We start from the raw sequence: 144,179 nt of genomic DNA, 5'->3' as shown, positions 1-144,179 counted from the left end.
CATAGCGGCGGACGTGGGACGTCCTTTGTTACCGCCAGCGTCACGTAGAACGTGATCAAGAGCGAGGGCGAAAGCTGTGCTAGAACCCTCTTACGCTACCTATGGCTTCAAGACTGCCAGAACCGGGACCCCCGTAAGCTACAAGCAGATCAATCAAGGGAAATGAGGGTGCTCGTTATAATACATGAAGGAAAGAAGCCAACAGTCGGCGAGGCCAAGGAAAGCGTTGGGGATGGTACTTTGTCTTTTTTTTTTAAGTTTACTTGGATAATCAAAGAAATTAGTATTTTAATCTGTTTAGGGGAAATATAATTAGACACAAAGGAGAAGAAAAAACAACATGCCGATGGTGGGATCCGAACCCACGACCTCCGAATAACGCGTCCGGTGCTCTTCCAACTGAGCTACATCGGCCGCTGTCCCCCTTCTACTTTCTTGGGCATTTATGTTGTATGTATACGAACCTTGAGAGTGTTCACCAGCGCCACCCTCAGCCATAGCGGCGGACGTGGGACGTCCTTTGTTACCGCCAGCGTCACGTAGAACGTGATCAAGAGCGAGGGCGAAAGCTGTGCTAGAACCCTCTTACGCTACCTATGGCTTCAAGACTGCCAGAACCGGGACCCCCGTAAGCTACAAGCAGATCAATCAAGGGAAATGAGGGTGCTCGTTATAATACATGAAGGAAAGAAGCCAACAGTCGGCGAGGCCAAGGAAAGCGTTGGGGATGGTACTTTGTCTTTTTTTTAAGTTTACTTGGATAATCACAGAAATTAGTATTGTAATCTGTTTAGGGGAAAGATAATTAGACACAAAGTAGAAGAAAAAACAACGTGCCGATGGTGGGATCCGAACCCACGACCTCCGAATAACGCGTCCGGTGCTCTTGTAACTGAGCTACATCGGCCGCTGTCTCCCCTGCTACTTTCTTGGAATAAACAAGAAATCGGCATATTTACAAAATCAACTGAATTTCAGGTGGCTGTCAATTAGCGAACTATCGGGCGACTCGATAAAATGCACAAAAGTGTAAAGCAAAGTTCGTTATTTTATCGGCCGCACTAGCAGGTGTGAAGGCACAGAATGCAAACCTGAGCTGGGCGCTCTGTACGCGGACCGCACTTCGCATGCATTATCACGTGATAACATCTTTCGAAACGGGCTGGACATGAGCATATTACAACACACTAGTAGGATGTCATCTTTTCCTGCTTTACTAGACGCCGCGGGTTTGGCAACCGCTTTTGCAGCGTGCCTCGGGCGCACTATAGACAGCCGTATATTGTTCTCTGCACCAAGCACTACAATTTCGTACGACTGTGAAAAGTAGTTTCGGTAATCATGCCCTTGTCATAAATCAAATACACAATGGTAAATGCAACCTACGTACAAAAGGTTTCAAAGAACGTATTTGAAAATAGCGTTCGGTATACATGCATTGCTCCTTCTCCCGTGTCCTCCATCGAAGCATAAGCTTATCCTTCAAGTTAACAAGGCTCCATAGCGCGCAAAACAACCTTGCTGTTTTAGGTGATAGCACGTTCTGTGAGCTAGCTCTCAGTCAGAGGGACGTGCAGTAATGCTTTACATGATGCAAGTGACACTTGTAAAACCGATTAGGATTGCAAACGAGCGGTCGCATACACGCGTATACCTTGTTTCCGTGCGCATCTACGACGGTGCGCTTGCTGCAGAAGGGTACGCAGCAACATGCATCATTCAGAATAGAGCTTGGTGCAAGCAGCGACTGCTGGGATGTTAAAAAATGAAACAATCGCTTGTGATCATTACAATGCGCCTTGCGGTGCAAGCACGGGTTCCACGAAGGCGCACGTTGACAGCGTACTCGATAGAGGCGCGGGCGGACTGAACAAAAAACATGGCCGCCGAGCACAGTTTCTGTCTCTTTCACTAGATGGCGCTAACTTTTGTAAAGACTCTATTTCGATTCGAAAAAAGATAACTAGTAGCGCCGCACTGAGGCCCGTTGTTGGTTGGCTCCCTGCTACAGTGATATCTAAAAATTTCGATTCGAAAGAAGATAACTAGTGGCGCCGCACTGAGGTCAGTTGTTGGTTGGCTCCCTGCTATAGTGCTACAGTGGTATCTAACAATTTCGATTCAAAAGAAGATAACTAGTGGCGCCGCACTGAGGTCTGTTGTTGGTTGGCTCCCTGCTAAAGTGGTATTTAACAATTTCGATTCGAAAGAAGATAACTAGTGGCGCCGCACTGAGGTCCGTTGTTGGTTGGCTCCCTGCTAAAGTGGTATCTAATAATTTCGATACGGCAGAAGATAACTAGTGGCGACGCACTGGGGATCGTTGTTGGTTGGCTCCCTGCTACAGTGGTATCTAACAATTACGATTGGAAAGAAGATAACTAGTGGCGCCGCACAGAGGTCCGTTGGTTGGCTCCCTGCTACAGTGGTATCTAACAATTTTGATTCGGCAGAAGATAACTAGTGGAGATGCACTGAGGTCCGTTGTTGGTTGGCTTCCTGCTACAGTGGTATCTAACAATTTCGATTCGAAAGAAGATAACTAGTGGCGCCGCACTGAGGTCCGTTGTTGGTTGGCTCCCTGCTACAATGATATCTAACAATTTCGATTCGAAAGAAGATAACTAGTGGCGCCGCACTGAGGTCCGTTGTTGGTTGGCTCCCTGCTATAGTGGTATCTAACAATTTCGATTCGAAAGAAAATAACTAGTGGCTCCGCAGTCCGTTGTTGGTTGGTTCCCTGCTACAGTGATATCGAACAATTTCGATTCGAAAAAAGATAACTAGTGGCGCCGCACTGAGGTCCATTGTTGGTTGGCTCCCTGCTACAGTGGTATCTGTTATGCATTTTTCCATTTGCCTCTTTTCGATGACTAGACAACGGCTATTGCGCGTTTGAGTGCCATCGAGTATTGCCAGCGCCGAGAGATATTCGTGAGATGGAATTAAGAAGGCTTTCGCCTTAAAAATGGTGTTCATTGAAGTAATTGGCACTTAACGCAATTTTATGGGTTTTTTCAGGTAGAAAAACATGTGAAATGAAAGACAAATACAAAAATTTATTTGAATCATTCTTTTACCTGTGACAGAAAAAAAACACAAAACGCCTTATAACATAAATTTTCTGTCATTTTACAAAAATTTTCTGTCAGTTGTCAACAAAAAAACTGTAAAATGGCAGAAAAATTAAAAAAAAAATAGAAAACTTAGCACAACAGAAATTTTTTAAGTGCTTACCTGGAATTCTTCAAGATACATCTCAATCATCTACCACAACAAGGAAATGATAAAGCCGTGTCTCATGACAATGAGCATGAACAAACAAAGAATACCGAAGTAATCCGCGCGCTAGATTCACAATGATAAGACAACATGTCGGCGGCTGTCGAAAAAGAACGAATAAAGATTTGAGTGTTCGCCGCAATATTTCTTTCCGCAACACGCCGAATCCAGAAACAAAAAAATGCCTAATTATACTGCAATAAAAAGGAACCATTTTTTTTTTTTTTTGAAGAGACTGTGAGGAGCAAAGGGACCCCACCCCGTATACTTCGAAAACTCGGGCGCAAGTCCTATTTCAAACAAAAAATACTCGTTAACGCCTTTTTAAATCTGTCAGCTCGATCGAGAATGGTATCTCTTGTTCTGTTTCATGAGCGGTTTCGTTTCTTCTTTCTCCAGTGCCATTTTCTTGCGATTTCATATGATACGAAGAGGTCGGCGAAAGAATTGAGCCCTGAAGACGACGATAATGGCGGCAGCTGGCAAGTGACATGTTGTGTGACGTGACGGCACGACATGACATGGCAAATTAGGCATGAGCTGCAAATTTTAGCCGTTTTTTTTAGATGAATAAATAAAATAAATAAAAAATACTACTATTGCTGCCCCACGCAGCCACGTACATACGGATGGGTTAAAGCGGGGCTTGTCGGTATCGTTTCTGCCAACTTTGGCAGCATACACCACGTAGTATATAAATAAAGATAAGTCAGTATAAATTAAGCTGAACCAAGGAAACTCAAGATTAACCATTAAAAACCAGGGCTAGTCGGGCTAGCGCACGATAATTCTTAATTAACCTCAAGCTAAACCGCCCACTCCTTTTTTTATTATTCAATTATTTTGATGCACTGCAAGCACCCTTCAAGTGTGCATACCCTGTTGCCTCGATTTGATATGCGAACTGCACGCCACCACAATTAACGCGAAAGGAGCGCTCTTTCTTCTTCTTCTTCTCTCTCGTTATAATGGCACATACCCACAGTGGGGGATTGGCCAGAATTCATTGTAGGTGACATAATATAATTGACAATGTCGACCTGACTGTATGATAGATAACCTAATAATTACGAGTTAGTGTTAGTGAAATAATTTGAAATTTTACAACGCTTCGCCGGCCGAATTCATTGCATCTTCTTTTTCAGAACGTGCAGCTCTGCCGAATAACAACCGCTGCATTATGTGTTTAAGCATACAAGACGCACTCACATTTCACAGTGAGTAATCCATAGTCAAAGTTTGCGAGACGTGCAATCATATAAAAAAAAAAAAGGTTATATCTGAGCTACCTCAGTAGTCAGCGAGCTATATAGATAGTATTCTCACCGCGGGGTGAAGCACTCATGTGTCCTCTTGTGCTATCTATGCTTGTTATTCGCCAAGTTTTTCTGCTGAGAAGAAATACATTTTTTCCCAGGAATCCGCACCCCGCAAACTTTTGGTTTGCTCGTCAATATGCTTCATATCGCCTGAGCGCTCGAGTGCACGCCCAAAACGTTTAGCGTAACTGCTCTCAACAAGCACCCAGCATTCTCCTCGAGCACAGTGTTCTCGGTGAGTCCTGCACCTCACGCCCATCCGCCCTTTGTCTACTGTGAACTCAAGGCCTATGAAAACGACGGAATATTGAACGCTACAAAACTTGGCAGCTCTGTACTTCCTGCGCCTGAACACGAATGGAAGCGAACGTTTGATTATTCATCCCATTGCACCGATTGCCCCAAATGCATGTTATGTAAAAATAGAAGAATAAACTGACTTGGTAACTCGGAATATGATCAAACGTGCGCTTTCGGTACTATTGCTTGCGTAGATACAAGACACATTATGCTGTCTCTGGCATGTTTCTAGAGCCAAGATACCTCGAAGTTTCATAGAGTGTCTACAATGAATGCTGCTTGTATCATACTGAATACCGACAACCTTGTAAAAAAAAAAAAAAAAAAAAAAAAAAAAAAAAAAAAAAAGGGAAGACAGCCACGTCGCGACGACAAGCAGCTGACGCGGCCGGTTCCACTCATGGAAAGCTCAGTGCTAAAACGCGTTATCCCAGCTGCCGTCAGTGAGCTATTTTGCAAGTAGAGATGAAATATCCTCAGGTACTTTTGATTTGCGCTGCCAAATAGAGTACCATGCTGTACTGATTCCGTGCAATAGCAAACGCAGAACGTTGAGCATCAAGAGGACAAAATTTCTCAGTCTGTTTCACTAACTTTCACGTGTCACACTTTAAAGAACCGCCTGCAGATCTATCCGGCGTGTACAGGAACGACCACCTTCAGAAGCGTAATGCAAGGCCCACACGTGCAGGGGCTGATGCGCGTTCTCTCTGAACGAGCAGCTATGTGACTGTGAAACAAGCTATGAAGTCAGAACGCTACCGTAGCAAGCCGTATGCTTGCTACGGTAGCTTATACTTATAGGTGGAAAATAACGCCACACCGGAAGCATTAATCTGTTGTAGCCGTGGCACAGTCACGGCGCGCGAAATAGCGACGAGTTAATCGCAGCTTCTGGTGCATATATGGAAATATTTCCTTCCGCAGGAAAGAGTTGAAGACAGTTACTGGAAACCCTTCGATAAACCACTTCGTTGACTATTAATCCTGAATTTAGAACGATATTAGACGCGATAAAAAGGTGTCATGCTTTCGCTTCGTTCCCTGCTCGAGTGTCTGCTACCCGCGCTTCCAATGGCCCCCATTTTCCTTCTCGTGCTCAGTGATAAGCAGTGATAAGCAGATGCACGTTCCACAACATCCTGTCGTTACGGTGTCAACACAATACGCCGACCATCCTGATCTTGAAACGTAGCAGCCGGACGACGCACGTGCAGGCAGAGTCGCTATCATAACGCGACTGCGTACAGCGCAGACTCGTAGTTCCATGATGCGGCAGAGGTGCATGACAACGGCTACCCTTGGCAGGGTTCGCATTTCTCCCGATACTGCAACTTTACAGGGTGGAGCATAGCGTGAACGTGCCAATAATACGAATCTCCCGTTCAGGTCTTAATTCTGGTCGCAGCACATGTTCTAGCGTTAGGTGCGTCTTGCTCCTAGCCATTACGCCATTTCCAGAAACAGACGCCGGATCCCTGACGGCACAGAGATGTTTTCTTTCCGTGCATTTTCATGTTGTCTGCGCATGCATATTTGTATACCGTTGTGCCCGCAGTGTGTGGCGTTTTTGGAGCGAATAAATCATAGCTCTCCCAAGAATAATGTGCAGCCCAAACGCAGGATATCAACATGTGAACATTCTACTCGAACCTGCGCCCTCAGTACTGCTCCTGGAGCCCTTCACAACGGAAGGTCACGCCACAAACCCAGGCTGCAGGGGCGCCGTACAAACTGGAGCCATCAGCCTGCTTACTGAGACGTGCGCATCGCAGAGAAAGGGGTGCTTTTTTCTTTAATAGGCGAGGCACACTGCAGCACTTTTTGCAAAAAATTAGGCTTTCAGCAGAAGCTCACAGTTTTTCATGCTGCGAACTCGAGAATTAAGTTAAAATTAGGCATAAGAAAGCAGAAATAGTCTTTTTTTTTTTCAGCACAAATATGCAGCTCGCAAGGTAGTTTAACAAAACTTGAAGTTGGGCTAGCGCGTGTCCTGTGTCTTCTTCTTTTGTGTGCGTCTTCCCGTGCGCTTTATCTTCAGTCAAATTACAATGCAGCTCGCGTGACTGGGGTCACCGTGGGTCGCGCCGCCGCCTGTGATTGGCCAAGACGTCGCATGACGACATTTTGAGGACCGGGGAAGCTGCCGATGCGACTCCTTCGCTGCGCTGTGCGCTGATCGCAGCTCTCTGCGGCTTTGTGAATGTCATTATGGCATGCCATTTCCACACGAATGACTATCGGGATTTTCTCCGCATGAATCCGAATACCAGATGCGCCCACAAACGATGCAGACCTTCCGTTGTGGGGAGAGTAGATCTGGCATGAAAATTTGCTTTGGTTAGATAGTAAGATATTTTTAAAAGTAGTGTGTCATTATTAGCAGAAACTACATGGCCCTCAGCGAAACCTCAGCGTGCATATTCCTGGGAAGGAAAGGCAGCGAACAATGCCGTAGCCGACTATAAATATGTATACCTCCGTCTCAGGCCTCCCGCCCCGCCCGAAAGGTCATTGTTGTGAAAAATGGACCCAAGGCTTGCTGTACAAAATTCTGCTTTGCGTGCCAGCCGTCCTAACTTGAGGAAACGAAGAATTTTATAGAAAGGGTGAAACAGTACACAGCTGCCACCAGACAAATGAACAATAAGTGAAGTGCAGTTGCCGGGCTCAGCAATGCATGCGAAACATTGACGGGGCCATTGTGCTGAAGAAGTCAAATGCAGAAGAATGCTGCTTAACTAATAGGACATTTAGCAGACGTAGAGAGCCTTTCCCTTTTATCCTACTCTCACAATGCACGTTTAGTGAATTGACGGCTGATCTATGCTGAAAGCCAAGCTGCAGCTCCTCCGCACCCATACTTTCATGAGAAAACCATGTTCCGAAATGTGTTTCATTACAAGGGCCTCGTCGTTTTCATTTCTAACTTAATTTTTATTCCCGAACAAGACACGACTATGTAAAATGACGAGGCAGTTACGGGTGCAGAATTACAAGGCCATACATGAACAACTTCGATCATTTCTTGCTTGGACGCATCGAAGGAAACCACGCTCTGTGCGCTCTTTATCTGAATACGCCTATACTCAGCTGAGCGGTACACTTCTTATCTTCTAACAATGCTACCGTAAGGGCTCCGCGAACATATTGTAGCGTGTGCAACAGCAGCCGCTAGGCGGCTGCTCATCGAGAGTCTCGTGCGCCGACTTGAAGTGGCCCCGTGGCGTTCGATTAGAAGAAGCTGAAGTTGGCTGCTGTCTCTCGGTGCTCTGTACCTGCTCTCCTGTGCCTGCTAGATCAACCTCCCATTAAAACCCAACCTCTGGTTACGGGCCTAAGCGGCTACGTGACACTGGGGGAGGACTGGGGGAGGTGAGGCCTTGAACTCCATGTCTCGGGCCTCTCGCAGCCGCTCATCGAGTCCCAACCGGCTTCCGCTCGTGTCTACACCCGTTCATCGCTGCAGCTGTCGCCTCCGTTTTCTGGCGCCGAAATTTGCTCCTGTACCTGAACCGGCGCCAGCTGACCAGCAGTTCGAGACTTCTGCAATGGCCCAGGCAAGTCAGCATCAGTTGCGGCTTCAGCAGCCTCGTATTGCCCCAGTTTCCATGGCGGTACTGGGGAAGATGTCGACAACTGGACTGACCAGTTCGAGCGAGTGGCGCAATTCAATCAGTGGAGCCCTGCTCAGAAGTTGCGCAAAGTATATTTCGCGCTTGAGGACTGCGCTAAAACGTGGTATGTGAATAGGGAGGCCAGTCTTCAAAGCTGGGATTCCTTTCACCAGCAGCTGCGGGATACCTTTGCCAGCCACGACCGCCGTGATCGCGCACGCCGCCTCCTAGAAGCTCGTGGGCCACTACCTAACGAGAGCGTGGCCATGTTCGCCGAGGACCCCTCTTCACTGGTCTGGTTCGCAGTCCACCTCAAACCGTCGCTGACTTCATCAATGAAGCTACCCTCATTGAGCGAGCCCTGCAGCAACGATGCCGGCGCACGGAGTCTGCCTGTGGTCAGCCCTTCAGCAGTGTGGCCACATTAAACGGGTCCACTAAAAATCCCTCTCTGCGTGAGCTGATCCGCGAGGTAGTTCGCGAGGAGCTCCTCAAGTTCAATCTTGGATCGCCTAATCCGACTGCCACGGCTGTCAACGAAGCCGTGCGTGAAGAAATCCGTCAAACATTTTCACCGCCTGAGTCACTGTCAGATCCAAGTTCAATGAACACCGCAGCGGCTCTTCGCCGGCCTGCAGTGCCTCCTGCGCAACAGGTTCGTTTAGAATCACAGCCGCCGCTCACTCTGCAGCTACCGTTCTACCAACCTTCCTACCAGCCGCCATCCCAGCAGAGCCTCGTCATGCAGCTGCCCGCTCCTCAGCCACTATTCTACCAGCCTTCCTACCAACCGCCATCCCAGCAAAGCCCCGTCATGCAGCAACCGGTTCGGAAGGCAGACGTCTGGCGCACTCCTCGCCAACGGCCGCTGTGCTACCACTGCGGAGAACCCGGCCACTTGTACCGTCGTTGTCCATACCGTGATCTCGGTCTTCGGGGTTTTGCTCGTGATTCCCCGCGTCCCCGGGTCGGCGAACGCCCTCCAGAAATCGAAGAGAACCTAGCAGCTCGTGCAACCTCTTCGAGCGACCGTTCACAGTCTTCTCCCAAGTGGTACTCGTCACCCGGCCGCCGTGATTTTAATGATATGCCGAGGCGCCGGTCGCCAAGCCCACGCCGGGGAAACTGAAGGCGGCGACCTCAGGGGGACAGGTTGCTGACGAGCGGAATTGATGTCCTGAAGACACCCCCGTGACGACTCAGCCCGATGCTGTGACTGTGATGCCGCCGCCGCCGCATGAACCCGAAACACCTAATCAACCTCAAGCCGATCACGTTGTTCGCGCCTACCTTTCCGTTCTCGTCGACGGACACCCAGTAACCGATTTCTTAGACACCGGACCAGACTTCTCAATAATAAGCAAGAATTTCGCAGATCGGTTCTTCAAGGTGAAAACTGAATAGCTGGGGCCGCAACTTCGTACTGCTGGCGGTCACCTTATGACACCGATCGGACGATGCACTGCCCGAGTAACCATCACCGATTCAGCCTTTGTAGCCGTTTTCGTTACCCTGCCGCACTGCTGCAAGGACCTCATACTCGGCATGGACTTTTTACGTGAGCATGGGGCCATTATTATATGTTCCTCGCCGTACTGTCACGTTTTCGACGCCTGCAACGATGACCGCTGACTCCGATCGACGCCACGCACCTTTACGCACCGTTGACGCGGATGTATCCATGCCGCCACGTTCGTTTGCTCTCGTCACAGTCAGGTGCGACGACCAGTCCTGTGCAGCCGGCGTTGCCGAACAGAACACAGAGCTTCTGTTACATCATGGAGTCTGTGTTGCACGCGGTATAGTTCATGTGACTAATGGTCTAGCGCACGTGCTGATTACGAACTTCGGGAACGAACGGCAACGCATCGCTGAAGGCACCACGGTAGCCTACTTTGAAGTCCACGACTGCTTTGTTCTTGAGACCAACACGTCTGCCAGCCAAACGCCCAACTTCGACCCTGATGTGAATCACGCTCTATAACCGGCAAAGAAGGACAGACTCGTCGGACTACTCTTTCAGTTCTGCTTCTCATCCGCCTCCGCGGTAAAACAGACGCCCCTGACCAAGCACCGCATAATAACCGACGACCGCACCCGACCAGTCCGACAGAACCCCTACTGAGTGTCACCGCGGGAACGCGAAGGCATTGCTCAACAGATGGACGAGATGTTAAATGACGGTGTTCTACAGCCATCGAGGAGTCCCTGGGTTTCACCTGTTGTCCTCGTTAAGAAGAAAGACGGAAGTTTAAGGTTCTGTGTGGACTACCGTAAGCTCAATCAGGTCACAAAAAAGACGTCTACCCGCTGCCACGCATTGGTGACTCATTAGACCGGCTGCGCCACGCGCGCTACTTTTCATCGCTTGATCTTAAGAGCGGTTACTGGCAGATCGAAGTCGATGAACGTGATCGCGAGAAGACAGCGTTTGTCACGCCCGATGGACTTTATGAATTCAAAGTCCTACCTTTCGAATTGTGCTCCGCTCCAGCGACATTTCAGCGAATGATGGACGCAGTTCTATCTGGTCTTAAATGGCAGATGTGTCTAGTCTACCTGGACGACGTTGTTTTCACCAACGTTCGAGGAACACCTCCAACGTCTCTCCGCTGTGCTACGGGCTATCAGATCTGCCGGCCTCACGTTAAAACCACAAAAGTGTCACTTTGGCTATGAAGAGCTCCTGTTCTTGGGCCACGTCGTCAGCCATCGAGGAGTTCGTCCCGATCCCGCTAAAACAACTGCTGTCACCAAATTCCCTACTCCATGTAACAAGAAGACAGTTCGCCGTTTCTTGGGCCTCTGCGCCTATTACCGCAGGTTTAATGAAAACTTCGCATTGCCGCTGCGTTGACACGCCTCACCTGGGATGATGTCACCTTCACCTGGACGGACGAACAACAAAAGGCATTCGACGAGTTACGGCAGACAACCCCTGTGTTTGCCATTTCGATGTGAATGCCGAGACTCTGGTCCACACAGATGCCAGCAACGTGGGTCTAGGCGCTGTACTCGTCCAGTGACAAGACGGTGCCGAGCGAGTTATCGCATACGCCAGCAGGACTTTCTCCCGTGCCGAATGGAACTATTCCACCACCGAAAAAGAATGTCTGGCTGTAGTATGGGTGGTGATGAAATTTCGACCCTATCTTTATGGCCAGCACTTTCGGGTCGTGAGCGACCGCCACTCTCTGTGCTGGTTAACGAACTTGCGAGACCCCTCCGGACGCCTTGCACGATGTAGTTTACTGCTACAGGAGTTCGACATGACCATCGTGTATAAGTCTGGACGTCAGCACAACGACGCCGACTGCTTGTCCCGTTCACCTCTCGAGGCTGCGCTGGAAGACGAAGAACCAGACTTTCTCCTTATCGCAGCCATCGACGCGCTCACTGTTTCGCAGCAGCAACGTGACGACCCGGCTCTCGTACCATTTATCGATATTTTGGAAGCGCTCACTGCAGAAGTTCCCCGTCTCTTCGCCAGAACGCATTCATCGTTTTGCATGCGAAACAATGTTTTATACAAGATCAACTTCGCTCCGACGGGAAGAGATTATCTCCTCGTCATACCAGAATCTCTTCGCGAAGAATCTTACAGGCATATCATGACGAGCCCACCGTGGGTCGCCTGGGGTATGCTCGAATTCTGGCCCGAATTAAGAAGAGTTATTACTGGCCAAACCTTGCGGCAGCAGTACGACATTAAGTGAGAACATGCCACGATTGCCAGCGACGGAAAACGCCGCCTGTGAAACCGGCCGGTTTACTGCATCCAAGTGCCAAGATACCCATTTGAACAAGTTGGCATGGATCTGTTGGGTTCTTTTCCAAATTCTGATTCGGGCAACAGGTGGATAATTATCACTACAGATTACCTCACGCGTTACGCTGAAACGAAGGCCCTCCAGCGCGGTACGGCAATCAAAGCAGCGAAATTTTTCATCGAACGCATCGTCCTGAGGCACGGTGCCCCGACAGTTATAATAACGGACAGAGGCACTGCTTTCACTGCCAAGCTACTGGAATCTGTCATGCAGCTAAGCGGCACTACCATCGCAGGTCAACCGCCTACCATCCACAAACCAATGGCTTGACAGAACGTCTGAACAGAACTCTCGCCGACATGATGTCCATGTACGTGGATGTTGAACATCGGTCTTGGGATGACGTCCTGCCGTACGTCACGTTTGCGTACAAGACGGCGCAGCAGGAAACAACGCAAATGACGCCGTTCTCCTAATTGTATGGCCGCGAAGTTTCGACAATGCTAGAAGCCATGTTGCCCCATGACGGCCGTGACCTCGAAGTTGGCGCCGAGGAGTTCACTCAACGCGCAGAACAAGCGCGACAGCTGGCGAGGGCACGCATCCGGGACCAGCAAGGTCGAGACGCCCAGCGTTACGATCACCGCCACCGTGTAGTGACTTTCGAACCGGGCGACAGGGTGTGGCTCTGGACTCCGACTCGACGTCGTGGACTATCCGAGAAACTTCTACAGCAGTACTTTGGCCCATACAAAGTGCTCCGTCAGCTGAGTGACGTCACGTACGAAGTGCTTCCGGACGGCTTTTCTTACACTCGTCGCCAGCAGAAACCCGAGGTTATTCATGTCGTGCGCGTGAAGCCGTACTTTTCGCGAGAAAATTAGCGCACCGCCTACCGCATGTTTCGTGCTTTATTTATTTTTCTCTGTGCTTTCGAATTCATCAAGTTGACGCTTATTTTTTTTAGAGAGGGGGTAATGTAGCGTGTGCAACAGCAGCCGCTAGGCGGCTGCTCATCGAGAGTCTCGTGCGCGGACTGAAGTGGCCCTATGGCGTTCGATTAGAAGAAGCTGAAGTTGGCTTCTGTCTCTCGGTGCTCTGGACCTGCTCTCCTGTGCCTGCTAGATCAACCCCCTATTAAAAACTAACCTTCTGGTTACGGGCCTAAACGGCTACGTGACAATATCAGGCACGTGCCGTGCTGAAAAGAATCTCGCAAAGCATTCACAACCTAGCTGTGGCACAGCAGTGGGCTCTTCTTAATCATCTGCTAGTTCGCAAAAAGCATCGGCGCATGCTGCTGATGACTTGTCCTTGTTTAGCACAAAAGCACCTGCAAGATGATTTCGCGCAAAAAAAAAAAAAAGACACGCGAATACAGCCATGCGCCGATGCTGTCTGCCCCTACCATCGCGAGATTACATTCCATGAAGGGCTCGCAATCAAAGCTAAACGCAACGGTTCCCATACAAATGAGACCTGAACAGTCAGAAAGCATAATGGAACTACGCAGCACAAGCCTTACCTACATTTTCTTCCCTTAATAACCGCGGTTCTAGGAAATGGTGACTGTCGCAACTCTTTTGTGCAAGGAAATAGAAGGAACCGCGTCATGGTTCAGCCATGCCTTTCTGTTAATGCCCTATAAAAATCGCATTCGGAACAAACTGCATGTAGTCACAGTCAGGAAAATGCTTCGAGTAGAATGTTTCTTTTGGTCGGTTTGAATTTGTCTCTTCTCAGCAGCACCGCATTGCGCCGCGAGCTTTAACTCAAGGGAAGATTACATCGTCGCGTCCACAGCTGTTCGTGCATCCGAACACATGCAGAGTTGTGTTGTATCAGGTGCACAACACTAAGTTGACGAGTTTTGTACGTCCGCAACGCACGCAAGACGAGGAACAGCGCACGCCAAAAGTCCCCTCTGTTGGCTCTGAATGCCTCCGGCTGCAAACAGCGACGTCACGACGGACGGAGAAGCAAGGTTTCTCTCTCCGCATTCCTCCTCTGTAGCAGTCGCGTGAGGTGCGGGAAATTTGAATTGCGCGCTTTCAGTCGGCGATTGCGCAGGTGTTTTATGCATAAACGAATAAATAACTTCCCAGACGTGATCAAAAAATAATCTGCTTCAAATATCTACAGTATTGGCACATTTGAAAACCGCTGCAGTGTCCCTTTCTAGGCTATATAGGCGGGGTCCTGTTTACAGAACACATCCGCAGCCATTGTGTCACCCTCAGAAGGGTTACGATCAAACATGGTTGTGATCGATAGAGGATCATATGCGTGCACTGCCGAGAAAAAAATTATGTCAATAGAATAATTAGTTAATTAATTAGAGCCCGAAATGTAAAAGTAAAATCAATCAGACGTCGAGATAGCCATACGACTAATGTCTACGTCCAAGGAATGTGACTTCATGCCAGGCAGAAGTGGATGTGTTTCTGACTTAATGAGCCAAATAAATGCATACTAGCCATCAGAGGTGTGCAATGAGTGTCAAAATCTCGCGTCGGCGAAATTTGTTCTTGAGGTGTTCCGTTTGGTTTATAGAGTTTAAAGTCCCAAAGCGACTGAGGCTATGAGAGAGGTCGTAGTGAAGGACTCCGGAAATTTCGACCACCTGGGGTTCTTTAATGTACACTGACATCGCACAGCACACGGACGCCACTCCGTGTGGCCTCCATCGAAACACAGCCTACGGCGGTAGGGATTAAACTTCGGTACTCCGGCACAGTAATCAGGCATATTTACCACTGCACCACCGCGCCGGGGCTTGTCCGCCATGTGTGTCAGCGAGATTCCGCGTGTGACAAATACCGCGCCTTTCCTTTCCTGTAAACTAATTATAGAACGCTGGTGAACTTTTATGCGTTCAGCGGAACGCTGGTTGTGTTCAACAAGGTACGTGCGATGTACCGTGTGCAGCAGCAACGTTCAGGCTTTCGCATTTTTCCATTGCAGATTCTGCAGCGCTCTCGGAATTTTTTCCCTGACACCTGGTTTCATTTATGAAGCGGCCTTATCAATGAGTACGCGCGCATCTATTTATTTCATAGATATATTAGCGTTGCTCAAGCCTTCTTGCATGTACAGAGTCGTCCCTTAGTTTGAACACGATCGCTGTATTCAAAACGTCACGGCGTCCGACGCGTCCGCGCAATTAACTTACGTGGCAGGCCATGTGCAGCACCATCTCCATGTCCCTCTCAGCTTTCATCAATTTGCTTCGACTTTAGGCTGCGTAGGACGGAATGACGACTTCGAGCGGGCGGCTATGTAGCTAAAAATAGATGACCCTGTAGCTCATTTGCAAAATTATTTCGCACTGCTTATCCGTAGTCTTGTCACATCCGGTACTTTTCTGCTTGAGTCGTTAAGCAACGCGGTGCGGACGATAGCTAGGCTTTAAAAGTCTCAGGTCAGTGACGTGAATTGCTATATCTGTCTCTTGTTTCGACATCATTTTTACTGTCCGCGTGGAGCCCGAAAAGGGAATGAGAGGGCAAAAGTCAATGCAGATAATTTAAAAATAAAATGAAGGTAAGAAGAGTAGGGGCATCGGTTGGCCGAGCACATATGTCTGTCCCTAGTGCGTGCATACAGTCGCTGCCATGAACTCTTCTGCATTCTAATAGATTCTTGCGGCCCACCGCGCAGGGCGCCGGGAAAACGTCCGCGCGGCGTACAAGTCGCCGGACCTGTTTTATCAGCAGTTCATCGAAGTGCCAGCCAACGCGATGTTTGTTTGTTCAGAGTTGAGCGTACCTGGAGCCACTATCTACGGTATTGGGCGATTTGTACAGTGTACGGGCGATGAAAGGTGAACCATGTAGCTGAAATAAAACGCGGCGCATTCTTGTACCTCTGCCGCTGCGCCGCCTCCTCTGTCTCGCTGTCGTCGTGCAGATACAGAGTCCAAATGCACATGTATCTCAAAGAAAGCAGCCATTTCGAGATCCTACCTGTACGGTGTAGAAGGGCTTTGCAGCCACTATCTACGGTATGGGGCGATGTGCACAGTGTACGGGCGGTGAAAGGGGAGCCATGTAGCTGAACTAAACCGCGGCGCATTCTTGTACCTCTGCCGCTGCGTCGCCTCCTCTTTCTCGTTGTCGTCGTGCAGATACAGTCCGAATGCACATGTATCTCAAAGAAAGCCATTTCGAGATCCTACCTCTACGGTGTAGGAGGGTTTTGTAGCCACTACTGCATGGGGTGATGTGCACAGTGTACGGGCGGCGAAAGGGGAGCCATGTAGCTGAACTAAGCCGCGGCGCATTCTTGTACCTCTGCCGCTGCGCCGCTTCCTCTGTCTCGCTGTCGTCGTGCAGATACAGAGTCCAAATGCACATGTATCTCAAAGAAAGCAGCCATTTCGAGATCCTACCTGTACGGTGTAGAAGGGCTTTGCAGCCACTATCTACGGTATGGGGCGATGTGCACTGTGTACGGGCGGTGAAAGGGGAGCCATGTAGCTGAACTAAACCGCGGCGCATTCTTGTACCTCTGCCGCTGCGTCGCCTCCTTTTTCTCGTTGTCGTCGTGCAGATACAGTCCAAATGCACATGTATCTCAAAGAAAACATCGTGCAGTAAAATAGCTTCCTCTGAATGTACTTGAACTGAGTGAAGTCTTTGGGAAGCGGGATCCCCTTTATTCGACTTCCAGGCAAACACTCATGACGCCAGCGCAAGAAACGGGCTTGACGAAGGAGCCTGCAAGGTTTGCACCATACCCTCGACAAGAAATTCCCACGCTTTTCGTTGACCTTAGCACGTTTGTGTGCGTATCAAACACTCAAAGTGGCATGTTCAACATGAGTTATGTGCCTTGTGCACTTCTGTGTGTTTGAGAGAACAGCAGGCGCCATCTCTTCACCAATGGGGGCAGGGAATTTAGTGCCGTGGCTGCAGTGCATATCAGGAGACAAGAACGCAGCTTCTTGCACCCTGGTGTTAAACGGCCGGACGTCATTGCGCAGCTGCTGAAAGCTAAGAGCGGACAGCCAAATCTGCCGTTCCGAAGGGGAATTTGGGTATTATAGTGGAGAACAAGGCCTCACTAACTGCACGTCGTCGCAGTGCGCGCGGACTCCGCTTCGGACGGGGTGCTCGGCTGAATTTGCAGCGTCAACTGCGACAAGACTATACCTGGACTCTTTGAGCTCGCCGAATGGCTGCATTACTCTGCCTCAAACTGAAGCGTGAGGGTGGGGCCCGAGTTATCACCACTTTTTATAGAAAAAAAAATATGTTGCTCACATTACATGTCGACCTAGCCAGTTCGAAACATCATGATGTAGCCGAACTCTGGTGCGTTTATGGGAAAAGGATGTCAAAAGAAACCAGACAGTCGACGTTATCCGATAGTACTAGTAGTAGCAGTAGTAGTATATTCAGTGGCGCATGTGAAAAGTACGAAATATTTTAGCACTGCACTTCCCCCTCTCCCCTACATTTCGGCCTTTTTTTCGCAATTTTCTTTTTCGACCGCCGGCGTATAACGCCGCCCGAAAAATATTTCCGTCTACGCTGCCGGTAATTGCAGTAGCGGACATAATTAAGGAGCAAAAGTTAGGCGCCGAATACATCGACGGCCTGCTGGACGACAGGCGCTGTTCTTCTTCACCCTCAGCACCCAGCCAGTCCAGCCAGGTCCCGATGGTATCGAAGGAGGTGGCAAAGACCCCGATTGCAATGCAACCGAGCAGGAAAATAGACAGTGGGAAAGGTTGAGATATGGGGCAGGCAAGTTTGGTCATGAAGTATCGCTGCGGAATTTCTATAGATGCAGGCTTGCTGGTGTGATGAGTGCATTCAGCGGTATCTGTCGAAGAACGTGAACCTCTCGTACGGAGAGATTAGGATGAAGGAAAAGGAAGAATGGCGGCTTGTGCTAGTTGATGTTCCTTCATCATTGTGTAACAGCACCGTTTGTATGTCCCTTATTGTTCTCGACTTCGTCCTGCAGCGCAGTTACATAAGGATGTAGGATGAGGGTCGGGATAGAGCTTGCGGACTAGGTGGGCAACATTGTTGTAGTCTTTGACAGTAGTGCGAAGAGGCAGTCTCCCCGCCCTCCAAGGACCCGGACCAGGGGATGAACAATGCTCGGTAAAGAGTTTCACGGCTAGCTGATTAGCCAACGCATTGTCGTCAATCCCCGAGTATCCAGGGAACTGGGCAGGGGTGAAGAGAAGCAAGCGCGGTCTCGAGCTCCGGGGACGAGGGGGAATGTTTTTCAGATTGAGAGCGTGGATAGTCGCCTGGGAGTCAGAGTGATAACTTTGATTCGTTTTTACATTTTTTTTTTCGTGAGTGGACAAAGAAACCCGGGGGGGGGGGGGGGGGGTATCTGAGCATTTCTTGTATTTTCGGGTTTGGGGCCGTCCTTTATGCACATGCATACCTCCACCTAAAAATAAACATGAACCCATTAAGCTCTTCCAAAGTTCTTCGGGAAGTTAGACCCTTTGAAAGTACCTGCGCTTACCTATCGCTCGCACATCTGCACTGGTTCGTAGTATTTTCTAAACAAAATAATACAATAAAATAAGCTGCGCGACCCGTAGCGACCACACAAATTGTGGTTTTGTAGATCTCACGAATAGATATTACCACTGCCCTGAGAAAGGAAGCTCGCTTTCCGTTGCCTTCGTTTAAGTCTTGGCGCTCGAACGGCGGGTGACATAAGGCCACCGAGCAACGGACGTGCATGACGCACACGCATTCATTTGTCACACGTAAAAAGCAACGATTGCTGACAAGGGTGCATGCATTTATACAGCCAAGCGTCGCACACACGCATGTCTCATCAAGAGCGTTTGTGTTGTGATTTGTCGCACCTGACAAAGGCGCATTCTCTGCAGGCACTGATGAGAGTACGCCTTCGAAAGTGGAGAGAGCACAGAAAGCAGCGACACTTGCACAGAAAGCAGCGACACTTGCACATTTCGCAAGGTATGGAAAGTGAAGTTCGGGTCTCCGAGTTTAACCAGGGTTTAACGTCCGGTGGATGCAGCCAGCACAGAACCGGGTTAATTGGAGAAATATGGGAGATGCCTTCACCCTGCAGTGGGTATAGTCAGGCTGAAGAAGATGATGATGATGAGTATACGGCTGGACTTCTAAATTTATATTTTATAAAATTCGGCATTCGGCATACTTTTTGTTCAGGTGGGGGGGGGGGGGGGGGGGAAGAGAATATTATTTTTGCAGAATAATGATAGATTTTATTTTCAAGCTGCAAACTAGTATTAGTGTGCAGTTCAAAGTCGCTTATATGGTTTGTCTTGTCGTTTTTGCTACCCCGAGCTTACCAGTAGTTCACGTAAGAGTGGTCTTTAATTACTGGTGAAATACTTATAGCCACACTCTTAGAAATATGGCAGATAAAAAGTAACTGAAGTTAAATGATGGAACCGCATTACTAGGTATCGAAGTAGATATTTAAAATGCGGGTGACCATGTTCCCGCAGAGTTGCGCTAACTTGAGCGAGAAGGCTGGGCATCGCGTGGTGTGTGGGTATCAGAGACGACGTAGCCAAACGTGCGCTCGTGCAGTCAACCATGTACATATGACAACAAGGAAGGTATATTCAGATCGCCAAAATAAAGCCAACGTTTTTTTTTTTTTCCCCTTCTAAGCATTCCGAGTATGACGTCGTTATTCCAACGGCTGACGCGGCCCTAGACGATACATAATGTCTGATTTATTTGTGGTTCTCTCGAATAGCATATACTTCTACAACGACTGCCTTCAGGTCGCACGGTGAGCTGTGCTTGTACCTACGTCGCGCACTTGTAGTTGAAAAGCGTGAGCCTGTCCGTTCTGGGTGCTGGACCCACCACGTCTTAAACTTCTCATGAACGGTATCAGCCGGAAAAAGTTAGCGGGGACTTCTGTGATACCGGACGACACTCGCACAGCAGCAAGTGAGCCAGCACTATCACCGGCAGAATCTGAAGCACTGGAGTTCTTTATTTTTTTTTTAGTGCTTCATTTTTTTTTCTTTAACAATAATTCCACCTGGCAATGACGTCCATTCACGCTACACTCAGGGCCAGTGGGCCCACAGTGTTTTTCAAGGAGACGGGGTCCATATTTCACAAGTTCAGGAAGTAGAGACACCAGATTTCGGTTGCATATTTTCTTCTTTGTAATGATGAGTAAAACATTGTCTCACGTAAATAAGTTCGTGGCATTCAGCTAAGACGGCTTATAACGTATGATTCAATTCGCTCTCCCAGGTGATCTTGTTGCACGAACCGAACGATGACTGTCACGTGAAGCATGAAAGAATCGCAGCATAATCGCTGCTTCCTCATTCGTTGACAGGCTGGTTTTAGCGTTGGAGTGAACTAAAACGACGAAGGAGTAATCATATCGCGGACTTTTTTTTTATTGCTAAAGCAATACTACGACAGCCAAAGGGAGACCTCGGGCGGCCGCAGCTCTACGCCGTGAAGAGGCGTTGCGGTATCCCCATAAAAAAGAAAAAAAAAATGCCTCCCATGACATTTGAGCGCTTACCTTCCGCGCCCACGAGAGGGGGACCGTTCCGAGTGGTGGTTCGAAACAAAAGACCGAATGACCAATTACGAGGAAGTGACTAAATTTTACCGCCTAGCTAGACGGGCAATGCCGCTGCCTCACCCGGCACTTAGTCGGGAGGAGGCGGTCATCCTAAGGCAAATGCAAACCGGGTCACTCTCAGCCCCGGCAGTGCTACACGTCCTCCACCCCGACATCTACACGAGTGATATGTGCAGTGTATGTCAAGTGGGTCCGGCGGACCAATGGCACATCATGTGGGACTGTGCCAGGTTCCCGACCGAAGCTGCATCCAGGACATACCCGCCGGAACTTCAAAGTACTGTGCAGATTACAGACAAGGACATGCAACTATGGGCCGTCCAGCAGGCCCGGGGTGCACTCGAAAAGCACAAGCCTCACAACCCACCACAAACGGGCCAAATGAGGCAGTGTAGAGTAGGGCATAACCCCGGGTCGACGCTTGGCCCGTGTCACGACGCTTTAACCCGTCGTTTGCAGACTCCTTAATAAAGTCATACATACATACATACATACATACATACATACATACATACATACATACATACATACATACATACATACATACATACATACATACATACATACATACATACATACATACATACATACATACATACATACATACATACATACATACATACATACATACATACATACATACATACATACATACATACATACATACATACATACATACATACATACATACATACATACATACATACATACATACATACATACATACATACATACATACATACATACATACATACATACATACATACATACATACATACATACACCCCCGCCGGGGTGGCGCAGTGGTTACGGCGCTCGACTACTGTGCCCAAGGAAGCGGGATCGAATCCCGGCCTCAGCGGCTGCGTTTCGATGGAGGCGAAATGGAGTGGCGTCCGTGTGCTGTGCGATGTCAGTGCACGTTAAAAAACCCCAGGTTGTCGAAATTTCCGGAGTCCTCCACTACGGCGTCTCTCATAGCCTGAGTCGCTTTGGGACGTTAAACCCCCAAACCAAACCAAATACATACATACATTTGAATTCAGGTTACTCCTATGCCACGGGCAGGAGCTGCCAACTCGTCGCTAATTTCATATGGGAGGGTGATATCAGAATCAGCCTGCCAGAACCGTTTGCATTCTCGTTACCCTACGACACGCAGGCACGTCCATACGACTTGGTTGAAGGGTGACTTTATATGTGGGCTGGTAGCTTACGCTCTCGCGTCATACCCTTAAAGGATCAGCTTAAGGGTCCCCAATAATGTAGCAGCTTACACTGATAGGGCGTGAGGGGAATAATGTAGCAGGCAAAAGAAGCTACTGCCGTTGCTTTCGCAATTAAACTAGGGTTAAGCAGAGCTAAACCACAACTATTCTTTTTTTACGTCTCACGGGACATATACCTACTTCGGCGTCGCAGCCATCGCTTGGCAGTTGAAACCGAAGAAGACGAGGGAAATTTTCAGTTAGAAATTATTTGTAGACTAGAATTGCATACCACGTGGTGATCGATGTGCAATCAAGTATTTGTAGCATATGCTCCTATTAATGCATCGTGATTTTTTTTTTTTTTTCAGGTAGGTGGTCTGACACTCGTGAATGTGCACAATTAACGCACTACAAAGGCCAACTACTAGGGACGGCGCTTGGGCTTTGCAGTACATTACAACGAGTACACGCAAGTCACCTGCCTCCGAAGCAATACTATGGAGACAAGTTTATATCGCCATTATTGTACGAACTCATTGGGGATAGTGGTACTTGAGTAATAAGCAGAGTTTTCTACCGAAATAATGGAGTTGTGCATGCCATCTATGACAAACACAAACTAAATGATTTGTTTCAAATTATTCCCAGTTCAGTTCAGTTTGGCTTGGCTTAGTTTGGTTTGGTTAGCGTTCCAAAGCAACTCTTGTTATGAGGGACGCCGGAATGGAGGGTTCACCAAAAAGCGGCCCCCGCCACCGCAATTTCATCTTGCGTCCATGGGCCCAGCAGCCAGACGACCGCGGCGGGGTGAATTACTTCTTGTTGAAAAACATATTTACTGCAAGAACACATGAGTTAATTATTCTAGGACGCAGTGCTTGAGCTATATTTTTAATTTTGTTTTATAGCTGTGACTTACGCAACAGTATTTAGAACACAATAAAGCCATGTTTGGTTTGAGCGTCCATATGATGTTTATGATGTACCACATACTACGTTACTTTTTAACATTATATTGACCTTTAGAAGACAGTATTAGCACAGTGTTTTCTTCGAATGCTAAGCTACTGTTTATGATTCAACATATTAAGACTGCTATCTATCTTTGACATTAACTGTGTGCTCACCATTTGAAAACCGGAACTTTCAAACTGGTGAGCACAAAAATTTGTGCACACATAAATGTCAACTTTTTTAGTGCAGATATACCTAATACAATTCCCTATTTAATCAGGCAGAAGTCATGCCAGGATATTTACTGCTTACGACGAGAAAAAGAATGCTTGGTAGTATATCAGAGCCCTGCACAATAATTAACAGAAATATTGTAATGCAGAAGAGGGCTTCGCGGGTGATGATGATTACATACAAGTGAGAAATATTAATCCGGATATATATAGAGAGAGAAAACAAAAAGCTAAACCGCACGCAGCGCTCATAATATAAACGTATCTATTATAACAAGAAAAAAAAAAACCAACTCTAGGATATGTACATAGGAATATGCATTTTGAGCGTAACCATCAGAAACGAATACTCAAAGTTACAGTACTCTTCAACCTTAACTTTCCGGTCAGCAAAAAATAAATAAGTAATATGTTGCAAGCACGCAGCTCTTCGAAGGGGCTGTGCCTAGGTCAAATTCGGGTCTTCCCGTAGAAAACTGTACCCACTTAGATCGTTCAGAACATGTCTGGTGTCATTTGAGCAATATAGAAAGCAGTGAAAAGGTGACTTCTTCCGGTGCGGTGATCTCGAGCACAGTGGGCACTCATACGGCGTTAAATTCAAACTGCAAGTGATATTGAGCCATGTCATCTATATTTGCCTCACAGCTTGGTGCAAGGGAAAAGCAAGTTTCTGACTGCGACAGAGCGAAATAAAGTGTATGACACGTCACGGTAGAGCAGGCAGTTCGAATTTGGCGCCGTATCACGTCATCACTGGACGTCGCGTCAGTGACCGAGCGTCAAGCGCTTCTCTCGCGATTAGTTTCGGTTTCGTACGAAAAAAAAAGAAAAAAAAAGCGTCGGATTTCTTTGCGTTGCAGGGGTGTACAAAATCGATTTTTCTTCATTTCAAAAACTGATACGGCATCGTGTTGTTCGCGGATCCGAGCTCCCTATTGGAACTAACATGCCAACTGCGATAATAAACGTTATTTAGTGGGTTTTCGTTAATTATCTGGCTAATGAGAAGAGTTTTGCCGCATACTGTGTCCGCCGCGCCTGAGAATTTGTTCCTGCAAGTATTTTTTTTTCTCTCTATTTCAACCTAACTATATTTAGAAATTTTTAAAAGCATTCGCTGAAACACGCGATATATATTGCACTGTTTATGAAGGCAAAACAATGGAATATATGTGTAGAAAAGCAAAGACCTGTCGTGATGTCTCGACTCCTTCCTGTAAATGTTTTGCTTATTCTTCGAAGCTGTTAACACGGTCATTCGATCTCTTTACGGAAGATAACGCGACCGTGACACCAAGATCCGCAGCGAATTGTGCACCTTAAAGGCTCGAATTGGTGGCACTGTAAGCCATTAAGTTGCCACAATCGTCATATTGATAAATAATGGGCAGAAGTTGTCGGCGATCCACAATGCGCGAGCGTGGAGGAGAGTCACCACACCTTTTTGTAACCTTCTTAGCCTCAGCACGCACTCTACATCTGTAAAAGCCAAGAATGAACTAAATCGATGGATCGCGTTGCAATCTGTGACGATGAACACAAAGCAGAATCAACGCAAACTTGAAAAAACAAAGTTGCTATGCATTGTTTTCTACACAAACGAAACCTACGGCAGACATCATTTTAACGGTGCGGCGCGTGAGACTGTACATTGACTCATGCCCCTGCCTCTTCTGAATGGGCCCGCTACTGGCCAAAAGTCGCTGGTCAGAATATGGTGCCCAGGAAGAAGAGACATGGCAGTGCCTGAATTAGCGGCATACCCGCCTTAAAATAGACATTCTTCGTGAAGCAGCCTTAGAGCCTAGAGCATATTAACAAGAGGCAGGTTTTCTGGATTGAAGAAAATATACCCAATCGCCACAGATTCAATATTACGCATGGTAAAACAAATATTGCATGAACATTTTCGCCGATGCGTAAGTAACCAAACTCTTGCACTCAACTTAAAAACAAAAAGTGCTTTTAGTAATCCTGAATATACATATATCTTTTATTCGACGCAAACAGTAAGCGAATGCATATGTAGTCGAGGTGTTGTTTTCAAATACTGCTCACTTACTATGCGTCTCCGTAATATTTAATTAAGTGTGACAGTTTATATAATTGTCAACGCATATCGATTGGCCTATTTTCTCCCTTTAAGCACTTGCAACAAACTACTGCGCATTCAGGTAGGTCATTGACTACCTCGGTTCGCCATTTCAATGGTCGCAACATCCACATCAGAATGTCACGTAACCCCCCCCCCCCCCTCTCTCTCTCTCCTGTTGCCAACTATGACGTATTCCCGTTATTCTTCTAATGGGCCACGCAATGCGCACGAGCCACGCTCAATGGTCTAATGCGCAAGCGCAAAGCTCGAGAGCACGATCAGTTCGAATCGGCGCCCTCCACGTGTTCAGATTGCGCAAATGGTAGAAGCGAATGAAACTTTATTTTATTGTTTATCGTTTATTGGGTACCTCCGTCGCCACGTATGACATATACTATATCAGGGAGCTACATAAGTCAAATATGACGCGACAAATTAATTCAATGCATTATAAAAGTCATCATTTGATGGCATATACTGCTAGGTGGGAAACTGGTCCAATCTTGTCACTTCGTGGTGTATGTATGTATGTATGTATGTATGTATATATATATATATATATATATATATATATATATATATATATAAATATATATATATATATATATATATATATATATATATATATATATATATATATGAATGAAAGAAGGGAACAGTCGGCGAGGCCAAGGAAAGCAATGGGGATTGTACTTTGTCTTATTTTTTTTTTTAAATTTTTACTTCGATAATCACATAAATTAGTAACGTAATCTGTTCAGGGGAAAGATAATTAAACACAAAGTAGAAGAAAAAACAACGTGCCGATGGTGGGATCCGAACCCACGACCTCCGAATATCGCGTCCGGTACTCTTCCAACTGAGCTACATCGGCCGCTGTCCCCCCTGTTACTTTCTTGGGTATTAATGTTGTCTGTATACGAACCTTGAGAGTGTTCACCAGCGCCACCCTCAACCAAAGCGGCGGACGTGAAACGTCCTGTGTTACCGCACGCGTCACGTAGAACGTGATCAATAGCGAGGGCGAAAGCTGTGCTAGAACCCTCTTACGCTACCTGTGGCTTCAAGACTGTCAGAACCGAGACCCCCGTAAGCTACAAGCAGATAAATGAAGGGGAAATGAGGGTGCTCGTTATAATACATGAATGAAAGAAGGGAACCGTCGGCGAGGCCAAGGAAAGCGGAGGTCGTGGGTTCGGATCCCACCATCGGCACGTTGTTTTTTCTTCTACTTTGTGTTTAATTATCTTTCCCCTGAACAGTTTACGTTACTAATTTATGTGATTATCGAAGTAAATATATATATATATATATATATATATATATATATATATATATATATATATATATATATATATATATATATATATATATATATATATATATATATATATATATATATATATATATATATATATATATATATATAAGCCAACAGTCGGCGAGGCTAAAGAAAGTTTAGGGGATTTTTGTTTTACATTTTGCTATTGACCTGAATTAGTGCTGTAATCAATTTGGGAAGAAAGATAAAGAAAACAAAGTAGAAAGAAAAACATCCCACCGAACCCACGACCTATATATATATATATATATATATATATATATATATATATATATATATATATATATATATATATATTATTTATTTATTTATTTATTTATTTATTTATTTATTTATTTATTTATTTATTTAGGTGTGTGCGCCTGCTATTGCTGCTATACTGGCCTTTGACACTCAGGTTTTAGTGGGTGCAAAATAGGACTGGAACTACGTGCACGCAATAACTTCCTAAAGAAACATTTGATCGGACGAAGCTAATTTTTTTCTCACTAAATTATTAAAATGGAATTCTTTTTTCTTCCATACTGAGTCCCTCAAATTATTCGTCTCAGTGTAGGAACAATTTTGAATTGATTTGCATGCCATTTGCTTTTCTTATGCAAATAAATATATATATTGTAAAACAGGTATTGGGCTCTGATATGTTCAGCTCCTGATGCTGAAGAGAACGATGACAAGCATGTTCAACGCGCGTGACGGTCAGGAAAGAAAACGACAATGAAGCTCGCTTCGACGCTCGTACGTGTGCTGACACAAGTCTACAGTGCGCTTGAATATCACAAGTCTCACGACTGATCGCAGAACGTTCCATTGACTGTGACTGTTGACGACGTATCGTCCTGTTGAAGGTCGTCTACAACAATATATATATATATATATATATATATATATATATATGCTTCTGGTTGTGATAGCACTACAGAAAAATCGGTAGTAAGACTGGACGGTTATTTTTGTGCATAAACTTATTGTGCGACAACTCAAAGATCCCGAAAACAAGTCAGTTTCGGTTTCGTTTTTACTTGACATCGTCTAGCAACATTGCTTCTGCCACGCCTTCAGTCAGTTGCTGGCTTCCGGCGACAACTTCCCTTTCTCGCGTGTACCCGTGTACTCGCTGCTGCACATGTGTTATTCTGCCGCTGCACTGCGGTTTGCGTTCAGTATGCAGCTCGCACGCGACTGACGTGGTTGCTTAGCACCTTCTACGCCTCTTCAAGCGCCACGAAGTCGGTCCACGACGTTGTTCCGCTGCCGTAAAGTTTTGCTGGTCAGCCGAAGCGATCCTTCAAAGCAGCGTTCGAGATGTGCGGTGAGGCCGACTATCCGTATTTCATTGCTCCCTCGTTTGTCTAGGTTTACTAGTGATAATAACTGCTAAACTGCCACGTTGTGTCATGTGTCGAACGTCGGTGCATCCGTCACGTAGCACGCGGCGTTTCGGAACTGTGTCCCGGAGGAGATGCGCAGTGCCGTTTTATAACGCGCGCTCTATCTTTACGGTTCTTGCTCGAGCTGTCAGCGCAGCATTTTATTATACTAGCCAACGGGCTGCGTCGTCTTGCAATGGATTGTTTAGCTGGAACAAGGATAGCGTCCAGAGTATCGCAGATATTGCGTGAATTTTTAATAAAGCTAAATCGCTCGTACATTTGAAACTTACCCTGTGATCCAATAATGTGACAACTGACGACTGTTCTCCCCGGGGTCTGCTGGCACAAATCTCGTTTGTCTACCTGCTTTTTCACAAGTTTCACTTAATCTGCTGCGCTCTTCATTTATTGCGTGCAATTTTTGTAACTGTTCGAGGGAACGAAATCGCGTTAAATAGTTCCGTGCTCTAATTTAACTCGATTTCGTTCGTCGTGCAGACTCCCAAGCATAACCGAAGAATGGCGTTTTCGAAACCTTTACCATCATATCGCGATTACGCTGGCACCGCGCCAAACAATTGATTCCGTTTTGACAAGTAAGCGTTCGCTATCGCGCCGGACGTTGACGAGCGACGCACTGCTGGGCGCATTTCGCTCGTACGCAGGGGAGTGCCTCGCGCCCACAAAATCGCCGTTAACTTTTCTTGTTTTCTTTGCGCTTCCTTACTGTACTGTTACGTGAAAGTGATCATTTCGCCGGGCCTCGCCCCGCGTTCCTGCTGCGACCAGTCCGGCGTTGTGACCCATTTAATACTCGTTTAGGTTTTGCTTTCGCGAAAAAAAAGAAAAAAAAAAAAAACGGAAGAGAAGCTGCTGATGATCGGAGCGGCGGTATGGCCTACTGAAAGGACCGGTTGGAGGAAGGCGCCTACTTCCGACTAACAAAAAGCGAATGGTAGGCATTGAAGACGAAACCGAGACCTACTTCTGCAGAGAACTGCCTTGCAACAGTTGCGCATGCTTAATCGTTACTGAGCCACCGCGAAAGAAAATTTCATTGTGCGCTGTTAATCATTACCAGACCTGTTTGAGGATTGCTTACAAGTAAAAAGAGAACGTGGCAGTCGGCGAGGTCGTGTGTACCGATTTTGCCTGTTTGTGGATGTCAAAACATGTGTACATGTCAGCTGCTTGTTGCTCAAGATTTTAGTATGCAGTTGTAAAAGTTGTGATGTCCGTGCATTGAAACTTGTATCGCCGAGTAAGCAGCATACTCTGTACGATATGTCCATTGGTCAGTCGGTGATTTGACTTAAAAAAGAAAAATTAAAAGGGTGTTCAAGTCGGCCTTCGCGGGATATGGAGGTCATTTATGTGCTTGCCCTTGCCAGAGCCCCAGTACCTGAAAAACGAGAGTCCGCGAACTGTCCTTTCCCCAACTCGCTTTGAGAAGCCGGCAAGTTTTGATCTCTGAACAGAGGCCCAGTTAGTCGCAATAAAGTGTTTCCACGGCGGTAGCTTCACTGCTCGAGCGTAAGTGTCAAGCAATGCACCTGTATCGCTGACCGTTGCAAAAGCAGCGTACCGGCCTTCTGGGTGCGCTTGGAGAGTTTTTTCATAGCCGCTCGGCTATGAAACAGAAACCTGAAGCGAAGTGCGAACTCTCGGGAGGAAGGGCAAGATACAGACGGTGTCTGCTGGCGCAGAGACTGTGTTACCGCTCGCCGCTCTCATTTCCGAGCTACTAGGCTACTGCTATGCGCAGCGCGCGTTCCTCGCCTTCTCAAGGTGAACCCCTGCAGCACCAAGGCCGGCCGAGAAATTCGTTCAGCTTTTGACTCTCTCTTTTCTGCTACTTGCGATAAGTCGCAGGTCAGAAGCTGCAGCAGTACGCTCCTTGCATAGAGAAGACGACAGGAATGTGGTCGAGCCCTGACCACCATTGCAGCTGCCAGGAAGGTTGTTTGGGGAGGAGGCAGCCGTCGTTACATCAGAAGAAAAAAAAAAAAAAAAAAGATCCGGCTTCTATTCGTACCCTGTCTGGATCGGTTCGTTCAATCGAACTGCTGGTTCTGCACGCCACCGTCTCCATCGCCCCCCTCCCTCGCGACTCTCCCTTTTCATTTTTACAATTTTACCCTGGACATGAAGAGTGCAGAAGGCTGTTGGAAAAAGCAATCAGCTTGTCTTGTCGAACCGGTACATGGCTAACGTCCATGCTTTGCTGTCTTCGTGTCGCCGGGCAGCCTTCCTTTTGGCATTGAAGGGGCTCTGGTCCGGATGGTTATTTTTGTAGAGGGAGCTCCTTTTCCACACCGGAGAGTGCATGCCGTTCTCCCGGGCATCTACTGCGAAGTTGCAACCATTGCTTTAGAACGGCAGCAGCTTAAAAGCCCTTCCCGTGCACTCCCGATGAAAGGACTCTCCTTCAACTGGCACCTCGTATGGCGCAGTCACGTCATTCTAGTTCGTGGTATCGGATATATATGACACGACGATGCTTGTTTCCTTTCTGAATTTGTATGCTACAGAGAAAAAAGTTCGTGTAGCAGTTGGCAGTGTTACGAAGTATTTGACGTCACAAATCGAGATTTTGACGATGGTTTTGTAGAACGCTGCACTGTAATTTATCAACCGGGTCAACGCGCACTTGTCTCCGTGCTCCTGTGTACTCCATTCTGCCGACAAACGCTGCTGCCGTGGCTTCCTAGAACGTCAGCTTTCGCACTAAAAACATTTCGCTCTCGCGCTGATGTTGGGGTTTCAAACTGGACGTAATGTGTTACGTAATTATACCGCTCTGCAGCGACTATAATGCGTGGCAGCTTCGGGAACCTTATGAAATGCGTCCGCCGCAATGAAAAGAGTGTCACCTGTCACTGGGCTGCCTCCATGTCGCGATGACAGCGTTTGGGAAGAATGGGCTTCGTCTTTTTGACGGCAAAAAAAAAAAAAATCACGGTAAAACTGACCGCGAAACAACAAGCAGCCGTCCGTTAGAACGCGCTGAAAGTCTGGCAGGACTTCAGGGAGTAAGAAAGATCCGGGAAAAAATATGGCTCTGGCGCGTGTTTGGCGGTTGCCTCACTTTGTGTACCCTTCACGAAACTGTGGGTGCTGCATCTCGCATTTCTTAGTGGCGTTCCGGACCACAACGTCGAGATGGTTGAGAAGGGCCGGGTGGAATGCTCGGCGCTTTTTGCTGAAATGAGAGTTGATTGCGAAACGCCATAGACATCACTTGAGTAAGTTCGGCATTCAACAGTGGCGAAGCTCTCTTATCTTTGCGAGGCGCGAGACCCGTTACAGACAAGTGCGCGAGCTGTGTGCAGCTTCCTAAGTACATACATTACAGCAGTTTTCTTTTATCGTCCCATAAACCGTAAAAAGAGCTGCGGCAGTGGAGCTTTATTAGACGTGTACCGTGTACGTACTTGGGCGTCGCCGCAGCCCAACGCCTCGAAACATGTGATAACTGCGTCTGTATACGACTGGCATTGCGGCGGCGCAATCAAAGCTAAGGCTTCGTGTATACGCATCTAGGTAACTGCGGGTCATCGGCTAGCAAGTGTAATTGTCGCTTGTTTGGTCTGCAGCAAGCAAACCCCTTCAGGCGGGGACAAACGCACTGCTTGTGTCATTTGGCACTCGTGGAAATCGCTGCGTCGACTTGCGCTGGAAGCGGGATGCCACGTTGCGCCTACACGGTTAGGAGCTTTGGCAGACGGAAACGAACTTGTGAATGAAAGATTACGGGTATATTTCATTATTCGACGTAATCGGTGATAACCTGGGCACGCGCCCAACTCGAAACGCTGCTGAGGTCCCTTTCATGCCGCTATTTCGAGCCATGCATGTCTTTAAGGGGTTCTCTACAAGTTTGTCCGTGTACGTGCGCGCACCGTATATGCGCCTGTCAGCATCGACTAAGAATAGGTATTATTCAAATGACGACACGGGCGCCATCTTGCGGTGCGGGGCACTGCTTCAGCAGTACAAGCCAGAGCAGGCGATGTTAAGCCGATTAGGTATATGCCTGAAGCCTTTCGTCATGCTACATAAAGGGTGTTGCACAATTAGACGCGCGCTGTAGAATGCTTCTCCCCGCTAAACCGCGGAATCCTTGCAGTTCAGATTTCGCACAGAAATCGCATTTTGTCGCTAGTATTTTTTAATACTAAATTTGTTTGGGGTACTTGCCTGATTCGATCAGAAAAAGTCAGATGTTCCCATCGCCTGCGGCGGCGGCGACGCCAGACGAACCGCTGCCCCAGCGATGGGACTGGTGGCGCCACCTCATGCTGCTTACAACAACTCTGTAGCAGGAAAAGAGGGGGCGAACGTTTCTGGCAGAAGGTTTGAGTTGTTGTAAGCAGCATGAGGTGGCGCCGCCAGTCCCATCGCTGGGGCAGCGGTTTGTCTGGCGTCGCCGCCGCCGCAAGCGATGGGAACATCTAACTTCTTCTGATCGAATCAGGCAAGTACCCCAAACAAATTTAGTATTAAAAAATACTAGCGACAAAATGTGATTTCTGTGCGAAATCTGAACTGCAAGGATTCCGCGGTTTAGCTGGGAGAAGCATTCTACAGCGCGCGTCTAATTGTGCAACACCTTGTACACCACAAAATGGCCGCCATTGTGACATATGTGCATGCTCCCCATATGACCAACACCGTGTTTACAAAGGGGGCGCTCGCTACGCCGCAGCAGACGGGGTGAAAAGTAGGCTTAGCGCCCATAGGACTACATGTAAGCGAAAAATTTCTAATCAGTTTTTTTTTTTTTTAATTTCACGGGACAACTATGTTTTTTGGTACAGAGCAACCATGAACATCCTAGAACAGATTGGGAAAACATGAAACGCCGTTTTAGAGGCGAGTAGTTTTTTTTAAAACACCGCAGAACTTGCGGGGATGCAATTTAGGGAGGCGACCCATAGAAACACAAGTAAACACCGCAGCATTTTTCTCGTTTTGCAGAGCACTACAAGAAGTGGCTGGTAGCTAAACTTAAACATTGGCGAAAGTTTGGAAGAAGTCTACGATAAAGTATGCTACGTCACCGCAGAGGCAGTCTATTTTTAAAACACGGCTAAAAATCTGTGCCGTGAAGCCATACCGTACATACCACCGACAGGCGCGTTATCCTCTGGGTGTTTCTCAGAATCCCGCAAGCTTCTCTTGTAGCGTGACATATTGCCATGTGCGCTGAATTCGCTTGCTAATAACGGTCGTTCAAGGTGTGCAGCCTGTGGAAAATTACATTAAAAAAATCGCTTGTCAGACTTCATGACAAGGGAAAGAAAGAGAACAGCCTTCTGTAACAGACGGCGGCGCAGACGACGCTCTATTCGAGCGCGGACGTCGACGTAAGTACGCGAACGCCACTTGTGCGAGCAGACGGGGCATTTTGGTCGTCTGCTCCTGCGCGCGGTTCGTTTACGTGCTTTGTGAGGGCCGCCTTAATTCGGCTTAAAATTTTGAATCATTTAAGCGGCAGTATTTAAGAGCGAATGTAACCTGCGCGGCAGCATTTCGGAAAACACGAGAAGCTATTGCGTTCGCGAGCAGCACACAGCGGATAGCTACTTTTTCAAAGGTAAGTCTGTCTTTACAATAATCATTATTGATGTACTTTAACACTGATTAGCGTAAAAATGATGTAGCATACTTTCTTGCACTTTTTCTTCAATACATTTCCTAACGTTTAACATCCTACCAAGTTTGCTGGTGCTCTGCGAAACCGGAAAATTATTTTCATAACTTTTCCTTCCAAGTGTTTTCGGAGCCGTATTCCTGACTTGTACCCGCATGCCTTTCGCGGTGTTTTAAATATACTCAGACTATTTAATTAGGTTGCGTAGTTTCACAATGCTTTTTCCGATGTTCATAGTTAATCTGCACCGAATAACGGCTTCATAGGTGCTCTGTGAAATCAGAAAAACTGCTCGAAAGTATTTTGGTTCCATGTATTCCTGTGGGCGCTAAGCCTTCTTCTCAGCACCATTCGGACCAACCTGGTGACATGTGGCACATGTGGGGAGGGGGAGATGGGGCTGCTGAGGTGAACTGGCATAAAATTCCCGTTCTGCGCCGCCGAAGTATAGCCGAAGTTCAGCTGGCTGCCGGTATCGACAGCGAGCGAATAACTTGTCTCCATTACCGACTTCGGTCTTCGTTAAATGAGACACTATTGTATGCTGCAAACTATCGAAAAATCCGGCCCTCAGCTAAGAAAGGGCGCCCGCCTCTGCAGAGGTCAGTGCCCCGCTCGCAAAATCTGAAAGGTGAACTTGGAGGTAAATTCTTAAAACTGGAAAGCACGTTCACACGCACACCGTGCGCTCATTTTCTCGTCCTTTGTTCGAGGAAATCAAATTTCTTGCCCCAAAGGGCGGAAGGGAGGGTTAGGTTCTGGTACCCGTCAGGGTTCGTGGCTTCTTTCTGGCCAGGTGCAAATGTCTGGATATGTCTCAGGGGCCACATGAGACGTCAAATAACCCTTGTAACGTCCAACTTTATTTTCTTTTCAGATTTTTTGTTATGGTCTAGGCATTGCACGGTACCGGAATTCTCCGTGGCGACAGTTTTACCGAAACTGCCTGTCCAGCTTGTGTGGCAACGCTCAGCATTTTGAGCGCGGGCCTCGATCGAATGCTTCCGAATTCAGTCGAATGATAGTAGTCTGCGAACACGTGATGATAATTATATACGAAGCCCTATTGTCAGCTCCTGCCATGCCATGTGGTCTCGCTGCGTCATAGAACGCTGTAACCAATCAGCGCTTGGCCAAATAACCTATATATTAATTACCACCTGCCAGAGCCAAGTCCGTGACTTTTCGCTCACAACGCCGGATTTTCTGCAGAACGGAATCTTTAACAATCTCGCCTTAGAATTGCGAAGGCTAACTCTGTCGTTGCACACGTAGCCTCGTCCACTTCTAGCTATAACACGGTCACTGCTTTCAAGGTGTCATTGCATCCGACCCGGCCACGCAGTAATCTAAAGTGACTGGCCATGTGAAGCAGCACATCCGTGTCTCTGTGTGCTTGCATCGCTTTGCATCGATATCTTCCTGCGTCAGATACAATGTTGCTTTAAAAGCAGTGACCGTGTTCTAGCTAGAAGTGGACGACCCTGTACAATCCAGCCAGCAGGTGACGCCAGTGTCTGGGCTTTGTCACGAAGTCCGTATGACGTTCGTTTGGGTATTGTTGCCGCTCACGCTTTCGCTGCCATTCAAGGGGATGGAAAGTCCAGTTTCGACTACTCTCATGCACCTGGTGACTGTCTCATGTGGCCACCGAGACATATACAGATATAATGCTATAAAATGCTTAAAAACGAACAATTTCTACACATCCAACATTCGTGTTGCGTTCAAAGCCTCGTTCTGAAAAAAAAAAAATTTATATATATATATATATATATATATATATATATATATATATATATATATATATATATATATATATATATATATATATATATATATATATATATATATATATATATATATATATATATATACGACGTCGATTTTGGTGAGCGAAAAATTTCTGGCATGACTCTGCAGCAGTTCGCAAGTGCCATTGATGGAACCAGGGTGTTCGTCTGGCTGTGCGACGTCACGAGACCGCATGACATGTCAGAACTCGGGCAGCTCCTCCTGCAAGCTAAGAATCGAACCTTCCGACGTTTCGTGCGGATTGGTTAGAGCGGGGCGGTTAAAGCAGAGCTTTATATCTATGCAGGATGGTCTTTCACATTATGTGGTAGCTTACTATAATACTGTGTGCGAATGGGTATGTTCGAGATAATAGAGGCGCGCATTAAACTATTAGTGATTAAGCGAGTAGCGACGTGGATGTAGTCGAACGAAGACCCTCAAGGAGCGCTGCAGCCGGGAGCCGTTAACACAATCGCGTCCTCCAGCCTCCTTCCTCCCTCCCCCTTTTTTTTTCTTTCACATTTTCGGTTGCGAAGTTGGGGGAACGATCCTTGCTCAAGCGCGGCTCTCACGCGAGTCTATACAGTATTTAGCTGCTTAGCGTGGATTTCCGGGCACCTAGCCATCATTTTTTTTTTTTTTTTGTCTCCAATTGAAGATGCAGCGTTGGCGTTGGTCGACAGAAAGCGAGATGCTTAATCATCGATTTTAGTGCAACTTGACATTAGTAAACAACCGCCGATTGGTGCAGAAAATAGTGTGCCCCGAAGTTGGCACCAATAACGACACGCACATCATGACCTATACGGAAGAGACTGCGCTTGCTGTGTCCGCGCCGGCCGACATTTCTTGCGCAGTGCTTGCGTCACATTTGACTAGCATTAGATAGCGCAATTATGTACCACCAGTACACCGTGACCACCAGTAAAATAGGGGATGGGCTTATCACAAATCTCCTCACTGGTCGGGATCTAATCCTGACCTCGGCGGCCGCTTTTCGCTGGAGGCGAAAAGCAAGGCGTCCGTGTGCTGTGCGATGTCAGTGCACGTTAAAGAACCCCAGGTGGTCGAAATTTCCGGAGTCCTCCACTACGGCGTCTCTCATAGCTTGAGTCGCTTTGGGACGTTAAGCCCCACAAACCAACCATCTCCTCACTGGTATTTATTTTTTTTTTCGTTCATATAATCTTTCACGTGTGTGCGTGACGCTGGTTGCTGCGAACTAAAAGATAATACTGTCTGGCTTTGTTCTTCATTTGTTCAAATGTTTTGGACTGTGTATCTGCCAACGACAGCTCGCGTACTTCAGGGCACAGCCAATTCGCAATCCAACGCTCACCGGAGTATGCTGTGAATTCAACCCGCTTTCATCGCGGGATTGACTATTTGCGGTGGCTTTGCGGCTCCGAGGTAGCTCAGTGTTTAGGGTGCTCGACTGCTGGTCCCAAGGACACGCGTTCGATCTTTGCCGCGGAGGCTGCTTTTCGATGTAGGTGAAACGCAAAGGGCCCGTAGTCTGTGCGAACTGAACGCTAATCAACCCTAGGTGATCGAAATCACTGGAGTCCTCCACTGTGGCGTCCCTCACGGTCTATGTCGCTTTGGGACGTTAAACTTACCTCGTATACCACGCCATTTGAGGTTACATGCTTTACTATTTTGCAACGGCATATTTTAATCATCCGCTGCGCATTTCCATCTTCTCTGAACAAGCGTGTAGGAGAAAGCTGTCAAATGGTCAGCCTTGTGCCAGGTGGTCGTACCCACTGTTCCCGTCCTCACTGCTTTCGTGGAGAATCGCACTGTGTCCTTGTCTCACTGTGCGTGCACGTGCTTATCTCATGATCGTAGTGACAGATCACCATAGTTGCGTATTCAGACTTGCAAGGATGCAGCGTGCGTGCCTCGATCTGTTTTCCATCTCAAGGAAGTCTGCATTCGCGCCTGTATTTCACGACCTTGGGCGTCCGGCTCCCGATCGCCTTTGAGGCCGGATTTCGACTAGCTGCCTTCGTCGGCTGAACTTGTTTTGGCGTTGCTTCGTTCGATTAGCTTACGTCCGATCCTTCACCGCCGCGACCCTCGGCATAGCGGTGCGCGCGAAGGCGCAGTGCGGCCGTTCTGCGTTGCTGGATGGACGGCACAGTTCCGGCACAGTGCAAGACGGAACCGGCTCAGACAAGCCTGTCAGTCGGGCCGTTTTGATTCACCGAGTGTCGGGGAACGGGAGCGCGGGGAATGAAATGTCTATGGGGAACCAGGCCACGCGTCTGAGGCGCACTCGGTGGTGGGCCGGTGAGAGTGAGACGTGAGACGCCGTGGCACGCGGAGGTGAAAGGCGCATTTCGCCCAACCGGTAGTCTACATATGCTTTGGCAAGGAGGTCCGCGGCCCCACGTACAGACACCTATGGCGTGCGTTGGAAATTTCCACGCGCGTGTAGGGTTTTGGGGGAGGATTTTCGCACGATAGTGGCAGGCAAGAATTCGCAGTATATGAGTCCTCTTGTATCTATTTCTTTTCTGATCAGCACGATTGCTCACACGCCTGCAGAAGTTCTGGGGCGTGGCAGGTGTCTGACGTGTAGGCTGTTGACAGTTGCGAGGAATGTCTCCGTTGCCCACAGTTGGTGTCCGCGCGTGTGCAGTTCCTAAGTGCTTGGCTGGCGGAGGGAAAGGTGAGATGCATATCCCTCACCATTTCCGCACGATTACTCTTCGAACTACGCAGTACAACACCTGAGACTTGACTGTCGAGTCGAAATGTACGGACCACCGTGCGTGCATTCAGCAAGGCCAAGGGCAGTTTTGTCTCTGCCCAGCACTGTGCATGAGAAGGTCACCTGCTGTGCCTGCATGGTTATGTCTCGAGCACTGCAGGCATCTTTGCTACATCAGTGGCACGTGTCTCCCACATTTACGGCTGGCTCATATGCAAGCGATCAAGCGCAATTCTGCGATAACCGGCAGCGACACGGCGAAGAATTTCCACCCTGTTGGAAGCCTGTCTCGGCCGCTCGAGACAGGTTTTTTGCGCCGCGCCAGCAGTTGTCGCTTTCATGTGAGACAATATGCGGAGCGCATTTAAGTCTTATGGATGGCTTTCAAATAGCATCCTTGCTGTATGCCGGCGCACCCTACAACTCTGTACCTCCTCTGTCATGTTTACGCGCGCGAGTTAGTCGAGAGCGACTGGTTTTCGCCAGTGTCACAAAGGTGTTGTTGGTTGTGAAGACCAAAAGAGGCGGCTATGTCGAGTCCCCCGTCCTGTTTTCGTCATTTCGTTCATAGCAGCGCTTTTCTCGGACTTTTTTGAGCGATCTCTAGATACGTGTATCGAAGACAGCCAGGCTGGGAAGCAGCTTGGAGCGGAAAACCTCGAGGCCCCCCCCCCCCCCCCCCCCCCCCCCCCCAATCTCCACCCGTGTGATGTCGTCGTGCACAGCGCGCTTGTAGAAGCTGTCGCATTGCATTGATAGCTTTCCACCTCACCACGAACAAAGCCTCTTAGCGCCGCGTGCGACTAGCCCAGCTACCTGCGTCTGGCGTTGGCGCTTTTTCCATCCTCGGTGTCAGCAAGCGCCCGAAAGTGAAGGAGGCCGGGACGGGCGCCTGTCAGGCCCCGCCGTCCCACGTCGGGCCGTTCAGTGACACCGAAACTTGTTTTGCCATCGGCACTCCGGAGATCGCTGCCTCTCAGGCACGCGTCTCTTTCGTAACCGGTGCGCCTGACCTCTCGGCGCGTTCTCGGCGGCAGGTTATTCGTCTCGTTTTCACCCCGTAAGCTTGTGACCCATTATCTGGCATTTTTGACGAGCGCCTCTTTCCTTCTCCCCCCCCCCCCCCCCCTGTTTTCGATTCCTGTTGCCTGTGCTTACTAAACCGTCTTCGTAGCTTGTTTTCAAGGATCGGCCTGGTTCTTCCTCTGCGAGGCCAAGCGGCTCGCCTCTTCGTTTGAACGCCGTGCCGACTCGCACTATTTACGTGTACAGCAGTATACCCCCCCCCCCCCCCCTCCCCCCTTTCCTCTTCCCGATGTTGCAGGGGCCGTTTGTGTGCCAGCGTAAACATGACCATTTTATTGGTCGTTTTAGGTGCCATATGCATGCATAATTCACCAGCTTGGCTCCATTTTACTCGGGTTGCCTGTGAACAAGGCCTCTTTTGCGGACGTTAAAGTCGGTAACCGGGTTTTGAAGTCGTATGTTTACCATCAGGTTCATCCAGCGTGCAAAGAACGTCTGCGCGCAGATTTCTTGACGTTGACGTGCGACGACTTAAGCGCATGAGCAGCTAGCCTAAAGAGATTACGCCAAATGCTGTTACATGTGCTGTTAGCACTGTTAGCACGAACCATGGTCGACGAGGTTGCACGACTAACTGGAGAGCTACGCGACCATTGTGTGAAGGGCTCATTAGAAGCGAAGTTTAATGACACCGTAGTTGCATACTCCTAGTTGAATTCGACGCAGAAAGCGTACCGTTGGCCGCTTTTTGAGCAGTATAGCGTTTTAGCATAGCGAAGACTACTTTGCAGTCGGGGTACACGGTGTATTGTCTAACAGATGCCAAACGATGCAAATAAAAGTTCAAGAGCTCCTTGGAGCTTGTTTCCGATGCATTTTAGCGGATGCACATCATCCACAATGTAAAACATGTGCCACGCTGCACCACACGGGTGTGTGTGAACAATCCTCAGTTTTGGCAGGTTCGAAAACATGCCTGCAACGTCTACTTGTTCAATGGAATTGCCTCGGAATACAGCTAAAGCATAATGCTCGTCGGATAGCGACTTTCCTCAAACCAGCCCGGAGCGAAAAAGCAGGGGATTGGTGTTTGTGACGCGATGAGTGATGTCCACCCACGGCAGTGGCTCTGCGGCCGGCGGACGCCCGGGATGTGCACATGTAACGTCGCAGACTGTTACATTTTCAAACATTTAATATTAGATATCGGACGCATTGATTACCCTGCACAATTTCCTCATTACCGTCGAACAGCAGACGGAGCAGTTAACAGATTTATTTTTTATTTATTCAAATAACTCACAGGCTCCTTGTTCGAAGTATTGTGTGAGTGGGGCATACAAATGAAATAACAAAATGTAAGAGCAAATCTTGGTCCGTATCTTGGTCATTTAGCTAGGTAATTAGCACTTGGAACCCGTTACGTCCGCCGCGTCCCCGGCTGTTATCGCACTAGGAGGATAATTTTAGGACACTCTTTTTTTTTAATGTTACTTTGTCTTCCCTGAGACACCCTGTAAGCTCATCGCGATAATGTGCTGCACGTTCTCGTGTGGCACGAAGCGAGGTCTGATGTCTGTGGCATTGTCAGGACTGTCGCGTTATCGGTTAAGTCCAGGTGTAACGAGAATCGCATACGTTGCGCTTTGCTGTATCGCTGTGCTTGCGCGAAGACCATTACGCAAAGATATAGCGCGCCTTTGCCCCGCTCCATCGCGGCCCTGTTTTCTAACCGCCTTTACTGGCATTTGCATTACGGGGCCAAAAGTTTTTCTGTGCGGAAATCTCCTTTCATGCATCCCCCATCCCCAAAGAGACGAAAAAACGAGGACGAAGGAACACACGCAAACACAGGGCGTGTATTCCTCCGTCCTCGTTTTTTCGCGCTGTTCTTTCGCCACTTAGCCTTCAACAAACTAGCCCAGGCAAGTCTTTACCCCCTCCCCATCGTGTTTTTTTTTTTTTTTTTTCTAATAGACAGTAGCCAGAAGCATCGAATTTCTTGCGCTTTTAATTTGCCTTGGCCGTTAGCTATTAAGGCAAGCAGTAAAGCCTTCACAAGACTACTTTCTGTCGTGGAGGAATTGTGCATGTCGATTATTGCAGACTTCAGTTCTATCCGACTTTAAAAGCTGACTCCTTCGGAAGGGAGCCATCTTCTAATGTGCTTCGTCTTCCTACAATGCCCATCATGCTTTTGAGTCAACTCACTGCGCTAGTACTTCCAGTAATCGCATTCTTTCCGTACCTGCAGCTGGGTACAAAAATGAGGGCGAGTTGGTTAGCTTCATTCGTACATAAAAAGGGGTATTGGGCTCGCATTTAGTTTCTTAGTTCCAAACGTCAGCTTTGACTTGTGTTGCGTGCTTTACGCTCCATTGCAGTACGTGTCAGTTTTTCCCTCCAGTCCCTGGTTTTCTGAAAGCACCCCCTTGATTCGTTTCTTTTTTTTTTTTTTTTTTTTTTTCGATATTGACTGCGAAAAATTACTAGCGCTTCTCCCCTACCCTCCACCCCCCCGCGGCGGTAGATATCGCTCGCTCGTGGCCTCCCGGTACCCTTATCTCGGGAGAGTCTCGGTGGTCACCCCAGAGAGATTTGTCAGATTGAAACTTGTGGCTAAAGGCACAGGTGCGGACATAAGTAAACGGAAATGCACGCTATTCCGTTCCATCCTTCCCAAATGGACGCGGAGGTTCCTTGTTCGCAAGAGAAATTCGGGCTGGGTGCTTGCCGGGGTTTACATGGCAGCTGGAAAATCTCAGCGAGGCCAGTTTTTCTCGCGTCGACGTCGCTTCTGTGCGCAGTGGCAGCGGAACCGCATCGGAGTCCGCAGCTAGATGTAACGGAGCTTTACAAAGTGCACTTAAACCCGAAAGCGCTTCGTAACGAAGCGGGGAGAGTTGGGAGCCCCGAGACCAAACTTTTAACAAAAAAAGGGGGAAAAAAGAAATCAGCAGAAACACTGGGGACCGCCTACGCGTGTAAACGCAAAAGTTCGCTCGAGTGATGGGCTGCCGCGACGCCCGCTCCCTAGGCTTCTTCCTCTGGCGTCTGCAGTCACGTGACCGGTACCGCGATGCCCTCTGCAATCGGGGACAAGTTTGCGGGACTCGGATTTGTCGAAAAACATTTATATCTTCGTTGCCTCGCTAGTTTGTCTTCTCGTACTTTTTTCTCTGAACGGGGCGTGCATGTTCCCCTCGTGATTAAGCACATTTCATTATCCATATTTTGCCCGACCGCACAGAAATATTTTTTTCCGTGAACTCGCGTCCCGCAAACTTTTGTCCCTGACTCTACTTTTTCTACTACTATGACGGCGCCCGCTGCACTATGTCACGGAATGTTATGATGAAGGTGTATAATTGGAGGCACAGACAGATGTCTTCGGTTGGAATCCCTGTCGCAAGCTGTCCTTCACTAGCAGGTGGAAAGGCGACGAAATGTTATGACACCACCCGGAACGCTGCTGCGCAAAGTGAACGGTTGCGTCACAGTTTTGATACGGCAAAGCTGAAATCTGTTGCCTCATGGAGGCCCGTTGTGATTCCGCACGAGGAAATGGCGCGCCAGCTGCAGTATGCTCATATCAGTGAACGCGTTTCCTCACTTTTACAAGCGGGAACATTTTTTTACTGGCTTGCATATCCGGCATATTATACGTGGCTTCAATCGATGTTGGCTGCGCGCACCATCCCACAGTGAACCACGCGGTCTCTCCACCTGCCGCGTGCCCGCGAATGTTACCTGGCTGGAAGCAGAGCGCTGTGCCGCTCACCTTATCACGCGTTTGTCTTGAGGCTGCGGTGCACTTTTCGCCTCGCGCCTTTCGTTCGGAGGCCTTTCTTTGTTGCTTTCTGCGCTAGCTTGTCTTGCCTCTGGCGATGCCCTGGACACGCGTATACCAGTAGCACGTTTTATTGGAACGATAATTAAAGGGAAAATGCAATAAACGTGAGCCTTCCTTGTAGGTGCGTCTACCTTGCTGCGTAGCTTGCAAGGCACGTTTCGTTCCCAGTTTAGCGTATTTCCGGCAGTTGATACAAAGTGCCTAATTAATTCGCCGCATACCTAGATAAACATTCGGTAATTCACAGGAATGCTATTGCGTGCCCGATATAGAAAAAAAAAATTTCCTGGTTGTCGCTCTTGTTGACTAGTACTGCTCAGAAAGCTCAGATCGTTTCCCCGAACGTTCGCATGCTGCCGTGCGTGATTAATATTGGTTTTTGAATTTCTTGCAGGAATTTTCGCCTACCTCAATTATCTCGAACCAAAGACCCGGCGGGAAATACTGGAATGCCTCATCAAGGGGCTCCAGCGACTGGAGTATAGAGGCTATGATTCTGCAGGCAAGTTGCGATGAACCATTGCGCAGCAGTTGCCCTTCCCTGTTTCTTGCTCTTATCTTCAAGAACTTTCAACTGACATCTGCAGATGCACTAGAGAGACTCGAGGAAAAGTTTTTTCCCGTTGCTGGGTTTTTTTTTTTCTTTTTTTTTTTTTTTTTTTAAGGGCTCCCTCAAGTAAATAGCCTAATTCGAAGACTGCACAGCTGCAAATTAAGCCCACGGAAATAAAAGTATGTGTGAACTGCATATTTGCTTTTGCGAGACTCTACCTCATCACTCTGTGGTGGCCAATGGAAATACTATAATCCTTATTTGGCACCTAAAGTGACTTTTGTGGGTGTTTCTTGACAGGACACAATATTTTGATAAAAGCACTATATATGTGTTGTTCATAGAACATGCCACCGAAACAAAGCTGAACTGAACCAAGCTAACTGTGTTCACGTTCCAAAAAAAAAAAAAAAAGGCGGTGCCAGGACTTTTAATCAAGAAATCGGCCACACGTGGCAGTAAGTTCACAGGAATTCTCTAAGCATGTAGATCGACTTCCCGCCATAAAAAGAGCTCAGAATTCTCTTCAGTGCACCTTTAAAAGGATATTGCAATCCTGTTCATTGACGCCACCATTTCCTTGTGTTTGGAATATTTTTTTTTTTTTTTTCTGAGCACCACTATATCATGCTGTTCAGCAGAGGGGCACATGCGGCTTGGCACTAAATGTTAGCGGCATATATGCAATCCTCAACCCAGCGTGTGCTGGATACAAATCTGATAATGGTCCTCCTCTATCTTTTTTACGCAACGAAGCATCCAGTGAACCCTGTTTTCTGTGTTAGGAAATTCCGATTGGTTGAGAGAGTTGGGAGGTTATCGAGCTCGCGTCACATCAAGGAACCAATCAAATGACAGCTCCAAATTCGAAAACAGGCAAAAGAACCCTCTAAAAGGGGGTGCACGCCTAAGCTTTGGTTGTTGGACCCACCCCGCTTCAAAGAAAGAAAAATTAGCCCACTCCAGAAATTTCAGAAGTAACCCACTAAATTGGTTGGACCACCCAAAAATGTGGCTATTAAAAATTATTAGCGTGTGGATTAAAAGGGACGGGTTAGTATTACCCATCAAGTTACCCGAAATTTTGAAATTAAACTGAATTACCAAGGCAATTAAGGGAGTATAATCCATTGAAGACCTTGTAACAATTGTGAAAAAGGTGACCGGTGTATGCCTATATGCTGTCGCATTACTTCTCTTAGGAAGTACTTTAAGACCTCATATTTTTGTTCACATATAAACTGCGTAAAAGTACATGACGTCGCTTGCATTTTTGTATGCGTCAACTACATTCATATGTTTGAGGATGTAGAGGTAGTTACCTTGATTTTGGTGGCAACACCAAGCGCAGCAACGCCAATTCGTAATTATACAATGCGTGAAAGCCAACTCGACAAGCTCTCAGGCATTCATTTTTTGATGTTCGATACTTACGCCCACATTGCCGATTAAGTTAGTTTAAAAAGTGGACCCACATTTGATGTTGATGGCCTTCGATAAATTTCTTCGTGTGCCACCCAAAATAAGAAATAAGTTGATTTGCTAATTTTAGTTGTTTTTCTCTTGATTGAGCTCCATAACGTAAACATAATGGTGGTGGTGAAAAACTTTATGCAATGTGGGAGCCTTAAGTGATTACATCCTAATGACGGGTCAGCTCTTGGCTACGTGTTGTGGCCAGAAGCTGGCGCTTCTCAGAGACTTCCAAAGCCCAGTCCGTCAGCCGCTTTTGAACGGCCGGGTCAGAGCTCGACACCGCAGCCTCCCATCGCTCGAGGTCTGAGAGTTGTCATGTGGCTGGAGGGTGGAATTCCGAGCATTCGATCATAATGTGTTTAAAATCTGCTTTAGATGCCCCACACAGGGTGCATTGCAGCGAGAACAGTCCTGGGTGGATCAAAGCTAAGAAAGCAGGGGATGGGAATGTACGGGACTGAAGCTGGCGCCACTTCACCTGTTGTAGCTTAGTCAGAGATTTATGAGGAGGAGGGTAGATGGTTCGTTGATCATGGTAATGGAGAGAGATTTCGTGATACGATACCATGCGCTCGCGAGCATCTCCCCAGGCGGTAACAGTCCCTGCTCGGCGGACGTATCCTCGAGAAAAGAGTGAGCTGCTTCGTTGCCTGGGTGACCCATATGAGCGGGCACCCATATTAATTGAATGGAGTGTTCGAGTGGGGGGAGGGAGGCTAGGAACCGGAAGGCTGGGCCACAGATTCGACGACCACGGGCGAAGTTCCGCACGGCGAATTTAGAGTCGCTAAAGATGGTGGTGGCTTAGGTAGATATGGAAGGGCAACCGCCGCCTTCTCCACCTCCAGGGAAGTGGAAGCAAGAATTGTACTGGCCGCGACCAGTTGCAAAGAGTTGGAGACAGCGCTGAGAGCGAACTCAGGGCGGGAGGGGTATGAGGCAGCGTCTACGTAAGCTTCTGCGCGTGCCTTGTGGCGAGCGACTTGGTGCTCTGGGTGCATATTCCTAGGTAGGGGATGTCGTAGGGGGAAGTATATGTTGTGTAGAACAGTGACCGAGAGGTGAGAGATGGATGCGATCAAGGATGTTGCGGCCGGTGATGGTAGGTGATAGTCGCTTCAACTGGGCTGAGCGGTGGGCTTCCGTGAGCTCAGCCAGGGAGTTATGGATGCCCATGTGAAGAAGGCGTTCATTAGAGGTGTAGTGGGGTAAGTTGAGGGCAGCCTTGTACGCCTGTTGGATGAGGGCGTTAACCTTGTCTTCCTCTGCCCAAGGTCATGCTCACGCATGCCACGATGGCGGTTGGCTATGCGGCGAATGAGGCGGATTGTTTGATGAACCATCCCCGTAAGCTTAGTGATGGTGGCAGTATTCTTGCTATTGTTTTGTATCAGGATACCAAGAATAACTTTGTCCACAGCGCAGAGGGAGAATCACGTGCGCAGACAGAGGTGAGGGCGTGGGACGGCATTGGGCGCCAGCAGAGGCCTTAAAGCAAAAGGCAAAAAAAATAAATAAATAAAATACCTGCGACGTGCTGATCAGCATCCGAAGCTGTGCAGCTGGGCTGGGCTTGGCTGACTTGTGTACGACCGAGACCTGCTGTCAGCGCGGTCTAGAAGTGAAACTCTGAAAACTAAACTATGCGGCGACATGGCCTTCCGATGGCCGTTACTGCGTGTCGTCGCACCTGCCGTTGCATGCATCTAAGAACTTGCGCGAGCAACAATCTTTTACGGGATTAATCTGGTTCATTCTTGACCAGGAACATTGGAACTATTAAAACAATGATTTGTCTTATCGACCACGAATTTTCAGTCAAAGCGGCGCCTTTAACCTTGCATATCAGACTTCGGCTGCCACTTTCTCGCACGCAAGGACAGAGTTTAAATTAGGCTAAACCGTGGTACGGTTCAAGTGGCTTTGAAATGAATTGAAAATATAGCTGGCCAACCAAATTTTTAAATTCATTTGAATTGGTCAAAAATGCCAGTAACGTGAGTTTGAATTATATTGAGTCAACTGCATTTGTCTGTTTTAACCATTCAGTTAGATTCTTGTTTAACTTTGTTTAGTAATGGTTTTGCTGCTTATTTTCATTCTGCTGCACAATCTTTCAGCTTGTGTGAAGGTGTTAGGTGTTAACTTGCTTTCGTTTTTTCCCCTATTCAGGTGTTGCATTTGATGGAGATGCTCAAGGCAGTTATGTTTCCATAATCCGCAGAATAGGCAAAGTGAAGGTCCTTGAGGATGCCATATGGCGTGAGTTCATATTGCCCTGGTTTTTTGCATAGTTTTGCATTTTTTTTAGGCAGTATGTATGGCCAATAGTACTAATGCACATTGCGTTGCAGGAAAGGATGACTTGGACATGGACCACGAGCACCTCACACACGTTGGCATTGCACACACTCGCTGGGCAACCCATGGTGCTCCCAGTGACCTCAACAGCCACCCACAGCGTTCTGACCCTGAAAATGGTAGGCATGCAGCCAGTTTGTCTGGTGCAGGCATGGAAAATAGGCTCAGTACAGTTTATTCATTTATTGCTGAAGGTTAGTGTTTAAGATAATATTTGCTCTTTACTCTCATAGTAAATTCATTGTTAAATACTTGTGCATATGACAGTGTAGAAATTACAATGCATAACTGTTACAATTATTAATCCAAGAAAATGGATATATAGGTGTTGCATAGGGTCCTTGCTGTAGCAAAATTGGTATCAACTGGTCCTTAGGAGCCCAATAGTTGAGAGAAAGTTTTGCAGTGAAAGCATGTTGTTCATTGTGCTGGCATCTGATATTGACGTACAGACTACAAAGGGCACCAGAGTATTGAAGTAGCAGTATGCGTCCAGGAATGTTGTGAAGAAAAGCAGTGTTGAATGTAATGTGTGTTTGCTTTATGTTTATATTTTACTTTTAGTGGTTCCTTTATTGAGGTGCCATCATATGATTGGAGTTTGATATTGCGCTTGCAAGTGGTGTAATCATAATTGAATGCCCACCTCCGGACAAGGGCTTCTCCCATGTCCCTACGATTGTCGTGTCTTCTATCAGCTGAAGCCACGTATTTATCTTGGTTGAGACCAGAATACCACAAGCTTGCTTTTCTTCAGCAATCAAACAATATAGTATCTAGCTCTTAATGCTGCCTGTAAATCGTGTAACCCCTTTTTTTTTTATGTACTATCCAGAATTTGTGGTTGTTCACAACGGTATAATCACCAACTACAAGGACATCAAGCAGTTCCTTATTCAAAGGGGATGTCGGTTTGAGTCTGACACAGACACGGAGGTTATTGCAAAATTCATCAAGCACATTCATAACACCCACCCCGACCTGTCCTTTAGGGAATTGGTGGAACAAGTAATCCAGCAGCTGGTAAGCTTTTTGCCTGCCATCTTATCTGTTCTGATGATTTCACAACTGGTATGGATTTTATCACAGACACAGGTGCAGCGGAACATCACCATGTGATGTATCTATCAAGGCAGTTTGTTTTCAGAACCTTATGTCAGAGACTTCCTTTAAGCACTACTGTACTTGGAGAGATGAATAAGAGGTGAAAAGAAAAATTGAGCAGCCTTGGTTGCATGTATTTTGTTGCATGCTGCGCTAATTTTCTGGCCCTGCCAACGACTAATAATTCATAGGGCATTGAAAGGTTTGGTTTGGTTTGTGGGGTTTAACATCCCAAAGCGACTCAGGCTATGAGAGACGCCGTAGTGGAGGACTCCGGATTAACTTTGGGTTTGTCATGCATGGCTGAGGTGAAGTCCACATGAATGCTCGCCTAGGCTGCTTATATGGCTGAATGATAGTGTTTCTGACTGTGAAAACATCCACACTTATTCTTTAAAAATTTTCTTCTAAGTTGTTTGCTGACACAAAGCCAGCATTATCGTCCAGCGTTTTTTATCCATGATTGTGGTGTGTGCGTGTACACATTCTCTGATGCGTCACTTGTGTTCTTTCGTCACAGGCAAAGGCAACAGATGTTTCAAGCTTATGTTACAAGTTCTATAGTTTTATATTATTTTCTAATACCGTGCTTAATTTCATAAGTTTAATCTGTAGTATTTAGCAGAGGTGGCTTTTCTAGGCTGTTTGTTAGATGAAGAAGGCTCACTGTATATTTGTGTGTTTACGTGCCCACTAAAATGATTTTTCCTGCTTTTCAGGAGGGAGCTTTTGCACTAGTGTTCAAGAGCAAAAAGTTTCCACATCAGTGTGTTGCCACAAGGTAAGTGAAAGTGAAGAGTCGCCCATTTTAATCCTTGTCTGTGGCCATCACTTGCCAGTTCCTCACTATGTGTGGGCTCTCTCTCTTCTGAAGGAGGGGAAGCCCCTTGCTGGTTGGCCTGAAGACTAAGTCCTATCTTTCAACAGAGTTTATTCCAGTATTATATAGCAAAGGTGAGTCATTTTCTCGTTCTTCCTCTGTTCTTCTTTTTGCATTCTGAAATCGAGATGTGTGTGTTTGACTTAAGGTTGGTGAATGGTAATTTGTTCTAATGTTCTATACAGTCTTATGCTTGGCATATATTCTATGTGCATGTTCAGTTCAGATGACGGCAAAAGTGGCGGAACTGTTAGTTGAGAGCTGCTGCCATTTTTTTTTTTTTTTTGTTGAGCTATGGTTTGTCTAAGGAGAAAAGGCGCCGATCCCTCAGTGGACATCCAAGAACTAAGGTCAGATAATAAAAATAATAATTGGTTCACAGGAAAGGAAAGGAGCACTATCTGTCACATTTGTTCTGTGGACACCTGACCCGCTCCATAAAGGAAGGGGGGAAGGTGGGAATGAAAGCTGAAAGAGGGAAAGGGGTGTCGTACTGGAGGGCTCCGGAGTAATTTCGACCACCTGGTTCTGGTTAATATATTCTGTGACAAATGAAGTTCTGCATTTGTATAGTATTATTTATGGTAGCACTTTTTTCAGTTTTCATTTTAGTTCTGCTTTAAATTTGCTTGAGTCTATCTGCTAGCTTATACTGCCTGTGGTATGTCATGTTTTCTTGGCTAATGTACTAAAATAAATGTGATTTGTCTTATATTTTTGCAACCAGCCTTAACAATGGATCACAGTACGTAAGTTTTTGGTAATCAGTGTCACTTTTTGTTGTGTGTTCATTTTTTTTTTACTTCCTTTCACGGGTTCTTTCATTCATGGCACGGGAGTATTGAAGGGGCCATGACACGATGCGTTTTAACCAAACCTCCTAATCTAGCTCTGCCGATTTCTCTATTCATCAGATGATGGCTATGATTGTGCTATACTACAACTGTTGTACTACAGTCACGTGTAGTGCAATGAATATGAAATTTCAATTTGGTGAACCTGTCCACAGTTAAATTGAGTTGGGAGGGATAGTTCTGGATGGCGTTGCCTGCCTACACTGAGTCCAGTTATAAATGCATTCAGCCCATTCACCCCATAAAATGTTAGTTGCATGGAAACTATAGTTTCCATGATAGTTTCCATGACTTACTCTGGCCTCGGATACTAGCTATTTTTATCTCTTCTATTTGCGGCATTATTTTCAGTCATTATTTAATTGATGCATTCATTATGTTTCAAGGGATGGAAAGCTGCACACCTCTGCAGTTGTTAAAGAAACCTCGTTACTTCATGAATTACGTGCTTCATAAACTGTTGGCAACATAGATGGAATGGCCTCAAACATGTATAGTAGCCATGTAGTACAATAGAATTCCTCTATAATAAAGTCACTCTGACCGAAAAAATTTTCACTATATGTCCTTATAATATCGGTGGTTGGTGGTAGCATGGCCCTGAAGATGCCGTCTGGTAATTAATTTGCTCCTTACTAAACACAGCTTGTTGGTTTGTACAAAAAACACTAAAAAAATACTTTCCTTCCTTCTCTTATCATCCCTATATGTGGTATTTTCATTTATGTTTGCAGTTATCACTTTCTATATTAGCACTACAATCTTGATTTACCACTAGCATGAATACATTACTACGAAAGTTTGATTTCATGTGAAGGCCAAAGCTTTTATATGAACATGGCATTGTCTTCTGCAGTCTCAATGTCGTCTAAGAGGCAATAGTTCAGGAACGTGCATGACTGTCAGGTGTGGCAAAACGTCTCACTCCTTATGCCCCGCTGCTCTGCTTCTTGCCGCTTCTGCCTCTTACTTCAGGCTGCTCAGTGCTGTGAAGGATGCCCATTTCTTCTGTTTCCTGCTTCTTACTGCAGTTTTACTGTCTTTTACTTCCACAGTGGATTGTGCTGCCTTTTTTCCATGTTTGTAGCTGGCTTTACTTTTTTTTTTTTCCTTGCACTTCATGTTTTGCCTGATAGTTCCAATAGGCACTTGCAAAGCTTGCTTCTCCTCAAATCTCGTTAGCTTTATGGTTAAGACATCTCAGAAAGAGATAGCTTTTTGGTTATTTATTGCCCCAAAGAAAAACTCCCTGCAATCCTAGATTGTATGCATACCTCGTTGTGGTTTCTTGGGAAGCATGTTGCAGTGGCCAGATGCTCTTTACTATAACTATTTTTATTAAATATATCTTTACTATAAAGCAAAAAATTTTGAACAGTTGTCTGCAGCAGGCAAAATGGGACTGCAGTTTCACTTCACTATATTAGTTTTATTATATATTGGGGTTCTACTGTATGACATTTTCTGTCATTGGAGGACTCTAAAAAGATTGATTTTTTAGCCTACAATTTTTTTGCAAAATGTTTGTGGCTGGCTTTTACACCTGTGTAATGCGCAGATTGCTATTGTTGGTAGTGAATATTTCAAGAAATGCGGCACCTAATTACCATATATATGCCATGGCCCCTTTAATATCTTCACATGTGTTCATTTGGTGATTGCCATATGTTGTCATCCCCCTTTCTCTTTCTCAAAAGGTGGCGGTTTCTCTTTTGGAACTGGTGCTTTGACCTGTCCTCTGGGGTGTAGGTTCTCTTATTTATACTTTCCTGTTGCATGCCGCATGCCTTAATATGCTTGAGCAAAGCTGTGAGATGGTTATTGTTGGGATGTGCTTTGCATTCTCTGCTTATTTCTACTTTCTTGTGTGGGAATTTTGTATTTTAAACACGAGCGCATGATGTGCAAAGAATGCATGGCATTGTAGACGAACTGCAGATTGGGCTAGTTGGTGTTGCTTCATGATGGTGGTTTAACAGCGCAAAACAGACACAGACCAAGGAAGAGACGAAACACACGAACCAGCGCTGAAGGCAGCAAATCAATCTTTCTTACGCATTATGATGCGTGGGTGACCCTAGTGACGCCATTGTTTAGCTGGCTTCTTAAGTAACTGCTTTGGCTCATGGCATCGAGAAAGTTTTGGTCACGATACACTGTCCCTGCATGCTTATATTATTGCATGATTATTTTAACACCGTATCAATAGCCGTATCTGCACCTTGCATTATGTGCTGCTGTCATCATAATTTTTTTTTTGTTACTTGTGCAGTTATTATTTTCTACATTACATTACCTTGCATTCATTGTTTGCTTGTTGTTGCCTATGTATAGGCAAAGAAAACCGTCAAAGAGAGAATAGTATTGTTAATTTGGCTGAGCTGAAGCTGAGCCCTAATTCTTTCACCTGTGCAGGTAAAAATATGGCAAAGTCCCTGTGAAGTGATTTAGGTAAAATCTGTTTTTATGGCACAGCGCTAGAGGATAAATGCCAGTGAAAATTGAAGTGATAATATTTCACATTATTGCTCTGTGGCTGCTCTTGGTATAAAGTGAATTGTTCTGCTCTAAAGTTTTTTTTTGTGTGTGTGATTTAAATTAATGACACTGATGCACTTGTGTTGGCCATAGGATGACATTTTTACATTTCTGGACGAACACAGTTCCTGCCATGTTGTGATGCAAATTGAATCTTTTCAAACAAAGGCAACCGACTGCTACCTAAAAAAGTGCCTGTGACTGTTAATGTTACCTTTTCTCCTGGTGGTCTCAAAATTCTCACTTTTTCTGATACAGTTTTGGTGTAAGGCCAGCATGCTGTTCTTGCGTCCATAACCGGTTCTGCTGAGTAATTTATTACCAGCTCTAAAGCTTCTTAGTAACGTTTCTGGCTCAGGTGGATTAATTTAATAAAGGCCATCACTTTTACTGAAATGCTTTGCCGTATGGTTAAGATGCCCGTGAGAAAGGTGTATACATTTGTACCGTAAGTGTATTGATGTGTTGTGACTTATCAAGTGTCATGTAAAGGTGTAAAGCCTTCCTTGCAAGGGCATAGGATTTAATGGTGCCATCTCATCCTTGCATGACTTCTGCAATATATATGTTGTGCTGAAGCATGCTTTGTAGTGTTGCAAATTCCTCACAGTAATTCTTTATGCTCTTGCATGCAATGTTATGTACTTGTGTATGTGTGTGTATATTGTTCCGTTGTTTTTTTTCCCTTCCCCTTCTTCCCCCTCCCTCGCCTTTTGCAGTCGTTCAATTCCTGTTCTTCTTTGCATGATCCATGTTCTTGTTTTCTATTTCCATTGCCTGCTGCTCTCTTACTGAGTCCCTTTTCGGCATGCAGAATGTGGCAGCCAAAATGATGAAGGTAGACACCTTTTCATCTTTCCTCCCTGTAACCCATGCAACCACCCGGTCAACATACCTGCATGTTGTGCCTGATGTCTGTGGTTAATAATGCATTCTGTGTCCCCTGTGATGCTTGCAAGTAACCGCCACCTGCCCTGGCCGTCTGATCAAAACTGTATCCAGAATGGCTCCCATTATTATAGAAACGATGCTGTGGCATATAGGTAACTGTACACTTCTGTGGTACAAAGCAGGTTTACTTTTATTTGGAACGTTACTTTAGCTAAAGTTGTGTGTGTGATAATTTTTTTTTTTAGAAAATGTGGGTGAATTGGAGATAGGCTTTCTTTATTGAACTGACATGTCACTTGAGTGAGCTTTGCAATGCTGAACACCTGCACTTCTCAGGTTTTTAATGGATTTCAGCTGCAATTATGTTAGTGGTATTAAAAAAAAGCATTTATGAATGCTAGTATGTAGCTAGTAATCGTGGCAGAAAATGATGCAGCTTGCTACAAAAGCAAATGAGGCATAAGAACATCAGCCATATAGCATTGATGCTTCATATGGTCTAGCGATCTTCTGCTAAAGCTGTTCCTAGCATGTCCGTTTTATTCTAGCAGTGATGTTTGACAATTTTCATGTGAACTGTATGCTTTCCTTGGGTTTAATATCTGTAAGGAGCTTTTTATCATTGGGTACACTTCTAGCATGCAGTGTTGTGCTTATAAATGCAGGTTATTGGTCTCATAAACTGCCATGCTGCATGCTGTAATGAGCTTGTATGTGGCTTCTTAAGGGAGCCATGCCACACCAGGCTTGCAACTTGTTGCAACCTTTTTGTATACGGGCAGAATGACGACTTTTTAACCATTTATAAAGTTGTGTTTTAAAAACTAAGAGATAAGTCTGTCTGGCCTGTGCAAATGGGTTTTACAAGACAGTGGACTTGATTAACTAATTTTAGTTAATCTAGTTAGTTAATTGTCTAATCATTAATCTCTACCAAATCTAATTGCCTGTTTTACTTATGATTACCTGGCAATACTTTATTACAATGTTGAAGGCTGTCAACATCAAAGGTGAGCCCCATTTTTAAATCTTCTTGTTTGGCAGTGTGGTTTAAATTACTGAACGTCAAAAATATGCATTTGAAAAATAGAGTTGGCTTTTCAGCTTTACACATTTATCAAACAGCCTCTGTCACATTTTTTTACGTGTCGGGCAGCGTTTGTGCATTTAGCAATGTTCGAGAAGTTAACATGACCTGGACGACATTACCACAAGTATTTAGTGTCATTCTATATTTATGCATTTCGAATAACCATGTTAGGCATCCGGTGCTTTCAATATTCACACTGCCTACTAAGAAAATTTTAAAACGGGGCTTATCTTAGTGTTGACAGCCGTCAATTTTGCAGTATAATATGTCATTTTAAAGTAAAAATAAAGGGTTAATTAGTTAATGAGTAAATTAGTCATGTAGTCATTACGCTTGATGTCATTCATGCATAATGTTCACCTTGCACAGACCTACCTGCAGGATTGGTTTGTGGGGCTTAATGTCCCAAAGCGGCTCAGGCTATGAGAAACGCCAAAGTGTAGGAGGACTCCGGAAATTTAGACCACCTGGGGTTCTTTAATGAGCACTAACATCACATAGCTCCTGCAGGAATCACGCAGATGTATCTCACATTGCAATTAAATACAAGTATGTAAATAGTAGGAATCAGCAATGTGCTGTGCGGAGTGGTGAATCGAAGCATCTTGTACTGTACATGTTAGCATCCAGACAACCTTCCTTTGTTTTAGGCAGTCATGCAGGCATCCTTGCCATTTTAGAGTGGAGACTCTAGTTATGAGCTTGACAGTCGGCATTTGGCCGCTTCTTTGTTTGTTTGTTTTTTTATGCTTAGATTTATAAAAAAAAAATTGTTTTCCACGAATATTGTTTACTGTAGATGAATTAGTGCTGTTTTATGGCACCATAAAGTGGCACTCCTGTGTTGTCAGACGTCTCCTACAGGTTACCTTGGCTGTCTCACCTTAAGTATTTGATGTACCTATACTTAAAAGCGCTAATGATCATTAATTACCGGTGAAGCATTTATATTTGTACTGGCAGAAGGCAGTATGCTATCGCCCCTAAAATCTTTTGTGGGTGTTAAAGCAAAGAAGCATAGAATAAAAATTTGTGTCTAAGTTGATTTCTAAATGATGCATTGCCGTGTTATCACTGGTTTGTAGAGCAAGAAGGTGGGTCATCTTCTTCTGTCTGCATATTGATGATGATGATGGAGCTTCTGCTTTATTGTTGCAGTAGCCAAAACACGACGCCATTTCGTGACACTTGTACATTGTTTCGGGTACCCTTACTAAAGTTTAAAAACCTGCTTAGCCAACTAACTTCCCTAAGCAGGTGATATTAGTGAACAATGCTAACTAGCAGATGATACTTGGCAAAAGTGCGGAGCCTCCCAGCATGATGAGGCATGTAAGGTTGTGTACGGATACCTCAAATTCTTTAAGCTGTTTGGTTGAAACTGCTATTCTTTTCTACATTGTATCCTACTATAGCTTAACTTCGTGGCATACACATATTATGCAAAAATGTCCACCAGAGGGCTTAAATTATCTAAAAATTTTAGTTTTGCTCAAGGAAACACTGCATAGAATTTCACTGGAAAGAAGATGTGCTTGCTTGTTGAAGTTCTTTCTTGCAAGACATGTTTTGCATATACAGAAACGTGCATTCTGTTGGAGTATATATGTGTCCGGTAGCTTTATGTGCTACTTGTGAGATCTCTGTGCGTGTAGTCTTGGGGGACCTCATCCTAGTCTCATTCCATTCGCATGCACTTTCAGCATGCAGTGTACAAGGCTATATGTTGTAGCGGTCAGGGCTCACAAAAAAAAAAAAAAGTGTCAGTATATGCACTCATTGGATTCTTTTTGGGGCAACTGCATGTGAAGGGTCTTGGAAATGTCGAGTTTGGTTCAGCTGTATGATGAACGAGTCTCACATTTGCACAGATAGGTTCACCTAATATTTTGGAGCATGGTTGGATGCACATTGTGGTGGAAAGAAATTTGTTTTGCTTGTCCGGCATGCTGTGTTTGTAGTTTTGGTGGAAAATTGAAGGATTTTTAACATATGTATATACTGCCTGATGGAGTGTGTGTATGTATACGTGCCTGCTGTGTTGTTTTCTGCATGCGTACACTGTCGGATAGAATGTGATAGATATTGTTGTTTCTCCCGGCCTCGTCTGCATTCGAACCAATCTCCACTCTCTCCTGCCCTCTTCCTCTGGTCTTGGGTGCAGAAAAAGACGACACCCAGACAGGTAGTAGATTCTGCTTCTGGTCAACAGCGTTTGCACTCATAGCCCTTTGAGGCTAGTCATTGTAAAGGGAACTCATGCATTGGTATAAATGCTGTCAGGGCAAGTATATATATACATATATATATGTGTATATAATTTGGATTTAAGGTATAAGGTAATGCATGTTTGTATGTTTAAGGGGACAGCAAAGAAAGCAGTTTTCTTCATTGTGCTTACTGTAAACTGAGGCCTGTGCTTTTTCCAGCATATAATTGCTATCGGCTTCCAGTTTCTTTTTTTACTTTTCAATGGTTACTACAGAAGTATTCAGACTGTTATATATTTCTTTTGGAACACCTGTCCCCACCTTGGCGATCAGTGAAATGCTCACATACATCCTGTTTCCAAATTTTCCAAATCTGTCTTTACACATTACACACTTGCAGTCTTCCATGTCACAGCAAACATTGAGGCTGGAGAGTGAGGCTGGCGTGGTGCTTTTTTTTTTTCTGTTCCCATAATTGGCGCATGCAGGTCTATGTTCTCTGCAGGCATCACTCAGTTCCCTTTACAATGAATGTGTATCAATTAGCTCACCTTTCAACCCTACCTGGCCAGTCCTTGCCCTCAGTAGCACCTTGCAAAGTTTTTGCTGGTGGACATTGATAACTTTTTGATCATGCACTTCAGTGACAGTGTTCATAGAGATGGGAATATGAAGTTAATAGGCAATAACCGATAAGTGTAGTCGTGAAGGATGCATGTTATCTAACTTCTTGTGTTCTTACAAAACAACCATGTTCCTGCCTCTTATTCTTTCACAAAAGTGCATGTATAGGAGCGGACATAAGTAAACGGAGCATGCTTTTCCGTTCAAATTACAATCACTCCTTCTGCACTGGAGATGAGAACCCGTCACGTAGCCCGTCACAATATTGTTCCAAGTCAGTGGGCATTGGCATCTACTACCAGTTTGCACATACCACGACTGCCAGTTTCAGTTATGCAACGTGTGAAAAATTTTAGAAGGAAATTTCGTGCTCCGTTTACTTTTGTCTGCACTGGTATGTAATGTTTAATTGGTAGAATGGCAAATGGGGATGACTGGAATGAAAACTACTGGCAAATTTTATCCTTCCACACATCTGTCAGTATATATATATATATATATATATATATATATATATATATATATATATATATATATATATATATATATATATATTTTTTTTTTACTGTTTTGTTGAAGATTTGGCTATGGTTCCACTGTTTACGATGACAAGTAAAAGATCTTTTTGCTCACACAGGTCAAAAGAATTGGAGCTCTTTCTTTGCTCTCTTTAGGTTCCCGTGCAATAGCTGTCAGTTTTTTTTCTTTGCGTGGTCTGACCCCACGGATCAAGATCCTTTGTTTGATTTGCATCATCCCTATTTGCAATGTAGAAAAAGGTGCAAACTGATCGCTTTTTAAAATTTTGCAACCGATTCACGTTTGTGAGTCGTTGTAAAATAAAAAATTGAGAACAATAAAAAAATACTGGGTACACGATGTATGGACCATTCACACAAAAAGGCTACTAAAAGTCTTTTGTGTTGCCCTCGCATTTACCTGTGCTCGAATAACCCTGGAATAATTTGAGAACAATTATTAGAAGGAAAACTGAAATCGGAGAAAATCATTGCTGGGCTTGGCCAGTAGGTTTTCCATTATTCATAATCACCCCATAACATGTCCCTGTTTTGCATCTGCATGCAAGTGCATAGCATTGAAATGCTTTGTATGTGCACTCTTAATTATTGTAGCCTTGCATTTTGTTAGCAGTATGATTTGCTGCTTGTGCTTTTATTTTTTTTTTTTTTGTGCGTGTTTCTGCGGTAGGTAGGATGGCACTATTTATTTTTTTTGTCTGAGAAGGAATCGTACTTAGTTAACTTGGTCTAATTTAAGGATTTTGGTTTATTTCTGTAGCATCAGTGTCTCAAGAAATTTTATGGCATAGTTGGGTTTAGCTGACTCATATGTGATTAGGTCCTCAGCTCAAAACCTGCTCTTTACTCCCTGAAATATGAGCATGTAAGTTGTATCCTAAGAGATTCATAATCGCTCACGCCTAAGCATGTAAAATTCCCACTCTGCCAGCAGTGTTTGACAATTCTTTCTACTATTGTCCCTTTTTGTTTAGACCACCGGCCCAGGGAGTCTCATCCTCCTTCTAGCACTGGGGGCCTTCAACGTACAGCATCGACCACAGAGTTTGGCCCGCCCGGAGATGACAAAGAAATTGAATATTTCTTTGCATCGGATGCTAGGTATATGCGTGGATAGCTAACTCTTTTTGTAGCTGCCTTATTTATTGAAATCTAGGGACAGTAATTTATTTATTATGAACACAAAGTGTGAAACTCTTGGGTTGGGTTAAGTTTGAAGATTTGTAAATATAGTTAATAGTAGCATTGACTCTTTTAAAGTGTAAAAATGACATGCATGTGCTCAAGTCTGCGAGGGAAAGGCGCGAGGCCTTTAGCAATTAAATGTTATTTCCATTTTGTAGACATTGTCACTCTCAGTTTTCTTGTTCTTCGGTTGACTTACATTCACGGAAAGCTTTTTTTTTTTTTTTTTCCTCCAACTTTCATGCTTCTGCTCAGAATAGAGGCTTGCTTAGATTTGAGGAAATGCATTACAGTATACAGCTGTGCTCATGTGGATGCCAGTAGAGTAGTAATTACTACCTTGTGAAATTTTGCTGAATCTTGAAAGTTTTTTTAATACAATGAGCTAACACTATTCTCCTCTTTAGCATAATGAAATTTTTCACCTTGGGTCAAAAAAAAATAAAAGGTTTGATATGCCCTGTCTACTGACTGCTACAGGGTGGAATTTTGGTGATGAAATGCAGTGTGGGATAGACCGGACACAATGCTGACCTTCAATGGGACATTTATTTCTTAGAGTGAGGGGTGGAAACAGGGAGGGCAACAAGGACATGACTGCGCAGGGTCACACAAACTAGCCCAAAGGGTCACCTTGGTGATATTTTAGCATGAAAAGGAGGATAAAGCGTTGGAGAGCAGGTCATCCAATATACTGCAGTGAAGGGACTGCAGTGAACCTTTCTCTTGGCTCCATCAGCCCATGAAGACCAGAAGTGAAGGTAAGGTGTCCAGCACTGTAAGCAACTTGGTGCCTTCCTGCTCTTCAGTCAGCGCAGCTCTTCCCATTCTTTGTGCTTCTGCTCAATGCTAATGGCAACCTAGAGAAATTGTCATCCAGTGTCAGAGTGAGTGCTGTCTGCTCTAGTTCTGGCTGCAATTGCAAGCTTTAATATATATCTGGTCTAATGTATATTGTAACCACCTGTATGAGCAGTAGGGTGCACTAAAATAGATCGCAGCACTTGGCAGCACACATGGGCTAACACATATGATTTGCATACACTCTCATTCCTGCTTCCATGCATATACTATCACTTTAAAGACAAGCTGATGACTACAGACATCCCATGTTGGCTATCACTAAAAGGAAATTGCCACAGCACAATAAATGATTCAGAAACGAGCATTAATGTTTCTTTCATTTCCTTTATAGATATGCAATAAGAATCGTGTAGCATGACATAGAAAAGCTATGCACGTGTGTATATTTTACATGAATCTCGTCTCTGAATTTTTCGGCCAATGTTTTTATGAATGAAATGCAGTCAGGCCCACTTATTACAACAGTCACGTCTATACCAAACGCTCGCTTATTACAAACTAAGATAAGATGAAGCTACTATCAAAATACCTATTGGGGCTATGGCACCGCATCTCAGATAAAGCAAACTGTGGCCACGCCACCTGGTTATAACAAATAGGAAGATCGAGGACTTGCAATGGCAGTTAAAAGATGCACGCTTTCTGCCAATGCAGAGACTAAAAAGCATTGCTCAAGTACCATACCTACCCAGTCCTCATTAAAGGAAATGTTGATCTTCCCATAAAAGAGGCTACAAAGTCAGCCTGTGCGTGAACATACCTCAGTAGGGCAAAGCAACTTATTTAGAAGTAAAATTGCAGTATGCATGAGAAATAGGCAACGTTGAAAAGGAAACTGTTGCTCACAGCCATACTGTAGAGCTTAGGTAATGGCTTAATTTCTGCTTTTAAGAAACTGACGTCCTCAGGGGACTTTTTAAACAAATAAAATCCTCTTTTTTTCTTTTTTTGCTGAAATGAGACAAATCACTCGCCACAAACTTGGAACACTACGAAGTGAACCTATGCAATCAAGTTTGTTACAAGTGGGATCAGCTGTACTGACTTTTGTCACTGACTTTGTGTGGCAGTTGTGTGTGGTGAGAAGTCGCTTAGTCTGTCTTCCCGGTCTTCAGAGGCATGTAAGCTAGTGGAGACCACCTGAGACCACACAACTGTACTGCTTATTTACCAGTACCACCTCGTTATGCTTTCCCTACTTAGCTGATTTTCAACTTTGACTGAGTGTAACTCATACTCAACAGCCAACCAGCTATATGCCTTTCATGCAAATACTGACCGTTCTCAGTTCAAACTAAATTTGGAGCACTTTTATAGTCTTTTTTTTTTTTTTTCAAACTGATTAGTCCAATGCCTATGCACTTAGTTTAGGGCTACAAAGGTGTGTTGCCACATGCTTTCTTTGTGTGTTGCTGCCCCTTCATTGCTCCTTCCAAGACTAAAAACATTAAGTTTGTGCACTAAAGCACATTTCAGCATAATTCATCTCCAAAATCCGCAGGTACACTGCAAAACAGCACAAATCGGATTCTTGCTGATAAAAGCTGACATTGTAAAATGAAACTGCTAATGTCCAAGTGGAATTTAAAGCCGTAAATTTCAGGTTTCGTATTACGCATTCTGATAGTAAGCATGCGATGCCTTACACATTTTGCTTCTGTAAGTGCAAAAGTCTTGAGATGAAATGTATGGCTAGTCTTAAGGGCTAACACCTTGTACGGTATCACTGTATATGCTGCATCCATACTTTTATTTGACCGTGAGCTTGCATTGCCTAATGCAGTTCTACAGTGTGGCTTTCTCTGCTAACCTGCCGCACGAAGCCTGCTGCTATTTTAAGCTTGTACTGAGCGCTTAAGATCAATCGGAAAATTTATCTGAGAAATAGGTGTAGATGTGTATGAACTCTATCTGTGCTCTTGTTTTTTTTTTTTTTTTTTTTTTTCTGTAAAACTGGGACACTACACCTCGTGTCTCGAAATATTTGAAAATGACATTCTGCAGACATAGCTGCACTCTCCTGCTTGTGACTGGAGCGCATGTGCACACAGTACAATGTACAGTTATGCGATGTAGAGTACTGCAGCTAAATAGATGTCTTTTTCATTTGTTCTCTTATAGTGCTATTATCGAGCATACCAACAGAGTGATCTTCCTTGAAGATGATGATGTTGCAGCTGTCTCTGATGGACGTAAGTAAATTTCTACAGCTTAACATTACTTGAAGAGCACGTATGTCATGCTGGGTTTCCCAGCTAGATGTCGCAAAGCTTCTTAAAAAAAAAAGCTGGTGAGTGTCATAGCTCAATGAAACCAATGGGTTTGTTCAGGGTTGTGTGACCTAGTTGAGATTTTTTTTTTTTTTGTTCTCTACAGTTTGTTATTAGCAGTTTGTTATTTTTGTTATTACATAAGTTAAGCTTATTATTACTGTTAAGTTTCTTATTACTGCATGACCAGCGTCTGATCATGTAGCAGCTTTCTTTTGAGGCCACGACCTACAACTGAATTCAGTTTGTTCCTATAGCCAAGAAGTTTGCTAATTAGTCTTTACTACCTGATGACCATTGGAGTACAAGAAATACTTCAGACTAGGCCACGCAACTCACAGCAACCCTCACTTGGTTTTACTATAAAGTAGGACACCTTGTCTTCTTTAAGGAATGGGTATGGTTAGCTGGGATGCCTGGTATGTTGGCTATCTGTGCAAAAAAAAAAAAAAAAAAGAGCATCAGCTTCAAACAAACCTGTACATAGAAATTTTGAACATTTAGGTGAAGTTAATGATCTCAGAGTTATTCTTTGAAAAGTGCCATGCACCAGGAAGCTAACATTATACCAGGATCAAGTTCATTTTAATAGCCAATAAGTATACTATGACATCAGTACAAGAGGAGGGTTATGCATATTTAAGACATATGTTGGGTTTCTATACAGAATAAAATTAGTGCACCCACCTGTATTAGTCAAGCAGTCTAAGTTGGTGTATAATTACAACTGCAACATTCGACACGTTGCAACCGATTGCTCATTATTTTGGTGTAGTAAGTGAAACTTGACTGCTTGCATCGAAACCACCATTTTGTTTGTGCTGTAGAGCCGTGTTAACTATCTCTTTAAAGAAATTGGACATTGGTTTAGGTAAATGTAATTAAAATTGAAAGAAGCAGAGGAAGCCACTTTACTGGGCAAGGCTGACTTCCTCTAGAGATTGGCATAAGGCAAGCTCACTGCACACACATGATAGTACGCTGTTATTTCTACCATATATCAAATGAAATACAACAGTTGTTAGTACTGCAGATCATGGAATTTTTTCAAGCTGAATCCATCGTTCCAAATAAACTGAGAGAAGCTAGCAGGACGCGTTGAAGGCTGCAGCTGTGGTGAGATACATGAGTGGAGTTAAGTGCTGATACTCTGATGAAGGGTGGAAACTTGGGCAAGTTAGTATGGACCCATGATGGTGGTGTATAATGTTACAAAAGCAAGACATACTTTCTTATCCTTTCTTTTGTTTGTGTTTTGTCTTTGTGGCACTTGGTCATCAAGCTCTTTGGAGCAAGGAAATCTCATTGGCAACCTTTAATGTCAACAAAGTGTAATCATGACTTCATGAGTGTATTGACGATAACTGCCATTCCATCTCTCATTGATGCAAACTTTTCCAGAATGTAAACAACAGTTCACACCTACTTTCGAAATTGGTGTTCATCTCTGCATACCTCAAAGCCTAATTATGAGATAAAAAAAAACGATGGCTAGACAGTCTGATGTTTTGTAAGTTTAACCAATCCCTCTCAGGTTTAGGTCGGTCATCAGCTGTAGTTTCCTGTGAAAATCGTGTGGTTTATGAAGATGTGTATCATTTTGAAAGCTCGTCAGCTCACATTTGCTAATTACCTGGTTATTTTCAAACTGTGCCGCTGGTCATTATAGCCTTCTGTGTTGGCTGTCAGGCAGTCTGAGCACTTTCCCTCCTTTCAGATTTGACCATTCACAGACTGAAGAGGACTCTCGATGAGAATGTGAACCGTGAGATCATCACACTCAAGATGGAGATCCAACAGATTATGAAAGGTAGTGGCATAAATGCATTCACCATGAATCTATTCAACACCTGAGCTTTGGTTAAAGCATTGCTTACTGTCCATTGTCATGATGGGCCAGCTACGTTTGCCTAAGCAATAACCTTTTAAGGATTGGCTGTGCAGGTTCTACATTGACTGGTTGAGCAAAACACTTGAGCTAACTCCATCAGGCTGCATCAAGCCCATGTCGCTAGAAGTTGTAGCTCGCTGGATCGTAGCAGCCTCACAAAAAACTTGGATGCGCATGCTGCGTTCCGAAAGTGCAGCATCTCCAGTGCTCTTGATGGCACAGCAGATTGTGCTTGTGACCTGCAAGTGTGAGCAGATCCATGCAGATGTTGTTTACGTGCTGTCCCTGCTGTAGTTATCAGACAATTTTTGTTTTTCAGCTGCTATAAATTCGGAGAAAGTTTTATTTTTGAGGGGGGGGGGGGGTCGACTCTAAGCCAACACCTGAAAGGGTGTCAGCTTAGAGTCGTAGTCGGCCTAGATTCGAGCAGATGCGATATGCACATGTAGGAGTATTTTCATGCCGATTGTGGATAATAATAATGGCTGTAGCAATGATTACAACACAGTTCTGTAAGACATGTCATATCTTGCACGCAGCAGGCCACAAGAAAACGTTTTGTTTCTTTTGTGGTTTATTTGTCAGTGTATATATAGTCTATGCGTTCCATTGTGTAGCTGCAGATGTGCCTGTTCCTCTCATATACTTTTGCATTTGTCTTCACATGTGACCTGGTTTTTCTATTTGTACTCAGGAAACTTCAGTTCCTTCATGCAGAAGGAGATCTTTGAGCAGCCAGAGTCTGTGATCAACACCATGAGAGGGCGGTTGAGTTTTGAGAAAGAGTCTGTGGTTCTGGGGGGCATCAAGGATTACATCACAGAGATCAAGCGTTGTAGACGGCTGCTGCTCATCGGTTGTGGCACCAGCTACCATAGTGCCATAGCTGTAAGTTGTGCTTCTCCTACTCCCTGTCTTTATTTTCTGTTCTGCACATATTGAAAAACTTCTTGTAAGCATATCTGGACAGATTTGTCATTGGTCGACTTTAGTTTGGATTTCATTTGCAGAATTTTCGTGTCCACATTGAGCGCCAGTGCTTTTACGTGCATGCCCTGTAGTGTAAACAATTCTTAACCTGAAGTTAATGATGCAACCTTTGTACAATTGAAGAGTCCAAGGTGTTTGTTTCTAAGCCTTGTAAAGGTTTGGTTTGTGGGGTTTAACGTCCCAAAGCGACTCAGGCTATGAGAGACGCCGTAGTGGAGGACTCCAGAATTTTCGACCACCTGGTGTTCTTGAACGTGCACTGACACCGCACAACACACGGGCGCCTCGCTTTTCGCCTCCATCGAAAAATGGCCGCCGAGGCCGGGATTCGATCTCGCGTCTTTGGGAACAGTAGTCGAGCGCCGTAACCACTGCGCCACCCCGGTGGGGCCCTTGTAAAGGAACTCTTAAAGCATCTATGCAGTGAGGACAAGAGCTCATTTGGAAATTAAAACCGCTGCAAACAGAGGACGGGGGAGGCGACAGCACAGGGCAGTTTGCCGTGGTTTTAATTTCCAAATGTATCACCGACTGGCCTACTTATCCACCCTTCCAAGAGCTCATCCCACCTTCATAAGTTTTGGAATGCTGGTGACGCGTAACAAGTGGCGCAAGGAGGACAAGAACCAGACCTCTTGGGCTCTAACAAGGCTTTACATGCATTTCATTAGTCTCTTCAAGTCATTCGAGTTGCTGAAGTCCCTCCTAGTGACATGAGTCATATGACTAGCAAGAATGAAGCTGTCGGTTTATTTTACTGCTTGCTAAAAGGAGGTGGCTTAACATTCAGGTCTAGGCTCAGCTAAGCATAGTGCATTTTTTTTCCTTTTATTTTTTTTGCGAACTCTGCCTTCCTTGTTTACTTTTCCAGACACGACAAATCTTGGAAGAGCTCACAGAGTTGCCTGTTATGGTCGAGCTGGCCAGCGACTTCTTAGACCGCAACACACCTGTGTTCAGAGATGATGTTTGCTTCTTCATCTCCCAGTCGGGTATGCAAAATGAATAGATGCCACGCAAATATATATATATATATACTCTTTGTGCGTTGTAGCGTTTATGAATTGCTGAAAGGCACAAAATGCCTACTAAAGACTCTACTTTCCAAGTACAAACGTGTAGCAAACAAAAAAAAAAAACTAAGACAGGAGAGGGATCAAGTTACTGGCACTGGCTAGAAACTGAATTTTACCGGTGAAAAACATTTTTATGAATGAGGAAACAGTACGCATAGAAACATGATGAATATATTGTGAATCCTTTGATAGCTAAAAATGGTGGCTGAACAGCTTGTAGCAGTTGCGAATTGAAGCTTGTAAATTGTTCTTAGTTATTGAAACCTGTTTGATATGGTTAATTCATTTGTTGTCACTCATGTGTTCATTTATAAACATCCTTCTTCAGTAACACTTAACCTGTGTTATAGTCTGCATCTAATGTTTCCTCTCCTCATTCTGTTTAGCAAGGTCACTACCAGTAAATATGGACCAAATCACTTTCATTTCTGTACCAATGCCCGTTGTCTTTTCCAGCAGAGAGACTGATAAGCATAAATCTTGACATGGTTTATTAAATCTTTCTCTTACATTATGATAGTGATTCAAAAACTAAAGCAGACTGACATGTTGAGACACACATTTCAGGCAGTTCTTTCAGGCAGCTGTTTTTTTGTGTAAGTGTGGATTTCTTTTATTGTGTTTTGGACTTCTGAAGTTTGCAGTTTTGAATATTTTTCAGAGGTAATACATATAACAGAGGGAACATGTGTCAGGGCTGTAAGGGGGATATGCTACAAAACCTAGAATCTCTTTGAATACTGTCTGGTGTTCCAGCAGCCAGAAACTGTTTCTTATCATGAACGAAAACAAGAATTCTTTCGCAGTAACTAAGTGTGTGCTTCCATATCTTCATAGGCCTGTATAAATGTACTGTTTCAATGAGTAATGGTTGCAGCACAATTTTCCATCTTGTTGGTGGTGGCTGGGCTAGGACATCCATCTTGTGGCTCATCTCAGAGTGATGTCTATTCGTTTTTAAACATGTTCATCCACTCAGACCTTTAGTCGCATATTCATGCTGTTGTCGTCCTGTGAATCTCTGAAGGTTTCATCCTTCCAGTCATTATCTGTCAATGGTTTTCTGGTCTTGGGCACAACAATCTTCTGTAGGACTGCTTTCAAAATATATTTACTACTGTTCACTGAAGTGTGTCAGCTTGTTCTGTGTCTCTACACTGATATTTCAAATGCCCGACGTGCTTACTTTAGAAAGCATGATAATTTTGCCTCGCCTTTTTGTATCACCACCATGATGCGTCTGAGCAAGCTTTGCCTGCCTATAGAACTATTTTTAATTTGGTTGCATTGGGAAAATTGCTGCATCTTATAACACTTAAACTTAACTCTACTTGCATGTAGCATTGTCCTCTGAAGTCATGCGTAAAGTTAGGTTACACCACAGGTACTATCTTCTCTTGACATGGCTGCTTTTTACTTGCATGTGCATGCATGCAAACTGCTAAGCTCTCATAAGTTTGCACTTTGTCTGTCTTTTAAGATGATTCAGATGATTTCACTGTGTTGTTTGTTTCTGTGAAGGCTCCATGGCTTGGGAGGAAAGAGGATGATAAAAATTGTGGACAGCTGTCATATGCGTGCAATATACGTATAGTAAATAAACATGGTTTTGCTTGATTTAAGAAATGATTGCAAAGGTAATTTTCACTGAACTGAGTAGTTTATTTTCATTGAAAACAATGCTTAAATTTAATGTACATGCAGAAGTTGAAATACTGCTCTGTGCCAAGTATGGAACATTATGCAAATGGTCAAAACTTCTCGGCATCATTAATAACGCCGAGAAGTTTGCAGGCAACAGCATTTTATGTAAAAGGCCTTTTTTACATTGATATTTTAAGTTAAGCAAAACCAAATGCTACAGGTGTGCAATGCACTTCCTGAGCTTACCTGAATTCACTTACTCGCTAGGTCTGAATTTCACCATTTCAGCGTATATACCAGTTATGCACCTAACCAAGATTTTCTATCCTTCAAAATATTGCTTACGTTTTCTCGAGCAGCTTAATAATGTGCACATACCCCTAATACAACTTTGCTACAGCCATGGATTTACTCCTGAGCCATGACTACGTACTTGGAACTACAGCAAAGTAATTACAAGTTTAAATGCTCTGGACACCAATTTACATCACTTTTAATTTTGAAATCTGCACGTGGAGCCAGTGCAGAAATACAAATAGTTACCAAATAAATTTGTTTTCTGTGTAATTCTGGCCATAATTTGTTTTTAAATACAAACAAAATTGAAGGACTTGTAAGAAAATGTAGTGTGCAGTGGAAATAGTCCTGTTTTCACTATTCCGTCCACACTCATTTACAAAATGTCCAATGGTACGTACCTCATAAAGCACCATGCAGCATAAAGGGCCAAAACTTGGAGAAGTTAGTTTGTTACAAGATTACAAGATATAGTTCCTCATAAAACATTGCGTATTGAAGATTTAAAGCTAAATAAAAAAACAATCTGTTGAAGGATATGCTGTTCAGGACACTCCAGTCTAGAGCTATCTTACTTTGTTTCTTGCACTGCTGGTGACCGAAAGAAACTGCCTGATGCTAACCTTTTTTTTTTTTCTCACTTTGCAGGCGAGACTGCTGACACCCTCATGGCACTACGCTACTGCAAACAACGTGGCGCCCTTATTGTCGGTGTTACTAATACTGTCGGCTCCAGCATCTGCCGTGAAAGCCACTGTGGTGTTCACATCAATGCAGGCCCCGAGATTGGTGTGGCCAGCACCAAGGTCAGTGCACTTTCCTGTAGCTAGACACCTTCAATGGAACATCAGTATGGTTCTTAACATCGGCACAGTCTCAAAAGTTTTTTTTTTTGTTTGTTTGTTTGTTTTTTAACGGTTTGACTTGTCAGTCCGTAGCACCCGGCCTTGCTAAGTTCTGTCGGCTTCACTGGTCACCCTTGTGCATCTTGTGGAAGGAATGTAGTCTATTTTGCTTTTATCTTTGTGAAGCTTTTCCATGTTGCTACTTCACCTCAACAGGAGCTTTGCTTTTGCTTTATGTGTGATGCAATTCCATTTGGACCCTCTTCAGTAGAATCTTTACGATTGAGCTGGTTTACTATAGCCCGTAGCAGGTTGAGCTTGCAGACCAGCAAAAAAAAAAGTGAGCAAGAAAAAAAAGCATATCGCGAAAGTTTCCTGAGCATCAGTATCTGATGCTCTAAATCACTTTTTTTTTTTTTTTTAAGGCATAAAAGGAACAGTTTTTAGTAGTACTGTTTTTATTCAATAATTCTATCAGAATTAGAAATTCTATAAACAAATAGCCATCACGGTGGCCAGTTGTGCTGGCATATGCTGCACATTATAAGAATACCAGTGGTGTTTTTATATATATATATATATATATATATATATATATATATATATATATATATATATATATATATATATATATATATATATATATATATATATATATAGAGCATGTCAAGGGACTGTTTGCTTGACCCCCTTACGATTATGTTAAAGAAGAGCAATATATGAAGCAGCACGTCAACTATATGTGTGACATGTCAGAGTTGTAAACCTTAGTTAAATCTGCACTTAATCTTGTCTGTTAAACCTTTCCTGTATTCTCATTTATTTGTGGACTTGCTTTCCCTTCCATTTCTTTCATTATTGTTTAAATGTTTCTCTAATTCCTGTAAAGCAATTTGCCACAAGTTGTGAATAACCAAAAAGACTATAAATAGTATATATAATATGAGATAACTCCACCAGGGTGGTGCAGTGGTTACGGCACTTGACTGTTGTGCCCAAGGAAATGGGATCGAACCCCGGCCGTGGCGGCTGCTTTTTGATGGAGGCAAAAAGCTAGGCGTCCATGTGCTGTGCGATGTCAGTGCACGTTAAAGAACCCCAGGTGGTTGAAATTTCCAGAGCACTTTGCGTCTCTCATAGCCCGAGTCTCTTTGGGAATGTGAACTCCACAAACCAAAGCAAACCTATTTAGTATAAGCAATTGGCATAGTGCATGATGCAGCCATTTTGCAAAAAAGGTTGACACCTTATAAAATAGACATGAATAGTTTCCATTTCTTCATCATTATTCCAACTCGAGTGCCAATTAGCCTGATTAATTTATGAGTGTGTGTGTTTGAAAAGCAGCAGTTAATGACTTGTTTCTCTTTTTTTTTTCCCCGCAGGCTTATACAAGTCAGTTTGTTTCACTTGTGATGTTCTCCTTGATGATGTGTGAGGACCGCATTTCCATGCAACCCCGGCGCAGTGAAATCATTCAAGGTCTTCACAGACTTCCAGGTACATTGGACCTCTCTGTATTCTCATATTTATAGCAGTATACCTTAATGTCCTCCTTAGGTTTTATGACCACAGAAAAGTATTTTCATGACAAGGACCTTAACATTGTTGAGCATGCATGGTGCAGTATTAACTGATCCAACAGCTCTTTCTTTGCAGCCTTTCAAAGGCATTCTCCACTACATTAGTATGCTTAGTTGCAAATATAATAGGCTTTCTACACAGGAATTGAATGCATTTGTCCTTTAACACAAGTAATGACTTCAGAGACGGGTGCAAAGTTTAAGCACAACTTGATTATTGGTTTTTAAAGGGGGAAAATTTCAGTCAGTTTATATTGTCAAGCTCTTTCACGCACATCAAATATGAAGAATTCGCCGAGGAATGAAAATGTAATAGCTGAACTCTCAGGTTCCCACGTTGACTCGTTGTATGCAATTTGTACACGCATGGATTATGCGGTTGTTTTGTGATGAGTGTGTCAGTTGGCTGAAGTTTGCAAGTCTTTTGTAAAAAATGTCAGGGCTTGTAACATTGCAAAGCAAAATCTATGCTGAGGCTTATGGCAGTTTCTTAAGTTTCTTAATGGTGAAACAGGCACCAAACAGGTCATGAATATGCTAAAGAAAATAATTAAACACGGCTGTTACACAAAGCAAATGCTGTAATATTGTCTTTAGGCTTCGCTTAATTCATAGTGATGGTCACAAAGGTACCAAGACTGCTGTTTTCATTTGCTGCCACCATGCTTCACAAGTGACTATGCTTGAGGCAAGTCGCAGTGATGTCATAGAAGGAAGATTTTTTTTTGTTTAGAAAACAGACTGAAGCTCAACTGTGCTGGCTTCAGATATGCACTTACTAGAACTGCAGTGCAGCCTAGAAGATCCAGTGTCCATACTGATTTGTATTCTTCTATCCATATGACTCTTCTCCACAAAAACGCACGCTTTCCCTGTTCTGCATTCCTGACATTCCTGATGTGAGCTATCACATTCTGCTATCCGTGCAGTTTGACCGTGTCATCATAGATCATATCATTATAGACACTGTACCATAATTTACCGAGCTGTTTGAGCCAGGTTTGATCACAACAGTGGCGGCTGCTGTTTTTTAGCGGAGATGAAATATAAGGTGCCCATGCCCTGTGCAATGTCAGTGCATGTTAAAGTGGTCCCGCAACATAATTTGAGTCCATTGTTTTCTGATTGTTTGTTGCAGTTGTTGAGTCATAGCGATGCTATTACTGCGGGTTGTAACACGCATATTTCGGTATTTAATATATTAATTTGATCAAGAACCAGAACTATGGTACCGACAGTGTTGGCACCTAGTGGTGGTTCTTTGCAACGGATTTGACGTCAGCTGGCGAGCATTTGGCAATTGAATAAATATCGCATGCACTACAAATTGTTCCCACTAGGAAAAATTTGTAATGTTGTATTGTTGTATTTCAATTAGGTCAATGAATCCAACATGTTTTCCTTACACAACGACACTGCAAAGATAGTGACACAAAAAGCACCAACAGAAGCGCTGGTTACTACTTTGCATCGGACTTTCACAACCTGTGCCAAAGTTGGACAGTTAAGGATTGAACGACCTTACCAGTTGCTCCGCGCTGTTGTATGATGCCTACGGATAGAGAGCAAGAGGTGGTCAAGGAGCAGGCTCGCAAGAGAAGCCCTATAGTTGAGGGTGCACAGTGACAGAGGAATGTCTCCTTCCCCTGCCTGTTCCTGGTCTCTTTGTTCCCCATTTTATCTCTCCGGGATGCCCTCGCAATCTTAGCCATGAAAGAGAGCTCGTCAGCTATACCAAAAATGTACTGCAGCGGCCAGAACACTGTCCACAACGTTGTAGTGACATGCTCATGCAGGCTATTTAGATTGGTCCCACAGCATGTCGCCATTGGTTGAGTGAAATGGGAAAGCACAAGACCAGGAAAATTGAGTTGAGGGCAATTTTTGGTTTGCTTGTATTTTGAAAATTTAGTCCTTAATAACTCCCGCTCTAGTGTACCGATTCCTGTAATTCTTTTTGATTCGGTATCTACGCTACATGTAGAGTTCATCTGAAGAACAGTGTAGCGGGGTTGCAGGCACGGAAGCTCAGGTGGTCAGAATTACCGCAGTCTTCTACTTTAGATTATGTCCCTCATAGACTGAATCACTTTACAACATTTAACACCGTGAACGAAATGAAACCTTTTTCCGAATCCCCTGGTCAGCAGAGGCATCACCCATTGTGTCATCCAAGACATGAGATGTTTCATGCTTGGCATTACAAATTTCGTCCCCTGTGGAATGAAGCACCCTTCGAGTATCTTGATTAAAGACTGAGCATCTTTCAGTGATCAAGTATAGAGAGTTGCAATGACCTCAACTGTTAAATTGCATTGAAGGAGTGAAATTCATTAGAGTTGAATTTATGGTCTCTTTGGAAGTGGACCATATTGAGGTTTAAACTTTAGCCTATTACTGTGCAGAACTTAGGCTTGCACTTTTTGGGAGGCTATTACCCAAAAAAAAAAAAGGTTAACCTGAGCAAAAGCTAACAAAGGTATGCTGTTGGTAGTATGCATTGGTGGACTAGTTGCATCAGTTTCAAGATTAATATGGTGCAACCAACTTGTCTTGCCTTGTGTTTGTCCCAGTTCCGAGCTATCGCTAAAGAGTATGAAATGGAGCACTGATGAAGCAGTCATCGCGTGCACCTTCACTGCCTCCTGCTGTGTCTGAAAACAAGTGTGCAATACCAGTTATTCATATCGTTCTTTCAATGCTTACACTTCAGACCAAATAAAGGAAGTGCTCAAGCTGGATGAGGACGTGAAGGAGCTTGCTCAGCATCTTTACCAGCAGAAGTCTCTCCTGGTCATGGGCAGAGGCTACAACCATGCCACATGTTTGGAAGGGGCTCTGGTTAGTTCCCTTGCGTATAATTGTTTTTCGGTCGCATAAAAAGATGATGAACGTGTTTGGAGTTACCTCACTTGTCATATTTAACATTAATTTAGGTGGAGCCTATCACTCTCTGTGTACTGTCAGGCATAGCAGAGCATTGCCTCAAAATACAACCACACCACTTCATGTACTTCGTTAATTTCCTCGTTTGACTTAATGCAGCTCCAACCCAATGGCATAGCAAACTAGTTTGTGCAAGCTTGTCAAGGATACTGACCTTTTAATTCTAGTTAAAACTGAATGGAGTTTAGCATAGCTTAATATTTCTTTTTTCTTGGGTGGGGGGGCCTAAATATTTCGCCTCCTAAAGAAGAGGAATATCAAAATGCAAAAAAGCTGCTTTTGTTTGCTGTTGCTGTTGGTCAGCGAAGTAATAATAAAGGATGCCACGAACCATGGCCCATTTTAACATCTGCCGTTTATGTTGTGATGTTGTCGTATATATATTATGCAATCCTGACAAAATACTCTGTGTTGTTTTCAGGTTTTTTTTCTTATTTTCTATGGTGTTTATACCTCAGTTTAGTTGCTCTAGTTGCATTTCATTTCATGCTTGTAAGACATGCAGAATTACTCATCTGTGCACACGCAAAAAAAAAAAAAAAGAAACCTCTGGCATTACAGCTTACTACGCTGCTATAGGTTGTCAAGATGCATAGCAGGTTTCAAAACATAAAATCGCGTGAAGATGCGCACTCCATTTGTTGAGAGAGCCTCGCGCATTGTAAACATGCGAGGTTTTCATGCCTGTGCATTTGTCAGCCTTATGTTATCATTCATCTCCTGCAATGAAAAAGTAATGTAATACATACTCAAACATTTCTTCCAAGTTTCAAATATTTCTTCCAAGTTTTAGTGCTGTCGTCTCTAAAATTTTGACACCGAATTTTGTGGCTGGAAGTAACTTTTGCCTCCATTGTGGTTAGGGTGCTTGACTGCTGAGCCGGATAACATGAGTTTCTATCCCAGTGAGGGCGGCTGCATTTTGATGAACCACTAGTCGAGGTTCCGGGCTCATCATTGCCCAATTCATCATTGAAGCGAAAGTAGAGAGTTCCGGGAAGTCTTCTTTGGGTTCTTCATTACTTCATTACTGCTGTTACGCAACAAATTCGCATTAGAAATAGAGGAATTGCTCAACTGACATCAAAGTCTTCGTATGATGTGACTCGTGCTAGACTCCATCTTTTGTTAATCTTTGAGACCACCACACTCCAAATAATTCTGTCTGGCCAAGTTGCCGTCTGATGAAGAAAAGCTACAAGGAAACCAAAACTGCCAATGTGTTAACTGGCACTTCGAAGGTGCTTGTATGCTGCAATGCGCCTAAATTTGAGTTCGGCAAAACGGGCAAAACCATCAATCATCAGTGGTCGATGACCTGTGCAGCGGTCCCAAAGGAGTTAAAAGAACCCTGGGTAGTCAGAATTAATCCAGAGCCCACCGTTATCGCATCCCTTCATAGCTGTTGCCACTCTGGGGTGTTAAACCCCGTATACTAAGTCGGAATGGTACCTACATCCTGTTCTTACGCCCCTTACAAGAACAAGGGCTTCATGCCAGCAATGAAAGTTTGTTTAGGACACATGTGCAGAAGCCCTTACATGTGGCATATGTCTTTGCTTGTAATTTCAGAAAATCAAGGAGCTGACGTACATGCACTCTGAGGGCATTCTGGCGGGAGAGCTTAAACATGGCCCACTGGCCCTTGTGGACAAGGCTATGCCGGTGCTGATGGTGCTCACACGTGACCCAGTGTTCCCCAAATGCATGAATGCTCTGCAGCAGGTCAGCCTAATTTGCTGTCTTGGCATGCTTTCTAAAGTAAATCTTTCTTTTGTGTCTTCTCGTATGGTTTTGTTCGTAATAACATTTGCATGCTCTCCTGAATTTTATATTTATTTATTTACACATACTGCAGCCCCATCAGGGGCTACTGCAGGAGTGGGGAGAAAAAGTACAGCATAATCAACTGTAAACAGCAATCGTACAGTATACCGAATCAACCGCAGAGTCAGGAATATCGAAGGTGATATTCAACAATAGTGTGTGGATTGTTTACAGCATGAAAAGGTTCCAGTGTTAGTGAAACAGTCAGAATCACCTCTTCGTTAACTTTTTGTGTGCAGTGGTTGAAGCAGTAATTTTTTTTTTTGTAGCCGTAGGGAAGAAATTGGTATTCTTGTTCTGTTTTTTTTAATGCCTTGTTTTCATTTTGATTTTTGAGCGCTCCTCATGGACCTAAAAAATCCAGTTAGCAGTGTCTTTGAGGCCTCAAGCAGCAGAAGTTTAGTGGAGGAAGCAACACTATGGTTTCATTAAGACTACTAATTTAGTGGAAAAAAGAAAAAAAAAATTCACTTCTGCTCTGATGTTGAAACCAAAAAGGTTACCAAAAGTCATATCCACCATGTTCCAGACCAATATTTTAATGAAGTTTCTGCTGTATCAAATTTTTTTCATGAGCCCCACCATGGTGGTGCAGTGGTTAGGGCATTCAATTGCTGTGCCCAAGGACGCGGTACAGAATCCCGGCCTGGGCAGCCGCTTTTCGGTGAAGGCGGCAAGCAGGGCACCTGTATGCTGTGCAATGTCAGTGCACGTTAAAGAACTCCAGGTGGTCGAAATTTCCGGAGCCCTCCCCTGCGGCGTGTCTCATAGCCAGAGTTGCTTTGGGACGTTAAACCCCAGAAACGAAATGAACCGTAAACGAAACGCATGTCCCATGAATTTCATTATAACTGGGCTGTACTATCTCACTCAGTGACTGTGGAGGTATTGACGAACAAAAGTTTTTTACGCTACCTTGCTATGGCCACTTGCACAGGCAAAGCACACTTCTGTAATGATTTTCTGGAAGAATTTCGTTTAACTGGCACAAAACATCCTCCAGTGGTTGAAAGCAGTAAAAATTGGGCTTTGCCCGTAAATATAGAACCCTCTATGTATGTAAGTCACGTCAAGGAATACTTATATGCACTTCAAGAATGATGCTATATTTGGCAACTTTTCATCTGCATATTGTGGGACTGCTTCATCAGCCAGTCCGTAACGCTTGCTGGCACTATTGAAGCGCTCTAATTAGCTTTTTTTAGTTACTTGCTGCTCTTAGTTCATCAGTTTTAAAACACGTTTTCAGTTTTGTAATGGGTGTCACGCATTTGAAATTGGGCATAGGCAAAAACTAGATGTATGCGATAAGGGACAAGGCGGGCAACGTCATCACGAATATGGACAAGATAATCAAAGTAGCCGAGGAGCTCTATACAGATCTCTACAGTAGCCAAAGTAGTCAGGACCGTAATGAGATTGGCGGTAGGGAAAAACAGTCAGACGTTCCACCGGTGACGAAGGACAAGGTCAAGAAAGCATTAGAAACTATGAAAAGGGGGAAATCAGCTGGAGAGGATCAGATAACTACAGATTTGTCGAAGGACGGGGGGGATATTGTGCTAGAAAAACTGGCCACCCTGTATACGCAGTGCCTGGTGTTATCGACGGTACCGGAACCATGGAAGAATGCAAACATTATCCTCATTCATAAGAAGGGGGTTTCTAAGGACCTTAAAAATTAGACCAATCAGCTTACTGTCTGTTACGTATAAGGTATTTACTAAGGTAATCACTAATAGAATCGGAACAACCTTAGACTGCAATCAAGCAAAGGATGAAGCAAGTTTTCGGAAAAGGTACTCTACTATCGATCTAATCCATACCATCAATCAGGTGATAGAAAAATGCTTGGAATATAACCAGCCCTTATACATAGCATTCATTGATTACGAAAAAACATTTGACTCAGTAGAAACCTCGGCTGTGATGCAGGCATTGCGAAATCAGGAGGTAGACGAGCCGTACATGAAAGTGCTGGAAGATATATATATAGTGGCTGCACAGCAACCATAGTTCTCCATAAAGAAAGTAACAAAATTCCCATAAAGAAAGGTGTTAGGCAAGGAGACACGATCTCCCCAGTACTATTCACAGCTTTCTTAGAGGAAGTATTCAGAGACTTGGAATGGGAGCTGTTAGGGATAAGGGTAGATGGAGAATACCTCAGTAATCTGTGATTTGCTGATGACATTGCCTTGCTAAGTAACTCGGGGGATGAACTGCAAATAATGATTGAGAAAGGTAGGCTTAAAAATCAATATGCAGAATACTAAGGTAATGTTCAACAGCCTCGGGAGGGAACAGCAGTTTATGTTAGGTAGCGAAGCACTGCAAGGAGTAGGCGAATATGGCAGATCCGGACCATGAAAAGGAAATAAGAAGAATAAGATTGGGATGGAGCACATTTGGCAAGCACTCGCAGATTATGACTAGCAGCTTACTGGTATCGCTCAAGAGGAAAGTATACAACAGTTGCATCTTACCTGTACTCTCCTATGGAGCTGAAACGTGTAGGCTAACCAAGAGGGTTCTACTTATGTTGAGGACAACCCAGAGGGGTATGGAACGTAAAACGGTAGGGGTAACATTAAGAGATAGGAAGCGTGCAGAGTAGGTCAGAGAAATAACTCAAGTCACTGACATTCTAGTGGAAATCAAGAAGAAGAAATGGGCATGGGCAGGACATGTATTGCGAAGAGAGGATAACCGATGGTCGCTTAGGGTAACAAACTGGATTCCAGGGGAAGTAAAGCATAGCAGGGGCTGGAAGAAAGTTAGGTGGGCGGATGAGGTTAAGAAGTTCGCAGGGGTCAAGTGGATTCAGCTAGCACAGAACCAGGTTAATTGGAGAAATATGGGAGAGGCCTTCGCCCTGCAGTGGGTATAGTCAGGCATGCACAACATTGAACTAATATGTGCAGGTTAACTTTCAAACTGTTCACCTTACTTTTTTTGTAACACGGGTTGTTTTATTAAAGCGTAAGAATACACTAATAGTAGAATTCATGCAAATGAAAGCAAAACAGTTTTTTGTTTGCAACCCAGTGCTTGCAGCAATGTATTTAACTTTTTAATTGCCAGATATGTTCAGTCACGAATTATTAAATTTTTTCAGTAATGGGGAATAAGCAGTTAAAAAGCTGCACAATGTGTCACAAATAGCCCACTTTCTGAAAAGGTAGCCCTTTTGTGTACATTTTTTCTTTTCTGCACTTTGAATAGAATGAGAAGGAAAAAAAACAGTTTGCTACCCTACCCTTGTGAAATAACCTTCACCTTTATACCCCCTTGCGCCTTGAGTGAAGTACGATACATTTAACGTGACTAGCGATATGGCAGCTTGCATGTGTTAATGAGCACTGCAGCTTTGACAAATTGAGGTCACTGTGGAAGCTTGTTCTACTAATGCCAGGAGCACAGGTTTCAGAGCAGTTACAGTTAACAGTAAAAGCTTACTGGATACAGGTGTGTGGAAAAAAAAAATTATTTCAGTGTTGTCACTCAGGCTGAAGTTCCTGCTGAATGAAGAGCCGTGCATGCTCTGTTAACTCATGTTATTTCTATGTCCAGGTCCATCGACCACTGCAGTAATTTTTATTTTCTGAGCAGATGCGTCATGCTGGCTTTTGCTAGTGATTGCACTGCGAACATTTCATGTTTCATGCATTTATTCAGAGGAAAAGAAAGTCTTCAAATTATTGTTGCCGTTACAATTTTTTTTTGTATCGCAGAGCATTCTCTTTAGAAGAGTTCATAAATCTCCTATTTCTACTTAATTAATCCTCATAATTTATATTCTAAAATAAATAACACACTTATAGCTGTGAAGACAACAGCAAACAGTGCTGGTCCAGTTTTTTTTTTTTGTAAAAATTGTACTGTCACTTTATTGAAAACTGTTTCATATGATATGCAATAGTTTTTATTATTAGCTGACAATAGTTGTTCCCACTACAAATCATTGAGCTTTGAGGTTGTTGAGGTGGCTGGTGTATAAATGTAAGCACAGCATCTCCACTATATTCAAATATTCAAAATATGTCAGTGCGTGTTAAAAAAATTAAAAGTGGTGAAAATTTCTGGAGCCTTTCACTGCAGTGTCCCTCATAGCTTTAGTTGGTTTAGGACGTTAGGCCCTACAGACCTAGGAGATAGACATTGCATTCTTTTAAGGGTTTTAGGTATTGCTGTAACACATCCACAATAGAGGTGAAAGTAAGTGCACCCAGCATTTTCGTTCTGTGTGGTTGTTGCTGTACAGTCATCACCGTGATGATATGGAGGACGCTTCAGTGATCAAGCTCCTCTAGCTACTTACCAAGTTACCAAGTGAAAGTTGCCTGGTGCTTGTTGCTTATGCTTGCAAATGTCACTGTTCTGCTCTCATATAACCCCAACAAACCTTGGCACTATATCTACAAAGTGTACGAGAGAAATTCAGACACCAAGGCGTGCTCTGTTTAATTTTGGCTGGAACTGTGCTAGTAATTAAGTAATGTGTGAATTTAAAATGTCAACACGTGTAACCAGCAAAATTGAATGCATCATATTTGTGCATTGTACTGAAATGACGCAAGTGCAAGTAGTCAAGTGTGATGTAGGTGACGTTGCACTTGCTGCTGAAAAAGACATCTGGGATTATAAAAGAGTGAACACCGCTGTGGCATGCAGAAGTGTTTGAATAAGTCACTCTATTAGTTTTAGTGGGGCAAGTTACTCGAGCACATCCTATGTCTGGTTACTCTGCACTATCCCTTTTACTCTAACTGCAGGTGATTGCTCGTGATGGACGCCCCATTATCATCTGTGAGAAAGGCGATGAAGAGACCAAGAAGCTGGCCTTCAAGTACCTTGAGGTGCCACATACAGTGGACTGCCTGCAAGGCGTGCTGACCGTTATCCCACTTCAGCTGATGTCTTACCATATTGCCGTGCTCAAGGGTTGCAATGTGAGTCTTGCCTTTCATTCACCATTGTTTGATGCTAGTCCCAGTACACAGTTGAAGTTTTTCCACTCTATCCTCTACAGCCTTCATCTCTGGTAAAGTATTACAGACACTATTTTTCGTTGCATTCTTTTGTCTTTGTAGTGCTGGGTAAGACATTGGGGCTTACGTATGCTTAATTCGAATTTGCCTGCTCCCAGCAGGTAATTTAGAATTTAGTATAAATCACTGTTATTTTAATAAGTTCATTCCAACCATTACATCAAATGGACCGAAGTTTTTTTTTTTCCCCCCTTTGTTGTTCAAATGTATATTATTCACATGAATTCAGCCACGTGCCTTTATTTTCATTATCTCTGGCCCCTTTGTTTTATCTTCCTTTTTTATGATGGCAGATGCGTACAGTCTTTTTCAAAAGTGTAGAGGCCAGAGGGTCTGCTTCTGAGTCGTGTAGTGGTGCTGATTTAGCATTACTAGAGGTCTTTCCCATAGGAGAGGGGGGGGGGGGACCAAAAATTTTCTTACCATGATGAGGTTTGGAACACTGGAAATGCATTGCAAGCCGTAAGATGTGGTTCAGAAGCAAATCCCTTGGGCTCCACTTTTGACAAAGACTGTGCATTAAAATAATGTCTGGCTGATTTTATATTTTATTATCCTCTTCCTGTACTGGTCCTTGCTCTTCACTATATTACGTCTGCTGTGAACAGCTTATTAGGCATGTGCAAAGAACACAAACTTTATGAACATTGATTACTTTACTAGTATAGTGCACTAAGTCAGTTTCATTGCTGCCTGAATCTTCTAACACACCTGAACCTTCCTTACTCAACCTTAGCGTAGCTGTAACCCTTTACACGTTCTAGGTGCACCGGGACATGTTAATTCTGGTTGCACTCTATTCTACTTTTGTTAGTTATTGTTTACGCATGAAACACATGCACAAAAAAAATTATATTCAGGTTTTGTAATAGGTCTGGAACCTCAGTATGCACCCTTGCTGTAGTCATAGCATATACAAAAAAATGTAGAAGTGACTGCTTACTTAAAGACAAAGAGGGCAAATATAGTTTCTGAGAATAACAGCTTGAGAGGAGAGTTGGTGCAGCATGGTACCCAGAAATGCGGCACAACGAACACAACCACGTGAATATAAAACACAACACAAGCGCACACTACCAACAGTTGTTGTTGTTCTCCTCTAATTTGATGGCACATACCCACACAGGGGGATCGGCCAAGAATTGGGTTGCAGAGATGTTAGATTTTGAAATGGATAATTACATCCCCCCAAAAAAAGAAATGATTGCTAGGGAATAGAGAAGGAAAGTAAAATACGAAAAACTAAAATAAAAAGGATAATAACTCGCGCAGTAGGAGAACACTGAGATTTGTATTTAGATTTAAAAATTCAAAGCATATTAGCAAGGCAGACATTTTGATTCTATTAAAAAGTTTTGAATGGCATTAAAAACAGACCTGTGGCTGTACCCTAGCATGGTGGCACCGAACGATAATAAAATCTGGCTGCTCAAATTTAGACCCAGCTGTTGCAACGCTTCGCCAAATACCATTTTCTCATCGTGGTAAAATGGCGGCAAAAGAGCAAGAGCTGTTCTATTGTTTCCGGTTGCCTGCAGAATGCGCAGACGGGAGTAAGCGCCAACCAGACCTGTGCATATAGAAATTTAGTGGCGGAATACGGCAGCAAAACCTGGTTAGAGAGACTTCAGTCTGCCTTGATTGACATGATTTCCTACTCCAGGAATACTAAAGATGCAAGTGGTCATCTGATGTTAAAACAGATCCAGACTGATGTTAAAATAGATCCAGATAGCTTTGCTGACTGTACATTCTCTTACGAAATATTTGATGGAATATCAGATCACAAAGCAACCATTTCTTCATTATTGATGACTGCTCCAGCTCATGCCGAAAGAGTGATACAACTTTATGATTGGCAAAATGCCGACGATGTTGGTGTTCTTGATGCCTTTGATTGCTTTTATTCAAATTTCGCTGCTATGTATGCGGACCCGTCGGTATCATGCAATAATCTATGGTTGACATTTAAGCTCAAAGTAGAACACTGCTTATCACTTTATGTTCCTGTAAGGGTAAAAACTGTAAATAAACTTATTCCTTGGATAACTTTGGACATCATACACATGAAACTCAAACTGTCACGACTAAGGAAACTTAAACGACGCAAACCGTTGGCAATACACACTGAACAGATTCATAAACTGTCACATGACCTAAAGCAAGCAATTAAAACTGCAAAGCATAAATATACAAACATTACCTTTAGCAATTTCATCAAAACCGCCCCCCAAAAGTTTTGGAGATATCTGAACTCGAAAACACAAAGCCATGTACCCCCGCAAGAAGCCTTAAAGAGGGCTAATGAGTTTAATGAGTACTTTCAATCTGGCTTCACGCTCGACGATGATCTATGCCTCACCTAGAATCAGAAATAACGTCCTGTAGGCTAAATCTAGACGAACTAATACTAAGTGAATCAGGTATATTTGATCTTCTTAATCTTAATGAAAAGAAATCCAGCGGTCCAGACAATATTTCAAATCCATTTCTAAAAAGATACGCTGAGTGAGTATCCAAATACTTGTTCCTGATATATAAAAAGTCCCTTGAAAACGCAGATGTTCTGTGAGAGTGGAAAATTGCTAAAGTAGTTCCCGTTCATAAATCTGGAGACACCACAAATAAATCTAACTATCGTCCTATTTCACTCACCTGTGCTGCATCGAAGATCCTCGAACACATCATTCTGAAGCATACCGTAACTTTCCTTGAAAAAAATAATTTGTTCAATCTGAACCAACACGGCTTTAGGAAAGGGCTGTCAACCACAACTCTGCTATTAGAAACAATCCACGATCTCGCATCCGCTCTCGACAAACGCAGCCAGGTTGACATCTTATTTCTAGATTTATCAAAAGCGTTCGATCGCGTATTGCACCCGAAACTGATGTTTAAGCTTCGCAATTTCCTTGGCTGTAATAAAGTAACGAACTGGATATAAAACTATCTTTCAGAATGCTACCAGTATGGTCGCGCATCACAGCGTGTTAAAGTAATGTCCAGCGTATCCCAGGGAACAGTATTAGCACCTATTTTATTTCTTCTTTACGTCAATGATCTAACATCAAATATTAACGAAACAGTCCGAATGTTCGCAGATGACTGCATTATTTATAAAGAAATTAAATCACGTGACGATCAGGTAAATTTAAACAAGGCACTCAAATAGCAACATGGTGTCGGAAATGGCAGATGACTCTGAATCTAGAGAAATCAGTTTTCATGACTGTGTCAAGAAAAAAGAATCCGCTATTTTCCCGTACGAAGTTGAAAATAAACCATTAAAAGCTGTCCAAGAATACAAATATCTCCATGTCCTTATCTCTTCAGATTTGAAATGGAAAAAACATGTGCAATATGTAACATCAAAAGCATTTTCCGCGCTTTTTTTTCTTAAGCGATCAATCCCGTCTGCCAACCCCGACACCAAGTTGTTAGCATATTGTCTCCTTGTCTGGCCTGTGCTCGAGTACAACATTCTTTGCTGGTTTCTGCACACACAGCAATGCATAAATAAATTGGAGAGCGTGCAGCAGAAAGCAGTAAGGTTTATTTTTAACAAGTATCTACGTAGCGACCCCCCAACTGAACATTTGAACAGCGCGAACCTTGCCAGTATTAGTAACCGCGCCCGAACTTCACGCCTTAAGTTCCTCTTCCTTCTGATAAATGGTGCTTTAAAAATAGATTTCGAGCTTTACCTAATATCTTCATCTAAGAGAAATACTAGAACTAAACATTCACAGCATTCAGTAAAGTATAAGTTTCATACTGACACCTTTCATTATTCATTTTTTTCGCAAGCAATTAGGGAATGGAACATGTTACCTGAGGATGTTGTTGGCTCTGAATCTCTGCAAATTTTCCTTTCTAACTTGCTGTAATTATTTTTTCCCTGAACATGATAATCTAGCATTTGAGTGCTACAATTGTTAAGAAATATTATTTCACCTGTACTTCATAATGCATTGCATTGAGATTACCGCGCATGATGTCTACTCAATTTTCGACGTTATTCCATAATCTTTGTATAACTTGTGACGTGTTACTAATTACCTATCATGATGTACCCCAATCTTGCAACAGCCTCGAAAGAGGCTAGCAGTATGTTTAAAATAATAAATAATAAAAATAACTGCGTGCTTAATAAGGAGCGCCTACAATATCGCGCTGCTGTTATGTGCGCTGTTGCCGGGAGGATAGGCAACACGGGGCCATTCAGAGACTCTTCAGCTAGGCTATCAGCAACCTCATTGACTGTCGCATTACTGTGGCCTGGTACCCACACTAAATGTATGAGGCTCAAATGTGAGGGGAGCAATGAAAGTAAGGTGTTTAATATTTGCAAATCCATATTCGAAGAAAGCGACAAGTACAAGAAATCAGTCTGTAATTATAGACACTGTTAGTGGGTTTAGTTTGCACAGAGCAAGCACCACCGCCAGCAACTCTGCCTGGAAAATTGGGGTAAAATCTGGAAGACTAACAGAAACAGCAGTCTAGAAGCAGACAGTATATTCTAACGCCTGCCTTTTCATGAATTTGAGAGGCATCAGTTGCTATCATTATGCTAATGGGAAGACTTTGTAAATTATCTTCTAATAATCCATTTAAAATTCGAGGTGATAAGTGTTTTGTGTTATTTGGGAAAATGTCATCATACACAATTTGAACCGAAGATCCACATACTTTTGTTGGAAGACGTTAGAAAGGAGTACGTTCAAAGGTTGTAACAGATTTTGCACTAATATTACCTGCGGGGTATGAAACCGAGGCCATTTGACAGAAAATTGAAAGGGAGCGATGAAATTGAGATTCATATATTTTTAGATACGTCTGGACAGTCAAGAATTGTAATCTAGCTAGCAACGGTGGTATTCGGGCTTCAAGGTATAGTACATTGTTGGCCACAAATTTGGGGAGCCCAAGGCATAATCTAAGCGCTTCCTGCTCTAAAAGAACAAGCGGACGAATTTTGTTAGCAGGTGAACCAGAAAACAACACAGATCCAAATTCTATAGTTGGTCGGACATACATAACATAAATCATTAAGAGCATTTTGCCACATTCCAGACCTTGGATTGCTTAACCTGTGCAACATACCCACAGCACGAGCCCCTTTCGCTGCAACATGTTCATTGTGATCCCTCCATGTCAGATGATCATCGTAAATGACTCCTAGATACTTCAAAGACTTAACTTGAGGAATCTTTTCCTGCTGAAATGTTAGAGAAAGATTTACCGAATCCATAATTTGGAAAACAAGGACAGAGCACTTTTTTTACGTTTAATGTAAATCTTAAGTCACATAACCAATTCTGAAGGAAGCACAGGTACGATTGCAGGTGCCCATTGAGGGTTTGAGTGTCAGGTACAGCTGTAAAGAATGCGATGACATCCGCATAGGCATACGTGCAAACTTCTTGATGAGTGGGAATAAAGCTCAATAAAATTTTAAAAAGCACGAGCCAGAGAACTGCCCCTTGAGGAACACCTCTGGTTTCTTGATATCTGCCAGAATGCACCATTCAATGAACAATAAAATTGTCTGTTTTGTAGGAATATTGATATCCACGCAATTAAATGTATTGCCTTTTAATGTACGCACCAAGAATTCACACTTCTTACGACAGGATGCAATAGCCGGCATAATCATTGCGATTTTAGCTCTTTCGTAGCATTAACCACTGACTCAAGAGAAGAACATAAAGATGACTGAAATTTGTTATAATTAATATATGATCCAACTAAGAGGTCGGCAGAGTCAAGTGGCAGTTAACATAAAAACAATAGGCATATGGTTGCTAGAGGTGCCACCATCAAATGTCGACCAATGGAGAATAGAAACACTAGGACTGGAGGAAGTTAAATCTATCATAGATTGACTGTGGGCATGTACGAAGGTAGGTAAACCAGAATTCATGCAATAAAGGTTATTATTTGAAAGTCAGTCCCACAGGCGCTTGCCGCAAGGATCCATCTTATAAACCCCCTAGCGATCTGGTGTCCTGAACACCATGAGGGAAATAAATATTGGCTAATGTAAACGAACTAAACCCTGGAATTTCAAAATCTAAAGCCAATAATTCAGAATCTGAAGAAGAATATTGAAAAGAAATCTTAGCCCGATGACAAAATTTTGGAGATACTAGAATTAGTAACCCACTACCTCTTGACAGCCGATCTTGTCGGAATGATCGATAATTTTGTAAATTAAAATGTTTTTCAGATGTAAGCCAAGTTTCTTGCAAAACAATTATGACTGGATTCTGTTCTAAAGAAAGATAAACTAAATCTGTAGTAGCTGAAAGAAGAGATCGACAGTTCTACTGAAGAACTTTTAAGGCTCCTATGGTTGGGTAATCTGGGCCGCAGCAGCAGCCTGCCCCAAAATGGTATCCTTTGGTTTAGAGCCTAGCTGTTGCTTTTTTGATTTTGCCCGAGGACGAGGTAATGACTGGTTAGACAGCGGGGATCCACTGCGTTTTAAGATTCGCATATCTGTCTCCATCATATCTGCATCATGAGCCTCGTCTAACTTGTCAGAATTTTGCATAGGAGATGCGGAAAGAGATTCATCTTGCGAGCAGGGCATTGTAGCTAAGGAGAGCTGTGCTGGTAACGATGGCCCAGGTGTCGAGGAAGAAACCGTAGAAGTTTGCACAGCCTGAGTAATCTGTGCTGTCGGAATGCTGGATATGCACTCTGTAATAGTTGTCACAATCCTATCAACCATTTTGGCCATGGTCACTTCCACAGCAGTTACTGTGGCTTTAGACAGTGAGGAATCTAATGTGGCTCCAGAACGGGCTGACACACCTGCATACCCATGAGCTCTCTCTATACTTTCTTGAATTGCCTCACACCGCGAGCAACGTTTTCAGTCAATTATCTCCAGAATTTGCATTTCATGAGCCCTAGAAGGACATTTTAAAGAATTTGCAGAAAAAGAATTTGCAGAGTGAATTCCACCGCAAAGACATCATTTGATGTTTTGATCTGAGCATAAATGTGCTTTATCGGCATCGCCACATTTGCAACATCGCAAAGTGGACTTGCAACCACCAGCAGTTGTTGCACTGCAGAGGCTTTGATGATAGGGGATCTACACGGAATATCAAAGGCCACGCTTTAATCTCTGATGGACAGACTGTACCTGCAAAAGTAGCAATTACCCATTCGGTCGGCACACGAACATTTACCTCCCGGCTACAGCGATAGACAGCAACGCCTGCCGCGGAGAGAAGGTCAAGGGTTTCTTCTGGATTTAAGAAGGAATCCACTCCTCGGACTAGACCTTTTGTGCAGGCCAAATGCAAAGGAATAAAATTGCTTACCTGACGAGATGCAAATGGAGCAGTTTAGAAGATCTTGTACACATGCCAGGTCTGGTGAACAGCACAGAATCCTGCCGCGACCAAATTGGCGTAGCTCAGCTATTTCTTAGAAGGAAGTGGCTTCCTGAAGGGCAGCTCAAACAGCCCCAAGGTTGCTCATTTTAATGGTACTACCATCCTTAGGAACGAGAGCCACACTGATGCTGCAGACACTGGAGCTCTGAAAAGCTTCCAAGGGCAGATCCCTTAGGCAGAAGGGAAGCCGACCAAGGGGAACGCCCTTGGCCGTGGGGCTGCGGCGGCATTTCTTAAATTACCAATGTCACCGCATGCGTTAGCCAACAGAAAACAAGACTCAAAGGCGCAATGGGGCAAGACAAAACCAGGACAAGCAACCCAATACTTAGCTGATCGACGTGTGAGCAGGAGAGAAAGATGGCTACGTCCGCCATGCACAAAGCATTAAACACACACTTCCTCTTCAATACTCAGCCACAACTTCCTTTTCTGCACCCAAGTACATTTCCTCCACACACCTCTTCTTTCCCAAGCAGACGTCTAGCCAACGATAAAATTTAGCAGCACAATCATCCCAGTACAACACTATCGTCCAAGTCCACCACATACACACACAAGGAAAAACCACCACACATTTGCGGCTGTGGAATTTGTGACAGTCATGCTTGGATGATGTTAGTGTTGTACTGGGATGATTGTGCTGCTAACTATTATTGTTGGCTAGACGTCTGCTTGGAAAAGGAGTGTGCGAAGGAGATGTACTTGGGTGTACAAGAGGAAGTTGTGACTGAGTGTTGAAGAGGAAGTGCGTGTTCAGTTTTATATTACAGCTGGTAGTGTGCGCCTGTATTGTGTTTTCTATTCACATGTTTGTGTTCATTGCGACACATTTCTGGCTACTATAGAAAAATAGTTCCTACTGTAATTTCCTGTATTTGGCGTACAGCATGGGCGTACATGTCTAGGCTCAAATAACTTCCATAAATACAACTACATTTCCACGTTCCTTTGTGTACACAGAGCATGAGGAAATGGCAATTTTTTGGAGCTCTTTCAAGCTTTGCTTCAAAGGACATATCTGTATTTCGTAATGGGTATTCATAGACATGCAAATGGGCATTCTCTTTTTTTTTTTTTCTTGAAGCTGAGATCTAGATGCAACCGATATATTTTAGCAAAAGCTAAACTATGATAAACAACCAGTGATTGTGCGCCATTGTGCGCACTTATGCGTAGACAGACATAAAGAGAACAAAATTGTTCTTGTGCGAGAAAACATCCCGATTGGACTTTTTCCAACAATGCATACCTGGTGTATTGACAGACTTGCGCGCTTCTAAAACCACGCACAAGATGACACAAAAAGCAATGCTGTTTTAGTAGTACTTATTAGTAGGGCATTTCTTAAGTCTAGTTTATGGCATTCTTACTTGTATTAAGCACATATGTACCATTCTACTGGTGTAACAGGCAAAGCACATCACTGAGATGACCAAGCTATCAAAATATCACCGCTGCTCCATCATTGACAAGTGTGACTATGTGGTGTACTGATGTAAAAAAACGTTTTATGCCCTTTTTTTGTGCCCTAACTGTATACAGAAAAGTTCTATTTTGGTAGCATCTTTCTACGCCACGCAGTTGCATAAATTGTGCAACTTTTTACCTTGCAGGTGGATTGCCCTCGAAACCTGGCAAAGTCGGTAACTGTGGAATAGACTAATGCAAGAATTGATACAATTGCCAATATGGCGTATTTCAGACGTATAAATATCCTGCATGTACACGTCTGGTAGAATCAAAATATGACATGCTTTTATATCTTCAGAGGTGTGCTTAATATGAATTGAACTGCCTTGAAGGTAACAACAGCGGATATGTATTTTTAATTGAAACCCTGGTGTGATGCTCTCGAGAGTAAATTATTTCTGCAAATTTTTTTGTGTAAAGAAGCGTTGGTCAGACAGTAATTTCTTTTGGTTAGTTGTTCTTCACAACGTTATCTTAGTGTTTTTATTCTGCAGTAAAAAAATTTTAGTGTCTGCACCTGCAACAGCTTATATAGCCTAGACATTTTCCTTTTGTATTCGTATATATGTGTATTCACAAATTATATATATTCGTTTTAGCCAGTGATTAAGGGGATGTGTGGCATGTGATTTATATTGAAGCTTTGAAGAATCTCTACATGCTTTTTAATAAAGGCTTCCACAATACATGTGTACTGTGATGTTTGCTGCTATGAGCAGGTTCCGTACAGAAGTCTGGGCGTAAGCCACTATCAAGGAATGGACATTTAGGAAAGAACATCATTTTCAAGTATTTCAAAGGACCAAACGCACTCTGAAAATCTTCACTTGCATGGCTGGTAACAAATATTTCTGTACATGAAATGATTACTTTTGTAGCAGAAGTATAAAACAAATAAAGGGCATATTTTTATAACCTGGAAGCATTCGTATGTTCGCGCACCAATGCAAGTAAACACCCGTCACAGCCACATTTTTATTTCACAGCAATTCATGCTTGTGTGATCCAAGGAAAAGTTAATTTAAGGGTGAATTGATGCAGAGGAAGTGTAACAGAATTTTCTTTTGCTCTTCACTGCATTCCAATTCTGTTCCAATTCAGATTTCCTTGTTTTCTACTTTTAATCTATTCTCATTCTGATTCTATATTTACAAATCTCTATTAGAAGCCTTTCTTTATTTACTTTAGGGCAAGGGCTCAGGCTGGCCAGTACAAAAACTGGGCTGGGTTCGGGCTTAGTTATGGGCCCGGGTTCGAGCTTGGGATTGTAAATAAAGGGACGATGACAGGATTTTTATTTATAATTGTAGGATGAAGTACACTTCAGACATTACAGCTGTAAAGCAGGTGAAATAAAGGCATGGTGCACACCAAGAGCCTGTCATACCCCACTACTGTGCCATGACGTTTCTGAAGTGCCTGCTACAATTCCAGAGCAGACTTTCCTTGATCTTCAATCGGCAACGAAAGAGGGTCTTTGCTCAATAGCCACTGACATGCGAACAGACACTACAGGTAGGTGGCCTACATAATTGCAACTGTTCATTTCATCAACCACAAGTAGGAATTGAAGGACTTATTGCTTAAGGACCCCCCCCCCAGACTTTTCTCGCTACAAAAGAAAACTGGTGGTCTGAAAAAATTGCACGCAGGAGTACGAAGCTGGGAATCGACTAATAGGTATAATAAGCTGTGGCATCCGTTATCGATTACGCGGCGTAAGTCATTAAGGCATCATAGCCCCAGGCGAGGTGGAATTCTCGTGCCTGTATGCCAAATTCCATGACTGGAACACTTCTGATGGTGTCTTTCTCAAAAAGGAGATTCCTTATATGTGTGAACCTCTGCTAACCTCGGCTGTTATGAAATTCTCAAAGCCAGCTTGGTGGCTGTCTGGGCCGGTAAATAGGCACCAGATGGAACCGAAAGGTTACGATAAAAGGCCTGTTTAGAAACTGCACGATGCCACTGAAAAAACTTTTGACCGAGAAAAATGGCCAACTGCTGGCGTGTGTGTCAGTAGAGCAGCGCTTAAGTCAATTTTCTGGAGTGGAGCTGTTGCAGGCGGCCAGCAAAAAAATCTGGAGCAGGAAAAATTAGTGGCCTTGCTGCTGGTACTCGTGCACTTCATGAAAAAAAAATCTATTATTGCCTCATACACCTTGGCAATCTTCACAACAGAAAGCAAGTGTACTGGAATTTCTTAATAAGATGCAAGTGGATGAAGTTCATAAATGTGCGACATATTTGTGGCTAGCCACGCATGTTCATTGAAAACGAGAGACTAAACATGTGACACAGACAGCAAAGTATCGCTCGAGCTGCGTCCATCTTTCCTTGAGAAAACCTATGATGAACTTTGTTGCCAATGAAAGTCCACTCAAACATAGTAAGCTTTTTGATGAATGCAGAAACTGGTGCAATGCCACTGAACTTCAAGTGGTCGGCTATGAACTGGAAAAGTGTCTTCACACCACTGGTTCATGTTCATGTCAAAACACTTAAACACAAGCGAAAGGAGGGCAGGGGGCAAGTCAGCAGAGCCGGTTTTGCTCAACTTCCATTTTTTTCTTTTTTTGCGGAATGATCTTTGCATTTCAGCCACGAGCACATGCAGCGAAAGATATTTGTGGGTCACTGGCTTCATAATTCAGAAGCGATGGACTAGCTTGAAGTGTGAAGCTGTAGACAACCTCACCTTTCCGCACAAGAATAAGTCGACAACCTGCTTCATCACCACTCTTTTCTTATTGTGTAGTCGCGACAAGTAAATGTTTCTTTTTTCCAAATTACACTTATATGTATTTTTAATAGCTATTCAATTATTCAAAGTGAGTCTTTGATGGCCATATGATTGTGAGCCAGGCCAGTTAGTGTTTCAAATTGAAATATTTTTTTTTTTTTTGCTTAATGCAGTTTTAAATCATTAAAATAATATAAGACACTTTTATTTTGAAGACTAATAATGGATAAAGACAGTCATAATTGTATCCTGCCAAGTGACTTGGTTTGAGTATGCATTTGTATGCGATTTAGTAAGTGCATTCGAAAACGATTGGTGATTTGACCACTATTCTACTGCCTTCCTTACAAGACAACCCTCCACCTGCGCTAGCACTGATACCAATTTTTAATGCTGTTTTAATGACCGATAAACTGGTCTCTTTACTAATGCAGAGGAAATGCGATAAATATTGGCTTCTATCACTACATACATGCCTCTTCAGCAATATTCACGTGGTTCATGTGTTATCTTTTGTAAAATTCAACCATTCTCCTTTACCCGTTGATTGTTCGTCTTCCCAAAGCACAATTGTGCGCTATAAAAATGTGTTGCAAGTAATAGCATTGATTTAGGGCACTGGGTCTTCACGTACACAACACGAAATTTGCATGACTTATTGCTTTTCGTCTCTTTGAAAGGCGACCTGTTCTACCTTGAATTTGGCTTGTGGAATTGTGCTCATTCAAATAAAGTCATTCAGCTGGCTTCGGGGATGACCGACATCACAGGTCATAATTCAAATATGACTGATAAATATTGTTACAGTAAAATAAGAAAAGGGGTGTTTATTTACAGTGCTGTTGCAGCAGGAGAAGGTGAAGCCTACTAGCCCACAGAAACCAACGCATTTTCCTCTTCTTCTGACACCATCACAATCTTCATCATCGTCAGTAGCGTGACATCTCCCCCCTACTCAGCCGAAGCCCCCTGGGCGTGTTCATCAGTCGTGCGAGGCTGACACGGCTTCAAGCGGGCAACGTGACATAGTTCAGTTTTGGCAGACCAACGACCCGATGCTGTCAGGCGGGCTATTGCATAAGTTAAATCACTGATGCGTTTGACAACCACATATGGGCCGTCATAGTGGGCCAAGAGTTTTTGATGTAGGCCGCGGCGCCGAATTGGACGCCACAGCCAGACTAAATCGCCTATAGAGTATGTGACACGCCGGTGACTGGCATCGTATCATACTTTAGAACATTCTTGTGAAGCACCAGACCGTAAGCGGGCGATTCTCCGAGCTTCTTCAGCGAGACAGAGGGTCTCAGCCAGGCAGGGATCTTCACGGTTTGAGAAGTATTCACGGATAGTATTCAGGGAGTAGCGTGGCGGTCTGGCATACAGCAGGAAGAATGGACTGTACTCAGTCGTCTCATGCGTGGCAGTATTAAACGCATATGTGATGAAGGATAGTATGGTGTCCCAGTTCTATACCCTGCATCCACATACATGGCTAGCATGTTTATCAGCGTTCTGTTGACGTGCTCAGTCAAACCATTTGTCTGGGGATGGTATGGCCTCGAATGTCGGGACGTTAGGGCACATAAACGCATGAGCTCTTCAACAACATCAACAGTGAATTGTCGACTCCGATCAGTGATGACAATCCGTGGCGGCCCGTGTCGTAGGATGACTGAGTACAGCAGGAAAAGCGACACCTGATGCGCCGTAGCAGATGGAAGAGCGGCGATTTCACAGTAACGCGTGAAATAGTCCTCGCAGATTACAAAATATTCGTGTCAGGGAACGCTGGCTCGAGGGTCGAGATATAAATGTCAAAATCGTCGCTGTCAGATTCTGTCATGGCCATTGGCATCCTAGAAAGACAATATGCGTCTGCATGATGCCTCCGGCTTTTGTACACCACGGCAAAGTCATATTCCTGTAACTGGAGGGCCCAGCGTGCGAGGCGACCACATGGGTCTCGAAGGTTCCGCAGCCAACAGAGTGAATGATGGTCAGTTACGATAGTAAACGACTGTCCGTACAAATATGAACGGAAATGCTGCACAGCGAAAACTACAGCCAGGCATTCCTGTTCGGTGACTGTGTAGTTTCGCTCCGGCTTGCTCAGGGTACGACCTGCGTACGCGATAACATGCTCTCGTTCATCGTGTCGTTGGACAAGGACTGCCCCGAGACCAATTCCACTAGCGTCCGTGTGAACTTCTGTCACTGCAGCAGGACTGAAATGAAGTAGGATGGGTTTCGATATTAACGGAATGATGCGTCGCAGTCTGGTGTCCAGTCAAAAGTGGAGTTTTTGTTGAGAAGGCATGTCAATGGGTAAGCAATGTCAGCAAAGCGATGTATAAAGCGTCTAAAATACAAGCACAACACTAGAAAACTGCGCAACTCCTTCACTGTCTGGGGGGGTTTAAAAGACTCAACAGCGGCAGTTTTCTGGGGATCCGGCATGACACCATCACCATTGACAAGGTGTCCTAGCACCAGCGCTTGGCGCTCTCCAAAGCGACACTTTTTCAAGTTTAGAATTAGGGCGGCGTTGTGCGGACAATTCAAGACTCATACTAGATGGTCATTATGTTCTTGGAAGAACTTCCCAAATATGACGACATCGTCCAGATAGCAAAGACAAATATCCCATTTTAGGCTGCGCAAAACTGTGTCCATAAATCGTTCAAATGTGGCAGGCGCATTGCGCAGCCCGAATGGTGTAACATTAAACTCATAAAGGCCATCTGGTGTTACAAAGGCTGTTCTTTTTCTTATCCGCAGGGTCCATTGGAATTTGCCAGTAGTCAGATCTGAAATCAAGACAAGAAAAATAGGACGCACCAGAGAGGCAGTCGAGGGCGTCGTCTATGCGAGGAAGAGGATAGACGTCCTTTTTCTTAACAGAATTTAGACGCCAGTAATCGACGCAGAATCGCCACGAACCGCCTTTCTTGCGCACGAGAATAACGGGCAGCCCAAGGGCTAGATGACTCTTGTATCCCTTCTTCCATAGCATGTCCTCCACTTGCTCATGTATGACTTTGTGCTCAGATGGGACACGCGATATGGCCTTTGACGGATGGGGTGAGCCGAACCAGTGTCGATGGTATGATGGGTCAGAGGTGCAGGGCAAGAGGTTGGTCCATCTGTTTAAGAAAAGTCCATAGGCAAAAAGAGTAGAAGAATATCCACAAAAGTACGGCGTTGAAGTGAGCTGAGATCAGCGCTGATCATGTGGAAGATCGAGTTTCATCAACAGCTGCAAGTACGGTGGCACTTGTAGCATCTGTGATTAAAGCAACGACGCAGGGCGCATCGGGTCCACAGAAGGCAAGCTTCAATCCGGTTGGTAAAACTGCTGGCTCGGACGATGGATTGATTGTCCATAACGAGGCACTACCGTGATGCACGGATATCATACAATGAGGAATAATAACATTTTTCTTCAGACATGCGGAGTAAACTGGGTGCACCACGGCCTGAAATGAAACCTGGTCAAGAAGTGGAGCGGACACGGGGACAAACATGGCAGACAAAGGTGGAACTACTGTGTCTTTGGTAATACTAAAAACTGTTTCTTCATTACGGCCGCTTTCAAAAAGAGTCGGCAGATGCGAGCCGTCAAAATGAACCTCTTGACTTCGGCAGTTCACGGTAGCGCCACAAAACTTTAAAAAGTCCGTTCTTAAAATGATGTCATGCGTAGAGTGGGGTAAGATGACGAATTTGGCTTGAAACATTGCACCACCCTTAGACACTTGCGCACTACACACACCCACAGGCCGCAACGCCTCTCCACTCTCACCACAAAACGTTGAAGCACGGTCATATTCAAACATCACTTTGCGTCCCAACAAGCGCCTAAACTGATTACTCATCACAGACACAGTCGCACCCGTATCCACCAAAGCTAATGAACACACGAATCTTGTTCTTGAGCATTATGGTTGGAGGGATGTTGGCACACAACACATTTCCAGCGGCCTCACCCCCATTGGTCGCGCTGGTTAGTTTTCCTGCCGAGGAGACATGGAACGCCGCCGCGGTGATGGAGAACGACACGAACAGAAGGCGGGTGGAGGAGTAACACTTCTGTCAGATGCAGGGGAACAGTCACGGAGATTCTCGTTATGGATGTTGCGGTAATACCCACGCGGAGTATTTGATTGCTGAAACACGGGATTATATTTCCGATGGTTGGGTGCTGCTGGAGGCGCCGAGCGGTTATAGCGGGGCGGGAACCTACTTCGGCAGTACCTGGTGATGTGACCTTCGACGCCGCCGCAGTAGCATATCGGTGGGGAAGGTAAAAAATGTTGTTGTGGATAAGGACCAGCTACAGCAGGGTGCATCGTAGGTCTGGCTGAATGCTCATACTGCTCGGGAATCCTGGCAGATCGAATTGAAGATCTAGGTGCACTTGAGGCGACGTTATACCTTTGGGCGTCAGGCATCGACGCATTCGAGTTGGCAAAATGCATAGGCGCATAGTCGATAGAAGCTGCAACTTCAGGGGCTTGGCAGAAAAGCTGCACTGCAATCGCTTGTGGTGGTGAAGCCATGGTGAAGCCGGCCATCTAGGTACCCTCTGGACAGATAACTCAGCAGATTCGTGCAGGGGCAGTGGGTTGAGCCGTAGAAGTTCTTCCCACACGATTTGCCGGATAGTCGACGGAAGGCATGGTCATCAAGGCTGGCCACGGTAGGCGCGTTGGCCAACCGCCCAAATTTCGGCGCAATACGACGTGTTTTCAGAGCTTGAAAAGCGCAGATGTGTCTAATGACATCGGAGACAGTGTCAAGAGTGTCTTTGGCAATCAAAAAGTTGTACACGTCAGCCACGATACCCTTCAAAATGTGGCCGACTCTGTCTTCCTCGGGCATGTTGGAATTGACACATCTGCATAATCTGAGGATTTATTCTGAATACGTGGTACACGTTTCATCGGGCAATTGAGCTCTTTAAGTAAGGGTCTGCCCAGCCCGCTTTTTACTCGGAATCAAGTTGCCAAAACGCTGATTTATCTCGGTGGTGACAGGGTCCCACCGATTGTACGGACTTACTCGTTGATAATGCAGTAGCCACTTCTCAGCGTCCTCACCTTCTTCTCTTGCAAACGATCGTGGTTCCCGGTAAGGCTGGGACGGAGTAGGGCTGGAGGGGGCAGGCCTGTCGCCAGCCTGGCTTGCGGTGTCACGGCTTGCATGGCTAGAGTCTGTGTGGTCCATGATGGTCTGGAGCCGTGGCAGTCCAGCAAGGCAGCGGCTACGTCGAAACTCCAGTTATTCTTGCTGCGCTGCAGGTAGGGATCGAACGGAGCACCTCCACCAAGTTGTTACGGTAAAATAAGAAAGGGGGTGTTTATTTACAGTGCTGTTGCAGCAGGAGAAGGTGAAGCCTACTAGCCCCCAGAAACCAACGCTTCTTCCTCTTCTTCTGACACCATCACAATCCTTCGTCATCAGTAGCATGACAATATCTAAAAGGAACACAAAGCAGTCATTGCGTGTGTATCCAACCCTACTAATTTGGCTCTTGGAACGTGATTAAGAGTTCCTATACGCTATCTCGTGAGCTCTGCTGTGTAGGGCCACCCAAGATAGACAGGTTACGGCAGAGAGTTCTGACAAAATGTGATTCACTGGAGAAGGTAATGGCAACCCACTCCAGTATTTCTTGCCAAGAAAACCCTATGACCAGTCACAATAGCATTAATGATATGGCGCCAAAAGATGAGCCCCCCAGGTTGGAAGGCGTCCCGCATGTTACTGGGGATGAACAAAGGGCGATTCCAAGTAGCTCCAGGATGAATTAAGCGGCTGGGCTAAAGCCAAAAGGACGCTCAGTTGTGGATGTGTCGAGAAGCGATCGGAAAGTCCGATGTTGCAAGGAGATATATCGCATAGCAACATGGAATGTAAGATCTATGACGCAAGGTAAACTGGATGTCGTCAAGCGAGAAATGGACATTGAACATTGATATCTTGGGTATCAGTGATCTCAAGTGGACCGGAATGGGAGAATTTAACTCCGGCGACCATTATGTCTTTTATTGTGGGCACGAATTCAGGAGAAGGAATGGGGTCGCTCTCATAGTAAACAGAAGAATGGGCAAAGCAGTGCTAGGGTACAACCCCAAAAACGACCGAATGATCACCCTTTCAACATAAGTTATCCAAGTCTATGCACCAACCACTACTGCTGAAGAAGCTGACGTTGAGAGATTTTATGCTGACCTGCACTGCCTTTTAGATCGCACTCCATCATCAGATGTCCTTTTTCTCATAGGAGACTGGAATGCTAAGGTGGGGAGTGAAGAAATATCCGGAATTACAGGCAAGTTCGGTCTTGGTGAGCCAAATGAAGCTTTGCAGAGGCTAACAGAGTTTGAAGTGGATTATGAAGACGGCGCGAAAGGGACGAGGACAAGGAAGGAACACCAAAATAACAGGACAGGGACGAGGACAAGGAAGGAACACCAAAATAACAGGACAGGCGCCTGTCCTGTTATTTTGGTGTTCCTTCCTTGTCCTCGTCCCTTTCGCGCCGTCTTCATAATCCACTTCAACCATGAACCAACTAGCCCAAAGCAAAGTACTTCTTTAACAGAGTTTTGTCAAGAAAACAACATGACCATAGCGAATACTCATTTTCAATGGCACAAGAGGCGCCTGCACACATGGACTTCACCGGACGGTCTGTACAGGAATCAGATTGATTACATTCTTTGCCGGCAGATATGGAGAAGCGCTATATACAAGCAGTAAAAACAAGGCCCGGAGCCGACTGTGGCACCGATCATCAGCTTCTTGTTGCCAAATTTAAGCTTCGATTGAGGAAAACGCAAAACACTAGAAGGCCTTTCAGGTATGATCTGGATCAAATTCCATCGGAATATGCTGTGGAAGTGAGGAATCATTTCAAGAATTAGATCTAGAAGACAGAGCCTGAAGAGATGTGGACTGATGTTCGTGATATAATAGAAGAAGTTGCTACTAAGGTAGTTACAAAGCAAAAGAAATGCAAGAAAGCAAACTGGTTATCTGAAGAGGCTTTGCAAATATCTGAGGAAAGGAGGATGGCAAAAGTTATGGGGGAAAGAGAACGATACAAGGTTCTTAATGCCGATCTTTAGAAAATAGCAAGGAGAGATAAGAATGCCTTCCTGAACATAGTGTCAAGCAGTTAAGGACAACAGCCAATTGAGGAACACAAGAGCTCTGTATAAGACAATCAAAGGTATTGTCACGCACTACCCGCGGTCCTTACTGATGGAAGATGAGGTTTGGCGGAATACGCAGAAGAGGAGGAAGCTGGTTTTGCCCCGCTCTGGTGTGCTATTCTCTAGCGCATCCTAAGATCTGTCTAAATAAACGTCGTAACAAGTGCGGTGGAGTTTGCGGGCTAAAGATCACCACTTAACCTCTCCTACACCGCCGGAGCAGAAGAATTGCTGGGCTAGCCCCCCCCCCCCCCCCCCCCCCCCCCCCCCCCCTACGGACGGAGATGGCGCAAGCAGATGTTTCAACGCCGCCCATGCCAGCAGCACAACCGACCATCCCACAGCCTTATCGGGAACCCCGACACTTTTATGGCAAGCCTGGGGAAGGCATGGATGACTGGCTCACCCACTGCAATCGGGTGAGCAAATACAACCGCTGGGATGCGAATACCAAGCTGGCGAATGCGGTATTCTTTCTTGAAGAAACTGCACTAACATGGTTTGACAATCATGAAGCATCCCTTACCACCTGGGATCGCTTCATGGAAGAAATGAGAGCGGGATTCGGCGATGCCGATGCTCGAAAAAAGAGCGCAGAACAGACTCTGGCTCAGCGAACCCAAGTACCGGGGGAGACCTGCACAACTTATATAGAAGTCCTCAAGCTATGCAGAATAGTTGATGATCGAATGACAGAAGAAGACAAAGTGGGCCACCTCCTCAAAGGAACAGCGCAAGATGTGTACAACTTTCTCATCTGCAAGGAGGATTTGAATACTACCGCTGATGTAACACGACACTGCCGCACGTTTGAATGTTTCAAGCGACGCCGTATCATTCCAAAGTTTGGTCGGCTGCCTAATGTGACAACTGTCGCTAGTGTGGATGTGTCTGAAACGACAAGCCTGGCAGATACAATTCGCCAGATCGTCCGCAAAGAGCTTCGGAGGCATCAAGATATTGGAGGCCACGTCAGACCCGTCTACAGTGCTCCCCCTGTTACGTCTTCTTCGGACACCCGATGCTCTGCTGCTCATCGCCCGAACATCCAGCCTCTCACCATCAACGCCTACAACAGCGAGCACTCTCGTCCTCCTCGTCGACCACATCCAGAGCATGAAACGTTTAATACAAGCGACGATGAGCCTTATTCATCGAATGAACGTGAGCCGCCAGTGTGTTATGACCGTGGAATGATCGGCCACATTTCCCGCTTTTGCCGCAACCGTCGTCCGTACCAGCAGTATCGCCGACAGTGGGTGAACTCACGTACGTACAAGGCTTCCTGCTGACAATGATGATTCATATAGAAGAACACCTGGCCGGAATGAGTACAGAACAACAGCTAGCCGACAAGAACGCAGAATGGTGCTGAACCGAAACGAATCACCGGCCTCTGACCGTAGCCTGACACCACCATCTCGGCGCCTACGACAATCCCCTTCCCCCCGACGACGGTCGCCACCTCCGGGAAACTAGTGAGTGCGGCCGATGGAGGTGAGGTCGCAAATTATTCTAGCTTACCCATGCCTCTGCCCATTTCGACGTTAAAAAACCGAATTGAAGTGTTTGTGGACGGTGTACGTGCTATGGCGTTGTTGGACACAGGTGCAACTATTTCTATTATAAGTCTCGCTTTTAAAAACTGCCTTGGTCGTAAAATTATGTTTGCTTGGGATAGTGCGACATTATGTGGTGTTGGTGGCGAACCGCTTAACCCACTTGGAGTCTGTTCAGTGAATCTTGTTATCGCCGGCCACACATTCCAAACTGAATTCGCAGTACTTACTCGATCAATGCATGACGTAATTCTTGGACTCGATTTTCTGGAGCAATGTGGGGCCACTCTCGACTTTCGCAATGGAGACATTTCTGTGAGCACTCGAATTGAATCTGCTTTGTGTGAAAATTCGCGGACTCATCCTAGCACGCTTTCGGTTTCGGAAGACATATATCATTCCTGCAATGTCAGCAGAGTTTATACGAGTTATTAGTTCCAGCTGTGCCAGTGATGCGTTCGACGCTGTGGTTGAACCACTCACCCTCAACTGCGCGAAGAAAAGTATTCTGATTCCCCGCTGCATCATCTCAGTCGTGAATGGCCATTCTTCTTTGTGGACGACTAACTGCTCTAACGAACCTGTTGTATTACCACGTGGTCTAAAACTTGCCAACTTTGACGAAGACACTTTTAAATCAGTGGCCGTGCTCAGCACAGACAATTTCCAGCCTACCGCATGCTCAGAAGAAGATGAGACAAAATTTCTTACCATGATTAAAAAATCCCTGCCAACAAGTGACCGTCACAGTTTAGTGGAAGTTCTGGCAAAACAAACTGCGGCTTTCGATTTCTCTCGGGACTCGCCACCACGGATTCCCATTTCCCGTACTCAGCACCGAATCAATACAGGAACTGCTGATCCAATCCGCCAGAAGCCTTATCGTGTATCCCCATCAGAGCGCCAAACAATCGAAGAACAAGTTCGTGACATGCTGCATATAAGGGCATCATTCAGGAATCGTCTAGTCCGTGGGCTGCCCCTGTGATTCTAGTCAAAAAGAAAGATGGCACATGGCGATTTTGTGTTGATTATCGACGTCTGAATACTGTTACCAAGAAGGACGTGTATCCCCTGCCACGTATTGATGACGCCATTGATTGCTTACATTCCGCCTACTATTGTTCCTCAGTTGACCTGCGATCAGGCTATTGGCAGATCCCCATGCACCCGGAAGATAAAGAAAAGACGGCATTCATCACCCCAGACGGGCTGTATGAATTTAATGTGATGCCGTTTGGATTATGTAACGCTCCAGCCACGTTCGAAAGATTCATGGATACAGTTTTGCGCGGGCTGAAGTGGCACATTTGTATGTGTTATTTGGACGATGTAGTGATATTCGGGACAACTTTTCATGAACACAACAGTCGATTAGAGATTGTCTTGGAGTGTATTGAGAAAGCTGGTCTGGTACTCAATTCCAAGAAATGTCGTTTTGGAGAACGCCAGACTGTGGTACTTGGACATCTCGTAGACAAGGATGGAAACAGGCCTGATCCGAAAAAGATCGAAGCTGTCACTTGTTTTAAACCGCCGAAATCGTTAAAACAGCTCGGGAGTTTTTTGGGGCTTTGCTCCTATTTTCGGCGTTTTGTTCCAAAGTTTGCTGATCTAGCATATCCCCTTACTTGTCTTCTGCAAAAAGATGTGCCTTTCAAGTGGACTGCCGATTGTGACTCCGCCTTTCGTCAGTTAAAGTTTATTTTGACATCAGGACCAGTACTACGCCACTTCTGTCCATCAGCTCCAACAGAACTTCACACTGACGCCAGCGCAGTTGGAATTGGTGCTGTGCTCATACAGCGCCACAATGGCGGTGAACATGTCGTTGCGTATGCAAGCCGTTCTTTGAGCAAGGCTGAGCGTAATTACACAGTAACTGAACAGGAATGCTTAGCTGTTGTATTCGGTGTACAACGGTTTAGGTCATATCTTTATGGATGTGCATTTAAAATTGTGACGGACCATCATTCCTTATGTTGGCTTGTAAACCTTCGTGACCCCTGTGGACGCCTTGCGCGGTGGGCTTTGCGCCTTCAAGAATTCAATTTTACTGTGTCTTTTAAGAGTGGTCGTAACCACGGTGATGCTGACTGCTTGTCACGGTTGCCACTTGAAACTACTGATTGCGACAATGAGGTCTTGGATGAATATATAGCCGTTATCTCTACAAGTTTCCCTGATGTTGGTGAATTCAAGATTGCGCAGCGGCACGACAACGAGTTGGCACCGCTTTTTGAGGCAGCAAAATCCCGGAACCCTACGACCTCATTCTGCATTCGTGACGGTGTACTATACAGGAAGAACTACTCGTCGTAGGTGCGCGGCTTCTTCTGGTAGTTCCTACAAGTCTTAGGTGTCAGGTTCTTCGGGTAATGCACGACGATGCCACAGCTGGACACTTGGGTTTCGCAAGGACATTGCACAGGACTAAGGAACGTTTTTATTGGCCGAAGATGCGTCAAACTACTCAACGTTATGTGGCCAGCTGCCTCCAGTGCCAGCGTTTCAAGCACCCAACCTGCTCACCGCCGGGTCATCTTCAGCCTATAACGCCACCACGAACCCCATTCGAACAGGCGGGAATTGATCTTCTAGGACCGTTTCCCCGTTCCTCCAACGGAAACTGCTGGGTCGTAGTGTGCGCAGACTACCTTACGCGGTACTGTGAAACTGCTGCTATACCGTCAGCCACTGCTTCTGATGTCTCGGCGTTCCTCCTACGGTCCATCATTCTTCGACATGTTAATAAGCGTGTGTTAATAAGCGATCGTGGCCGACAGTTTACGGCAGAAGTTGTAGAAGAACTTCTTCGCCTCTGCTCATCCCATTTTCGCCATTCAACTCCTTACCACCCACAAACAAACGGTCTTACCGAACGCACCAATCAGACGCTTAGCAATATGCTCGCAATGTATGTCGACTCCCGCCACAAAAACTGGGATGAAGTCCTTCCGTTTATAACATACGCATTTAACACTGCTAAGCACGAAACGACAGGCTACAGTCCGTTTTTTCTTCTCTATGCACGACCTCCACGAAGCACTTTGGACACGTTTCTGCCTTTCTCACTCCTTGCTCCCTGCTGAAACTTCACTAGCGCATACTCTCTCTTTGGCTGAAGAAGCTCGTCGACTCGCTAGACTTCACACTCTAGCCTCCCAGGAACGCTACAAGCAACGCTACGACAAGCGTCATCAAGATGTTAATTATGTCCCTGGTGACTTGGTGTGTCTTTGGGCGCCGTTGCGTAAGCGCGGCTTGTGCCAGAAACTGTTGCACCACTATACTGGCCCTTTCGTTGTATTGGAATGTCTCAGCGCAGTTAACTTTGTAGTCTCGGGTGACCACCCAAGGGCGTCGTTCTCGGAAGACTCAAGTAGTCCACGTGGCCCGCATGAAGCCCTTCTATCAACGTGACGAACCTTGACTCGCCCGGCGGGCATCGTCTGCGAAGGGGGCAGTGTCACGCACTTCCCGCGGTCCTTACTGAAGGAAGATGAGGTTTGGCGGAATACGCAGAAGAGGAAGAAGCTGGTTCTGCCCCGTTCTGGTGTGCTATTCTCTAGCGCATCCTAAGATCTGTCTAAATAAACGTCGTAACAATATCAAACGAAGCTGATGTGCTAAGCTGGGCGTGATAAAGGACGAACGAGGCAGGGACCTCACTGAAGCCTCAGAGATTAAAATGAGGTGTGCAGGAATACACAGAACTGTACAAGAAGAACCCGAATGTGCAAACCCAACATAAGACGGTTGTGGTTACTGATCTCGAGCCGGGCATCCTGAAGAGTGAAGTTGAATGGGCCTTAGCCAGCCTTGCTAAGAACAAAGCTAGCGAAATTGATAGCATTCCAGCTGAGTTGCTTCAAAACCTCAGCCATGATGCTGTTAACGCTTTGTATACATTATGTCAGCAAATTTGGACAACCCTGCAGTGGCCACAGGATTGGAAGAGGTCAGTTTACATCCCCATTCCAAAGAAAGGCAGTGCCAAAGATTGTTCCAACTACCGCACGATCGCGCTTACTTCGCATGCTAGCATGGTGATGTTGAAAATCCTTCAAGGTAGGCTGCAGCAGTATGTGGATCGGGAGCTTCCGGACATGCAAGCTGGGTTTCGCAAGGGCAGAAGAACTAGAGACCAGATTGCTAACCTTCGCTGGATCATGGAAAAAGCAAGAGAGTTCCAGAAACCCATCTACTTCTGCTTTACTGATTATGCGAAAGCGTTTGACTGCGTAGATCACAGCAGATTGTGGCAAGCTCTCCAAGAGATGGGAGTTCCAATTCACCTCATCTGTCTCCTCAGAAACCTGTATGAAGGGCAAGAGGCCACAGTCAGAACTGGGCATGGTCTTACTGATTGGTTTCCGATTGAGAAAGGAGTGAGACAAGGCTGTATACTGTCGCACTGCCTGTTTAACCAATATGTTGAGTGCATCATGAGGAAGGCCGGTCTGGACGAGTCTTCAGCTGGAGTGAAGATTGCTGGAAAATGTATCAACAACCTTAAATATGCGGATGATACCACTTTAATGGCACAAAAGTGAAGTGGAACTCAAGAGACTTCCGATGCACGTACAAGAAGAGAGTGAGAAGTTTGGGCTTAAACTGAACATTAAAAAGACAAAGATCATGGCGTCTTGCCCTATCAAGTCCTGGAGCATCAAGGGACAAGAAGTGGAAGCTGTGACAGATTTTCTCTTCTTGGGCTCCAAGATAACCCCAGAAGGAGACTGCAGCCATGAAATTAGGAGACGCCTGCTTCTGGAAAAGAGAGCCATGGCTAGCCTTGACTGCCTAGTAAAGAGCAGAGACATTAGACTGCCAACCAAGATCCGTATAACTTGTGCTATGGTCTTTCCAGTTGTGATGTATGGATGCGAGAGTTGGACTGTGAAGAAGGCTGACCGCCGAAGAATTGACGCGTTTGAATTGTGGTGCTGGCGGAGACTCTTGAGAGTTCCTAGGACTGCCAGAAGATCAAATCAGTCCATATTTTCGACCATAAACCCTGACTGCTCATTGGAGGGTCAAATTCTAATGTTAAAAGCTCAGCTACTTTGGTCATCTGATGAGAAGAGAGGAGTCGCTGGAGAAAGATTTGATGTTGGGAAAGGTTGAGGGTCACCGGAGAAGGGGTAGACAGCGAATGCGGTGGTTAGGTGGCATCCTCGAAGCGCTGTAGATGAAGTTATGTGATGTTAGGAAGATAGTGAGAGACCGGAAAGCGTGGCGTGATATGCTCCATAGGGTCACGAAGAGTCGGACACGACTGAACTGAACTGATATGTTATCTCTGCACACCTACGAGATAAGTGCTCAAGCAACTGGCCGGGTGACTGGGATTCGTTATCACTTTCTTTTGTGCTAAATAAGAAAAAAAAAATTGAATTGTTATCGAGCTTCTCTCTCGGCCAGTTTTTTGTGCAGCAAGAGTCGCAGTGAGCAATTTACATTGCGTTTCACTGTGACACAGGTTCGAGCCGGGACCAGGCTTGGCCCCACTTCGAGATTTGTGGGCTGGATCTGGGCTTGAAGCCACGGGCCTGAGCTGGGCTTGGGCTTTGGGCCACGGGCCTCAAATTCAGGCCCGTGAAATGCTCTAGTTAATTTTGGTTCAATCATTTTTGTCGTCTCTCACTCATCTTCCCCACTGCAAGTAGAGAGTTAATTTTGGTTCAATCATTTTTGTTGTCTCTCACTCATCTTCCCCACTGCAAGTAGAGAGTTGGTTTCCATCATCCCACATAAAAATTGCAGGCGGCATAGCTGGTGGTTTGTCAGATTGATCAAATGTCGATTTGGGCATATTCCAACTGAATGTGAAGAAATAATAAATTTAAAGGAAAGAAAAAAATGAACTTTCCGAGCTGCAAAGGACACTGGGAAGGCTCTAATGAAAAACACAACTGTGTTTCTGAATTTCGAAGACTCTCGACCTTTTATTGAATGTTATTTTTGTAATATGCTTTTCTATTCTTTAACAGACCCAGAATAACCCATCTTTCAAACACAAGTGGCAAGCGTGCATGCACAATCTCTTACGCTTACAATAGCTCCCATTTTTGCAGTAAAAACTGTCAAAATTAGCACTGAGAATTCTCATGAGTTTACCTAATTACCAAATGCCAGGAAAAGCGAAATACTTAAAGTATGTTTTATATTTTACTGAACGCAGATGTGGATCATTTTTCCTGTTCTCTTTACGTCACGTCATGCACCCACTTCTGTGTGGTAATCAGAAAGTCTTCTTTTGCGTTTGGTTCAGGCATCAAAAAGCATGGGTAAAAAGAAAGATCATTTTAGGCAAGAGCTATAGTAGGAATACATATGAGGCAATTTTTTTTTTTTTTTTTCGTCCAGCAAAGCTGTTGGTCACAGTATTTGCCACTCATGCAAACACTGACCATATGTATCTATATTGTGCTTCCATGCAAGCACAAAGATTAAGTGATGCCCCTTTTTAAAACATTTCAGTCAGATGAACAGAAAAAAGTAGCGGTTTGCTTGCATTTGGTTGGAACCCCCAGCAAACCATAGACGCTGAAAAATGTATTTCCATGTCTTAAAGACTTTACCTACCAAGCTCCTTATCAAGTCCTGGACACCGCCTGCAAAGCTGTTTCTATAATCAGATCCTCGCAGTGTCACATCTGTTGCAGAAAAAAAATGCTGTGCAAACTCAAGCAAACCAACAGAATTGACAATGCTCAAGAAAAGAAAAAGTTTGCTATCAATTCATACATTATGCCATACCTCATGCACTTTCTGAAGAAGTGGTGGGGATGGAGGGGAATCATGTTAGCTAGGTGAAGCAAGTTGTGCATTCAGTCATATTATTGTGCAACACATGTTTAAAGGGGGGTGGACAGTGTCCACACGTTTAGATACATCCTTTATTGTCTTCGGCATTTTTTGAAGAACTGAGCTGAAATTTTAGGGGCTGTTGCATCGACAGCAAGGCAGAAGCCTGCGAACTATACTAGAAAAATTTCGAAAACTATTTACTATATATTATAAAACTTTGTAGTTTTTTCTTTTTTTTTAATAGAGACATTCCTGAAACTTTTTCTCAGTGTTCTTACGTCGGGCTTTCTTCTAAACCAAAATAATGCTTGCAATCATTTCTCTTTGCAAAATATGTACATAACGACACTCACATTTTAACAGTTTTCCGCGGAGAAAGTGTCATGAGAAAAAATAATTGCGACACCACTTTTTATTTAGTTCAGAATATTCTGTTAGCATTCAGGAACACAAACACACACACACAAAAATCATTGTAGTAACTCAAACGGATGCAGAAGAAATGTTTTGAGAAATCGCGACTCAAAGTATTTACCTTCCGTCCAGTTGTCCTAACATATGACCCTGATACACCATTTTTTGCTTCAGATTGCCTGGTAATCCCTTTTCTTTTACTTGCCTTGCCTTTCTTCTTGCTTTCCGCAGACTCTTGAAGACCTATCGTTTTTATCCTAAATCGGTTGGCACTTTGGGCTTGTTTGGTGTACTCGCTTCCACAGAATTTAAATTCTTGAGTGGATTACAAGAAAATCAAGGCATTGCTGTCGGAGGCAATGGGCCATCTCCCCGCAGTGCCGAAATCCCGTGAAGTAAGTGCCACGCCTGTGTTTCCCCTTGTGTCGGTTCCCCCTGCTCACAGTCCCCTCTCACCCCACCCTTCTTGTCGGCAGTCAAAAAAGCCGGAAAGCAGGGGTCAGCGCCCTACCGCCCCCCACAGAAGTTAATGGTTTTTAGCGGGCGTCTTTGCGACGAGCTTGTGCGCGTTTCCTTCTTCCTTTTTGTGAAGAGCGCAACTGGGTTATGCGAAAAAGAGGAAAATGGCCTTTTCTTCCCCATTCTTTCTTCGAGCGTTGTACAAATAATTTCTATTCTTAAGGAACAGCAAAGCCTTTGATTTTGACATTTTTTTCTATGTCGAAAACAGCAGCTATAGTGGCTGTTAACCGACTAAGTGCATATAAGTAGTGGCGGTCCATGGCGTGTGAACACTGTAACAGAAGATACGTGAACATGTCATACGGCTACTACAGGTGTCTAATATAAGCCTCCCGGCGTGTCAAAGTTCAACATGTTTTTTTTTTTTCTTTTTTTTTCTTTTTTTTTTATAGAGAGTGCAACTGGATAAAAAACAAAATAGCAAAGCTCAAGGTTTTTGTCTAATCTTAGCGGCACTGTCCGCTGCAATGAATTGAAGCTATCTTGAAACCAATTAAGAGGTTTCTTATTTGTTTCGAAGAGAGCCAAATGCACCTTGGCGGAAAGAAAGCAAAATGCAGTTTTATTTTTTTATCCACAGCAACACTTGGAAGGCTATTAGTGACAGCTTTGAAGATCTTTGAGCAAACTAAAAATTGCAGCTGAACTTCACCTAATTCGGTGCCCAGATTTGGCTTTCTTCGGGAAAAACAAATGCGTTCTTAGTAGGGTCTTTCTATTTTTTTCCTTGCTTTTCTTCGCGCTTTGAAATTACAGACAACTCGCTTTGCGAACACTTTTGCTTGGGAACAAAACTGTGTATCTCAGGAAATGACAATTATATACGAATCGCATATTTGACGATTCACATTCCTTGAACATTGGATTAAACGCTTTTTGAAAAGTAGCTGCCGCTTTCTTGAGTGTGACATGGACACCACGCCATCAGCCGCAAGAATGGGCGCTCCCGGCTCTCCTCCGCGAGCGCTCTACGGCTGCATGGCCGAAAACAAACTAACCAACACTAACAAAAAGCAAAAAAGAGTAGCACGCCCTCCTTACCCTCCCTCCTTCTCCCGACGCCCATCCTCTCCCAACCCTCTTCAATGTTCCAAGGCGTGAGGAGGGATGCGTCGTCAAAAGGGGTTGTCCGCAGTGGGAGAAGGAGAAAGGGATTCTAAAAGCGCGTGGACTCGAAGGCGGGGAGATGACGCATTTACAATACTGCATGGGAATAGTGACCTGCGTTTCGACAGTTTCTTTTTCGTGCACACCCCCACAGTACGGAATTACGACACAACACCTGCGACACATGCTACGCGTCAAAGTAGAACCAGAACATTGCAGAACGACTGAACGCGGAATCGTCAAGGAATCGATTCGCGGCAAAAGCAGCTTAGCGTGTTTCGTTTCGATGGATGGATGGATGGATGGATGGATGGATGGATGGATGGATGGATGGATGGATGGATGGATGGATGGATGGGTGGGTGGATGGGTGGATGGATGGGTGGGTGGGTGGGTGAATGGATGGGTGGGTGGGTGGGTGGATGGATGGATGGATGGATGGATGGATGGGTGGGTGGGTGGATGGATGGGTGGGTGGGTGGGTGGATGGATGGGTGGGTGGGTGGGTGGGTGGATGGATGGGTGGGTGGGTGGATGGGTGGGTGGATGGGTGGGTGGATGGATGGATGGGTGGGTGGATGGATGGATGGATGGGTGGGTGGTTGGATGGATGGATGGGTGGGTGGATGGATGGATGGGTGGGTGGGTGGGTGGATGGATGGATGGGTGGGTGGATGGATGGATGGGTGGGTGGATGGGTGGATTGATGGATGGATGGATGGGTGGATGGATGGATGGATGGGTGGGTGGAGATGGATGGGTGGGTGGGGCTGAACCCTTTGAATCGGGCGGCGGCGCCACAGGCCGCCTAGCCATGGCCTAGCCGTGAATTGTAATATATAGTGTGGGCCTATTCTTGCCTTCCTTTCAGCCACCAATCAGCTAACCTTCGTTTGGTTATTTCTACCCTTTTAAAGTCTATTTTCCCTTCATTATCCTTAAACCCCAATGCTTTGGCTAAATCTGGCCCATTGCCTTGAACTATAGGGCGGAGCCCTTTACAGGAAATTATTAAGTGTTCAGGCGTTTCCTCATCCTCCCCACACACCCTGCACAGCGTGTCTATCTCTTGGTACTTGACTCGGTACGTCTTAGTCTGCAATACTCCTGTCCTAGCCTCGAACAACAATGGGCTGCCCCTAGAATTATCGTAAATGTTTTCTTTGGCTATTTCCTGCTTGAAAGTTCGGTACATTTCTAATGCTGATTTAGTCTCCATCCCTGTTTTCCACAGACCCCTCTCTGTTTCCTTAACCTTTTTCTTAATTGATAATTCCTGGCTGGTCCCCCTACTGCTGTCCAAATATTTGCTTGCCAATTTTCTTGTCTGCCTTCTCCATCTTGTGTCAACATTCCTCATGTAGATGTAGCTGAAGACTTTCCTAGCCCACCGCTTTTCTCCTATTTTTCTCAATCGTTGCTCAAACGCTATCTTGCTGCCAGCTTCCCTGCTCTCAAAAGAAGACCATCCCAGGTCACCCTGGTTTGGCGTATTCCCATGAGCTCCCAAAGCAAGCCTACCCACCCCGCGCTGCTTAATTTCCAATCGTGCTCGGACCTCTGATCTCATACACAGGACTGCATTGGCAAAAGTCAGACTAGGAACCATATCACCGCTTTCCAAATCCCTCGCACCACTTCATACCTATTCTAATTCCACAGCGCCCTGTTTTTCATGACGGCTGCGTTTCTACTTCCCTTAGCTGCCACATATTTTTCATGCTCCGTTAGGTATTCAGCTCCAGTATTTATCCACACCCCAAGATGCTTGTACTTATCCACTACTTCCAGCATGTCCTCCTGTATCCTATGTTCGCCGGCCTCATTATCATTAAAAATCATGACTGCCGATTTTTCCTTGCTAAACTGCAGACCTAACTTATCTCCTTCTGTACCGCAGATATCCATCAACTCCTGCAAATCTACCCTGTTGTCAGCCATCAGTACTATATCATCTGCATACATTAGTCCTGGTAATGACTGTGGGATAAATTCTCCTTGCTTGAATAAGGAAAGGTTGAAGCCGAGTCCACTCCCCTCTAGTTTAGCCTCTAACCTTGCAGGTACAGCATGAGCAACAAAGGTGACAGGGGACATCCTTGTCTAAGCGCCTTCTTTACCTCTACAGGCTTCGACACCTTTTTTTCCCATTTTATTAGCACCTGGTTATCCTTATAAATATCTTTTAAAAGATTGGTTACTCCGCTTTCCACACCTAACACATCCAGAATACTCCATAAGTCTTCTTGAAGTACACTGTCATAGGCTCCTTTGATATCTAGAAAAGCTAGCCATAGGGGTCTGTGTTCGTTTTCTGCTACCTCGATACACTGTGTCGATGAGAACAGATTGTCCTCTAACCTTCTTTGTTTCCGGAAGCCATTCTGCAGCTCTCCCAGCACCCCCTTGCTCTCTACCCATGCCTGCAGTCTGTCCTTTATAATCTGCATCACCACCCTGTAGACCACTGATGTTACTGTTATGGGACGGTAGTTGCCTATGTCAGCTTTGTCCCCCTTTCCCTTATATATCATGCTCATTCTACTTAGTCTCCATTCATCAGGAACTTTGTCATCCATTAACATTTTGCTCACCACCTCTCTTAACGTTTCCTTAGACTTTGGGCCCAACATCTTTAATAACCTAATAGGAATACCATCTGGGCCTGCTGATGTGCTACTTGGTACTCTCTTCTCAGCCCTTTCCCACTCTCTTTGTCCAATTGGAACAATTGCACTAACCGGTCTATCGTCCTCTACTAAGGCACCTACGACATTTTTTTGTTCTTTAAACTTTTCTGACATCGTTAGTCTTATATGCTCTATTGCCTTCTCCCCTTCTAGCCGAATACCTTGATCTGTGACAATAGACCTCTGCTCTAGGCTAGTCTTATTACTAAGGGAATTCAGGTGTTGCCAGAATTTCTTAGCTACATTTTTATCCCTTTTGTTTACTTCTGACAGCCACTGGGACCCTTGTCTTCTAATTTTCTCATTGATTAAGTAGGATGCCTCCCTTCTACATTTTATGTATTTATACCATTTTCTCTCAATGTCTGCTTCTGGGTCACCCCTATGCTTAGAATATGTGTTCCCTGGAGGCTTCCTGACGTTTCTCTATGGCCTTCTTCACCTCCCCATCCCACCAGCTCTTTGGCTTTCGTCTTGTCCTTTTTTTCCTGACTCGCACCTTAGCCAACTCTAGCCCAAACAGTCCCATTAACTTTGTGTATGTCCACTCTGCTTTATTATCCTTAGAGATTACTGCTTCAATTTGGGTGCTTGCTGTTTCTATTTGCTGCTCCGAGTAAAAGATCCCATCTGGCTGGTCATCATGTTTCATTCCTGAATTAGTTTTTATTCCAAAACTCATCTTGATACGTTTATGATCACTGCCTAGACTCCTGGCACCATGTTCATCTATGTTCATGACCCTTAGCTTATTGTACATCCTGTGTGACATTATCGCATAATCTATTGTCGAATGCAGACTCCCTACCTCCCACGTTATGACCCCGTCACACTTCTCAGCACTGTTACAGACAACTAAGTCATGTCTTTCACACATATCCAGCAGCATGGTACCTGTCGAGTCTGTGTATCCATCTATATCTTCTATATGAGCATTCATGTCCCCTACCATAATTATTTCGCATCCTTTTCCTAGCTCATTAATGTCACCTGCTATACATTCTACCATTTTTTGTTTTCCTCTTTGGCAGTTGCTCCTGTCCACAGGTATACAAAGCCAAGGAGTGTTTGCTCCCCTGCCACTTTTCCTTTTAGCCATAAATGTTCCTTACATTCCTGTTTGACTCTTTGCCAATTTGTACTTTTATGGATGAATGCCCCAATTCCCCCTCCCTTTCTGCTGCCCTCTGTTCTGTTGCAGTATTCCCATGCATAATCAGGGTTACAGGGTGGTTGCTCCATGTCCCGAAGATGCGTCTCCACAAATCCATAAACCATTAACTTCTCCTGCCTAAGCTGCTCTTCTATTTCCTCCCATTTTAGCCTATTCCTGCCTCCTTGCATGTTAATATACCCTATGTCTGAATTAATCTGTCTCTTGCGCTTATGCCTGTTGCTTCTCCTATGGCTTCTATGTTTCCCTAGTCTATGTTCGTCCTCTTGGTCGCCTTTGTTTACACTGGTGGCTTCAGGGCCCTGGGCCCTCCTAAAAAAGCTGGTGCCTGGTGGCCTATCCTGCCTCCTACCCTCCTACTGGTGGCCCGGCTGTAGTGGATGCCTTCTCGTGCAAACGGGTGGAGGCTGACCTCGTACACATCCCTGTTAACCTCCATTGTGGTGTACCCAAGTCGTCAGCTTAGGCTCCTAATAACCCGGTTGGCCTCGACTACTCTCCCCTCTGTTCTGCTGGTCTGCCCTTCTACTTCCGGGATTGTGCATACAGTCACGTGTACTTTCTCAGAGGCCTCCTTTATGTTATTTATACCTACTTCTAACTGCCTCCCGAGATTCCGGCTCGTCCCCTTCAAGACATCATTGAGTCCAGCATGGATGATGACCAGGGTTTCTACATCCTTGTTGTTCCCTACCACCTCCTGGGCTTTGGTCATCGCTTCAACCATACCTTTCCCCGATTGGGCCTCCACAACGCCTGTCACCCTTCACTGTTGCTAGGACAGCCTCCTCAAACTTACTACATTTGAGTCCCCCACCACCAGAACTCTCCTACGATCTAGCTTTTCATCTCCAGCTTGCGCCAACTGCCGCCCGGTTCGCTCTCGTTGGTTCTCTTGTCGTAGCGGCGTTCCACATTTCTCGCGCGATTCCGGGCTTGTCGATAGCCCTCCCACGAACTGTTTTGCTACTTCGCTGTAGCATCGTGTAGCCGCCTCTTGCGACTCCACCGCCACCGGGTGATTTTCTCTGTCCGCCTCCTTTCCATCTCCTTCATCCTGAGGCGACTCCCTGACTTTGCTCCGACCAAGGGTCTTTAGCTGCCCGCGCCATAAGCGCCTTCACCTGACCTTCCAGCTCGGCTCGCTTTTTTTGTTCTTCCCTGAGCTGAGACCCTATCTCCTCTAGCATGGTCGGTCTTTGCCCCTTCCATCCTAACTAGCTCTACTGCCTGTGCTTCCAGCGCCATCCTTTTCTCCCTCTCAACCTTCAGGTCCCTCCCGAGCTCCTGAATCTTTACGGCCCATTCATCCACTCCCTGACTTTGCTCCGACCAGGGGTCTTTAGCTGCCCGCGCCATAAGCGCCTTCACCTGACCTTCCAGCTCGGCTCGCTTTTTTTGTTCTTCCCTGAGCTGAGACCCTATCTCCTCTAGCTGGTCGGTCTTTGCCCCTTCCATCCTAACTAGCTCTACTGCCTGTGCTTCCAGCGCCATCCTTTTCTCCCTCTCAACCTTCAGGTCCCTCCCGAGCTCCTGAATCTTTACGGCCCATTCACCCTCCAGCCTCAGGATGGCCTCCTTAAACCTAACGCACAACGCAGTGCTAACGCAGCGCCGTCAAGGTGCGCCGTTGTGGTGTGACAGAAAGCACTGAAGAAGTTCGTTTTATGTATTCTTTCTAAATATTTACTGAAGCAAACGGTTTTGTGCGTTGCTAAATAAAAAATAAAAAAAAGGGAACACCACTTCCCGTCACAACAAAATATGACGTGAAGAGACGCATGATAGGCGCCATTTTTAAAGGACTTCTGGTGCGCACTAAGGTATACATTTCATATAGCTAATTTTTTCTAAGAATGCCGGCACATTTTAGCATTGAAATTAAAAAATTAAATTTCTGGTCGATTTGTTCTCCATGCGCCCTTAAATCATAGACTAAATGTACACTGGAATGGGAATGAACATCAAATTTCAGGCCATATATGTAAGTGTTTATTGTAAGTATAGTGAACTAGAATCTAGTTCACTGTAATTTTAAGGCACGAAAATGGGCACCTCATTTTAAAAAGACCATGTGCGCATGATATATTTTTTTACTTTGCGAGCAAACACTATCGGTTGTAATTAGTGCACCTATATGTCCCATATTCATTTTCGCCCCTACCAACAGCATGCTAGCTCCTGCTATGGAAACTTCTCTCACCTACCTTATTTTTTTTTTTTTGCCTTTTTTAAACTTTCAGTAATTGCCAAGGAACTAAGTCGCATTATGCAAGCTCCACGCTTCATTTAGTTATGTTAGAAACAGCAACAATTTTTTTTATGGAGGTAAAATGCTCTGGAATGTGAGGCATATGTTTGAAGAAGTTCAAAAATTTAACGTGCGTTGACATCGCTCGTTAAAAATCCCTACGTGGTCGCAACCCAGGTGAAAATTTATTACTGGGAATCTACTGGTTTGTACTGGGACCATAAAGAAACTTGCTGGTTTTTACTAGTTTCTACTGGAAGCATTAGGAAGCCTACTGGTCTTCTACTGGAACCATTAAGAATTCTTAATGGTTTTTTGCTGGCCTTATTGGTTCCAGCAGGGTGCCTAATGGTTATGTCCTGGGGCCAGTAGCTACTGGAATAACTAGGGCGCTGGTCCTAGCAGACAGCCTAATGGTTTTCTGCTGGCGATATTGTTTCCAGGAGAAAATCAGTAGTAATTACATGTTTTCACCATGTTGTTTACAGGGACCAGTCGCGCTACTGGTCCCGGTTGGATAACCTATGGTATTGTGCATAAAGAGGCGTTATAGAGGTCTCGTCCAATCACAGAGCACCACCACAGTATGCGGAATGCGTTAATCAACGGTCAATTATTAATAAATGACTAATAATGGAATATTTAATAACTAATCAATGACTAATTAAGTAATCCAATACATCATTAATTATCTACCTAATTACTTAATTAAAACTGATTAGTGCCAGTTGCGTAGCAGAATGCGGCACTCCGGCTCTCGCCTTTCACTGACTTTGTCGCTAAAGTCCCTTGTAATTTTTTTGCATTTAGATTATCAATTTTTACTCCAATTTGGTTCTAGTCATTTCATCAAAATAGTTTTAATCAAGCTAAGTATTTTTCAAGTAGTGGCCACAGTGAGCCAACTGCTGCTATGAGATAATGGAAGCGTCACAAACACGTAGAAACTTTTTTTTTTTTTTTTTTTTTTTTTCCAAGGCGCATAGGGTCCAAGACTTTCCTTCATCTGCTGCACTGCTAGCACGGAGCAGACGACGCCAATGACGCGTCTTCATTCGATCGGCTACAACGCTCGAAGCGAGACGAATACAGTTCAAGTACAGTTGTGTGTAAGAAGTATAAAATATTATCAGTAATTTGGATTACTTCGCATGTGCTTTACTCTGAAATTTGACAGATGTGCTGTGCGATGTCAGCGCACGTTAAAGATCCCCAGGTGGTCGAAATTACCCCGTAGCCCTCCACTACGGCCCCCATTTCTCTCTATCCACTTTTACTCCCACCTTCATCCCTTCCCTTACGGCGCGGTTCAGGTGTCCACAGAGCAAGTGTGACAGATACTGCGCCTTTCCCTTCCTATGAACCAACCAACCAACCAACCAGTTTTTTAGCGCTACGACCTCATCGTTTCCGCAGTTTTCTTCCCCTCGGCTCGAGCCTCTACGAGCCAAAAGTAGCCGTTCCGAAGTCTAGACCTGAACGGACCTGGGGGTTTGACAACTTCTGGCAAGACTCAAAAATGCGAGGAGATTTCTACAAGGCCTAGGACAGGTGATTGTTGGGCAAGTAAAAAAATGTTTTTCGCTTCTTTTGTGCTCCTTCAGTTGTGGAAGGTGTGGTAAGGTTGGGCTGAAATCCAGCAGCACATACAAAGACGAACCGTTACGCAAGCGGGCACAACGGCTGCCAGTGGAAATCGGCAGTGATGACCGCCGCTAATCAAAATTAGCGAAATATTTAAATGAGGTCACGTTTGTTGTCCCGAAGTTTGAAATGGGCCTTATTATTGTGAGGTATGTTTGGATTTTTATGCTGCCCGTAAAAGTTTATCTCCTTTGCCTGATTGTTGCTGCCTCGGATTTGTCTCCGCATGCCGGTGATCACGGAGACGGGATTTGGCGACGGAGAGGTGCGTTTTCAGTGTTGCTTTGTTACCGCCGCCTCGCCGTTCGGTCAGAGGGAGTACAGTTACGCTATATCCCGTTTCTAACAGTAAACAGCATGAAGTACGATAAAACACTGATGAAAAATTTTGTCACGCATCGTTTTTAAAAAAAAAGAAGTCACTGCACAGCGGTGTGCTACTACACGGCAATGCAGATCTGCATTGCAAGCAGTGACTTTCTGTTGCCCCTTTCGAAAATTAGAAATAGCTAGCCATACTAGTCTTTTTTTTTTTTTTTTTTTCGTTTACTACCCTACCAAGCTTTTACTAAATTGTCTCGATGCGCTTATATATGCACGGATCAGATGAAGTAGCGTCTGCAGGTTCTTCACTCAAACCCTCCTTGCTCAAACCGAACTAGGAAAAACTTTTCTCGCAAAAAAAACAAAACAAAAAAAAAAACAATCTTCTGCGATTGGCTGCCTCGGGAGCTGCTTCCGGGCGACATGCAAAATTTTCTATAAACCCAGAACCTGAGCGACTACGACTAGCGGCAAAGCTTTGGCAGCCCTCAGCCCACCGCCCCATGCGGTTAGTGCTTATAGCAAATGTCGCACATCATGCACACACACTGATTACTTCTATATTTTTCTTGACCGAGTTAGTCATTTGAAAGAAATTTATGCATATTAATAAGAGATCTCTTATGTACTGTTTTCTGCAGTTTCACCTTGTGAATGGTGTAAAGGCGAAAGGTATGCAGGCAGCTAAATACTGCAGAACAAGAAGCCCACACTTGTGAAGGTCACTGCACGGGCCAAATGGGGGGATGAAATCCTTGCCAGAAGGAGCATTTGTGATGTGCTAGCCCCAAAGCACACAAGCTCTGGTGAGCCACCCGTTCACACATTCAATTTGGATTAAATTCTAAGTATTAGATATTCCACAGTGCTAGAGCTATGTCCGTCACTGTTTCATGGGCCTTATTTCAGTGGTGCACGTCTGTTATTCTGGCCTGTACAGCTTACATCATTGAAATGTTGACTTTTCTTGTAATGGAGTTGAAGCTACAAAGTCTGAATGTGCTATCTCTTCCTTTCCTGCATAATATAGTACATGGCCACTTTCAGTACATTTTGCAAAAAAAAAAAAAAAAAAAAGGGGGTAGCATTTCCAGATACGGCATATTCCTAGAACATTTTTCAGTGCTAGAGTCACAATGAAGCCCTTTTCATTACTTAAATTTTTGCTATGGTATGATCTTTCAAGGAGCTTCCATTCATGCCAATAGTTACACAGTGGATAAAGTCAAGCAATCACCTAATGAGCAGTGTGACAGGTGGCCTGGCACACACCCTTGCAACCATTCCATTTTGCAGGTTGGCACATCTAGGGATGTTATGCACTGCTATCCTTGACCAAATATTTCTGCCAAGGCTATATTAAGGCACCTTACTAAGTTTTAAACCGCAGTTGCCTCAGTTTTAACTTAAGTATATAAGAAGGTTAATTATGGTTTCATTTTGGGATTTAACATCTCAAAGCGACTCAGGCTATGAGAGACACAGAGTGGAGGGTTCTAAAAATTTAGACCACCTGGGGTTTAATGTGCACTGACATCACACAGCACATGGGCGCCTAGCATTTCGGCGCCATCGATAAGGGGCTGTCGAGGCCGGGAATCGATCCCACATCCTTAGGCAGAGTTGTCGAGGGCCCTAAACACTGCATCACCCCAACAGGTGCTATATTTCCTTATGTCTCATGAGAAATTTAAAGTGAGGACATATGTTGCAGGTATGTCAAGTCAGGGTAGCCATGGCAAATTGTGTTCTTTTTAATTTGTGCGATCACTTGCATTTTCTCTTGCAGAGACCTTGAAACACTGGGCCAAAATGAAAGCCGAGGATGTCACCCCCAAATTCAAGAAAATCAACAGAGTGCTGAGCGAAAAGATGCATGGTGCCCATAAGGCAAAACGGAAGTTGGAATGTGAATAAACATCGGAAAATGTAAACAAAACATGTTTCATTGCCCTTTCAGTCCCACATCCTTTCTGGAACCGGAAGCTACTGGTCCCTGATGCTTTGTCGTCCCATAAGCTTTATGGTCCCACAAGATTTATGGTACCAGCAGCTACAGGGAATGGGCCAATAAATCATAAGAACTGGGACCATAAAGAATCCCATAAGAACATTTTCACCTGGGAATTCCTGCACTGTCACGCCTCCTCTTTCTCTCTTCCCACTTTCACTACCACCTTCCTCCCTTCAACGGTGCGGTTCAGGTGTTTAGAAACATGTGGCCCGCCGAGGTGGTGCAGTGGTAAGATGCCCGACTACTGTGCCGGAGTACCCGGGTTCAAACCCGGCGTACCTCGGCGGCAGCGTTTCGATGGAGGCGAAACAAAGAGGCGTCCGTGTGCTGTGCGATGGCAGGGCACGTTAAAGATCCCCAGGTGGTCGAAATTACTCCGTAGCCCTCCACTACGGCTCCTCTTTCTCTCTTTTCACTTCCACTCCCACCTTCTTCCCTTCCCTTACGGCGCGATTGAGGTGTCCGCAGAGAACAAGTGAGACATTTACCGTGCCTTTCCCTTCCTATAAATCAATCAGAAACAAGTGGGACAGATACTGCGCCTTTCGAAGCTTCCTGTGAAACAATTATTATTACCAGTTGGAGTCAGCGCCCGTCCTGTCTGCGTCTATTTGTAAGTTCGTATTTGTTAGCGCTGCTGAATCTTTCCTTTTCTGTGCGACCATGACTTCCTCGTTGTCATCTCGGACAAGCTCGTGCCATGCTGGGGCACCGCTCGAGCTCACAAAGAGCGCGTTCGAACGCAGCTAGCTGTCGAACTGCCAGGTTGCTCTATGCTCTATGCTATCGAGACGTCTTCTTCCAGGCTATACGCCATGGGTACTACTCTTCTGGGCACCGAGAGGTCAGGTGGCAGCGAGTCCTCGTTAGCCGACTTCGAGGCACCGGAGCAGCCTTGTAAGCAAGTTAACAATGCCACGTCATCGCGCTTGGCCTTGGGCTGCCTGATCCCCATTGAGACGCCTCACTTCGAGTCTTGGGACTGTACTGCGCGGTTTACTCACGAAGAGGCCGTTGTTTACCTCCGACGCACCAAATCACGAGTGCACTTTCTCAGCTTGACTTTTGCTTGTTCATGAAGTCGTCAACGGACGTGCAGCCTTTCTGCGTGCCGACCTCTACACCGAGTCGGCGGACAACGGCGGCTGCAAAACAGCAACGTGCCTATCGTCGCGCATTCGAGGTGATGTGTCCAACCAGCCCCTGCCTCGAGGACACCGAGGATGTGATCGGGAGGCTCCGCCACCATAGTGTAGGCACCTAGAGGGGCGGAAAGCATGCCGAGCCCAGCTGGGAGAACCATCCTGTTGCTTTGTGTCATTGCCCTCAGTAGCCTAATATCGAGCGTGCATGGCGTGCATGATGAGGAATTTTGACAAGCGAACACAAATGCCTAATCGATTGTTTGCGGGCTGCTATTGTACACACGCTCACCCGATGTTTTGTTCGGGCGTGCTCTGTAATGATGTGATACATTTGCTTTAGTGTTATTATCGTGTGTTCTAATAAACTTCATAAGTAGCGAACACTTGGGTTGCGACTCATTTTCTCATTTTAATGGCATGTATGCGAGGGACGAGAAAAAGAAAAATGTTCATTGTCGCACAGTTGCGTTCGTAAATATGTAGCAGATGTTTCTGCGTTTGCCAAAACTATAATGCTGATATGTCCTCACGAAGCATCTCGTGCATACCCGCCGGGGTGGTGCAATGGTAAGACGCCAGACCACTGTGCCTGAGTACTCGGGTTCGATCCCGATTGTCGGCAGTTGCGTTTAAATGGAGGCGAAACAAACTGGCGTCCTGCTGTGCAATGTCAGTGCACGTTAAAGATCCCCAGGTGGACGAAATTACTCTGCAGCCCTCCCTTACGGCACCCCCTTCTCTCTTTCCGCTTTCACTCCCACCTTCCTCCCTTTTCTTGCAGCATGGTTCAGGCATCCACAGAACAACTGTGACAAAAACTGCCTTTTCTTTCTTGTGAAGCATTTATTATTATTATTAGGCATATCATGCATATTTATAAGATATGCCGTAGCTATATATCACCAAAACCTGGAATTGCGCAGATATATAACCCAGAGAACCTTTATGTAGAGAACACAGGTTTCGCTCGCCTTAGATATGGCATTCCTTAATATTAAGCTCTTGCAGCGTTGTTCCGGTTTCCCGTGGTTTTAGGTGACAGCATTGTCGCACGCCCCTGTGTGAATCAGGAACTTTGACCACTTCGACTTCGAATGACGTATAAGGGAAACAGCTAGCAAGTGTCGCTGTTGTGCTGGCATATAACCCCAACAAACCTTGACACTATATCTACAAAGTGTGCGAGAGAAGTTCAGACACCAAGGCGTGCTCCGTTTAATTTTGGCTGGAACTTTGTAATTAAGTAATCTGTGAATTTCCAATGTCAACATGTGTAACCAGCAAAATTGAATGCATCATATTTGTGCACTGTACTGAAATGACGCCAGTGAAAGTAGTTGTGTGTGATGTAGGTGCCGTTGCACTTGATGCTGAAAAAGACATCTGGGATTATAAAAGAGTGAACACCGCTGTGGCATGCAGAAGTGCTTGAATAAGTAGCTCTATTGGGTTTAGTGAGGCAAGTTACTCGAGCACATCCTATGTCTGGTTACTCTGCACTATCCCTTTTGCTCTAACTGCAGGTGATCGCACGTGATGGATGCTCCATTATCATCTGCGAGAAAGGCGATAAAAAGACCAAGAGGCTGGCCTTGAATTACCTTGAGGTGCCTGCAAGGCATGCTAACGTTATCCCGCTTCAGCTGATGTCTTACCATACTGCCGTGCTAGAGGGTTGCAGTGTCAGTCTTGCTTTTCTCATCTACTATTGTTTGGTGTTGGTCCCAGTACACAGTTGAAGTTCTTCCACTGTTTCTTCTACAGCCTTCATCTGTGGTAAAGTATTACAGACACCGTATTTTTTGTACATACTTTTGTCTTTGCAGTGCAGGGTAAGACATTTTGCCAGCAGGTAATTTAGAATTTAGTATAAATTACTGTTATTTTATTTCACTCCAACTGTTACATCAAATGGGCCCAAGAGTTGCTTTTGCCTTTGCATTACCACTGGCCCCTTTGTAGTTTTATATTTGTTTTTGTATGCGATGGGGGGGGGGGGGCGCAGATATATGCATTGTCTAGCTTATTTTATATTTTATTATCCTCTTCCCATACTGTCCTTGCTCTTCACTATATTACATCTGTGAACAGCTTATTAGGCATATACAAAGAACACAAACTTCATGAGCATTGATTAATTTACTAGTATATTGCACTAAGTCAGTTTCATTGCTGCCCGAGTCTTCTAACCTTCATTACCTTACCTTAGCATAGCTGTAACCCTTAACGTGTTCTAGGTGCACCGGTACATACTTTATAAGCATTTGAATTGTTAACTCTGGTTGCACTCTATTCTACTTTTGTTAGTTATTGTTTACGCATGAAACACATGCTCAAAAAATTACATTCAGGTTTTGTAATAGGTCTGGAACCTCAATATGCACCCTTGCTGTAGTCATAACATATACAAAAGAATGTGAAAGTGACTGCTTACTTACAGATAAACAGGCCAATATAAAATATAGTTCCTGCTGAGCATGGAGGTACATAGAATGTCTAGCATCAAAAAAACCTCCGTATACAACTGCAGGCTTCCATGTGCACATTGTGTACTCAAAACATGCGGAGCTCTGTCAGGCTTTTCTTCGAAGGACATATCTGTACTTGATAATGGGTATTCATGGACACGCAAATGGGTATTCTTTCTTTTGCGGGGGTGCTGTAAATCAGATGTGGTTGATTTATTTTAGCAAAAGCCCAACTATGAAAAACGAGCCGTGAACGTGCGCACATTATGCATAGACAGACATAAGAGAACAAAATTATTCTTCTGTGAGAAAACACTGCCTTTCTCCAATAATGGATTCTGGTGTTTCGACAGACTTACCATGCACAAGATGACACAAAAACAATGTTGTTGTATTAATACTTATTAGTATAGGCATTTGTTATGTTTTGTTTATGGCATTCTTACCTGTAGTAAGCACATATTTACCATTGTACTGGTGTAATAGACAAAGCCTGTCACCGAGATGATCAAGCTATCAAAATATCACCGCTGCTCTAGCGTTCACAAGTGTGACTATGTGGTGTACTGATGTAAAAAAAATTTTATGCCCCTTTTTGTGCCCTAACTGTATACAAACAAGTTCATTTTTGGTGGCATCTTTCTACATCCACGCAGCTGCATAAATTGTGCAACTTTCTGCCTTGCAGGTGGATTGCCCTCGAAACCTGGCAGTTAGTCACTGTGGAATAGACTAATGCAAGAATTGACACTTCTCAATACGGTGTATTTCAGACACATAGGTATCCTGCATGTACACGTCTGCTGACATCAAAATATCACATGCTTTTATATCTTCGAGGTGTGCTTAGTATGAATTTAACTGCCTCGAAGGTAACGGCAGCGGATATGTATTTTTAATTGAAACCCCGGTGTGATGCTCTCAAGAGTAAATTATTTCTGCAAGTTTTTTGTATTTGTGTAAAGGAACGCTGGTCAGGCAGTAATTTCTTTTGGTTTGTTGTTCTTCACAACGTGATCTTAGTGTTTTTATTCTGGCAATAAAAAAAATTTGTGTCCGCGCCCGCAAGAGCTTATATATCTTAGACATTTTCCTTTTGCTTTTGTATATATGTGTATTCACAAATTATATATATTCGCTTTAGCCAGATATTAAGGGGATGTGTGGCATGTGATTTATATTTAAGCTTTGAAGAATCTCTACATGCTTTTTAATAAAGGCTTCCATAATACATGTCTACTGTGATGTTTGCTGCTATGAGCCAGTTTTGTACAGAAGTATGGGCGTAAGCCACTCTCAAGAAATGGAAATTTAGGAAAGAACATAATCTTCAAATAAGTATAATCCAAAGGACCAAACGCACTCTGAAAATCTTCACTTGCATGGCTGATAACAAATATTTCTGTGCATGAACTGATTTCTTTTGTAGCAGAAGTTTAAAACAAATAAAGGGCACATGTTTACAACCTGGAAGCATTCGTATGTTCGCGCACCAATGCAAGTAAACACCCGTCACAGCCACGTTTTTATTTCGCAGCAATTCATGCTTGTCTGATTCAAGAAAAAGTTAATTTAAGGGTAATTGAACCGATGCAGAGGAAGTGCAACAGGATTTTTTTTGCTCTTCAGTCCATTCCAATCCTGTTCCAATTCCGATTTCCTTGTTTTCTACTTATCTATTCTCATTCCGATTCTATTTTTGCAAATTGCTATTAGTAGCCTTTTTTTATTCACATTAGAACATGGGCTCAAGCTGGACCATACAGACTGGGCTGGGCTCGGGCTTGAAGTTACGGGCCCAGTTTCGAGCTTGGGCTTGTACATAAGGGGGCGATGACGTTGAAGGGCGATAAACCAATTTCATTTCCAATAATTCTAGGACGAAGTACACTTGAGACGTTACAGCTGTGATGAAGGTGAAATAAAGGCATGGTGTACTCTAAGAGCCCGGTGTCATACCCCACTACTGTGCCATGACGTATCTGAAATGCCTGCTACAATTCCAGAGCAGACTTTTCTTGATCTTCAATCAGCAACGGAAGAGGGTCGTTGCTTTATAGCCACTAGCATGTGAACAGACACTACAGGAAGGCGCCAGTGATGTTTAGCTCGTTCGTTGCCAATCTTCGGAGGGGCTGAAGCCTCTCCAAACGTGGTCGTTTGGCAGTGAAGAAGCAGAAGATGATGATCTGATGATGGTCAGGAGGAGATATATATTTACAGAAGCAAAATAGTATACATAGGCAAAGTTACAGCAACAAGTCACACAGACAACTGTAACTTAAAAGAAAATGAAGACTCTCACACAGAGAAGTCACTTTACAGGCCCTTACTTTCCTACCGAGCGTTTCGGTTAAAGCCTAGGGGTGTAAATACGTGCTAAGCACGGAGCCTCAATCTTGACTGTTGAACATGGTCCGAGGACCGCTTTTTGATACCAGACATCAACAAAGACCCAAGGGCGGTCACCTTAGGTGATCCGCCCCGAAAACGAAGTAGCCAATCAAATTATTTAAAAACATGCCACAACCCCCGTGGGTTGGGAATAATCTTGGACCCAGGTCCTTAATTACGCCAAATAAAAATACAACATTCAAAACACACACTCTCTCCACTCGCTGGTCCCCAAACCCTCTCACACGGCGCCTGTCTTTGCCTCCCCTCCTTAGCGTGTTTGCGACGCGACCTTGCAGCTGGCGCCTTTGTGAAAGAAACGCCGCGGGGGATCTGGAGACTAGGCCACCCAGCCGTCCCGTTCGAAGAAAAGGGGGGGGGGGGGGGGGGCACTGTCCCAGAGCAGTGTACAGTCGCCGTTGCTCGGACCCAATATCTCGCGACACAGCGGGAGGCCGCTGGGCTGACTGCCTACTTGGGAGGGCCAAGGGTAGCGCCTATTGTCGCCTTCTGCAGGACATTTAGTGAGCGCTTGTGGCAGTGCAAAAAGCTTCATTAACGGCGTCTCCCTGCACCCATGCTTGGCGCCACGGCGGGACATCGCTGGACGAGCTGGCCGTAAAGTGGTTCGCAGAAGCGTGCTGCTGTTGTTCCCGGCCGATAAGGATGCGTCTGCCGTTCGCTTCTTAGCGACCCCTCGGGCGAAGGGGCGAAACAAACCAAGCCTCCCGCGCGTCCGCGCGCCCGCGCCCAAGAAAAGGGGAGAAAAGGAGAATGCGAAATTTGAGCACAGCAAATGAGCTGTTTCACCTTTTCGATAGATTGAGGCAAAGAAATCGAGCAACACATGTATGCGCTATCACAGAATTTTTTTTTTTTTCACACGTATTCCTTTAACAAAGACTCCACTAACAGTTCTTGACAGTCATGAAGGAAGCTTTGTGGTCGGAAAAATAGACTATGTTCGACTTGGTACCAATGCTTGATTCTCAAAGACGAGATCTATACAAGTGCCTCGCGAGGTTGTCACAGCCGTGGGACGCGTTACGAGCGAGAGGAACGGGATGTTCTCCCGCATAACTGTGAAGAAATTCCTGTTTGTCTTTATGTCAACATTCGTCTCGCTCATGGCTCAGAAAGAACTGGCAGATAATTTCGCAGTGGCGAACGGCAGCGGCAGTTTCGGCTCGGGCGGTGCACATATACAGATATCCGCCGCCACCGATTTGGCTCTCTGATTGCCACCGCACAGGGGTTGCATTGGAGGAGGAGCGAAGAAAGGAATTAAGTTCGAGCCGGCGCTTTGACAACCGGAGACTCGCAGGAAGAGGGGGGCGGCGTGTACACACAGCGGCAAACGATGGGGGCAGAAGCGCGCGCAGCAAGCGGACAACGCGATAAAGGGAGGAGGGAAGAGATAGCAGCGACTGACTGATGCTGCTGACGCCGATAGTGAGTCAACCCCAGCTGCGGAGTTGGTTTCAGGGACAACGCCGCCGATGCCGACGCAAACAATATGATACCCTCGCTTCCGCAGCGCCAAGAACCAGGTCTAGCCGTGGGAAGGTGGTCACATATTCGTCGACGTGCCGGGGCCTACGTGAAATAACCGGCGCGTCGGCAACTGAAGAGCACCCTATCCGCCACACAGGAACAGGGGGGGGGGGGGGGGGACCTCCGGCCCCTCCTCTTTCTGCATGTTCTATGCAGTCACGTTATCTTGACTCTCTAGCGGCGTCAGCGGCATCCAGCGGTATCAGTCGGTCGCTGCTAGCGCTGGGGGGATGAAAGGGGGGCGGAGCTGGTTACGAGGCCGACGACGACGCCGACGCGAAACCCAGGAACGGACGCCAAAGAGCTGCGCTCTAAAAACAAAACAACAGCGCTCGCTCCTTGGCCTCTGCGCGTGGGGGGTTCGACCACCAGCTCGACTCCACGTGCGAGTCGCTTTTCACTGCGGCCTTACACGTCCCTCCTAAGAGGGTAAATGAGCTTGGAATCCGGTCATTTCAGCCTAATACAACAAAGGCCGTAACAACCCGCGAAGAAAACAAAACATGTAAGACACTTCGCACGTGAATGGAACACCAAATGAATCTCGCGACACAAGATGGGTACAAAACAAATCACACATTCGCATCGGCGGACCGGACAGTGTTCGTGAAAGTCCCGCGCGCGAGCAATTGGATGTCCTCACGCCAAGTTCACGCGCACTCCACCGTTCACATCACACATTGCACCGGGTACGCGGGAACATTCACGCGTCGCCGAAAGGCCATGGCTCAAGCGTGTGCTTGCTCTACGCCCCAAGTCACATTGGGGACACGGGTTAACGCGTCGGCGTTATCATTGCTTGACCCTTTCCTGTGGGTCACCGTCACATTGTAGCGCTGTAGGGCCAGCGCCCATCGCGCAAGTTTTGCCCCATGAGGCGTACTAGTAGTGAGATAGGGGAGGGGGTTGTGGTCAGACACCACGTTAATTTCTGCCCCGTACACCCAATGATCAAATTTCTTTAGTGCCCAGATAATGGTGAATGCTTCCGCTCGATCGTAGAGCAGCGGGTCTGCGTTGGCGTGAATCGGTGGCTGGCAAACGCTATCGGCTTTTCCCGTCCCTCGTCTCCAATCTGCGCCAAACAAGCCCCCGCTGCAACGTCGGACGCGTCGGTGAACAGCCAATATGGCCTTTTAATGTCGGGGGTGTTCAGCGATGCAGCTTTCGCACAGAGCTGACTGAGCCTGTCGAGCGCGTTTTGCGCTTCCTGGCTCCACGGAATCGTGTTAGGTACACCTCGCTTCGTCAAAGACGTGAGTGGTGCGGCCACCTCGGCGTATCCTTCAACGTAATCGCGGTAGTAACCACATAAGCATAGCAGACTCCGCTGTCTCTTTGTTGCGGGGGGCACGAGCCCACGAATGGCCGATATCTTTTCTGGGTCGGGCTCATGGGTTCCGCCTCCCACTATGTGTCCTAGGTACTTAATGTGGGCCTGTGCGACCTGACACTTTTCCCGGCTCACTTTAAGCTTGGCGACGCGCAACAAATCAAAAATTATTTCTAAGTGCCGCAAGTGTTCAGTTCACGAGGAAGACAAAATGGCGATATGTCATCGAGGTATGCGGCCGCATAAGCCTGATATTTCGAGAGGAGGGTGTTCATTATCCGCTGAAAGGTGGCTGCGGCGTTCTTTAGCCCGAACGGCATGACGCGCCAAGCATATTGTCCCTCGTGAGTTACGATGGCGGTCAGATATGTTGGCTCTCCGGATCGAGCTACCGGCACCTGCCAGTATCCGCGTCGAAGTCGATAAGAGTGATATACCTAGCGCGGCCCACCCTCATGATGAGCTCTTTAGGGGGTGACATTGGAAAGGCATCCGTGCGCGTCGCTGCGTTTAAAGCTCGATAGTCAACAAACATGCGCACCGATCCATCCTTCTTACCCACGCATACAACGGGATGGGCGCACTCGCTTTCCACCGGACACACCAGCCCGAGGTCTAGCAACTCGTTTACCTGGCGGCTCACCTCACTCCTTATAACTCCGGCACGCGATATGGGAAAGTGCGTTTGAGCTGGTGGCCTTCGTGCAGCTCTATCTTATGTGCCCCAACTCGTGCGACTCCCGGCGTATCGCTGAAAAAATCAGCGTAAGCGGCAAACACCTCCGAGATCTCGAGGCGGTCCTGAGTAGGTATAGGTGTGCGAGTTTCTCTGCATCTATCAGACAACCACCACATCTCTCAGGCACAGACCGAGGGGTGTACTCGATTTCACCAAACTCCTCGTCTTCCTCGAAAACTACTCCGACATGGCTGACACGTGCGTAGTAGGGTCGCAGCCTGTTCGCATGCATCTATCGCTGTAGCCTTTTTTCCCTTGTCGATTCTGTACGAGTTCTGCCTCTCTTGTGCGGTTACGACGAATGGACCGAGCCATTTGGGGGCCATTTTACTGCCAGCTAGGGTCTGTGTCAAAGAGCAATACCTGGTCTCCGACGACAACGTCTTGCTCCGTGCGCGCCTGTTATACGCCTGCGCGTAACTTCACTGACGTGCGCTCGCCGTCAAACCCGCTACTTCTGCTGCTCGCGTAGCTGTCGCAAATACTTCGCGGGTTCTTCCCTGAGTGCGTTCGGGAGGGGTTGCTGGCCTGTCCATGTTCGCTGCAGAATTGCTAGCGGTCCGATAGGGTTTCTACCGAATAAGAGCCGGAACGGCGCCACGCCTGTAGTGTCATGGGGGACTTTCCTGTACGCCCAGAGAACGAACGGGACCAGTCTATCCCAGTTCTTGGGATCTTTCTCAATAACAATGGAACAACATGTTCTTCAAAACGCGGTTCCACCTTTCCACTGTCCCGTTGCTCTCCGGATGCTCAGGAGTCGAAAAACGCGGTGCGCATCCCAGTCTTACTAACATCTCACGCGTCAGCTTCGCCGTGAAGTTCGTTCCCTGATCTGAACAGACTACCTCAGGTATGCCTGTGTGGCTGAAAATCGTAAGCAAGGCGTCGCATGTTGCCCTAGCGGTTAGGGATCGCAAACAGACTACCTCCGGTCAACGAGGCAGAGAGCGTACCTATGACCCCTGCTCGGCGGAACATCGAGCGGCCCGATTATATCGACATTTACGACCTGAAATGGATGGTCGGGTCTGGTGAGAGGTGTGATGGGAACCCTATCTTTAATTCGCCTGTCTGAGCGGACTTGACAGCCGTGGCATGTCCTGCAGTGTCGCGTTACGTCCCCTTCTAAGCCTGGCCAGAAAAAACTGTACTTAATTCTGGTCTTTGTCTTCCGTGGCCCCAAATGGCCTCCCCAAAGGGACTGCGCAAGGCAGAGTACCTCTTCACGCCTGCTAAGGGGGAGCACAAGCTGCTTCACTTTGCTACCGGAGATCGAGTCCCAGTGATACAACAAGCCGTCTGAAACAAACATGCCTGCCTTCCCTGCCTTTGCGTCAGCCCACGCTTTCTTTAAGGTTTCGTCTGATACTTGGTCGGATCTGAATACCTGGCGCTGTTTTAGGGCTGCGTCCGCGTCATCCTGGATCGAGATTACATCTTCCTTCTCGCTTTCTTCCAGATCTACTTTACAGGGCTGTTCCGTCGCCACACCCTGCTCACCACTCATTAGTTTGTCTGCCTCAGGCCCCGCCGCTTGCTCCTCGTGTGATGTAGAGCTCAGCTTTGCGCTCTGCTCCGCCATGGTGACAGACGCGTTAACTGATTCAGACAGAGGGCAGGCCTTATTCATAACAAGTGCCTCGTAACGACTGTCTATCTCCGAAAGCAGTTCCCAATCCTCCCTGGAGAGCAAACAATCCACTCCCTCCGCCAGCTTATCAGAAAGCGCGCATACAATGCATCTGCCTCGGGCCCTGCTATGTGTGCGGTGGGCTGTCTGATGCTTACCGCAAGAGTGACCAGTTTTGCGTTAACCGTCTCCCCAAAAGCCGAAACTAGCTTTATCGAGCCGGATGGCTCCCGACATATACTTGGCACGAGGCCTTCCCTAACCACGGTTATCTCGCTACCGGTATCAATTATAGCTGTCGCCGGTATCCCTGCGCACTCAATCTCCACCTGCTGTAGCTTCGATTTGCGTACCTCGTCGAATGACTGGGGCGCTTTCATCTCTGCTACTAGGGTTGTCTGGGAGGTTACTGACGCCGGTGTTTCGCATGCCTCTACGTTGGCTACAGCTACTTTTTGAGCTCGAGCGCGTTTCTCCTTCTGCACGTTTTGTGAAGCGCGAGGGCATTCCTTGGCTCGGTGGCAAGATGCGCGGCACTCATAACACTGAATTGGCCGTTTGCTATCATTGTTCGCCGCTTACGGGGATCCCTTCGGTTTTTCCGCATACACAACAATTTGTTTCGCTGCGCGCCCCTTGCCCTTAGCCTGTTCGAACGTTTGGAGAACGTCGGATATTTCATCCGGTTTTAGCCACCTCTCCTCCTCACGAAGACGCACATACTCTAAGCCCTCAGTGCTCAATCTATACCCTTTATGCGATCTGCGATGATCAATGATACCAGGTCGTCTTTGGTTTCTACGTCCCGTGACCGAAGGTAGTACTGAAAGTACGTCTTAGTGCGCGAGGTGAACTGCGCCCAAGTTTCATCGCGGCGTTTCGTCGCGCGCTCAAAGCGTTCGAGGTATTCTGAGGGGTTAAGCTTCAGCTCCTTTAAAACGGCTGTTTTTACCGACTCGTAGCTGCCACACTCATCGTCCCCGAGGCTACGGAGAAGGTACCTGACACGCTCAGCTAGTGCTGGCATGATTAAGTGAACGCGGCTTTCGTTTGGCACCTTGTACGTCGCGAAAATTCTCTCGACTTCCTCGAACCATAACGGCCCGTCCGCGTCACACGGCAGCTTCAGTCCCTTAAGGACTTTAGCGCATTGGGAGACAGGATCGGGCCCCATTCGACGCTGATCGTCAATGACCTTACAGACGTCTGCCCGCTTCCTGCTATCGCCATTGCAACCGCTGGATCTAGCCCAAGTTTCTGTAACTCTACGCGTTCCTGTGAAAGAATTTCCAATTTTTCCAGCTCAAAACCTAGTTCCATGCGGCGAATTGCAACCGCATCGGATACCGACATCTCCGCTACTTCACGTAGCGCTCCTGCTACAGGCTGAGTTGTCGCTTGCTGCGACTGCTCGCTGTCATCTGTTATATCTCCCCCTGTCTCTCTCTCGCCTACGCTCGCCATCATGCTCCGTGTTAAAACCATACGCCACTTTACACTTGAGCCATAGCCACTTCAACAAAGCGCAAGAAATCCCGCTTACCCGTGCTGGTGTCGCCAGTTGAGGCCTCCGTCCCTTGGTGCCGCAGCCTCGTCGGAGTCCTTCCCCAGAACGCTGCCTCTGGTTCGGGGCCTGGATCACCTTGCTGCTTCTGGCTGGATGTGCGGACGCTTGTTGCCTAGTGGGTTCCCAGGGCCTGGGTGCTCTGGGTGATGCTCGTGGTCACTGGTTGCCGAACCCTGTCGTGCTGCGCCAGTGATGTTTAGCTGTCTTCGACAGGCAGTGAGGAAGCAGAAGACGATGATCTGATGATGGTCAGGAGGAGATATATATGTACAGAAGCAAAATAGTATACATAGGCAAAGTTACAGCAACAAGTCACACAGACAACTGTAACTTAAAAGAAAATGAAGACTCTCACACAGAGAAGTCACTTTACAGGCCCTTACTTTCCTACCGAGCGTTTCGGTTAAAGCCTAGGGGGTGTAAATACGTGCTAAGCACGGAGCCTCAATCTTGACTGTCGAACATGGTCCGAGGACCGCTTTTTGATACCAGACATCAACAAAGACCCAAGGGCGGTCACCTTAGGTGATCCGCCCCGAAAATGAAGCAGCCAATCAAATTATTTAAAAACATGCCACAACCCCCGTGGGTTGGGAATAATCTTGAACCCAGGTCCTTAATTACGCCAAATAAAAATACAACATTCAAAACACACTCTCTCCACTCGCTGGTCCCCAAACCCTCTCACACGGCGCCTGTCTTTGCCTCCCCTCCTCAGCGTGTTTGCGACGCGACCTTGCAGCTGGCGCCTTTGTGAAAGAAACGCCGCGGGGGATCTGGAGACTAGGCCACCCAGCCGTCCCGTTCGAGGAAAAGGGGGGGGGGGGCACTGTCCTAGAGCAGTGTACAGTCGCCGTTACTCGGACCCAATGTCTTGCGACACAGCGGGAGGCCGCTGGGCTGATTGCCAACTTGGGAGGGCCAAGGGTCGCGCCTATTGTCGCCTTCTGCAGGACATGTAGTGAGCGCTTGTGGCAGTGCAAAAAGCTTCATTAACGGCGTCTCCCTGCACCCATGCTTGGCGCCACGGCGGGACATCGCTGGACGAGCTGGCCGTAAAGTGGTTCGCAGAAGCGTGCTGCTGTTGTTCCCGGCCGATAAGGATGCGTCTGATGATGATGATGATGAGTCTGAGGTCATTCCCTTCGTATGGGGAGATCAACGGGGTCCCCCGGATCAGACAAAAAAATTGTAAAAAAAAATAAAAAATTAAAAAATAATAATAAAAACAACAAAACATTCACAACACGCATACACATTGTCGCAAAAAAACACACACTGGCACAAATTCACGCATGAACACACACACACACACACACACACACACACACACACACACACACACACACACACACACACACACACACACACACACACACACACACACACACACACACACACACACACACACACACACACTGTGGCAGTCACTGAGTGCGGTGTTCAGTCGTTTGGCGGTCATCGCCGAGTTATTGCCACCACTTTTGTAGCCTAGCCTTCGTAGTGGAAACACTTCGATTTGCGACGCTAAGAAGCGACTTGAAGTTCGCTTCTTAGCGATGCCTCGGGGCGAAGGGGCGAAACAAACCAAGCCTCCCGCGCCCGTGCTCAAGAAAAGGGGAGAAAAGGAGAAAAAAAAAAAAACAACAGCGCTCGCTCCTTGGCCTCGGCGCGTGGGGGGTTCGACCGCCAGCTCGACTCCACGTGAGAGTCGCTTTTCACTGCGGCCTTACAGCGCCCTAGATTAATACAACTGTTAATTTCTTCAACCACAAGTAGGAATTTAAGCAATATGTCCTAGGACATATTGCTTAAGGACACAGACCTTAATTCTCGCTACAAAAGAAAACTGGTGCAGTCTGAAAAACTTGTACGCAGGAATGCGAGGCTGGGAATCGACGGATAGATATATTAAGCTGTGGCATCTATTGTTATCAATTATGTGGCGCAAGTCATTAAGGCATCATAGCCCCACGCGAGGTGGAATCCTTGAAACTGTTTCTCAGTGTTCTTACGTCAGGCTTTCTTCTGAACCAAAATAAATAGTGCTTGTAACCATTTGTTCTTGAAAAATATGTACATAACGACACTCAAAGTTTAACCATTTTCCGCGGAAAAAGTGCCAACCCAGGTGAAAAATTCCAGTTGGGAATCAGCTGGTTTCAGTTGGTCCCAACAGCGACCTTGCTGGTTTCAGCTGGGCCAGCTGGTGCCAACAGCAACACCAGCAGCTTTCCAACTGGGGTTAGTTAGGAATCTGCTGGTTTCAGCTGGGCCAGTTGGTCCCAACAGGAACTCTAGTGGTTTTCAATTGGTCCCAACAGCGACCTTGCTGGTTTCAACTCGGCCAGCTGGTCCCAGCAGAAATTGGTCCCAACAGCATCTGTTGGTTTCTGTGAAGGTAGTTAGTTTAGCAAGTGTTGTTTTTGTTCCGGGCTTGATGGTAACAGTAGCATCGTTGGTTTTAGTTTTAGTAACAGTTTACACAGGTACAAGTTGAAGGAATAATTTTGTTAGCATTCAATAGTCTCCGCTGGCATCCGGCCAGTGAGCAATTTGGCATTCAGTGTGGTGGTCAGTTGCGTACTTTATTATTTGCAACAAAAGCTCTAATATTAGCAACGAACTAGTAGGTAAAATTATGTTATATTTTTTCCGCTGCCGTAAGCAACATAATGTTATATAAAATTAAGATTGCGTGAGTTAGTTTCGTACGCAGTAAACAGCATTGACAGCAGCATGGCGGCCATGGCGGCGGCCAGGAGCGGCCGTACACACGTGTACGGCGTGACTTGTCGATTTGATATGTGTGGTGCGTGAGCGTAATTTTTTGTTTGAAGAAACTCGTGTTAGCGCCTATTCTTCACAAACTTGCTCTGAAGTCGAAATAGTTCATCAGTTGTTCTCTAGGCGAGAGGAAGACAACACTTTGGATGTCATCGCATGGCGAAGATTGATACCGATCAGCAGAGCTGCCCGAAGAGTGTATATATTGAGGTACTTATTTGTGTTCTTTATATCTGCACGTTAAGTAACCGAAGAGGTTGCTTTATTTATTCGTTAAATGTGTTCTGCAGTTAAACGGGAGCACGCGACCATATCAGCTACAAAATACGCAGTCAAGATTTCTCTGAAAAGACGGCGATCGCGCAGCTGTTTTCATGACGTTCGAGGTTTTTGTCGCTGCTTTCCGGAGCTCATCTCGAGTGTCGTCCCCATGGAACTGAGCGCGGCCAAGAGCGGTTCGATGATTCTGGTACGGCTCGAGTCATGCCAAATCACGAGTGCCGTACTGGCCTGCGATTCATGTGTCCAGGCCATCATCCGCAACTTTCGTTGCTCTACCGTGGCATTATTTTTGCCGTGCAGTTAAAATATCAGTTTAGTTGCTTTAGCGCGGACATTAAATTTTCGCGCTGCTGTATCTCCACGATATGCGGTAAACAGCGTGAACTGAAGCAAAATAATTTTTTGCCGCGCTAGTCCTCGATCAAAAACTGCATTAAATAAAGATGAAGTCAGGGATCAAATTGTCCACAGGCTGTGCGTTGAACTTATAGCTTATGGTTAGGCTGATCTAAACGTCGGCTTTTTGTGCATGTGATATGCTGGAAACCTGCATTTTCTAATTTAGCTTTCCGCTTCACGAAATTATTTAGCTAAACTTCTGGTGTGAGTAACATATTTTTTTCCGGTTTTCTATTTCAGCCGCGCACCACCGAAGGGCTGTTTGAAAGATGTGGACGGAGTGGCGATGCTGTTCATGATACCAAAGCTTCGAAGAAAATACCACGGCCGCTCGATGGAAGCGCTCAATGGAAGCGCACTGGGTGCGGCCTGCTGCGTCGCGCCGCCGTCAATGGGCAAACGCGTCCTTGGGGAGTTTACAGTTGCGCCTGCTATTTCTGCTGAGGGCGCCACTGTTCGGGGACACATCGCCTCCGGGGTCGCCGGCTCTGAGCGCGCGGTTTGCTTCCTTTCTGGACGCGTTCGCCTCTTGTCTGCGTGGTAAACGCAAAATTTTGTGTGCGCGTGTGCAAGCACGTTAACGTTGAGGCGGGATGCGTTTGTTTTAGAGCGCAGCTCTTTGGCGTCCGTTCCTGGGTTTCGCGTCGGCGTCGTCGTCGGCCTCGTAACCAGCTCCGCCCCCCTTTCATCCCCCCAGCGCTAGCAGCGACCGACTGATACCGTTGGATGCCGCTGACGCCGCTAGAGAGTCAAGATAACCTGACTGCATAGAACACCGTTGCCGCCATGCAGAAGGAGGAGGGGAGGGTCCCCCCCCCCCCTGTTCTTGTGTGGCGGATAGGGTGCTCTTCAGTTGCCGACGCGCCGGTTATTTCACGTAGGCCCCGGCACGTCCACGAATACGTGACCACCTTCCCACGGCTAGACCTGGTTCTTGGCGCTGCGGAAGCGAGGGTATCATATTGTTTGCGTCGGCATCGGCGGCGTTGTCCCTGAAACCAACTCCGCAGCTGGGGTTGACTCACTATCGGCGTCAGCAGCATCAGTCAGTCGCTGCTATCTCTTCCCTCCTCCCTTTATCGCGTTGTCCGCTTGCTGCGCGCGCTTCTGCCCCCATCGTTTGCCGCTGGGTGTACACGCCGCCCCCCTCCCCCCTCTTCCTGCGAGTCTCCGGTTGTCAAAGCGCCGGCTCGAACTTAATTCCTTTCTTCGCTCCTCCTCCAATGCAACCCCTGTGCGGTGGCAATCAGAGAGCCAGATCGGTGGCGGCGGATCTGTATATGTGCACCGCCCGAGCCGACACCGATGTTAGTAGTGGGGGACTTTAATGTTGACATAAAGACAAACAGGAATTTCTTCACACTTATGCGGGAGAACATCCTGTTCCTCGCTCGTAACGCGTCCCACGGCTGTGACAACCTCGCGAGGCACTTGTATAGATCTCGTCTTTGAGAATCAAGCATTGGTGTACCAAGTCGAACATATATCAGTCTATTTCTCCGACCACAAAGCTTCCTTCATGACTGTCAAGAACTGTTAGTGGAGTCTTTGTTAAAGGAATACGTGTGAAAAATAAAAAAATTCTGTGATAGCGCATACATGTGTTGCTCGATTTCTTTGCCTCAATCTATCGAAAAGGTGAAACAGCTTATTTGCTGCGCTCAAATTTCGCATTAGGAAGTAACGTAATCGTCGGTAATTTTTTTTTTAAGGCGAAAGCCGTTCTAGGCTCATGGAGCGAAAATCTGTGCGCAGAAGCTGTGGCGGTAATCTGTGCGTCGCATCTGTGCACTGGTGTGTCTGTCGCAAAAGCGGACGTCCAAAGAGTGAGATTAAGAATGAAAATAATTGATGGTGATAGGTAATCAATAAAAGTTATAGACATTGATAGAGGTAATGACTAATAATGGGTAATAATGACTAAAATGATTTGTAATGACCAGTATATCAAACTGTCATGTAATGACCGCAATTGATTAGAAATGAGTACAAAAGTGCTTAGCGATGTGTGGTAATGAATATAATAGCTAGGCATGACTCATCATTACTGCTAATTACTACGAAATAACCAATATGTGAAAGGATGACATGTAATGACCACTGCTGATTCTAAATGAGTAACCTGCTTAGTTATGAGTGGTAAGGGCTACAATGACTACGCAGGCAGACTCATCATGACTGGGAAACGACCAATATATTGTCAAGTCTCGGTAGAACACCAAGGAGAACCTAGCGATAGATGGTTTGAATGGTCGACCAGAACAAGTCTTGCGTTCAAGCTTCTTTCACTTCCAGGCTCGCGCTTGTCGTCTCAGATGTCATCTTTTTCGTCGTCTTCTATACGCGTCATTTGCCCCCCTCCTCAGGAAGCATCGTCTCGATGAGGTCAGTCCGAGTTGTACGGCTTCATACGCACAACGTGGACGACGTCTGCTTGTTGCTGGCGTCGCTTTGATGTCGGCACCTTGTCTGGCACCACCTCATAAGTGACGTCGGTTAAACGTCGCTGAACAACATAGGGCCCGAAGTATCGCCGCAATAGTTTTTCGGAGAGTCCACGGCGGCGAATAGGAGTCCAGACCCATACTTTGTCGCCAGGTTCGTACATGACATGTCGGTGTCTCTGATTGTAGCGTCGTGCATCATGCTCTTGCTGATTTTTGATCCGCACACGCGCTAGTTGTCGAGCTTCCTCTGCACGTTGAGCGAATTCTTCGGCGTCCTGATTGAGATCATCGGTGTCAGCATTCGGGAGCAACATTGCATCCAGCATAGTTGTTACTGGTCGCCCGTGAAGGAGGCTGAATGGTGTCATACGAGTGGTGTCTTGGCGTGCCGTGTTGTAGGCGAACGTGACGTAGGGAAGAATTTCGTCCCAATTCTTGTGGTTCACGTCGACGTACATGCTAAGCATGTCTGCGATGGTCTTATTGAGACGTTCCGTCAACCCATTGGTTTGGGGGTGATAGGCTGTAGTTTTACGATGACTGGTGCCACTGAGGCGGAGAACGGTCTCCAAAAGTTCGGCCGTAAATGCAGTTCCTCGGTCTGTTATAATGAGTGCCGGAGCGCCATGTCTCAGGACAATGTTCTCAACGAAGAACCGAGCTGCTTCAGCGGCGGTACCCCTTGGCAGAGCCTTGGTCTCCGCGTAGCGGGTTAGATAATCGGTGGCGACAATTATCTATTTATTCCCGGCTGTGGACGTCGGAAATGGTCCCAGGAGGTCCATACCGATTTGTTTAAAAGGTGTCGTTGGCACTTGAAGAGGGTGGAGTAGGCCAGCTGGTTTTACAGGGGGTGATTTACGGCGCTGGCAGTCTATGCACGTACGTACATAGTGTTTCACTGTCGCCGGCAGTTTTGGCCAGTAGTATCCATGCTGCACTCTAGCCAAAGTGCGGGTGTAGCCTAGGTGACCGGCGGTTGGCTCGTCGTGACACGCTTGCAAAACTTCACTGCGGAGAGCTGATGGGACGACGAGTAAATGACTGTTTCCCCCTGGGCGGAAGTTCTTCTTGTAAAGTACGTTGTTGCGAATAAAGAACGAAGGCATTACTCGGGCGAAAATCTTAGGCACAACCGTAGTTCGCTTTTCCAAGAAATCAATAAGAGGGAGCAATTGCTGGTCCTCTCGCTGCTTTTGGGAAAGCGTTGCGTCATCTATGACACCTAAAAACGCAGTGCCTTCATCGGTCATAGCGGAAGGTTCGACCGGCGCTCGAGAAAGGCAATCAGCATCCGTGTGCTTCCTTCCAGATTTGTAAATAATCGCCATGTCAAATTCTTGTAATCGAAGGCTCCAACGCGCGAGTCTCCCTGAAGGGTCCTTTAGGTTCGTCAGCCAACAGAGAGAGTGATGGTCGCTGACGACTTCAAAGGGGCGAGCGTACAAATAAGGGCGGAACTTCATAACCGCCCATACCACTGCAAGACATTCTTTTTCGGTTGTCGAGTAGTTCGCTTCCGCTTTAGATAGGGTCCTGCTGGCGTAAGCAATTACTTTTTCCACACCATCCTGGCGCTGCACCAGCACAGCACCTAAGCCCACGTTGCTGGCATCCGTATGAAGCAGTGTAGGGGCGTCGTCATCAAAGTGTGCCAGAACAGGTGGTGTCTGTAAACGCCTCCGCAGCTCATTAAAAGCTTGTTGCTGTTCTTCACCCCAGCTAAAGACAGCGTTGTCACGCGTCAACGAAGTTAATGGCCAGGCAATTCGTGAGAAGCCAGCAATGAACCGACGGTAATAGGCGCAAAGACCCAGGAAGCGCCGCAATGCCTTTTTGTCCGTAGGTGTTGGGAACTTGGCGACTGCGGAGAGCTTTTCAGGATCAGGCCGGACACCTTCTTGGCTAACGACGTGGCCTAAGAACTGCAGCTCCTCGTAACCGAAGTGGCACTTCTCGGGTTTTAGGGTGAGGCCTGCAGATCGTATGGCCTGAAACACAGCTAGCAAACGGCGTAGATGCTCTTCAAATGTGGCCGAAAACACAATCACGTCGTCAAGATACACCAGGCATGTTTGCCACTTAAGTCCCGAGAGCACAGTGTCCATCAGCCTCTGAAATGCTGCTGGTGCCGAGCACAAACCGAACGGAAGCACCTTGAACTCATACAATCCGTCGGGAGTGACGAATGCTGTCTTCTCCCGATCCCTTTCATCTACTTCTATCTGCCAATATCCACTTTTCAAGTCCATTGATGAGAAGTAACGTGCATTTCGTAGGCGATCAAGGGAATCGTCGATGCGAGGAAGAGGGTACACGTCTTTTTTAGTCACTTGGTTGAGCTTGCGGGAGTCTATGCAAAATCGTAAGCTGCCGTCCTTCTTTTTAACAAGCACCACGGGGGAAGCCCAGGGGCTCTGTGACGGCTGGATAACGTCGTCTCTAAGCATTTCGGCCACCTGACGCTGAATGGCTTCACGTTCTTTCGGAGCCACACGGTAAGGATTTTGTCGAATCGGGCGAATCGAGTCATCCGTAATGATTCGATGTTTTGTCAAGGGCGTTTGGCCGACCCGTGATTCGGAAGCAAAGCAGTCTCGAAATTGATCAATGAGATCCAAAAGGCGGTCCCGTTCTGAAGAAGACAATTTGGACTCACATCGACGATGGTTACGGGCGTCTTGCACACTGACCCTTCCTGTTGCAGTGAGAAGCAGTGCTGCGCATTTAGGATGCTGTCGATAAAGGCCACAGTTGTGCCTTTCGGAATTTGCTGACGCTCGTCGCTGAAGTTTGTCAGCAGCACTTCGGTCTGTCCATCGGTCAAGTTGACTAGCCCCCGAGCTATAGAAACACCTCGGCTTAGCACCAGGGTGACTGCCCTTTCGGCGATTCCATCGCCGGTATGCGCCACGTCGCACTTCACTTGAACAAGAGAGCATGATCGCGGAGGTAATGTCACCGTCTCCTTGGCGACGCGTAAGGGCATCAGTGGTACTTCCGCATAACCAAGGTCTCCATGATTCTTGGTGAAGGCAACGACGCTATCTCGAATGCTGATTACAGCCCCATGAAGGCGCAGAAAGTCCATGCCCAAGATGAGGTCTTTGCAACAGTCAGGGAGAATAACGAAACTGCCAACAAACACCGCGTTTCCTATTCCTATCCGGGCAGTGCACTTCCCTGTCGGTGCCAGTAGCTGACCCCCAGCACTTTTAATTACTGGCCCAGTCCATTCGGTTCTTACTTTACGCAGCGTATCAGCCAGTTTCTGGCTAATAATTGAAAAATCCGCTCCGGTATCCACTAGAGCATGTACCTCCAGCCCGTCAATAGAAACGGCGAGGTCAGCACTAACAATTTCATCCAGGTTGCTCGTCTTTTTCGGCATTTGCGGCGGAAGTGCAGCAAGGTCGGCGCTGTCAGCTTCGTCGTCGGGGCTGCTTATCTGGTGCGGCATTTTCGGCGGTAATGTAGGCGGCATTTTCGGCGGTTGTGCGGCGATGTCAATGTTAATGTTAACAGCGGCGTCAGAAGCACAGGTTGTCGGCGGTTGCGGCGGTGGTGAGGGGTTTGGCATTTTTCGACTGGTTGCAACCTCCCCTCGCGAGGTTGCGGCTGTTAGTTTCCCCGGTGAGGGCTCGGGGACCGCTGTCCGCTAACGTCAGCAATGCTACGGCGCATCGGCGAAGGATAACGCTGTGGTGATGGGGAGGAGCGGCGGCGGAAGCCCCGGGATTTGTTTTCCCTGCTGACCGGAGGGTCGTCCTCGACTTGGGCAGTGTCGGCACTGAAGTGTTGGTGAGCAGAAGCAGGCGGAAAGGCTTGCCCTTCTTCGCGGTAGCGGCAATACCGATACACGTGGCCAGGCTGTCCGCAGTAGAAACAGAGGAAACCATCTATCGCTAGGTTCTCCTTGGTGTTCTACCGAGACTTGACACTGGTGGAGCGCGCTGGGGTATGCATAGGACTCCTTCCGGCAGTCCACAGCGGATCCCAAACATCGACACGCCTGTCCATCGTGCTAGCCGCCGCCTTCTAGGCCTAGCGCCGCGGAGTACAGCCATCTGCCGAACGTACTCCTCAAACGCCCAAGTTCCTCAGACCTCCCAAGCCATGGCACATACCCAGCACCTCCACCAGTGTCAAGTCTCGGTAGAACACCAAGGAGAACCTAGCGATAGATGGTTTGAATGGTCGACCAGAACAAGTCTTGCGTTCAAGCTTCTTTCACTTCCAGGCTCGCGCTTGTCGTCTCAGATGTCATCTTTTTCGTCGTCTTCTATACGCGTCAATATTAAACGGCGACTTGAAACGACGAACTGTGGCAAACGATGAGAGGCAAATGATAGGACAAGGGTAGGCTTTCGCCGTCCTCCGCTTAAGAGACATCTAAGAGACCCTCAAATTTTATCTACTGAGCTCGCTTCAGACAAAGGCAGTAGCGAGGAGTGGAAATGCACTCGCTTCATCTGAAATGAAAGCGGCGCTGAGGTTAAAAGTCCAGATGCAGAAGCATAATGCCCTATCAGCTGCCATTGAATTTGCTACAAGGGACAGCAGATTGGACTTGTTGGTGATCAATTATAGCTGTTAACAGTACAAACAACGTGACGGGAACACAGGAGAAGAGGACGGCACAACCGCGCTAGTTGTGTCGTCCTCTTTTCCTGTGTTTCCATCACGTTGTTTAACCTATTTAGTTACCAGGAAGCTGGCCAGTGAACTAAGATTTTTAACGATGTGTTGTGAAGCAGATGAACACGATGAGGTAGCACCAGAAGCTTTTCTCGCAGGTTATGTTGCGAGGACATATCAGAAAACGGTACGAAGCGTTTTTTTTTACGAAGTGTCTAAAGGTACGTCCGACGTATCCATTCGATTCTCGTAAAGATACGGCGGACGTCGATATACAGGCTCATGGCTATATGCACGTCGAACGCGGCCACATTCCGCTTGCTACGCGTGAATGATTTTATCCTCTATGATATCAGCTAGCCGGACTCTCGATGAGGTGCTACGAAGAGTGCATCCGTTCTAACATAGAATACGGTCTTCACTTAGGGTTGTGTGCGGCAAGCATCGCTGTCACGCACATAGCTGCAGGCGATGCTACGTACTGCACCAGCTCCACCAGCTGGCATCGAGATACGCACATTCACGAGCAGCTTTCGCTTCGCACTAAACTATCACCTCGATCTGCCCGTAATGCGAGCGAGCTATTCCTAGCATTTACGCTGTCTTAGGTCGTGCATCGACCTCCGAAGATCTAGCGCTGGCACAACACACACGCACCTCGCCGTGCAGAACATTCAGCAGTCCAAA

General features: G+C 45.6%; 1 protein-coding gene and 1 long non-coding RNA gene across 6 annotated transcripts; both read left to right on the top strand.

The window, feature by feature from the left end:
- The first annotated feature begins 27,803 nt into the window (after positions 1–27,803).
- LOC146202247 (glutamine--fructose-6-phosphate aminotransferase [isomerizing] 2-like) lies at positions 27,804–90,311 on the top strand. 5 transcript variants are annotated; one of them, XM_084588046.1, is made up of 20 exons: positions 27,804–28,036; positions 43,543–43,650; positions 47,350–47,439; positions 47,532–47,657; positions 48,374–48,561; positions 49,362–49,423; positions 49,517–49,596; positions 53,729–53,752; positions 57,060–57,080; positions 59,243–59,369; positions 62,439–62,509; positions 64,305–64,397; positions 65,173–65,366; positions 66,340–66,460; positions 69,134–69,291; positions 70,716–70,830; positions 73,627–73,754; positions 75,432–75,584; positions 80,462–80,638; positions 89,769–90,311. In XM_084588046.1, the coding sequence occupies exons 1-20, from the start codon at positions 28,030–28,032 to the stop codon at positions 89,811–89,813; spliced, it is 2,088 nt and encodes a 695-aa protein (XP_084444172.1). In that variant the 5' UTR covers positions 27,804–28,029; the 3' UTR covers positions 89,814–90,311. The 5 variants fall into 5 exon arrangements, with proteins under 5 accessions (XP_084444172.1, XP_084444173.1, XP_084444171.1 ...); XM_084588047.1 differs by lacking the exon at positions 53,729–53,752; XM_084588045.1 differs by lacking the exons at positions 53,729–53,752; positions 57,060–57,080 and adding an exon at positions 52,074–52,121.
- A 10,227-nt stretch (positions 90,312–100,538) lies between these two features.
- LOC146202246 (uncharacterized) lies at positions 100,539–120,050 on the top strand. The gene is made up of 5 exons (XR_014703669.1): positions 100,539–101,088; positions 117,103–117,233; positions 117,541–117,686; positions 118,734–118,898; positions 119,882–120,050. It is a non-coding gene; the product is annotated as an uncharacterized LOC146202246 (long non-coding RNA).
- The last annotated feature ends 24,129 nt before the right edge of the window (positions 120,051–144,179 follow it).

The sequence above is a fragment of the Amblyomma maculatum genome, chromosome 1 (assembly GCF_055883805.1).
Source record: "Amblyomma maculatum isolate TAMU_Amacu chromosome 1, ASM5588380v1, whole genome shotgun sequence".
NCBI classification, from domain to species: domain Eukaryota; kingdom Metazoa; phylum Arthropoda; class Arachnida; order Ixodida; family Ixodidae; genus Amblyomma; species Amblyomma maculatum.
This window is presented reverse-complemented; position numbering and strand designations above follow the sequence as displayed.

Coding starts and splice junctions, on each gene's coding strand:
- LOC146202247 (XM_084588045.1), top strand. Junction 49,597..52,073: donor TCCAGTATTATATAGCAAAG/GTGAGTCATTTT, acceptor CTTTCTCAAAAG/GTGGCGGTTTCTCTTTTGGA. Junction 80,639..89,768: donor CCGTGCTCAAGGGTTGCAAT/GTGAGTCTTGCC, acceptor TTTACCTTGCAG/GTGGATTGCCCTCGAAACCT.